Here is a 143,881-nt window from a genome sequence, read left to right on the forward strand (position 1 = left end):
AGTTGGATCACTGGAACAAAAGGCACTTCCGTTTTTAATTTTTTGAGGAACCTCCATACTGTTTTCCATAATGGCTGCAACAGTCTACATTCCCACCAGCAGTATACTAGGTTCCTCTTTCTCCACACCCTTGCCAGCATGTCATTTGTTTATTTGTTGATGGTAGCCATTCTTAGAGGTGTGAAGTGATACCTCACTGCGACATTGAGCATTTTTTCATCTGTCCCTTGGCCATCTGTATGTCCTCTTTGGAGAAGTGTCTTTTCAGGTCCTTTGCCCATTTTTTAATTGGATTGTCTTCCTCTTGTTGAGGTGTATGAATTCTTTGTATACTTTGGAGATAAGCCTCTTATCAGATACATCCTTTGCAAATATGTTCTCCCATACTGTGGGTTTCCTTTGTATTATGAGGCTGATTTCTTTTGCTGTGCAGAAGCTTTTTAGTTTGATGTAGTCCCATTTGTTTATTTTTTCTTTTGTTTCTGTTGCCCTAGGAGATGTATCAGTGAAAATTCTACTACGTGAGATGTCTGTTATTTTACTGCCTATGCTTTCTTGCAGGATTTTTACGGTTCTGCGACTTACACTTAGGTCTTTTATCCATTTTGAGGTTTTTTTTTTTTTTTGGTATGGTGTAAGTTGGTGGTCTAGTTTCATTTTTTCGCATGTAGCTGTCCAATTTTCCCAGCACCATTTATTGAACAGACTGTCTTTACTCCACTGTATGCTCTTGCCTCCTTTCTCAAATATTAACTGACCATAATGGCGTGGGTCTATTTCTGGGGTTTCTGTTCTGTTCCATTGATCTATATGTCTGTTGTTGTACCAATGCCAGGCTGTTTTGATTACAATGGCTTTGTAGTACAGTTTGATATCCAGTAAAGCGATCCCTCCCACTCTGTTCTTCTTTCTGAAAATGGCTGCAGCTATTAGGGGTCTTTTTTGGTTCCATATAAATTTTTGGAATATTTGTTCTAGCTCTGTGAAATATGTTGTTGGTATTTTAATAGGAATTGCATTGAATCTATAAATTGCTTTGGGCAGTATTGACCATCCTAATCCCAAAACGAGATAAAGACACTACAAAGAAAGAAATTTACAGGCCAATATCCCTGATGAACATAGATGCTAAAATCCTTAACAAAACACTAGCAAACAGGATCCAGCAATACATTAAGAAGATCATATACTATGACCAAGTGGGATTTATTCTGAGGATGCAAGGCTGGTATAATATCCACAAATCAATAAAGTGATACATCACATAAAAACAATGAAGAACAAAAATCATATGATTTTTGCAACAGATGCAGAAAAAGCATTCAACAAAACCCAGCACCCATTTCTGATAAAAACTCTCAGCAAAGTGGGAATAGAGGGAACATACCTCAACATAATAAAGGCCATATATGACAAACCTATAGCCAACATCATACTCAATGGTCAAAAACTAAAACCATCTCCCTTAAAAACAGGAACAAGACAGGGGTGTCCACTTTCACCACTCTTATTCAACATAGTACTGGAAGTCCTAGCCACAGCCATCAGACAGGAAGAAAAAATAAAAGGCATCCAAATTGGAAAGGAGGAAGTAAAACTGTCATTATTTGCAGATGACATGATATTGTACACAGAAAACCCTAAAGACTCCACCAAGGTACTACTAGATTTGATCAATGAATTCGGCAAGGTAGCTGGATACAAAATTAACATCTGGAAATTGATCACATTTTTATACACCAACAATGAACTCTCAGAAAGAGAAACTAAAAAAACAATACCATTTACCATTGCAACTAAAAAAACAAGATACCTAGATATAAACTTAACCAAGGATGTAAAAGACCTGTACTTGGAAAACTACACGTCACTGAAAAAAGAAACAGAGGAAGATATAAACAAGTGGAAGAATATACCATGCTCATGGATTGGGAGAATTAATATTAAAATGTCCACGGCTCATGGATTGGGAGAATTAATATTAAAATGTCCACTTAGTATTTACACGACTCATGGTAACTACTCGCCAATATAGTATTATTGGTGAATAAGAAATGTCAGGGGCAGGATTTTAATTGTTGGTCTGGTTACACATCTGGACCCTGAAACAAATCCATCTGCCCCGGCTCACTCTCTCTCTGTCTATCCCTTATTTCTCTTCTTTGTCCAGGCCATTGTACAGTATCTTATTTGTCGTCAGCCTCCCAACTGAGATTCCCATGTCTAGTTTCTCCCCTCACCAATCCAGCTATCACCTTTGAAAACAAACAGCTGATCCTTTAATTCTTCTTAAAAACCTTCAACTGCTCCCTAGCATTTATGGTGTAATGTCCAATCTCTTTAGCTTAGCATATCTGGCCCTTGCCAAACTTTCTCATGAACCTGCAAGTCTTGCCCCACCGGAGGACACTTTCCTGAACAAATTCCAAACTTCTTTATGTCTGAGGCATTTTACATGATGTTTCTCAGTCTCAGTTAACAAATAGACCCATTACTAAGCCCTTACTATATGCCAAGCAGTATGCTAAACATTCTCAGGGTATCATCTCAATTCCTACAGACACTATGAGGTCGGTACTATCATTACCTCTAGTTCACACACAAGAAAACCAAGGCCCAGAGAAGTAATGCACATTGTCCCAAAGTGTGTCAGAGAGGTAGCCAAGAATCACACGCAGGTCTACTGGAAATCAACATCTGTGTGTTTCTCCACTGCATGGATATCTAGTTCATCACAGCAAGGGCTCAAGAAAAGACTGCCAGGGTTTGTGTTCTAGCACAGCCGCTTACTGTGTCTCACTGAGGATAAGAATTACCTCAGGGGGCCGTCGTTGTGAGGAATGATGAGAAAATGCTGGAAAAGTACCTTGCATATGCTGCTTAGAATATCGCCCCAAAGTCCTTGTAAGACCTGTAAGGCTATGTGGGCCGGCCTTCTTGCTGTTCAGATACAGGTTACACAGTCCCACCTCAGGCCCTTTGCACTGCTGTCCCCGCTCCCTGGACCGCGTCTCCCTCAGGCAGGTGCACAGGCTCCTCTCCCGCTTCACTGAGCTCCACGCTCAGCCCTCACCTCCAGAGGGACCCTCCCCATCCCCTGCTTTTCTATAAAACAGCCACATAACCATGGCCACCACCATCCATCTCTATCCCAATCCCTGGCATCACGTACATGTTTCTTTCCCTGCATTTGGCTGTCTTATCTGGAATGTAAGCTCCACGAAGGCAGAGACGGTCAATCACGCTCAACCCCTACACCCTCAGGGCCTAGAACAGAGCCTCCCCCCGAAGTGCAGGTGCTCGACAAATACCTGCTCAGTGAACTAAAGAACAGATGCCAGCTGCGTTTATTACTAACGCACCACGGGGCCGTTCCCTCCGACTCCCACCTGGCCTAAAAGCGTCAGTGGAAGGCCGCCTTCAAATGCCCCACTCGGGGCGGCCTCCGCGACCCCGCTCGGCGGCACGAATGGCTCCCTCCCTCGCCCTCCCCCGCCGCACATCCCTCCACCTGGCGGCTCAGACACTCGTCCCAGCTACTCGAGGAGGCCCCGTGAAACTCCCCGGCGGCTCAGCAGAGCCCGGTCAGCGCGGCCGCAAAGCCGGGCGACCTGACCCGTCCGCAGCCCCACTGGCCCGCCTGGGGGACCCTCCGCGCCGAGCGCCGGCCCCAGGTCCCCGAGCCAGGCCCGGGGGTCGGCCACGGCCCGCGGTGGACCCGAGCACCGTCTCCCGAAGCCGCCGTCCCCCGAGGAGACGGGGCGGGCGGGGAAGCGGGTGGGCTGCTCGAACCCCGTTTCCCCGCGCCCACTAGCCAAAGCCCTTAGTCACTCACCATTTTGCCTCAGCTCCTGGAGCCGCCGCCGCCGGAAGTGCAGTGGCACCGGGGCTGGTGAGAAGCGGAAGCTGCCCCGGGGCGCTACGGAGGCCGATAGGAACCAACCCCCGCCGACGGAGCCGCGCTCCCAGGCTGCGCGCAGCAGGGCGGCAACGCTGTCTTCTGTGAACCTTATAAATACTTAGCTAGAAAAAAAATTTCCAAATTGCAGGTTTTAGACGGTCGTCAACAACGGAAGGCAATGACCCCGACAGTCAGAGAGCTAAGACAATTGTGAAAATACAAACTATTTTAAACATGCAAAAACCATACCTGGAAAGAACTTTCCTTATTGCTCCAAGAACCCGAAAGGGGTTCGGCACCGCGAGGTTGACATGCTTTTGCATCAACATTTAAGTTATTATTTGGTGTCTGGAATTAATCCGCTCATCTGAGAGGATTTCTTTGTCTCGTGCGTTACCTAAATCTGTTTCTTTCTGATGACTGGTGACTTGTGATGACACCAAGTGTGCTGAAGTCCTCATGTTGCATCTGGCTGGTTAAGTCCGTCATTCATCACATCCGCCAGGACATGGGACAGACGGTGGCCTCCCTTTGGCCTCTGGAGAAGGTCTAACTGGCAAGTAGTGCTCGATTGCAAGTCACTCAGCTACATCAGATTTCTTTCTTGTCAGGAAAAAACAAAAGTGACTCCATTTTTCATTATATAAACTCCTTAATATGCAATTCAAGGCATATTGCTTTTAAAATTGCTGAGGAATAAATTACGGAATGCATCTCACAAGATAAAGTTAAAATAAAATCAAAATAATGTGTTCATGTATAATAGGCGATAAAACAGATAAATTAATCTTTGTTTCTCTTTGATTAGGTTCCAATAACGCAGTGTACTTTAGCTAGAATTATGTTATCTGTGAAGAAGGGTGGTAATAAAATTACGGCAGCCTTCTGGTAAATGTGTGTGGCAGTTTCTCCAAAGGTTAAATATAGAATTACCCTACGACCCAGCTATTCTACTTGTAGGTAAACACCCGGGAGAAATAAAAACGTGTCCGCACAAAACTTGTACATGAATGCTCACAGCAGCGTGATTCATCAAAAACTCCAAAAAAGTGTAAACAACCCACACGTCCATTGACTGATGAGTGGGTAAACGCAGTGCGGCCTATCCAATACAGTGGACTATCATTCAGAGATAAAAGCAACAGTCTGCTACTTATAACAGGAGGGAGCCTTGAAAACATTGTTAAGTGAAAGAAACCAGTCACAGGAGACCCCATCTTATAAGCCTCCATTTACATGAAATGCCTAAAATAGGTAAATTCGAGGGAGACAGAAAGTAGATTGGTGGCTTCCTGGGGATGGGAGAGGGCTTGGGGAGGGGACCTTTGGGGGTGAAGAAAACATTATAAAATTGACTGTGGGGATGGCCGAACATATCGGTGAATACGGGTTTCACACAGTAAAGCAAAATCCTCTTTGGATTTCCTTCAGTTGGTGAAAACAGGGACTAATGTAGCTCTTTGGGCAAAGGGAAGTGGCGTAAAGTGAACTTTCAAACAGTGGGGCGTACCTGTTTACTATAAAGCACCAACTTGTGCACTTTAAATGGGTAAATTGTGTGGTTGTGAATTATATCTCAGTCGAACTGTTATATTTAACAAAGAGAGGGGTGGTGGTCTAACGGTTAGAGCACAGGCTCTGAAGCCAGGCTGCCTGGGTTTGACCCCCAGCTTGCCACTCGCACGGCAGGTTGGGGTGTGACCCCAGGCATCAGTTTCCCCTTCTGTAAACTGGGTGTACTAATAGACCCAACTCAAAGAACTAGTTGGAATAACAAATTAGGTGACTTGGTAAAGTACTTACAACCATGCCTGGCACGTAGTAAGCAAGGCATATGTTTGCTAAGTAATTTTTTAAATGAAGCATTTGGATAAAATGCCTTGAGGTTTGATAATCTGCCGCCCAAAATAGCCCCCAGAGCTAGCGCCCAGGACGCTGGCTGCTGTCGATGTGTCTCCTATGCCTGGTGATAAAAAAAGGAATGAATGAATGAATGAATGAACGAATGAATGAATGAATGAATGGTGGCCAGTTTTCCGGGTGGCTGATGGGTACATGCAGTTCACACACTCACCAGAAGAGGGAGCCACGAAACCAAATACAGTTGCTCCGCAGTGGCCCTATTAGAAGTTCCTTGTCGGGGGTCCCTCCGGCATCTCGGCTCCCAAATGTCTTTGACGCTCCCTGCCCACCCACCTCCGGGGTTAGCCCACCCTCTTTCTCACCGTGGCCCTTGAGCCCATTGCCCAGGAAGCCTGGTGTTTGGCCTCTATCCGGTTCAAAGCCTCAGGCATTGCTTCTGGAATCTACCTGCTGTCATCTCTGTGGCCACACCTTTCAGGCCCCTGTCCAGGCTCCACCCGGCTGGCTCACCCATGCAGGGGAGATACTGCACTGCCCAAGCCCCTTTCGTGCTGGAATCAGACCACTTCATTGTGATCCCTAGTCACCACTTCTCCCCCCTCATTTTTGCACCCCATCCGTCCCCTTGGGCAGGTGATCCTCAAAGATAACTAAAGCTAAAAACTTTGATTCCACTAACACTTGCCGAGAGCCCACTAACTGCCTTCTCAGACATGGGCTCAGATCCTCATTTTGCAGATGAGAAATTGGGGCTTAGAGACGTTTAGTATGACCTGCTCGAGGTCATACTGCTGATGGGCAGTCATGTTTAACTTAGACATCCTGGTCCCCAACCTTTATTTTCATCGCCCTTTTGTCTCAAGAAAACCCAGAGAGTTTCAGGACTGGGATGCACCCTAGAGTTCACATTCTGCAATTTCCTGTTCGGTTGTTCAGTGACTCAGCCGGCCCCTTGGGGACCCCCCGCCCTCTGCTTGGGGACATCTCTGCCTGGCTTCCTCCACTTAACTTTCAGGTCTCAGCTTAAACACTGTGGGGACCCACTCAGAACCCTAGAGTTGGCATGAAGGTTATTTTAAGCTGAAAACATTTGAGATTCAACAGGTGCAGGGGCCTCTTATTTGACTAAAAGCAGCAACTTCTGGGAAATGAGGCCGCCAGGGATTCCCGCCCTGGGGCGCCTCCACTTCCCAGAGAGGGACTAACAGTGAACAGGCCAGAAATTCCCCCTCTGGACGGTTTTATGGCTCTGAAGGCGACAGAAAGCCTGCTCACACCTGTCTGGACAAACATCATCACAAACTTTATCTTCTATTTGCCCTAAAAACCCATTTGTTTTTTCTACAAACACCTATTTGTTCTTCCCTTAGAAGTCTTTTCTCCCCCCTCCCTTGCCCCTGCTAAGTTGGGTGTATAAACCTCTAACTTGAACCACTTACTGAACGACCTGTGGCTTTTGCCAGCAGGGCCACGCACCGGTGCACGCCCCACGCAACCCGCAGGCTTCCGACTCCCGGGAGAAACCAGCTGCCCGCGCAGAGGTTAAGATTAGGTGCGATTTGCTAACGGGAGTGTTCACCAAATGTCAAAACTCGGCTTTCTCGGTCTCTGCCAAGTCTACACACAGCAGGCGCCCAGGGGCAACGTACAAGCACCAAGTCCCTGCGGGGCTGGAGCGACTGCAAAGCCAGCTGCTGGGGGGGTTACAGCCAAGCAGCAGCCAGAGCGACAACTAATTTACAGGGTACAATTTGCAACATGAATAGTAAACATCACTACCCAGGTGTGTCAGTCCCAAGAGCTGGTTTCAGACAGCTGAGAGACAGACAGACAGACAGCTTGCGGGGTGGGGGGTGGACAAAGTCCTGCGGGTCAGAAGGCTGGGGCTCCCGGCCCAGGAACCCTCCCTGTTCCTTCTCCTTCTGGCCCAGGGACCTGGGGACTCCATGGCTGGGGACATGCCCTCTGGACTGCAGGTGGTTGTCCTGGAGCATTTATTGAGCACCTACCGCAGGCAGGACACACTGGCTCAGGAATCAGAGAACCCGGGGAAAATGCAGGCAGTAGGGAGAACATGCAAACCACACGGACAGTGGCCCCCGCCAGGAATCATTTTTTTCCTCACTGACGTTATAATGGGTCGACGTTGAAGGAAATGACAATATTTGGGGACTTGCTGCATTTGATGACCACTTTCAACGTGCCAAGCTCTGTGCTGAGAGCTTTCCAGCCATTTGTCTTATCCCGTTCTCATAAAAACCAAAATATAGAAGCTACTAACAGCACCATTTTACAGATGAGAAAGAAAACACAAGGCTTGGAGAATGTGCTGGTTTGGGCAGAATCCCCCTCCCCCAACTCACATCCTTCCCAGGACCTCAGATTGTGACCTTACTTGGTTATTTGAAAGTAGTGTCATTGCAGATGTGATTAGTTAAGTTGGGTGGGCTAATACTGGAATTGATTCGTGAGTAGGATGGGCCCTTACTCCAGTATGACTGGCGTCTTAATAAAAAGAGGACTTCTAGCCTCCAGAACAGAGAGAGAACACGCTTCTGTTGTTTCAAGCCACCCAGTTTGTGGCAGTTCATTCCAGCAGCTATAGGAAACTAACACAGAGAGGTTAAGTAAGTTGTCCAAGGCTGCACAGCTGGGAGGCAGAACCCCTGGGATACCAAAGCAGATTCCACTCCCAGTGCCCCGGTGCTGAGTAATTCCTCTTTATCAAGTGAGTCAGTTGTGTAAATCTGTACCTGGAACATAGCAAGAGCTGAAAAAAGTACTATTACTCTTCCTGTTGTTATAAATTCTACATTCCCACCAGCTCTCTCCGTCCTCCGCGCCCGTCGTGGGGCTGATGTGACGATCAGGAAGACAGAGCGCCTTGTAATGGCTCAAGACCCAGGCAGCTGTGAATTACATTATCATAAACCTTATTGGAGACAGTGAGGTGAAGAAAAACAACAGCTAATATTCCCCACAACCCACTGAGGGGGTTTAGTCAAACACCAGTTCATCCCGACCAGAGGGAGGTCAACGGCTCTGTTGCTGTCTGGAGGGAACTTGACATTTTCCTGCCGCTTCTTTTATGTGACCTGATGCCTCCAGGTACAAGGCCAGAGGGACGGGAGAATGGCCCCCGCATGCCCCTTTCGCCACCTGACTTTGCAGCGCCCCTCACTCCCACAGGTGGTGTGTATTTCCCTGCCCTTCACCTTGCCCCTCTCACGATGCAAATGTGTGACATAAAGAGGTTAAAGAACAGTTAGACACTGGGGGCAAGGGCATGACCTTTGGCAAGTTAATGACCTCCCCGGGCCTCTGTTTCCTCACCTCTGAAGTGCAGGGGATCATGGCTGCCTCTCAGGGCAGGTATCGGGAGGGTTAGACATCAAACTCTCTGGCAGCATCTAGGACACAGCTCCTGTCATTACCTTCTGTGGGCCAGGCTGGGCCATGGTCTCTCCATCCTGGCCTCTTACCCAACCCTATGCACCTGAACACACCTGCTGGTCCCACGCGTGGACGCATGTCCCCCTGGTGGTTCCATCTCACAAGAAGGAACAAGGAGTGTGGACCATGCTGTTTTCAACACCCACCCTCCTGTTTCCGTGGGCAGACACAGCTTGTCACTCTCCCCATTTTCCCCCCTTTTGTCACTCCCTCACTCTTTCCCCAAACTGACCCTATGATGCATGTGGGGATCATTGGAGGTCTCTCCAGAGCTCAGCCCCCAAATCCAAAACTCACAATGAAGCGAAGGAAATGAGGTGCAAATATAGAAGTAAGAAGATAATTGTATGGCTACCATTTTACTGAGCACTTACTATGTGCCAGGCACTGGGCTAAACAATTTCTCTGCTTCATCTCACTGGATCCTCCCACAGCCCTGCGAGGCGGGTGATGTCACACCCACTTTTACAGATGAGGAAACTGAGGCTCTGTGCAAAGTCCCACAGAGGACTGAGTGGAGGGGAGAGTCACTTCTGGTTGTTGGTGGTGGTGGGTGGGGCTGGGAAGACCTCAGGAAAAATAGAATGTTGAGGAGTTAGGGGGAGAGAGGGGTTGGGGAGAGACAGAGGTAGTGAGTGAATGAACACAGGTGCACAGGAGCCAGGAAAAAGCTGGTGATACTCACAGGCCACAGCCCCAAATGGCTTGTTATCAGAGGGGAATTTTGTAGCTGAGACAGGAAAAGTTGTCTTTATTCTGTCCAGCAGGAGAGATTCCTTTGGACTGTAGTAATAATTGTACCAGTTTATAAAGTGCCTTTTTTATTAGTAATAATAGTATAGCAGGGATATTAATAGCCACCACCTCTATCGAGTGCCTCCTCTGTCCCAGGCACTGTGCCAGGCACTTTGTGTCCAATGCTCACAACAATGTAGAAGGTAGGTCTTCTCACTCCCATTGTACAAGGAGGAAACTGAAGACAGATGGTCCTATAAGTGGCCTGAGCGCCACAGCAGCGAGGGCCAGGACCAGGGCTTGAACACGGGTCTCCTAACACTCAGAAAAAGGTGACAAAGAATGGTCAGAGTCTGAGTGGATGGAGAGGTCACACACCCCACCTCCACTTACCCCACCATCCCTCCTGGGGGGCCCAGGCCAGACTCCCATCAGTACTGTGCTGGTGGGGCTCCAGGCTCCCTAGGGCCAGTGGCTGAGGGCCCACAAGGATCCTCTCGATGGTCCAGCTGACCCTGCACTTGTGTTCAGGAGCTGGGGTAAGCTCCCACCTACCTGTAAGGGCTCCCACCTGCCTCCTCTGGCTCCATTCTCCCAGGGCCATTGCTGGAAACCTTTCTAGAGCTTTAACAGTAGCTGGAGTGAGCCACGGTCACAGCTGTGCTCGGACTTCTCCCTGCAATGAGTGTTGTGCTTTTCCTAAACCAAGAAGCCAGCCAGCCATCTATCCATCCATCCATGCATTCATCCACGCGTTCATCCATCTATGCATCCACCCATGGATCCATCCCCCCATCAATCCATGCATCCATGCAGTCATGCATGCATCCATCCATGCATCCACCCATCCATGCATCCATCCCCCCATCAATCCATGCATCCATGCATTCATGCATCCATCCATCCATGCATCATCCATCCATGCATCCACCCATGGGTCCATCCCTCCACCCCTCTTACATATGTCCATGGAGTATATTCTGTGTGTCATGCACTCTGCTCGATACGGGGCCCACAGCAGTGCATGAGACAAAGAGCTCACGTTCTAGTAGGGAGATAAATGAAGAGAAAATCCTATTAATAGATACCATCAAGGCAGATGGAGGGCCAGATGTAATCTGTTGGTTCTTAATTCCATTCCAACGATGAAATAATAGTTGCCATTCACTGATGGCTCACTCTGTGCTGGACCTCTGACTTGCATGAACTCGTTGCATCATCACAACTGCCCGATGAGGCCTGGCTGTTATCATTCCCATTTTACAGTTGCAGAGAAGTTAGATAACTAGCTCAGGATCACACAGCTCTTATGTCAAGGCCTGGAAGAAAGGAAAACCCGGGTGCCCTGGACTCCAACAGCCTTCCAACATACGCTCTTCTCAACCTTTGTGTGACTCATCCCTCCAACCGCCTTTATAAGTACCCTCAGTTCCTAATGCACCTTCCTCTTGGTGGCACCTAGCTACAAAAAGCCTGCCGGGGCCCAGGCAGCACCTAGAATCTGCATACATATTATTGTTTTAATCTTCCCCAGCACTCCTCATGGCAGGTATGTGACTGATAGGCCGTTTGGGTCTCAGAGAGGTAAATAACTTGTCTCTGGTCACACGAGTGGTAAAGAATGGAGCTGGGATCAGAGCCTTGGCCTGCTTGACTCCAGCGCCTGTGCTCTTTCACCATCTCACACTGATCCTTCATCTGGTGAACTCCTCCACATCCTTCAAGATCCACTCTAAATCTAACCTCTTCAGGAAGTCATCTCTGACTCTCTGAGGTGCAGTTTTTCCACTTCTGTGGTCCCCTTGTCCCTTTAATGTGATATCACTTTGTGATTGTTTGCTTCTGCACTTTTCTCCCCAGGCAGTGAGCCCCCTGAAGGCGGGGCGTGCCCGGCTGTGCTCCATTAAAAATAACCCTGCTTCTCCCTGCAGGGATTGGGGCTCTGTGCATTTCATTTCACTTCTGATCTTAAACTAATTTAACCTGTTAGCCTATTTGTCCACTTATTTCTGCCATTTACCACTAATCCAATTAGTGTGGAATTAGGATTCGGTCCCAGCAGTGCTAATGGAACAAGAGTTCTCAAGGTCAAGTCCAGCCCTTAGCAATACTGTGGACCCTGCCTGCAACCACTTCCTGCCCTCTTTAACACTGTCCCCTCCCCGTGGACACCGCGGGCTCTCTGACTACATCTTTCCCCTCTTATTAGGAACACTGGCTGATAAATATTCACCCCAAGTTAATGTCCCTGGAACCCTCTCTTCAGGGACCTGCATTCAATTCAGAAAGAACTGAGAGTGAACTCCCACCTGTCTGCACTTAGAGCGGGTGTGGTGTGACTCTTGGGACCCCTTTCCTCCATAGAACATCCACACATTATATTTTACGGCTGCATTGGTATCAAGACAAATATAATCCAGGGTGATTTCTATTCATTTTCTTTCCTTTGCCCTCCCTCCCTTCCTTGCTTTTTTGATGAGTTACATCTTTACTGTGGAAAAGCTGAGTTGCCATAAGGAACACAACAGGATCTTAAGCCCACCTATTTCCAGCATCTAGGGGCCGGGTTCCCGTACACAGCCCCCCACCTCAGCCCCAGATGTATTTATTCCCTTCAGCAAAAGTCACTTCCTGCCTCTGACCCTGGACCTGCCACTGGCCACAAAACAGGCACAACTCTTCGGGGTGACACCCCCGCCAGGTAATTCCCAGGCACAGTCTCCCGCCCTCAGGCTCCCCCCAGCCTGTGGTCCTACAGCGCTGGGTGTGGGTGCTGCTCACCGCGTCACTGGTGGTGGTGACCGTGGTGACCGCAGTGGCCCGGTGGAGGGGAGCCTGGCGGCGGAGGGGAGAGGGGAGGGGGTGAGAAGAGGAACCAGCCGCTGCAGGCCTTGCCTGGGGGAGTGCGGCTCCGAAGGGGAGCAGAGAGACGGGGACAGAGACGGTGGCAAACCAAAGGAAGTTTGTGTTTCTTTTCTGCTTTGTTTTGCTGGGAGTGACTCCGGTTTGGTGCAGCGGTTCCACGTGGCACATGGCTACGTGTTCAACGCTTTGGCATCAGCCCAAACCTACCTCTTCATTCCTCTCACTCGGGCACCTTTAACTTCTGTAACCTCGGACAGGTCACTTCTCTGAGCTCCAGTCCCTTTGCTGTAAAACAGGGACCCTAACTGTTCCTGCGCTGTGCGGTAACTGCAGGGACCGCGTAAGGCGGGGTGTGTGAGGCCCTCGGCAGAGTGCCTGGCGCACAGCAAAGCCTCAGTCAGTGTAGTCGTCACAGAGGGAGTCGATCAAAGAGACCAACCCTGCAGAAGACAAGGGGATGACAGAGCCCAGCCCCTCGGCCAAGTCCCTGAATTGCTACAGGACCTAGAGATTGTGGTGGCCTGACGCTGCAGTGAATGTTTTATGCAGAGCGTGGTCAGAGAAGGTAGGACAGGAGCTGGGGCCTCATGGAGCTCATGGAACTGGCTGTATGAACTGGTTTGGGATCCGAAAGCTACTAGATGGTTGTTTAACACGTCTCTTGGTAGGGTAAAGTTTGGCCCAAGACTTGCTCTCATTGTATCCTGGCAGCCAGGTTTGCTGGGGTAGCGAATTCTCATGTCAGATTTTCAGAGGTCTCCACCACCTAGCACCGAGAGCCTAAAAATTATAAACGACCCAATTGGCTCCGATCAGGTCATAGGAGGCTCCAGAAGTGGGCTTTTGAAGCAAAGGATAAAAGGACCAGGAAATTAAGAGAGATGAGGGATCACGGTGGTTAAGCTGAGAAAGAAAATGGAGCGTCCAAGGGTAGAGAGGTTATGTCATCTTCAGATCAATCTCTTCACCTCCCCGGCAGCAGCCCCCAAAGGTTGCTCAGCGGCTGAAAGGCAACCAACTGACTGGACCAAGGTCTGTGGGATGGGCCTTGCAATGAGCTGCCACCACAACTTGCATTAGGAAACTTATCAAGTAGCTTAATTATGACTGTCCTGTGGGCGGCGTCCACTCCCCTGGCCCACTCATTATATCTTCTGTTCATGGAACAACTGAGGCTTCCAACTAAGGGTCCTTGTATGTAAGGCTTTGAACAGGGAACTGATCGGGGGAACCTTTCTGAAATTTTTCTTTGAGAGCCTCTGGGTGAGAGGCAGTTTCTGTCGCTGAAGGACAGTTGTCTCCCTACTTTCAGCGCAGAGAATGGGTACCTGAAACATTCAACAGGAAGCTGTCTGTCTGCTTCCCACAAGGGGTTTCAAATCATGTCAGGATTCAACCCCCAAACCCATCACTAATCTGAGAAAAAAGTAAGATAGGAAAGAAGAAATGTTTTGGATCAAAAACAGAATATTGTAACTGGATATTCCCGCCCTCAGTAAATCCATGTTCGAGAAAGTTCTTTGACTTCAATAGATAATGGCATCTTCATCAGCAATCACTTTGAAGAATTCTCCTTTGTGAAGCTAGTTAGATATCTGCTAGATCAGTAATGGGCTCTTTTTTCCCCAAAGTTGTATAACTCAAAAGGGAAGGATAGTTCTTCATAAAAAGTGAGGAGAACTGTTAGGTCCCCAGAATGACCCAGGAGAGAGAGAGAAAGTGAAGTGCAGTGCAAACATGTACTAGTCAGTACTCTAGAGAATCAGAACTAACAGGAGATAGACAGGCTGACAGACAGACAGATAGATACTGATTGAGAGAGTCTGGGGAAAGGCCTGAAAATCTGCATTAAAAATATCTCCCTTGGCGATTCTTGGGATTTCGGGGATGTTGGGACACAACGGATGCACAGCGCCTCCTGCAGGAAACTCTGCAATGACTTAAACTCCAAGGCCAGCTGCTGCAAAGACTAAACAAAATTCAAGCAGCCAAAGGCCTAGGGTGACACAGAAACCTTCTACCCAAGGACAATCATGAGGTGATCTTTTTTGAAAGTTCCTTCCAAATGAAAAAGCACCACCTTCTGCCTCAATCCAGGGCGCTAACTCATTACCTTCGTCTAATACCTTAGGGAGAGCATAGTTTCCAGAGTATTCTGGTGTCTGGGCAATTCAAAATAATCTGAAATGGCTCTGAGATGCAGAAGAGAGATTCAGTCTGGGAGGCACTGAGATCTGGTAACAGCCCCAAAACTTGATGGGGACGTGAGCTGGGCTCTAGGGAAGGGCCTCTCTCCTGTCCTTTCTAGTTCATGCTCAGGATATTTGTTTTTACTGGAAAAAACCACCTGGAGGACTTGTTAAAATGCAGATTGCTAGGCCCTTCCCTTTGAGCTTCTGATTCCTTAAGTTGGGTTTGAGAGCCGAGAATCGGCATTTCCAGCAAGTTCCCAGGTGCTGCTGCAGCTGCTGGGCTGGGGACCACACTCTCGGGACGACTATGTTAGATCAATGCCAAGACCTGCTTGGGATGCGAGACCTGAATTGGAATCATAGGTGTATGAACAGCTCATGGCCCAAATCAAGGTGTGACTGGCTCTGTGCACTCTTGAGAAAGTCTTGTGTTTTTTAAAATTTTTTTACTTCAAGACTTATAGACTTTACTTTAGACTTACAGTCGAGTTGCAAAAATAGTAGTTTTCATATACCTTTTACCCAACTTCCCCCCATGTTATCATCTTGCATAACCACAAAGCAACCATCAAAACCAAGAATTTAACCTTAGTACAAGACTATTATTAACTAGACTACAAGTTATTGGATTTCACCCCCATTCCCACCTGTAACAGTACACCAACCAGCCTTCTTGTCTTTCATTAGCTTCACAGTTTTATTTTGTAGGACGTCCCTCACTCTGTCTGTTTTCTCACGATTAGATTGAAGTTATGTGCTGCTGGGAAGGATGTCACAGAGATGCTGTGCCCCTCTCAGGGCATCCTTTCAGGTGGTGCGTGACATTGGTATGTGCTACTGGTGATGGTAACTTACTTGATTAATGTGGTGTCTGCCAGAATGCTACATGGGAAGGTTACTAGATATTTTGGTGGAGATCCTTTGAGGTTACAAATACCGATTCTGCTTAAACTTTAATGTCACTCATTTTTGTGTCCATCGGTGGATCCCTCCTGAAGCAACTGTCACCTTGATGTCCTGATGGCGGTTCTGTTTCCCTTCTTCCATGTTTATTCTTTGGAATTCTTCTGTATGGAAGAGTTGTTGCTTCTATGGTTGAAGATCTCTGACGTTGGAGCTGCAGAGCCTCAAGTTCAAAGCCCAGTGCTGCTACTTAACACACTTCTGCCGCTGGGCACTTCTGGCATGGGAAAGAAAATATTTGGGTTTGCCAGCTGGAAGAAGAGGCAACCAGCCTGAAGAGGGAGCTGCTGCCGGAGGGCTCTGAGGCTGAGCGGAGCCTGGATGGAGAGCCCAACTTCCCCATATGGAGACCTGGGTTCCCCTAACTGCGCACCATCGGCCCTGAGAACTCAGACAAGGAGCAGTCCCTCGGTGCCTGTTTCCTTGTGTGAAAAACAAGCGGGGTGGATGGGCTGGTTCCTAAGGGTGCTCCCAGCTCTGATGGTTTCTGCTCAACACTTCATTAAGCCCAGCTTTCCCCCTTTATCTTCTTTACTGACCCCTCCATTCCTCATTATTTCTGGAAGCACTGTGTGTACACCACTCTTATCGTATAAAAACAACAGCCCCTTTTCACTCTGCTCGCACCCCCAAACTGTTCTGTGCTGCACACGTGAGGATGAACAGTCCTTGTTCCCAGCGTGGACATCCTAACTACTCGGGAGGTTATGCAACCAGACTTGTTACAATCCCAGGAGGCAGAACCGAAACAGATCGACGAGAAAAGCCAGCTTTTATTTTCTGGCCTAGAATGTTTCTCCAGCCACGAATCCAAGACGATGTTCATCTCTCCAAAGGTTAATTTCCTGCTTCCTTTTTCTCAGAATGCAATGAATGCCTGCTTAATCAGGCACCCCCCTCCCACCGTCATAATGAGCACTCGTGTACTCTTAAGTTAATAAAATGAGGATTTATTGAGTTTTCGGTTGTAATAAATAGTTAACAGTGACCTTTGTGATGGGCCCCGAGCCCTGGTAAACACAAAGTGGCCTCTGTGACTGCTGAAGGGGGACATGATCAACTGTATTCTTTAGTTTCAAAGGTGAGTCTCCCCCACCACTTTGCTGCAGTTTCAAGGCCTGAAGTTGAGTTTCGTTTTCTTAGCACATGGAGGTCCCAAAGATAACTCGGTCAAGCATTAAGATCTTAAAATTAAAAGGAAGGAAAAGCAAAAAGCAGAGGAGTGGGGAGAGTACAACAGGTGGTTGGCTTACCCCTGGCACTGTGGACAAACCTGTGTGGAGGGTGCCCAGAGCCCAGGGACCTCGTCAAACCTTCCCCCTGCTGCTCTGAAGGGGCTGGGAGGGAGGTGAACCTGGCCACGCAGGGTTCCAGGAGAAAGTCAGCATCTTAAGGGTTTTTATTTCCAAGTGAAAAGCAGAGCAGCAGGAAATCAAGGCTTACTGACCCCACGCCCCACCCCTCCAGGCCGTTAAAACCCTGGAGCAGGACTCGAGCAAAGGAGCAAGCTCGCAGTCTTGGGCTGCTTTGTGATTAGTTTTTAAAAGACTGAATTTAAATGTAAAGCATGAACATAAGGAGAAAGGCATCAAGGCCTCAGCTTCCCGTAGCCCGGAAAGCTGGCCGTTGGAGCTCAAAACATGAGATTTCTAAGGAAGCCCGAAGGGACGGCCCCAGAGTGGACCCTGCCACGGGCAGGCCCGAGCTGGGCGACAGTCCTCTGGCGGCCACTCTCCCTTGGCCTCCCCAACCCTACCTGTCCCCACTTGTCTCCGCCAGCCTGTTGTTCATGATGGCAAAGGCTCCCACCCCCCCTGAGAATTCATTGTCCTGAGGCTGCGGGCCCGCCTGGTGTGGGCAGCCATTGACCGACTCCGACAGCTGCTTTTGGAGGATGGCCAGCGAGACCTTGTTGGCCGTGAGGAAGTCCTTCATGGAGATCATCTCCTCCGAGGGACGCCGCCTGACCGGGGGTCGCCGCCCGCCCGCGGGGCTCTCCGTCACCCCGCCCGTCTCTATGGAGAGGCTGCCCGGCACGACCGCGTTCCTCCGGGACCCCGGGAGGCCACCCTGGCACTGCTGGCAGCACCCGCCGTCCATTTTCCTCAGGATCCAGTTCACGGACTGCTTGATGAGGAGGGAGATGACATTGAACAGGGAGTAGATGCAGCAGACGCCCGTGAGGATGAAGGCGAAGTTGGCGAAGCGGTAGAGGCCCTGGCCCTGGTACGTGGCGTTCTGGCTGCTGACGAGGTCCCCGAAGCCGATGGTGCTGAAGGCCACGAAGCAGAAGTACAGGGAGTCGAAGTAGCTCCAGCCCTCGATGCAGGTGTACATGGCCGAGGCGCAGCAGGAGACGAGCAGGGAGGCCAGGCCCAGGATCAGCATGACGTAGTACACCGAGGGCTTCCAGCACCGCCCCGCGCTCCGCGGGCCCGCGGCGGGCACGGCGCCCTGGCGCCGGAGCTGCCGCTGGTGGCACGACTTCATGATGCAGGCGATGACGGTGATCAGCCGCTCCAGGAAGAGGTTGAAGAACAGGATGGTGCTCGCGCAGCCAATGAGGCCATAAAAGATCAGGAAGATTTTTCCTCCCACTGTCGCTGGAGTGGTCATCCCAAAGCCTGCGGGGACAAAAGTCAGAGGAGAGGAGGGTGAGGCAGGTCGGTGCTGCGAACGGGCCAGGGTCTCGGGCTTTGATGCGGACAAAAGACCTACGGACAGTTTCACCAAAGCACTCAGCCCTAGGCCCCCCAGGAACGAGAGGGGGGTTCTCACGTCCTTTGAAGACGCTATGCGGGGTTCAGAGCTGGGGCCACTGGGCAAGTCAGAAAAAGGCACCTCGCCCTCCCGGTGAACACGCCGGTGATAACGGCTTGGCGATGACAAGGTGGGCAGGTTTCCACCCCCCTCCCCTGCCCTCCCCACCCTGCAGGCCGTCCTGGCACAGGGCACAGCCTGAACCACCACACTCAGCAGACGTGCAGAGAGATACACAGAGGCTCACACAAAGACAGGGAGTACACAGGCCCATGGAAATTCATTTATCCCGTAAACGTACTGAGCGCCATTCCAGGAGTGAGGGACAGAACTGTGGGAAAGACAGGTCCCTGCCCTCAGGGACTTCTTGTCCACTGAGGCGATTACTACATTGGGGAGGTTTGGGTGCAGCCATGAATGATGTCTTCTCTCTGGGGCTTGTAATTTTTTTCACCAGGCATCTCTTCTCCTCTCTGTATAACCACCCCTCCAGCTCCCCCCCCCCCTTTCTTCAGTGACAATTGGGTATAAGGGACCCAAAGGAGCTTCAAGAGGCCCAAAAGGGATTTGGAATTTTTTTTCTTTTTTAAATTCTTACCCGAGGAGATATATGTGTGTGTGTGTGTGTGTGTGTGTGTGTGTGTGTGTGTGTGTGTTTTTCTCCATTGCTTTTCAGAGAGAGTAGAAGGTGGGGAGAGAGAGACACACACACACATCGATTGGTGGCTTCCTGCTTGCACGCTGACCACCAGGGATTGAGCCCTTGGCTGGAATCGAACCCAGGACCTTTCAGTCTGCCGGCTGACGCTCCACCCACTGAGTTAAACGGGCTAGGGCGAGGATTTGGAATTTAACGGAAATTCCATTTGGAAATCAAGCAGGTTGTCGAACCTGTTTCATGCTAAGGAGCAGACACCAGCTTAGGGGCACCGGCGGGGTGGGGTGAAGAGAGCATTTTACTGACCATACAGACTTGGGTCCTTTCCAGTTTGGGGCTATCACAGGCCGCGCTTCTACAAATACTCTGGAACGTGTCTCTTGGTGAACATATGTCCGCATTTCTCTCGGATACGTGCACTTAGGAGTGGAGCTGCTGACTCCCAGGGCATGTGAGCGTTCAGCAAAGTGGACGCACTGAATTACCTCGCCCTCATCAGTGCCTGCGGGGTCCAGCTCCTCCGCACGCTTGCCAATATTAATTTTAACCCTCTGGTGGGTACCCAGTGATTCTAATTAGCATTTCCTTGATGTTATTCAATCGAGCCTCTTGTCGCATGTTCTGGAGTCATTTGGGCATCTTCTTTAGCACCTGTTCAACTCTTCTGCCTGTTTCCTTTCTTCTTGTTGACTTCTAGGTGACAAGGAGACACAGGAGCTCCTCCTCGAGCGCTGCCATGAAGGAGCCCGGCTTTGCCTGGTGAATTTTCTGTCTCATTCACGCATGGGCGTTGGGTGCCTGGCAATCTGTTCGGCCAACTTTATATTTTGCGTGCCACTCGTTTCTTTGATGGAGAATTATTTCTAACATTCCTTATGCTAGCCAACACACCCTCTGGTGTAGATGTGGTAACAGCATTGGCAGTGCTTAATAGACACCTCTTGAGAATGGATTCCAGATAGACTCTCCCACTGACAGCTAAGGTCCTGAGGGGCATGAACTGAAGTCAACGTACACAGACGCACCCTGACCGGTGTGGAATGAAGCACGTTTCACGGTAAGTGGCCACTCAGACAGTAGAGTAACGCCAGAAAATGCTCACGTTTGTGCTCTGTCGGGGCTCTCATTTGCAAACCATGGCTTAGATCCTATAACTGGAAGGTAAAGTTGTGCACCCAAAGCCGACATGCTCTGTAGGAAATAATTTCCACTTACCTCACACTTGAGCAACTCTGTAGACCAGCAAATCTAAGCTGATGACTCAAAATCCTTTTTCAAGACCTTAAAAAACTTTTAAAAGTACCCTCCCCCATCCCAAACCCTGTTGGTTGGGTTCTGCAAGATAGGATTCTGCAATAAACACAACTCCCTTCTGGCTCGATGGGATTTAACACTGTGCCATGTTTGCGTTCACTATAATTTCCTCCTATGAACTAAAAAAGAGCAATCCCTGTGAATTAATAAAATTGAGCTAAGAATGTCTCTCCTTTGGCCTGGTTCTTCCTTCACAACTGACCACTGGGAAGCTCCCGAGAAGGCCCAGTGGGCTGTAAACCCGCCTTCTCTGGCCACAGTGGGTCTTCCTCACAGTCCAGCACTAGTCCCGTGGCTCAGGGCCCTGCACGGGTGTTAAACCTCCCTGGGCTCTTACGCACAAGACCATTTGACTGTTTATTTCAGCTCCTCCAAGCAGGCAGGACAGCATCACAATGATGATAATGGTGATTATTCACCCGTACAGGGCACTCACCCCGAGCCAGACACCATGCTTAGTGCTTCACACAAAAATACTTCTCCAATCCCCATGCCAACCTTGCGAGGAGAAATCTGAAGTACAGAGAGGTTAAGAAACTTGCTCAAAGTCACACAGCAAGCTAGTTCGGAGCCTGGGTTCTAGTTCAGACTGTTAGTAACTAGTTATGTGATGGCCACAACTTATTCTGGTTGTCCCTTTGGGAAAATGAGGGTAGGGTGGCCCAGATGAACTCTAAGGACCTTCAAATTCTGATATTCTGTGATTCACATGTGCAGGGCACAAATCTGAGCGCATTCTATATATTCAATCATCCCCAGGATTCTGGGGAGAGCTCACCTTGGGTATCCATGGCTCTTCTACAGGCTGGGCAGGTAAATCTACAGTGTACCAAAGGGGAGATATTTCCACTGTAAACCTGAGCTATTTTCTGCAGCCGTTACTGTGTAGATGCAGGAGTTATGGGTTCTTCTTAAAGTTAAGAATATTTTTGGAATTTGCTACTTTTAGGGTTATAACTCCTCTCTCATTTTGTTAACAAGGAAGCATCTTTGACAAAATATTTTGAAATCCCATGTAGTAAAGATGTAACTATTTTCCTGGTAACCTCTGAACTAGGGGACCTATCTACACTCTTTAGCAATAGTAGATTATAAGTAAAAAATAAATTACTGCTTATTCTAACGATGAAAATTGAAAACTTGGGTGTGACAAAGAAGAATTCTTTAAATAGTGTGCATGACTAAAAGTCACAGTCATTTTGATATTCAGAGGCAACAAAAATTAGCCTCCAGGGCATCAGAATAAGTCAGCTCCCGAAGAGGAGTTTTACACATTGCATTTCCCTGAGAAATACGCTGAGTTGCGGGGGTATTTAGATCGGTGTTTCATGCTTTCTCAAGCTTTTTCCTCCCCACAGACATCAGCAGGCACGACGCTGAAATAAAAGCTGTCATTATAGCTGACTCTGCTCCCATTTACAGGGGAGAATCATTTACTTATCTCGAGTAGGTGTTCCAATGCCAGAGCTACTTAACTTTAAATCGTGAAACCACTCCTTAAAAGCGAGCACCTATAATTATGTTCTCTCTTGAGCTAAATTGCCCTCCTCCGGACGACGGAGAAATGGTTCAATTAAGCAGAATGTTACCACCATGCGTGAGAAGATCTGGCTACAAGACACTTTGAGGAACTATGAAGATGCCACCTGTATTCTGATGGCTCTCAGCCCACCTTCTCCACACCCTCCCCCTCCCCCCAGAAGCCTCTTCACTCCGGTGGGATGCTAGTGCTCCCCGAAATCCAGTGTGAAAGCCAAAGACCTGGAGAATGTATTGGTGGCTCTCTTGTCTTTGACGGTTTTACTCAGGTGTGTGATGTTCTTTCAAGAAGAACCAGGCATGGCCTGGGCAAGCTACACAATGGATCATATAGGACTTAAGAAATAAATGTGTTCCTCTGGCCGTTGTGGCTCAGTGGCTGGAGAGTCGGCCCGAGCACCAAAGGGTCTCGGGTTTGATTCCCGGTCGAGGGCACGTACCTGGGTTGCAGGTTCGATCCCCGGCCCTGGTTGGGTGCAGGAGGCAACCAATCAATGTCTCGCTCTCACATCAATGTTTCTCTTTTTATCTCCCTCCCTTCCTCCCTCCCTTCCTTCCACTTTTTAAAAAGACTCTTTAGAGACCCACCACTGAAACCTTGCTCTTTTTAGAGGCACCTCCTAGGCTGTATCAAAATGAATCACTGCTCTGTAATAAACTATTCTTTGAGGGGACCCTATTGGGCTCTCTCCTTAAAGACATTTAATTCTGATATTATTAGTTCCAGAAATCAGTCTTTTGCCCAAAGCCAGCAGAGAACCCATCTCAGGAAGCACTGTGACACTCACGCACAGATGGAATCACTGTCATAACTGAACTGCCAGAGGAAACGTTTGAAAATATCGTAACAAAGGTATTTCAGCTGGTCACGGGGAAAGAAAGGGCCGATTCACTAGGCTTTACTTTCCCACTGAAGGAACAAACACCGAAGACAAACACCTCCCGGGAATTCTCACCCAAGGAGAGGGTCTTTAGTAAATTACTTTTAAGAAAAGGAAATGTGAACTCAGAACACGTGCGAGGCCCCAGTGCACACCGGGGCCCAGGTTCACCCTGAATAACGCGCACGTCTTGTCAATCACACGGCCGATGCTGAGTGGGGCCCGATTTCACGGAAAAACACGCGGCTGGAAAAGGGAAAGTCACTGCTACTCCCTGGGAACAAAAGAGGGAGGCGCAGGCGCACATTCAGACAAAAGGCCTTGGAGAGAATGGCTTACACCCTGAACCGGGCTCAGAGGCTCTCCCAGCTCAGTGCGCTCTCACGGGGGCTGGGGGGTCCACACCAAGGGCTGTCTTCACATGACGCCATTTCTAGTTTTACTGGCAAAACAGGCTCTCCAATAAAAGTTCACTTAATTTGCCCTTTTTCCCCTTAAAAACGTTCTGCACCTCTGCCTCTCTCTTCTCTCCAGTGTGCATCTGAAGTGTCCTTCTCCTTGGCAGGTCGCCTGTGTTTGTTCGCCACCTCTGTTCACTCATCTGACAAACATTTATTGAGTGTGTACTACGTGCAGTCCCTGGGCTGTTATCAGTAAACAAGACATCGCCTCTCAGCTGCCTTCAACTACATTTCTTCCAGAATTCACATTTCCTTTCCCCACCAATTTCTGTTTCATTGGGTACATTTTTCCTATTTCTTGGCCTTTTGTATTTCTTCTGTGAATTCCTATTCATGTCTCGTATTTCTATTAATTATTTTTCTTATTGGTTTGTGAGAGCTCTTCATATATACTTGTTTTTAAAAATTAACTTGTCTTTTATGTACGTTAAATATTTTTTCCCAATTTATGTTTGCCTTTTATTTTTACATAAATGTTTTGTTGCTATACCAAAGTTTAATTTATATGTAGGCAAATCCATCAATTTCTTCTTTTGTGGCATTTGGCTTTGGGATTCAGTGGAGAATGGTTCTAATTTTAAAAGCAGCTTATGATTTAATTCCTCTTCAACTGTAGGGATCTAACATTTTAAACATTGCTATTCTCAGCGCCACTTTTAATTGAAATTTTTTTATTGAGATAATTGCAGATGGATAGGCAATGGTAAGAATACAGAGTCTGTTTATACTTTTCCCAGTTTCCCCTAGCGGTAATATTTTGCAAAACTGTAGTGTAATATTACAACCGGGATATCGACATTGATGCAACCCACCGGTCTTATATTCCCCGATTTATTTGCACTCTGTGTGCGTGTGTGTGTGTGTGTGTGTGTGTGCACTCAGGTCTATACAATTTTGCCACATGTGTAGACTTGCAGCATCATTAAAAAATGCTCCATTCTTTCTCTACTCTCTTGAAATGTCACTTTTATCAGAAATGCCACTTTTATCTGACATTTGTTTCCGGATTCTGTATTTTGTTCCATTGTTCTGTCTATGCCGGGACAGGCGCCAAAACCAAACAGTTCTCTTTAATATCCATGAAGACCCCCCCCTCCCTTCGCCGCTCCCCCCTTCCTCCTCTCTCCTTTTTCTTTCCAAACCTTCCCTGGCTTAGTTCATGTTCGGTTTCCCTGATGAGCTTTAGAATCACTTGGTGAAGTTCCAGAGAAGGTGTCTGGATTTTGACTGGGGTCGCCTTATCCTGAGAGGCTCACTTGTGGAGAGATGACACCCTCGTCAAACCGAGTTCCCCGGGACCACGGGTCTCTCTCCGTCCCCAGAGCTCTTGAAAGTGAGCCTGCCAGCACCTGTCACCCCTTCGCAGGGATCCTGCACAAACCGTCACACCGACCGGTCCCTGCTGCACAGCTTTTTAAAAGACGATGTAAATGAAGTCTTTCCTCCACCACACACATCTTTTTCTTTTTTTTAAATTTTATTTTTAAAAATATATCTTTATTGATTTCAGAGAGAGGAAGGGAGAGGGAGAGAGAGAGGCAGAAACATCAATGATGAGAGAGTCATTGATGGAGCCCGCAACCCGGGCATGTGCCCTGACCGGGAATCAAACCCTGATCTCCTGGATCCCAGGTCGATGCTCAACCACTGAGCCAAGCCCGGCCGGGCAACACACACATCTTTTTCATTGCTTGTTTTATTACTGATTTTTCAATTGTTTTAAAACATACACAACAGGAAACTTGCCATTTTAAAGTATATAATTCAGGGGTATCAAATATATTCACACGTTGCCCTGGCAGGCGTGGCTCAGTGGTTAGAGCATCGACCCTCACACCGAAGGGTCTTGGGTTCGATTCGTGGTCAAGAGCACGTACCTAGGTTGCAGGTTCAATCCCCAGCCCCGGTTGAGGTGCCTACACTCAGGAGGCAACCAATCAACATCGATGTCTCTCGTCTCTCTTTTCTCTCTCTCTCTCCCTCCTTCACTCCCCCCCACTCTCTCTAAAAATCAATGGAAAAAATATCCTCAGGTAAGGATTAACAAAAAAATAAGTAAAAATAAATATATTCACATATTATACAATTATCATTACCATCCATTTCCAGAAAGTCTCATCCTCACAAGGAGAAACCCTGTACCCTTTGAACAGCAACTCCCCACTCTCCTGCAGCCCCTGGTAACCTCCATCCTATTTTCTGTCTTTATGCATTTGTGGTACCTCAAATAACTGGGACCTCAAATAAGTACCTCATTTAAGTGGACTCAGACCATATGTGCCCTTTTGTCTGGCTTCTTTCACTTAGCATAAATTTAAGGTCCACCCACATTGTAGCATTTATCAGAACTTCTTTCTTTTTTACGGCTGAATAATATTCCATTGTATGTATATTTTTTTGTTCATTCATTCATCGTTAATGAACATTCTGGTTGGCTCTGTCTTTTGGCTACTTTGAATAATGCTGCTGTGAACACTGGTGTACAAATATCTCTCTGAGTCCTTGCTTTCAATTCTTTTGGATGTGTACCCAGGAGAATATTCAACGTATTTCACAACTGATTATTAGTAGTATACAGCAGGAGGAGGGTACTGCCTTTCTAATCAGAAAAAAATTATTAACATCCCCTATCCTCCCCCAAGAAATAACCCCAAACAAAACCAAAACATACATATTCGTCCTTCAAGGTATTTGCCGAATACCTGCTTCCCCAGCCCCTGACCTCACTCTGACCAGTGATACTGATAAACTCTTGTCCATTCCTAGACTGTGAGCTCAGCACATACCAGATACCCAGACATTTAAGATTTGCTAATAAGAAACAGATTCTTAGTCTGTCTTTTAGAATCTTCTGGTTGAGTTTCTTTGCAAAGGCAAAGGGAGCAGTTAGAGTAGGTACAATAGAGAGCTTCAACCTTGCTAAAATGACTTGAGGCCAAAAAGGCAGGAGAACTTACCTAAAGTGGCAGATTGCTCCATCAACATCTACATATTTTTTGTTTTGTTTTTTTCAATATATCTTTAAAGATTTCAGAGAGAGGAAGGGAGGGGGAGAGAGAGAGATAGAAACAGCAATGATAGAGAGTCATTGGTCAGCTGCCTCCTGCAAACTCCCCACTGGGGATCAAGCCCGCAACCCCGGCATGTGTCCTGACTGGGAACTGAACTGTGATCTCCTGGATCCTCGGTCAACGCTCAACCGCTGAGCCACGCCCGGCCTGGCAACATCTAGGTATTGGTGGATGGCCTGGTGGCTCACTTGGAACATGGCACTCTGGTAGGAAAGCTCATTTGCAGTGCTGGTGGAGACCACTCAGGATGGTGGGAGAGGGCAGAAAACTCCAGGGGTTTCAGGCCACACCAAAGAGAACATGTACTAACTAAGCAGGGTCAGGTAGAAGCGAAGCACAGGAATCCTGACAGAAGTCGGGGCATAGGGTCAAATCAGGGATGAAGGACCAGGTTGCGGTCAGAACCCAAATGGAACCAACCACCTAACAAATCAGGTGGCACAGCCCATGCCAGGACCCACCCACCCATGGCCTGGTGATCTCGGGACGGAGGCCCTTTGCTCTACTCTATGCACCTTCCTTGGCAGGCAGCTAAAGGCTGTCAGGTGTCACGGCTCTTGGGAGAGATGCTGGGCCCCACGCCTGAAGAGCGGTCCCTGCCTCTGCGTCTTCCTCGCAGCTCAGAGGCCTGCAGGCTGCAGCCCACGTCTCCTCCTGTAATTCCTCTTTCAGTTCTGGTGACATCAGATGGAGGACCTCAAGTAAACAGGAACTTCATCCACAGCACAATGGTCACTGGACGCCCCTGTGCGCCAGGCTATGTGCTGCACACTGAGATCACGAGGAAGCAAACCACAGGCCCTGCCTGCAAGTGCGGTGGCAGGGACAGAAACGCATCCAGTGTAAGTGGCTGATGATAATAATAGCAGCAGTTAGCATTTATCAGATACTTGCTAGGTACCAGGCTCTGTGCTCTGAGCTTTTCCTGGGTTATTTTACCTAATCTCTGGAAGCCCAAGAGGCAGGCACTCCTGGTACCCTTATTCATCTTCAGATAATTCAGAGGGATCTTACAGGGAATCCAGCGGGACTGTCCAAGGAGCAATGTTATAATGAAATGGGTTTCAGTTTATTTCTGCGCTTGTCCAGCTGTAGCACCAGATTTATCTCTTTGGAGAGAGGGGCTTGGCGTGGAAGGGATGACCCATGATCCCAGCCCCTCCACCAACGTTTGGCAACGAATAGCACCATTCCTTGGCTCCATTTCCCCAGGATCTAAATGACTGCTTCGTTGTATGGCATGTTAAAAATGCTTAAGTTCATTGCTTGTTAAGGGGCCTTCAAGGACCAGAAGGTTCTCAATGGGGAGTAGGTCTTCAAGAACCAGCAGAAGTGAGCAAACCTCCCCGGCCTTTTACTCTGTGGGTCAAACTGAACACTGGGAGAATCTAACTCTTATTTAAGGAGACTTAAAGATGCCCAGAGGCTCTGGGGTGTGGCTTCCCGCTTACTCTTATAACCCTCCTCTCAGCTCACTCCCCAAAGTCAGGGGGCCTGTCTTCACCTTTACTGCCCTAGTTTAATTTCTCTCATGGCAGCCTCCCCGTTTCCCCTGAAACTGTGGGTCCTTGCAGTATCAACCCTGACAGTTTGGGGGTTTTTTGCAATGCAGCTGCCTGAATTAAGCTCTGATTGAGCAGGAGTCCGCTTCGAAGACGGCTATTTCCAACACACGCATCGCCAGTCACAGGCCTGTAGAAAGAGCAAGCTGCTTCTCCTTTATCTAGATCTCTCGGTCGATTTTAATACCTGACCATTTGGGCCATTTGCTTTTTCTCTCATGGCATTAAATTCCTACTCTTGTGCTTCAAACTCACCAACAAAGAGTGAGCCCATGAAACTCCAGACTCCCACTGTCAAGCCCATCCTGCGCGCCACCTACTAGGGATCAAGCCACAACCAGGCATGTGCCCTGACCGGGAATGGAACCAGCAACCTTCTGACAAACAGGATGACACCAAACCAACTGAGCCGCACTGGCCAGGGTGATAGGACACTCTTAATAGTAGCGACTTTGGGGAGTAGGACTTATAATGGAACTTTACACTTGATATATTCTGAATTGTTAAAAATTTTTTTTACAATTAGCATATAATTACTTTTATAAACAGAAAATAATAATAAAGCTATTTCTATTCTGGAAAAAAATAGCATGGGCTAAAACTGTAAATAAAAAGTCAAATTAATAGCTTCCAGCGTCAAGTTCTTTTGTAAATAAAATAAAAGTAACTATAAATAAAATCTTTTTACTTTCTGTTATGGGTGCTGAGAAACAGGGAAATGACCCCAAATGACCCAGGTCAGAGAGGAGATAACCGCCAGGGGCTGAATAATCGGGCCTGAGATCTCTCCCACTCTACCCCGGGTGACAGCAGCTCCTCAAAGCAGAAGTCATCAGTCTTCACACAAACAGTCAAACCACTTGCCAGGCTGGCAGCGAAATCAGTCTCTAATTATAAGAATTACAGGCTTTTTAAATGCACAGTTGTGTGCGTAAGCAGCTCATTAGCATTGTGTCAGGTCACTGAGCAGGAAAATAAATTCTGACATTTGCGGTCCTAATGCGGTGAACACACAGCTCACAGTCAATTAGAGTGTTCACGTCTCACAGCTCCTTTCTTTCCTCCATGTTTCGGGGTAACTTCACGATTAACAGTCGTCTTTCATTTGTTCCCAATGTATCATTTTTCAACAACAGGAGCAGTGGCCACACTGCAGAAAAGCAGGGGAAAGAAGCCACTATGTTGAGTGTGCACCTTGTTACTGGCAGGAAAACGCACGTGGGATTAAGTAGCCAGTGACCCTGCTGCAGCAGGGAGGAAGGAAACCAAGGGCCAGAAGAAAGTTCACCATGCTTCTGTGTGTTTACTTTGGCTCTTTTTAAATGAGCGCAAACGTAAAAAGAAGAAATATGAATTAGAAGAACTCGCTGAACTGCTCTACGACCTCTAATGTGTCCTACAAATGACTCTCACTGACAGCTTCACTATTCTGTGACTTGTGCTTTGTTCTTTCCATTTCTCTTTCGTTGTCCGTCTTAGCCAGAGAAGTGCACACGAGAGTACTAATGAAAGTGGCCTTGTGACTTTAAAAATCCAGCTGGTGCTCTGGCCGGTGTCGCTCAGTTGGATGAGCGTCATTCTGTGCACCAGAAGGTCGCCGGTTCTATTCCCGGTCAGGGCACATACCCAGGCTGCAGGTTTGATTGCCGGTCAGGGTGCATGTGGGAAGCAACGGATCCATGTTTCTCTCTCATGTCTATGTTTCTCTCTCCCTCTCCCTTTCTCTCTAAAAAAAAAAAAATCAATAAAAACATATTAAAAATAAATAAGTAAAAACCCAGCTAGTAGCAGTACTTCTCCATCCCAAGTGGGATTTAAGAGCCAACTGGGCCTGCAGTCACCCTCCATTCAGCTTGGAATGAGGGGAGCAGAGACGGAGTACCTTCCCTGTCTCCAGTCTCTCCCCGAGTCCATCCTGGAGCCTTCACTAACATCTAATTCAGCTGGACACAGACTACTGCCCTCAAAGAGCTCAGAACCTAGCTGGACAGCCAGCCAAGTAAGGAACCATTCAATTGCATGATGCTACGTGCTGTGGTTAGTGTAATGACAACCACTGGCACTGATTATTTTATTTTCAGTGAAACTTCACACAGTTCAGGTTTTAGCAAAATTAAAAGCAACCCTATAATCAATAAGTTTGTGTCCCTGCTCTAAGGGAGAGACCTATGTAATGCTTCCTACGGTGCCCTTGTTAAAGGATACACCCTTCTGGGTTCAGGAGTTACTTGATAAGAGAGTCTCTGGATACCCTGTCTCCAGACCCCCCCCCAACCTCTGTCACCTGCTCCCAGCTGCCAGTTTCCACTTAGAAGTGGCCTGTTGCATAGGAACCACAAGGAGATCTGCAAATAGATCAGGGGCTATCTACAGTATCTACTCCGTTTCGGAGGAAGTGAGGAAACGGCAGGCCAGAGATACGGGGTGTGCATGCCCAACGTGCACAAACTTCCTTAATGTTCAGCCTTTTGCTCACCCCCTAACATATCTGCTCTCATCCACAGTCAGGTCACTTTTCATGACTCTCAGACCTCCCTCCCTCTCAAGTGACAGTGTGTGTGTGTTTTTCAGACATCACCTGGCTTGTCCGTCTACCCAATTGCTGCCCTGGCCTTAGCTTACTCAAGTGTGCATGTCCGGCTGGTGGCCTGCACCCTGAGGCCCACCCCTCAGGTGCCTGCGTCCTGAGGCCCAACCCTGCAGGTGCCTGCGTCCTGAGGCCCACCCTGTACTTCTAGCACCTGTGGAGTGGTTCCCTTCAAGCCAGATGAGTTTTAACAGCTGGGTGCATGTTCTCTCTCCTCAGGGAAGAACATGGCTTATCTGCACCCCCTCCTATCACAGTGATGTGGCCCCTTCCAATAAGTTATTTCAGGTACTTGGGGAAACTTTTTTTAACACTCCCTGAGGATGCCAGGCACCTAAACTCCACCAGAACTAAAAACCACAAGAAAAGTTTCCCTTTCTTGAGGAGGCCATTGGCACGATGCAGAGCTGAAGTGCCAGCAAAGTGCCCTCCAGCTTTCCCGACGAGGGGACATTTCCTGTGCCCTCCTGTGACTCGGGCCACACCCTACCGGTGACTTTAGACTGGCTTCTCTCTGACGCCCGTCTGCTGGTCAGTGAAAAGCATCCGCCAGGTAAATGGAGGTGGAAAGGTCTCCTTGGACCTGACACCGGACAGTCAGTGGTCACTGAACGAAAAACAATGAAACCTCCACAGCTTTGTGTTTTGAAAATCTGAGAAATCACTTACCCGCCGCCTCTATCAGCTTTGCAACAGTCTGAGGTGTCAGTGAACCTCGGCACCTCCCTTCCCTTGGATCTCAGAGAGAAACGCTGGCCCCACACCATGACTGCGCGGCCGGCGAGCTGGGCCCCGAGGAGGCCCAAGGCGACGCTGGCCGGCAGCACACTTCCCGTCCTTCCTCTGCCAAGAAGTCATCAAGCGCACGCAGGCTTTTCTGTCGTGAAACCCACCTCACCCTTATCTTTGTTTGCTTTTTGAATGAGTCCCAGTTGTAGGATTAGGCAAAGGTTGTTGTGTTTTTATTGGAAGACCTGGGTCAGCAGCATGGAGGTGAGAGTCCCCCTAAATGAGCCACCAGGCCCACTTCCTCCGTGAATTAACAATGTGAGACGCAATAACTCACAGATGACTTTAGCAGTAAGCTGGCTGCTTTGGCCACAGGCCTCGCAGCCTGAGAAAGGCTCTCAGGTATGTCCTCCGCGTGACTGACAGGCTATCTCGGGACCCACAATTCCCAGTGCAGGGCACCCCGTCATCGGCAACAGTTTCTGTTCAGCGGCCGCTACATTCTTTGGTTTGTTTTAAATAACAATTTGTTTATAATAACACTTAATATGTGTTACTCCTAATAATACATATCCATTGGGGGGGGAATCAAACACATGTAGAAGAGCAGAGAAGAGAAATGAAAAACCACCCGCAATCGTGCCATCCAGAAAAGGGAGCCAACGCAGATTCAGATGCCCCCCTGGCGAAATGGGCACAAACGACACAAGAGTGTGAGGGTGAAAGGGGTTCACGGTGTAAAGAGCCCAGCACAACTTAAGGGCCAGCGCATGTGAGCTGCTATTGGTGACAACCTCTTGGGGCCTTTCCTTTTGGTCTTCGACAGCATGTTTTACAAACTCTGGATCTTCCTTACGGAGGAATTTTTCTTGAAATTCCCACCCGTGTCCAATTTCAGTGGGGTTCTGACTGATGCGCCCAAAGCTTGCTCCATAAACTAGAACAGGAAGGAAGACGGAGGGTCAGAAATGAGGCCGCGGCAGCTCCGTGTGTCAGGGAAGAGAGTTTATGCCGCTGCTTGGACGTGAACTCGTGGATATTTTTCCAGAGGCAATAATGTGTTTTCCCCGAATCACACGCATTCTTATCTAGCCTCTTATCTCATCAACTGTGCAGGCTTCACAAAGAAACTGCCTGGGGTGAGGTTCAGTCTGCAATCAGGGAAGCGATGCTCTGTGACCCGCGTGGAGATTAGCTGGGCCGCGGCCCTGTCAGTGCGAAGGGCTCATCAGTCAAACCCACCAAACCCGCTGTGTCCATAGAAGCGCCCCACGCGGGCCTGCACCCCGTGACTGGTGCCAGATACAAGGCTGGTGCTGGGACTATGGGGGGGGAGGACCCCATCTCTCTTTTCTAGAAGCACACAGAGTTGTACTGAGGGGCCAAATAGGTAGCCCGCCTCCCAGGACCCCGTGGAAAGCACTCCAAGGAGGTCTTTTCAGGGCGGCAAGGGCCCGGGAGGAGCACGCAGGCTGCCTGGAAATGCAGGACGCCTTGCGGGAGAGGCAGAGTTGAGTGGGGTCTTGAAGGGGGAGTTTGGGTTTGTCAGACAGACATACGGGGAGAGAGGAATCAGAGGCACCAAGGGTGGACCTACACGCAACGTGCCTGGTTCAAATCCCAGCTCTGTCACCCACTAGCTCTGTAATCGGGCAAGTTCCCCAACTTCTCTGTGTTTCTTTTGGTTTTGTTTTAAATACAATTTTTAAAAAATCAGCTTTACCGAGATATAGTTCACATACCATGTGAGTCACCCATTCACAGAACTGAGCAACCACGCCCACGTTAGTTTTAGAACATTTTTGTCATCCTGTAAGAAACCTCATACCCACCAGCGTCAGTCATTCCCCATTTGTCTCCTGCCCCCAGGCCCATTCTGCCTCCATCCATCTGCCCATTTGGGACATTTCATCTAAATGAAGTCCTACAGCGCACAGTCTCCTGGGACTGGCTTCGTTGTTGAGGGCTGTGGCGACCTCGTCATGGATAAAATGAGAGTGATAATTGGACCCACCTCAGCTGCAGATTTTTTGGTGAGTTTTGGATGAGATGAAGCCTCTGCCACGTGTCTGGGACAGAGCAAGTGCTCGATCATGTTTGTTCTCGCGCAGATGTTTCTGTGCAGAGCGGAGGAGGGGAACAGGCTAAATGTCATCCTGTCTGTAAGGGTCCCATTGTCCCTACATTGAGATGACAGAGTGACAGACCGTGGCTCATGCACACAGCTGTTTACAGTTTACAGCGGTGCAGGGTGAGAAAGGCAGGCCCTAACTAGAGAGGTGAATGAACTCATCAGAGACGAGGCAGGTCATGGGGACAGGCACACAGTGAGGATTATACAATAGCACCCATCGGGCGCCTTGAGAATCAGACACGGGAAAGGGCTGTGCAAACGGGGAACAAATGTAAAAATGGCAATAGTCGCTACTCTTATAAAACCTGTCCCAAAGGAAAAGAGGTAATGGAGCCCTTACTCACTGCCCTACCACGTCCCAGGGGCTCACAAGTGTCACCTGATGTCACCCTCCACAGCCCTGGGAGGTAGACAGGAGTGAGTCCAATTCAACGAGGGGGAGACTGAGGCTCAGGAGAGCCCAAGAAATCTGGGCCAGTTCTCACACCAAGGCTTCCGCAGAGGCACCAGAATTCGAACTCAGGTCTGGCTGACAAAAGCTGATCTTCCTCCCACCACACCCTGCTGTGCTGCCATGTGGCCGAGGGAACGGACCAGTGTCCTGCACCAACCATCCCCCCTCTCCCCTTATTTATTTTAAATGTCCTCTGTCTTCGTGTCCAGTTCTGGCACGTGATACATCGGTCTGTGATCATCTTATCTGTCACAATGTCGTAACATTTCAATCCCATCCCTCCCTCCCGGGTCTTCATCTTCTCAAAACCAAGGGCCTTTTGACTCAATGACATGATATTCTAAGGGGAGAAGAGACACAAATGACGGTGCCGATGGTGCCAGCCGTCGTGCGAGGGCCTTCCCCGGTTTCACTTTTGCTACTTGAACTTGAATGACTAACCCATTGGCTCTCCTGCCTCTGGTCAGAGACGTTCTGTTACAGTTACAAGAATTGTTCACTGTTTACTTTCCTTGGAAAACCTGTCAGAGCCCATTCTTTCCCTTGTTATGCCCAATGAAACATACCTAGTGTAAAGATCTCTATCTTTTTTCTTAAAAGGTGTAAAACATGCTTGTCTCAGTGTATAAATTCTTTCCCCTCCCACAGTTTCGGTCACGTTGCATGTAGAGAAAGGACATAAATAATACCAAGCATTGGTGGAAACGTGGCTCAGTGGAAACTTGTGTTGCCAGGAGAAAACAGTAACAACTATGTAGGAAAACACCTGGGAATCATCCTGGGGGGCAGGGGCACACCCTGCAGCCCAGCCCAGCCCCTCCTAGGAATTTTCCCTCGGTCAGTGGTTCCCCAAGCATGGCCCCAAGCCATTGGCGCCACCTGGACTTATGAGAAGTGCAAAGTCTCCACCCCGGGCCTACTGGGCCTGAGGCCTGGACTGGGGCCCGGCAATCTGTTTAGCAAGCCCCCCGGGGACTCCAACACACGCTCACGTTGGAGAACAAGCAGCCTTGTGAACAATCCTATGGATGCACCTGGAGACGTCAACCAGGAATGTTCACGGTGCCACGGATCGTCACGACGGAAACCTGGAAAAAACCTCAAATACCCGAAATCAGAATGACGAAGTAAACTGCGCAATATCCCTATGGGAGCATCCTACGTAGAACCAAAAAGAAATGGATTCAGACATAAGGTCCACACGTTGGAGACGAATCTCAGAAACATCCTGGAGCCGAGGAGAAGGCTACCGTTGACGACATTCAGTAAGATGCTTCTTGGGTAACTCTCGAAGCCAAAATGAAACAATATATTGCTTAAGGTGATATATACGCTTATGTGATGAAAGCGTCAATTTTGAAAAACCAGGGAGTGAGCACCACACAGCTCAGCGTAGTCTTCACCTCCAGGGAGGGGAGGTGGGTGCCTGCAGGTGTTGGTAAGTCTCCCATTTTCGGGCAGGGGGGGTTCATGGGGGTCCACTTTAAGAGGATTTGTAAATTACATTGATGCTGCATGCATTTTTCTTAGGTAGCAAATAATAAATAAAATAAGAGTGGGGAGGGGATGAATTCTGCCAAGTACCATACTATCCTTGCCTGATCAGGGCAATGAGGCTCGAGGAAAGTATTCTGTGAGAGAGGCATGAGGAGATTGTGCAGAGGGAACCAGCCTGAAAGGGGCCGGACGCCACGGAGAATCCCCCCCCCCCGCCCCCCGGGCCTCGCCAACCTCCGTCTCCAGACCAGTCATGTGCTGTGAGCGGGCACTTTCTCACTCACAGAACACGAGAGCCCGCGATGCGCCGGGCAGACAAGTCAGGGACCAGGAATGGGCCGAAAGGCAGCGAGGAAGGAGAGGGGCCACGGGCGAGGGGCCCAGGCCTCAATAACGAGGCCCCCGAAGTGCCAAAAACTAACCACTTACAGGTGCCTTTACAGCTTAAATTATTATTTGAAGTTGTTTTGTTTTTACTATCAATTGAATCCTCCCTGGAATTGGAAACAAATTGTTGCGTGGATATTTGTCAATCTTTCAATGAAGGAATAAGCTTCATTTGGAGACAGAGAACTTAACTACCCCATCAGGTACTTGCATATCTGCACCACCGAGCCTGTGAAGATGAGACATGCGACTCCTGCCCCTCCTCTGACGGACCTGAGGGTTAGGCACCTATGGTGTTAGCCCCACGTGCGCTGATTTAGCGTCGCCTCCATGGTAGCCACCCTAACGCGGAAAGCTAGTCTAAGCGACACGGCTGAGCGGGGTTCCCACAGGCCCAGGGTCGAGCCAAGTCTGCCCTCAACTCGGGCCATCACCAAAGCTCTCTGTTTTCTACGATTACGTATTTGTCCTTACTTCCCCAAAGTATACTCCAAATGGTCACAGAATATACTTTGTTAAATGAAACATGCTCTTGGAACATCAAACAGCTTTAAGACGCTATGATGAGAGGGATGTATGTGACGCAGAGAAAGCGGTGTACAAAAAACAATGCAGTGCGCCCAGTGCTTTCAGCACCCGAACAAATGCTCCCTCCCCCAGAACTGGGGGGGGCGGGGGGGCGGGGTGTGTGTGACCACATCCACACACAGGGCTCCTTTTTCTGCTCGGAAAGTGCAGGAAGCTTCTTCTTACTCTACAGAACATATATGGTACTATGGAAGAAACATGTGTAAGGTGCATATGATTTTTAAGAAAAATATGCTTTTATTGACTATTTTTGAGAGAGAGGAACTGAGAGGAAGAGAGAGAGGGTGAGGGGGGAGAGAGAGAGAGAGAGAGAGAGAGAGAGAGAGAGAGAGACATCGCTGAGAGAGAGAAACATCGATTGGTTGCCTCCTCTACGTGCCAGGACCAGGGGTCAAACCCGCAACCTGGGCACATGCCCTGACTGGGAATCGAACTAGTGACCTTTTCGTGCATGGGACAACACTCAACCAACAGCCACACAGGCCAGGACATAAGATTTTTCCCCCCACTTAAAAAATAGGTTTTTATTTTAGAATAGTTTTAGATTCACATAAAAATTATAAGGACAGTACAGGAAATTCCCATATAACCCTCATCTAGTCTCAAAGGCGATTAACAGCCAGAGCCTGTGAGAATGTTACATTTGTTACAATTAATGAACCAACGCTGACACATTATTATTAACTGAAGTCCATGCTTTATTCCTATTAGCTTTGTTTTACTCAGTGTCCTTTTACTGTTGCAGATCCCACCCAGGACACCAGATTCAGTTACAACTCGTCCTCTTGTCCCCGTAGCCGACACTGGCCCGTGACACTTTCTTCAGACTCTGTGTGTGGCGACCTTGAGGGTCCTGAGGAGTACTGGTTGGGCATTTTGTAGAATGTCCCTCGTTCGGGATTTGTCTGTTTTCTCACGAGTAGGCTTATTAGGAATTCTTCTTCAGGGGAGATTTGTCTCTGTGCCCCCATTCATTTATTAAATCACCTACTTACATTAGTATGGACTCCCATGTTATTATCCACTACTGCTTTATTGCTCAGATTGTTTCAGCTTTGACCACTGGGAGCCTTCAGTTGGCTCCTGTGTCCCTCTGAGACACCCCCCTACTATTGTGGGTTTTTGTGTGTGTATGTGTGTGAGCATTTCCTTACGTGGTGCATACGATTTTACCATGAGCTTTCATCTTAAACTTAAGCAGACTTGGGGGTTAAGGATGGGAGAAGACAGAAATTCCTTTGAAGTCTGAGGAGCCATTGTAACTATTATTTTCTTGATAAAAAGCCGCCTCTTTCTGAATGATCATCCGTTCTGTATTTCCACCACAATTTCCCTTTCCCTTTAATCTAACAGGTTCCTCCACCTCCTCTTTGCTGCAACGTCCATCAAAAAGTGCAGAACCTGGACCTCCCATGTCACCTAATGCCCCCGAATTTAAAACCTTGAGCCTGACACCAGCTAGCCAACACTTGATTTGTTTTTGCTTTTATAATTTGGCAAAGTCGAGCAGCTAAGCTCCCTGACAACAGGGAGGATGTGGCTTTGTTTTTCAGAGTTCTGCTTTTTCCGTAGGTCAGGCGTGCAGCTCGGGTCTCACCCAGCTCACCCCTGGGTGTCTGCAGGCTGCCTTCCTTCTCAGAGCTGCTGGGCGCCAATGGTTTCCTGGCTCAGTCAGGCTGCTGGCGAATTCAATTCCTTGTGGCTGTAGAGCCGAGGGCCCCGTTTCCTCGCCGGCTGAGGGCTGAAGGGTTTCCCAGCTGCCCAGTTTCCCAGTTGGTCGAGGCTGCCCATGTTCCCTGGCTGGAGGCCCCCTTGTTCCATCGTCAAAGACAGCAATGGTGGCTGGAGTCTTTGTCATGCGTCTAAGATCGTCTTGTGTTTGACTTGCGCTAGGAAAGGTGGTTTGTTTTTTTAAAAAAATATATCTTTATTGATTTCAGAGAGAGGAAGGGGGAGAGAGAGAGAGAGATAGAAACATCAATGATGAGGGTCATTGATGGGCTGCCTCCTGCAGGCCCCCGACTGGGGATCGAACCCGCAACCTGGGCATGTGCCCTGACCGGGAATCGAACTGTGATTTTTCTGGATCCTAGGTCGATGCTCAACCACTGAGCCACTCCCAGCCGGGCAGGAAAGGTTGTTTTTAAGAGCTCACAGGATTAAACGGAGCCCGTGTGGATAATCCGGAATAATCTCCCCGTTCATGTTTCCAGGGGTTGGGGTATGGGCATCTTTAGGGTGCCATCCCATCAGCACGGTGTCTAGCGTATCACAGGCCTTCCGCTAATGACGATCTGAATGAATGAAAGGGCCAAGGAATGCCGCAAGCTGACGGGAGTGAGCTCCTGCTCTGATATTTTGCCGTTAGAAGGTATTCTACATAGAGAGCTAAGCGTCTGTCGGGGAGAAAGCAAGACAGTTTAAGATGATGCGAGGAACTCGGGTCTCTCTTCAGTATTTTAGTTACACAGGTCCTCAGTCCTGGGTACCCACTCAAATCACCGAGGAGCTTTTAAAAAAACACCCGTGCCAGGGCCCTCCACGGACCAACTGAGACTCCCTGGGGCATTGATAGTTGTCAAAACCTTTCCATGTGATTCTAAAATACAGCTGGTTGAAAGCCACTGGCTTAGAATTAGTCGTATTTCATAACTGAGGATTTACAATCTTGTTATGTTGAAGTCCAAACCACCCCCCCCCCCCGTAACGCAGAATGTGACTGTATTTGGGGATACTAGGGTCTTTAATAAGGTGATTAAGTTAAAATGAGGTCATTAGGGTGGGAGATTAAGGTCATTAAGGGGAGATTAAGAGAGAGACAAGCACAGCGGGAAGACCACGTGAGGACACAGAGCGAAGGGAGCCGTCTACAAGCCAGGAAGAGAGACCTCAGAAGAAACCGTCCGACCACTTGATCCGGGACTTTGGAGCCTCCAGATCTGTAAGAAAATTAATTTGTTGTTTAAGCCACCCGGCGTGGGTGCTCGGTTGTGGCAGCCTGAGCAGAATAAAATACCGTTTGATGGTCTGGTGCCTCTGACCTTCCTTATTGAGTGCAAGCTCCTGCAGGTGGGCCTTCCCCTTTCACCTTTGTTTCCCCTGGTGTTGACCGTGCTGTTTTGAATATAGCAGTAGTTCAATAAATACAATCAGAGCAGCCCAACCCCGGGTCTAGGTCCCAGCTCTGCCCCTCTGTGGCTGTGATCCTGGCTGAGTCGCTAAGCTTTAGTCTTCATCTGTAATACGACAAGGCCTCGTGCTTTTGCTGAGATACGGTGTGATGGGAAAGCCTGGGATGGGAAAGCTCCTGCGGTATTTGCGTGACTTTGCTTTCACCGGAGGGCTTGCTGGGCATGTACTGAATGAATGAACAGGGTGTCACGAGCAAGTCTATGCCAACCTTTTCCTCTCTCAGCTCAGCTGTGATCTTCAAAATGACTCCTAAGATCAGTGTCCAAGTTACAGCTTCTCCACCCCCCACCCCACATTTACCGAATGCCTTGGGCCACTTGTGAATCTCACTTTTCCAAAAAAACCTCAACAAATTCACACACGATCCTTAAAATATAAAGGGATACGGCCGTTTTGGGAAGCAATGCCAAATTCTGGGTGAAAAGCCATTCAAATATTCACACCCCATTGTCCAGAAATTTTGCTTCTGTTACTCAATTCCGAGGAAAAGATGCTAAATACAGGAATAGCTTTTTCATAAGCATATCACTCACAACATTATATACAGCACTAAAAAAATCAGCAATGATCTAAATGCTCAGTAAGAAAGGATAGGTAAGATAAAGATAATAAAATATAAAATATAGCACATGCCCAGCACAGACCATTGTGACGCTATCAAAGCTGGAAAATGCTTCTGTTCTGGCACTTACTAAGGGAAAGGTACAGGACACACAGAAGTGTATAGATTAGCCTGGAAGGAAATCCAACAGCTGCTGGTACAGTGGGCCCCTCAGCGGGTGGATCTCGTGTGATCTCCCTCCTTTCCCCCTTTCTCTGGAGTGCTGCCTTTTTCCTATAATGAGTGTGTATTACGTGTGTCATGGGAGAAAATAAAACAGTTCGGATAAAACCACCTACAACGAACGGCAGAAACAGGACCCAGGAGATCCGTGCTGCCAGGGGGCTCAGCTATCCCGGTACGACGCATGCAAACGATCGAATGTCGCCGAGCTGATGCCAGGCGACCCTCCCCAGAGCGTCTTCCTGGTGTGGGCGGGAACCACGCCCTAAGGAAGTCCTGGAGCTTAGCGCGGCGCGAAGGGCAGGAGCTGTGCCAAGTGCGGCTTCGGCGACTTCGATCCCTTTAACAAAACATTCTCTTGAGTCAACTTAAGAGAAACCTGCCGATGAACGTCAATGTTGACCTAGGCCTGCGATGCTGATAAGGCGAGTACATCACCCCCGCGCTTCGCAGCGCGCTCTGCATCCCGGCCCCTGCCACCTGCTCTGCCCCGAGAGCCAGGGGTGTGGGCGCGGCCTCGCTGCCTCCCCGCCCTCGCGGCCACGCCAACCCTCCCAGCACCAACCCGCCCGCACCCGTCCGCCTCTCTCTGTGGCCAACGCCACCACCCTCTCTCCCTGAAGAGATGCAGCCACCTCGGGAGCTAGCGGCTGCTTTCCTTTTAATTGGCCCTTCCCTTCTTTCAAATAGAACCTCCTAGAAGAACTGGGCCACTGCCACTCAGAAAAAACAAACTACCTTTCCCTCTTTCCTTGCACGTGGGTGGGGCCATGTGATTAAAAGACACAATGTGGCAACTTCTGGATTACGTGCCCCCCCATCCTTCCTGTGGGCTGGAATGAGCACCGTGGTGGGCGGTGGCTTCTCAGTCTTCGCTGGCCTCCTAGGATGCAGCTGAGCAGCCAGCTGATCGTGTCTTAGGTTCTTCAGCTGCTGTAACAAATCGCCACAAGCTTAGCATCTTAAAACAACACAAAATAATTTGTATCTTGTAGTTCTGGAGGCCAGAGGTCTGAAACAGTTTCACTGAGCTCAGGTCGAGGTAGGGGCAGGGCTGGTTCCTTCTGGAGGGTCTGAGGGGAGAAACCTTTCCTGTCTTTTGGCTTCGAGAGCTGCAGTTCCTTTTATATTCCTTGGATCGTGGCCCCTTCCCCCACCCTCAGAGCCAGCAGGGCGGCATCCGCCAAGCTCTTCTGCTTCCATCCTCACATCACCTTCTCCTCAAGGGACCCTCCAGTGTCCCTCTTTTATGAATCCTTGTGACTGCACCAGGCCCACCTGAGTAATCGAGATCCTCACCTTGGTCACATCGGCACACCCCCTTTTTGCCAGCCACACACCAGGGAAGGTTCACAGGTTCCAGGGGTGAGGGTGTGGAGATGCTCTGTGTGTGTGTGTGTGTGTGTGTGTGTGTGTGAGCCTTCCTTCCACAGTCATTAAATACAACTTTTGATGAAAATGCACACATGAATTTCGGCCCATAACTCAGAAGGCATTCAAAGAATTGAAGAGCACTGCGAAATAAAATTTCTCCCCACCCTCATTTGCCTGTTTAGATGGATAAGCCTTCTTGAACGCTTAGCTTCCGATGAAAACTAGGCGTAGAATTGAAACTCAGTTCTTTCTGGCAACACGTCACATCTGTTCCTTAGTACATTCACTGGGAAAAAATTATACAGCTCCGTTCATCTCATTTAGATATGTGTTTTCAAGAAAATTCCACTTTTTATGTTTTTTCACCCAAATCTGTTACATACTCACATGGTTTTGATCAATTGTGTACTACTAATGATTGAAGAATATCTCAGCCAGGAAGAATTTTATTTTTAATTTTAAGCCCTACGACCACTGGAAATTAAAAATATTAATTTTCAATTCATGAATGGGTTTTTGTTGTGAGGAGACAGGTGATCAAGGAAAGACTTACATGTAAAAGGAATTGTATTAGTATGAGTTTCCCTGGGGAAAGCGGGGTGGACACGCAAGTTCCAAAAGAAAACGAAACAATATAAAATTTCTGACAGTTAAAGAAAATCTTGTTTATATATTTTTGAAATGGGTTGGTATGAAATTGCTATAGTAGTTAGATTCCACGGGGTACATTTAGAAGACATATAGAATAGTTTTGCTTTAAATATCAATATGATGTTTCTAAAAATCCACCTTTACTATTCACATTTATGAAGAAATGCTAGATGTCAACTTAAAAATGTGTGAGTTTTCCAAAATTCTTTTAGGAGGCATACGAACAAAAAGTTTGAAGACAACTAACTGCTTATGGGGTCTGCTTATCAGGAGAGCTGTACCCCCTCTGGCCTCTGCTAAGGATATTTTGCTTGAACCACGGTGCTGGGACGTCTCCTTGGGTCCTTGAACCAAGGGAGAATCTCAGGGGCTCGGCCAGCTCCATCAGGAGAGCAAAAAGGAAAAAACCGCCAGACTCGTCCATCCACCAGCTCACTCATTCCCTTCCCTCCACTGCCCAGCCAGAGGTATTCGTTTGCAGTCAATCAGGCCCAAGAACCCAAACTCTGGCTGCCAGCATGGAGTGCCTGGTGGTAAGAAGAGACCTCTTAATGGCTCCAAATGTTAAGTTCTGACCAGAAGCTGCCACAGGGCTAAATACAAATATTGCCAACCCCGTCATCGAAAAACAAATGTGGGACTCCCTTTATGAGCGTAATATACATAATCAGATATAAATATGATTATTTGGGGGTAAACGGGGTAGATATAATCTGAAGTAAACCCTTAGAGGGGATTACTCGGTTCTCTTCAATGGAATGGTGTGAATCTGCACACACAGCACAACACAGCGCAAGACAACACACACAGTACACACATCCACCTGAAGAATGAACAGAACGGAAGCCAAGAATCAAAGTGCACTCAGCACAGGGGGGACGAGTCCACAGTGGGAACACAATGCATGCTTGGCGGACTTGAAAAACATATGCAACAATTAACAAAAAGAAAAACAGATGGCCAGTTATACCAGCAGGAATGAAAGGGAATAAAGAAAGGGGGGGTTTGCAAAATTTCCAAGCCAAGGTAGGCCCCCTGAATCAGAGTCCAATTCTTCACCTACTTGGGCAGGAGTGGAAAGGGCTGTGGAGCTCTAAGCCACCCTGGTTAGGCCTCTGTCTCAGCTCTACCATCTATAATCTCTGTTACCTTGGACAAGAGAAACCCAATTTCCTTATGCCTCAGTTCCTTCGGAACTCTATCTCATAAGGCTGTTGTGAGGAATGAACTTGAAATCGCACTTAAAGCACTCCTAATGATTATTATTAGCTATTATCCTGTAAAATGAACATGTCTTGGACACTGTACTCTCATCAGGGTCTGGGCCTTGGGATACAGAAATAAAGAAGCGTTGCTACTTTCTACTTCAGGGGTGAACTCCTAGCCCAGATGGGCACATTCCAAAGGTGTTCTCCTGGGGGACCCTCAGATACCTCAGCCTGGAGCACAGCCAGGCTAGGACTCCACTGTAGAGGGGTGCTCAGAACACTCACCAAGGGCATGTATCTAGGGGTGTGTTGCGGTGACAAAGTTTACCTAGCCAGGTGATAAGAGCATCTGAGACAGGTGATTCAGATAATTCAAGTCTGGCATTGAGCTAACAAAGTGAATTGTTGGCAGGCATTTTTGTTGCCTCTCTGACACCATTTATGAGCCAGTCGCTGTTACTGAGTTTATAAAAACTTAGGTGAGCAGAAGTCCACAGCTGTACATCACCACATGGCTCAGGACTCAATCACTTGCAAGATATGCACTCCCAGCTCAAGGCAGTCTAAGCTGAAATGGGAGACTGGCCCGTATCATCAGATTAAGAATAAGCATCCCTTCCCCACTCCCCGAATGGGCATGAAGGCTGTGTTTTGATCTCTGTCTCTCATCTCTGCCATCTTTGCATTTTAGTTTGTTGGGAGATAATTCTAGTATTTCTGCATATCTTCTGAGCAAAGGTCATTAACAGCTCTGTTTAAGGATGTTTGCAAAACTGCTCTGGGGCAGGGAGCAGATCTGCTTACATTCTAGGACTTGGCAATGACATCTCAGATATGACCCCAAAACCGTAAGCCAAAAAAAAAAGGGAAGAAATAAGTAGATAAATTGAACTCCATCAGAATTTAAAACATTGGTGCATCACAGGACATTACCAAGAAAGGGAAAGGACAGCCTGCAGAGTGGGAGAAAATATTCACAAATCATCTATCTCATAAGGACCTAGCGAGCAGGATTTTGTGTCCAGAGTGTATAAAGAACTCTGACAACTCAACAACAAAAAGAGGAACATTCAATTAAAAAATGGGCAAAGGACTCGAACAGACATTTATACAACGGAGATATACAAGTGGCCAACAAGCACACAAAAATATGTTCAACATTATTAGTTACTAGGGAGATGCAAATGAAAACCATGAGATACCAGTTCAAACCCACTAGGATGGCTACAATAAAAAAAAACGGGGGGGGGGGGCATAAATGCTGATGAAGATGTGGAGAAATTGAAATCTTTCTACATTTCTGGTGGAATATAAAATGTTACAGCCGCTGTGGAAAACAGTATGGCAGTTCCTCAAAGAGTTACACATAGAATTACGTACGATCCAGCAATCGCACTCCCAGATATATCCCTAGCATTGAAAACACGCACTCAAACAAATACTTGTATATGAACATTCACAGAAGCACCATTTGTCGTAGCCCAAAGTGGAAACGACTCCAATGTCCATCACCTATGGAGCACTGATACAAGCTACAGTGTGGATGAACCTTGAACGCATTATATTAAGTGAAAGAAGCCAGACCATAAGGTCACATAGCGTACGATTCCGTTTTAGGAAACATCTGATAGAGAAATCCACAGAGACAGCAGATTGGTGGTTGCCGGGGAATGAGAGGAGGGGCAGTTTGAGGTGACTCTCAGTGGGCATGGAGTTTTCTTTGGGGGTGATGAAATGTTTTGGAACTAGACGGAGGTGGTGGTGGCACAACATCGTGAATGCACTAAATGCCACTGAGGCGCTTTCTTTAAGATGGCTAGTTTTATGCTATGTAACTTTCACCACAATTAAAAAAAAATAAAGCTAATGTCTCCCTCTGGGAGAAAAGTTGAGCACGTTTGCCTGCAGCCCCTCCTAAGACGGGTATTTCCTGCGCTCAGGGTTCCCCAGATGTGACACAGGCCATGGGTGTGCCGCATTCACCTGGGCCTGCTATGTGCTGCTTCCATGGGACTCGGGCGGGCAAGTGACCCTCTGGGAGCATGAAGGTCACGCTGCCTGCTGGGCTGAAACCTGCTGTCTGAGCCCTGCTGGGCGTGTGCTTCCTCCAGCAGGACCCACAGAAGTGTGCGGGTTTGACCAGCAAGGGCTGCTGCTACGGTCTGCCTGCTGCCTGCGGGGCCTCACCGCTCCCCGATGAGCACGGGCCAGCGGGGCCAGCTGGACTTCCTCCCTGAGGGTGCGGCGTGTCACAGCAACGAAACGTGCAACAGACCTCTCCGGCCACACCCTAGGCTGGCCTTCACCCCGCAGTGCAGGAATGTTTGTGGGCAAAGTGCCTGTCCAACACTTGGTGACTTAGGGACACCTATTCTGAGAGCAGCTTTAAAATCAGACTTCAAAAAAACTTCAGGAGGCTATTGACTGGGAAGGGGAACAAGGGCCCTCTGACTGTCTTCTATTTTGATCGGAGTGTAGTTACGTGGACACAATGTGTGCGGAGCATGGAAATAAATGTAAAAGCTCATCAAGCTGTACATTTAAAATGTACACTTGACCGCATATATGTCCAAGGCAGGCATAGTACAATATTCTTGGAATACTTCCATTTAAATACTTTTTTTTTATAAAAAACAAGGAGCAGACTAAACGTATCCAAGCAAGACACTGCTCTTTAGAATGCGCTGTGCGTTGACAGTGCATTACGGCTGTGGTTCTTAATCCCGGCCCATTGAAAACTCACCCGAAGAGTTTTGAAAAAGACCAATGCCTGGGCACCACCCACAGGAAATCTACTTTCACTGGCCTGGGAAGAGAAGTCCACTGTCTCTCTCCCCCCAGGTGTCCTGTCAGGGGTGCACAAACCACAGCCCATGTGCTGAATCGGCCTGTTGCCTGTTTCTATGGAGAGTGTTACTCATAGAACCCAGCTGTACATGTTCATCATGTAACATCCAAGGCTTTTTTCACACTGCAGTGACAATGCCAAGCGGTTGTGCCAGAGACCACAGGGCCTCAAGCCCAAGGTATTTACTAGGAAAAATGCTGTGTCCGACCAGGACTGCATGTCTGAATCACGGGGGAGTTTATAAACCACTCCAATAAGTGTCCAGCCCCACCGGGAAACCTCATGCCAGTTCTCCGGGGACGGGGTGTGGGCACGACTTCTTTGTAAATTCCAGATTTTTATGAGGAACTCTGAGTTCTGAACTGGAGCCCTTGATGTTCTGGGGTGATTCGGTTCCCAGCAGCAGTGGGCTGGCTCCCCCACCATCATCTGAGGAACTAGGACAACTCATTCCCAGCCACCACCCTTCAGAGAGTCTAATTCAATAAGTCTGGGGGAGCATCCAGCAACTACTGTTATGAAACACGCCCCCCCCCCCAACTCCTGTGTTTGGGACCATTAACATCCAGGGGTTGAAATGCAACCAGGTCCCAGCCCCAGTATTTCAAAGGCACAATTCTCCCTGGACACTGGAGTGCTCAGTGGGTTGGAGGCGTCGAGTGACTTTGATTTGACTTTGGCTCTAAGTGCCAACACCAGAATAGGCTCTGTCCGGGCCACACGGGGAGGGCGCCTGAAACACTCTGTCTGCACAGGGAGAGGTCAGAGGAGCCCGACGGCGTGCAGAGCTAAGGCTAAGGCCACCCAGCAGAAGACAACGCCGGCGCCGAGGGGCTGCTATGCAGCGGGGCCGCTCTCACCTAGCTTTCAGGGGAGAAACCAGCCATCTGCCCTCACTCTGCAGGATGCTCCCGGGAATACCGTGGAAATCGGGAGCGTGCACCTCCTGGTGGTGGAGCGTGGGAGCGTCGCACACAGGTAGGCGTCTGCGCTGGGACGCGTGTGGCCTCCAGGGTCCTGCTGAGGACCATGGGGAAGGGCTGCTGTAATTAAGGCAGGGCTCAACCAGGCTTTTCAGAGGCCAACAGAATTTAGAGGGACGACACCAGTGGTTCTCAAACTTGGCTGCACGTATGAATTCCCTAGAGAGGTTTTTAAAATCTAGAAGCCCAGGCCACGATCCAGACCACTTACACCAGAATCCCTGGGGGTGGTAACCAGGCTCAGGGGGTTCTGATGTGCAACTGAGTTTGAGTGCCCAGGTGCATACACTGGGGGTCCAAGGCAGCCAGCTCCAGGGATGAGCAGGAGAAAGCTGTCTGGAACTGGGGAGACATGTGGATGGATGCCAGTGGCTGGCAGTGCACAGAAGTCTACACAGGGTGCTGAGGGGCAGGTGTGGCACCAGGTATAATTCCCTAGAACTAAACTGATGTGGCACAACCCAGGGGCTCCACTGGGAAGTGAGCCACAGTAATCAGGGGAGAGTGCAGCGGGAATTCTGAGTTATGTTTTTCTTTTGTCCAGGGCATTCTGACCCCACCACATTTGGGGGAATAACTTTAGACTTGCAGAAAAGTTGCAAAGACAATACAGAAAGTTCCTAGATCCCCCTCGCCCAGTTTCCCCTGGTGTTAACATCTCACATTACCATGTGTTGGGGAAGGTCAACGAGATGTGACTGCTGGTTTGGCCCCAAAGCTGGACCCAGGCAACTGGAGGCTCCCCACTCCCTCCCTGGGCTGGGGAACGTGCTTCCTGCTGCCTTTCCTGTGCCCAGGAGCTGCTCTGAGGACACAGCTTGAGAGAAGTATGTGGATCCCGCCCGGACTGACCCCAGGGAAGGCCCCCTGGTACGTGACTGCACCAGTTAGGGCCTCCACATACACTTTTCAGGCTTGGAGGGTGGGTGTGGAAAATTAGTCACGAGCTGCTTAATGACAGGGATGCATTCTGAGAAATGCCTCATGAGGTGATTCTGCCATTGTGCGAACATCATAGAGTGCACTTACACAAACCCAGATGGTACAGGCCACTACACACCCAGGCTCTATGGTCTAGCCCAGAGATTCTCAAACTTCTTCATCTCATGGCACATATAAACTAATTACTAAAATTCTGCGGCACACCAAAATAATATATTTTTTTGCTGATCTGACCAAAAAAAAAAAAGGTATAATTTTGATTCACTCACACTGGACAGCTACTGTTGTGTTGGCTGTTGTCATTTTTTTATTTGACAATCTAAGGGAAAAGAGGTCAGTGCCCCTGACTAAATAGTCAGGGATTGCATGTTCTGAAAATTCTGCGGCACACCGGTTGAAAATCGCTGGTCTAGCCTATTGCTCCAAGGCTATAAACCTGTACAGCACAGTACTGTACTGAATACTGCAGGCAGCTGCAACACCATGGTGTTTGTGTATCTAAACACAGAAAAGGTGCTGTAAATAAATGACATAAAAGATAAAAAATGGCGCACCTGTAGAGGGCACTGACCATGAACGGAGCCTGCAGGCCTGGAAGTCGCTCTGGGCGAGTCAGTGGTGAGTGCTGAGTGAGTGTGAAGGCTAGGGCACTACTGTGGGCTTTATAAACACTGTCCTACAAGCCCTCCCCCTGCTTCCTCTGACAGGGTCAGAAATAGAACCCCGAAGCTGTCAATGCTGCTCCAAGAACAGGGAGGTGGGCTGGACTGATTGGAAATACCGAGGAGAAACTAGCTGGGAAAGGCACAGATCACCGTGACAGGCTGTCAGGAGGGAGTGAAAGGTGGCCTGAGACCAGCAGGAATGAGAAATCAAGATGGAATAATAAAGGAACACAGGGGGCTGTCATGGCAACGTGGTTTTGGCTACTGCACGCTGGAGCAGTGGTCGGATTAAGGAACTTTGTGGTTTTCATTAAAAAAAAAAGAAGAAAAAAAAAGAGGGTACTTAACATGGACAGGGTATGGAACTGAGAACTCAGTATCTGACTTTGGAAATAAATATATTTTGGTTCCACTGACCCTACCTGGCACAAAGGGCTTTCTCTGGCATTGAGCTGAAGGAAGAAATAACTTATCTATGCTTTATATCATTGCAACCTGAAAATATTTCCAAAGTCCAGGGGCAGGCTGGCCCCACACAGAAAGCTTTACTGACACAGCAGTGGAGCTTAATACTTGCTAAGGTAGCTCCTGTGGCCCTGGGTCCTGTTCTGGTCTTAGGTCCTCAACCGAGAATTTACAGCGATGCTCTCTGAAGGCCATCAGGCTCCATCTGGGAGGGCTGCGGCACTTCTGAAGGTGAGTGCTGGGGGGCAGCTCCTCTGGGCCCAAACAGGTGAGCAGCTAGGCCACGATTTTCCATCGGTGTGCCGCAGGATTTCCAAATGTCATCTGGGATTGTCATCTGTGCCCTCAAAACTGAGCTGAGCTGAGCTGAGCTGCTGTGAGTGACAGGGAACTTGTTGCCAAGTCCCAGACATTACACCATCAGAGAAAAAAAAAAATTCCTCCTGAACCGCATCTCCTTCCATTTCTTACAGGAAATTCTGCTCCATCGTAATCTAAGGGACCACAGTCGTTGTATGTACGGTCCCCGGTTAACAGAAATGTCGTTACGCGGCACATGGCTGTTCTCATTGGGCTCCGTCCAGGACAAGCCCCGTCGCGGGTTCCCTCGCTCGTTACCCGGCCCTGCCACCGGCTGGGCTCCTTCAGCCCCCGCTGCCTCCGCAAGGCCGGGGTAAGACTACAGCCGGGCGGCTCCGGGGGCTGCGGACCGGGCCCACGGCACGTCGGTCAGAACCGAAAACCGCCATCGGCCCACCCTGTTCCCTGGAGTCGGAGCTGCCTTAGGGTTTCGCCGATTTTCCCACCAACGTGCTTTTTCCGCTCGTCTCCGATCGAGCACGTTGCTTAGCTGGCCAGTCCTCACGTCTCACTTGGGCCCCACCATTGTTTGGAGACTCTACTTGACCCAGCTGGTGCTTTGCCCTAAAATAGATTTTTAATTCTGTCTTTATGGATATATAGATTTTAATCTGAATTTTACTAACGCTGAGGAAATTTCACTGAGAAAGTATTTTTCCCCGCGAATGCCATTATAAACCACTTTAATCCCTCAACAATTTTGCCATTCTGTGCCATTAAACTATTACCATGTTTTTCCCTTTTTAAAGATTTTTTTTTTCTATTGCATTTTTTTCTAAAAAATTACCCAGAATGTGATTCCTCAAAGATTTTTTTTGTCTGTCCATCATGGCTTCTGACAGTCCGAGTGTCCTTAATGACCCCTCTTCTACCAAGATCCATTTTCTTTGATCACATTTTGCATATCCGGATTTTGCCAAGATTATTTGATTCTCCCACTGGTTTTTTAAAAAAATCAATTTTACCACCTGGCATTTTTCCTTCTGCTGGTTTTATTTTGCGTGGGATTTTTCTTCTGTCACATCTAATTTCTCCCAGTACACTTTTCAACCTTCCCAACAAGTCTGCATTCTTTAGTTTCTCGTTTCTGACAAACTGTATCATGTGCAGTGCTAACTGCTGCCAGTTTCATTTTGCATCGGTTATGGCCACTGATAATATTTACCGAGAACTTGGATAATTTGTATTTCTTAAGGAAAGCCACAGAAGAATTGAGGGATTCGTCTCAGATATGCCAGGAGCACTCCACTGTCCAGAATCAATCTACTGTATTGCTCTCCCGGTTCTGCCGAGTGCCTGAGCTTACTTGACGTGCCGCGGGCTGGCAGAGCCCGGACAGACAATGGGGCGAGTGATCTGCTTCATTTAAAAAGAGTTTTGATTGCTTGTGTTGTCTCTACATCAGTAGCACAGACTTGCCCATAGGACACAATGCAGATGGCCCCTTGGAGCTGTGCAGGATGCGGGCCCGCTGAGCACCAGCTGCGGAAGATCAGAAAAAGACAAGACCCAGAGCACAGAGGAGTAAGCAGGGTAGGACGGCGGGATGCGAACCCGGCAGAGACACGGGCATCAGAAACGGGGCGAGGCTCAGGCTTGGCCAAAAGACAAGAGTCCTAGCTTTAGGAGCCAAGGCACAAGGTCAGGGTGGAGCCGGTCCCAAGGTTGATTTGCTGCTGAACTACTGGCCTATAGGCTCCTTGGGCCCCATTTCCCCTGGAGGAGCGGGGTCCATTCCAGAGCCTAGAGCTCAGGATCCACCGGTGAGGGGTGCAGGGGGAGGAGCCGGGACATTTCTAGAGAAGGCGATTCATCCGAGGATATCAGAAGCCTTATTTATTTATGGAAAAATGTTCTCAGGAGGTTTAACTGTGATACTCTCATGGTAGCCAACAGCCTGCTCAGAGGGAAGGGGGCTTGATTGCTGTGGCTGAGCCACCTGGGGCTCCGATGCTGGGACGGAGGTGAAGGGGGACATTCTCCATCTGGAGGGAGACTCAGTCCCTTCTGCAGATGCTCCGGGTAGCCTGTCCGAAGCGGTGCAGGCCAGCATCTCTCTGCTCTCAGGACAACAAAAGGGAACGTTTCACGGTGTCTCCCACAGTCGCCTCCCCCACCAGCAGATTAGAATGAATGAGACCAATATAAAAAGGGTGCCGCTGGAAAATAAAGGATTATTGGGCTTGTGTAGTAAACAGTAATTCCCCTCATGCTTTCCCTGGGCTAACGGACCTCATCTACGAAAGCCCTCGAGGCGAGGTCTTATCTGTGTGTATGTGAAATGTAACATACACTCAGAACACGGTACATAAATGTGTAAGTGGCTTGGGCGTCCAGAACCTCAGAGGAGGGGTCGACTTCCCAACCGCTGTCTGAGGTCCCCGGACAGGTTTCTCACCTGACGGCATCTGAGATTTGGATGGAGAAACAGGGCTTTGTTCAAAAAGACCCTTAGGTCCAGAGACATCTGGATACGTGCTTGGGGTTCTCAGTGCAGTGGTTTTAGGGCCATACTCAGGGAAGTATTGAGATGCGGGTGTCAGGAGTTCTTGATTCAAGACGTCTGGGGTGAGGCTCAGGGACATACATTCGTTTTTGCTGTTTTTGTAAAAGATTTAAAAAAAAAATTGATTTTTAGAGAGAGAGGAAGTGAGAGGGAGAGAGAGAGTGAGAAACATCGACCGTCTGCCTCCTGCACGCACCCTACTGGGGATCGAGCCCGAAACCCGGCATATGCCCTGACCAGCAACTGAACCAGCAACCTTTCAGTGCGTGGGCTCCAACCAAGTCACACCAGTCAGGGTTAGACACACATTCTTGACAGGAACCATCTGATAGCAGGTGGCTGTCAGAGACACCCACGCTGGAGAGACACACCCCAAATCCAAAGAAACTTAGTGCAAGAAGGTGCCATGTGAGTCCCTCAGATCCTTGCTACTCAAAGTGTGGTCCTGGGCCCGCAGCAGCACCCAGAAGTCTGATGTGAATGTAGAATTGTGGGCCCAACCCAGAGCTCCTGGATCAGGTGCACTGAAATAAGACACCCCCCCCCCCAGGAAATATGTGTGCACATGGAGTTTTAGAGCATATCTCTGGGTTCACTGAAGGCAGAGCTATCAACAGGGGCAGCTCTGCCCCTACAGGGCATTCAGGAAATAGGTGTTTGGCAGGTGGACTGGCAGTCTTAAGACTTGGCATCCTGTGGGCAGGAGCCAGGGATGCTAGCGGTGTGTGTGGTGTGGTCAGCTCCTTCAAGAACTGTCCTGCATCCTCAATAATTTTCAAACATCCCAGTGGATATTCATATACACAGAAAACCTGTCTGTATTAATTTGAGCCTAGAATATAATTCCTGTTTGTTTTACAAATAAACACACTTTTTTTTTTTGCATACTTTTAATATACATAGAAACTTCCAGGAATGCAACTATCATAGAAATTGAAGGAAGATTCAAGTTCATTTTAAGTATTACCCAGAGTTGTTCACCCTCTGTGATGGTTAATTTTACGTGGCTAAGGGATGCCCAGAGAGCTGGTAAAGCATCATTTCTGGGTGTCTGTGATGGTGTCTTTAGAAAGATGAGCACTGAGTCAGCAGGCTGAGTGAGGAAGCCTGCCCTCTCCAGTGCTGTGAGCATCATCACACCAACTGAGGGCCCGAATAGAAGAAGGAAGACAAATAGAACTAAGGAAGACAAATCTGTTCCCTCTGCCTCAGCTGGGACATCCATCTTCTCCTGCCCTTGGCCATCAGCGCCCCTGCTTCTCATGCTTTTGGTCTTAGACTGGGACTTACATTGTCAGTCTCTCAATTCTCAGGCCTTCAGACTCCAACTGAATTAATTATCCCACTGGCTTTCCTGGTTCTCCATCTTACAGACAGCAGATTATGGGACTTCTCAGCCACCATAACTATGTGAGCCAATTCCTATAATAAATCTTCTCTTCTATCTATCTATCTATCTATCTATCTATCTATCTATCTATCTATCTATCTACTCACCCCATCCCATCCCATCCCATCCATCTCATCCATCCATCCATCCATCCATCCATCCATCCATCCATCCATCTCATCCATCCATTCATCCATCTCATCCATTCATCTTTCCATCTCATCCATCCATCCCATCCACCCACCCAACCATCTCATCCATCCATCCATTTATCCATCCATCTCATCCATCCATCTCATCCATTCATCTATCCATCCATCTCATCCATCCACCCATTCATCCATTCATCCCATCCATCCACCCAACCATCCCATCCATCCATCCATCCATCCGTCCGTCCGTCCGTCCGTCCGTCCATCCATCCATCTCATCCATCCATCCATCCATCCATCCATCCATCCATCCATCCATCCATCCATCCCTACATCCATCCGTCCATTGATCCCATCCCATTCATCCATTCCTTCCATCCATCCATCCATCCATCCATCCATCCATCCATCCATCCACCCATCTCATCCATCCAGCTTTCCATCTCATCCATCCATCCCATCCATCCAGCTTTCCATCTCATCCATCCATCCATCCATTTATCCATCCATCTCATCCATCCATCCATCCATCCATCCATCCATCCATCCATCTCATCCATACACATCCATCCCATCCCATTCATTCATTCCAACCATCCATCCATCCATCTCATCCATCCATTCATCCATCTCATCCATTCATCTTTCCATCTCATCCATCCATCCCATCCACCCACCCAACCATCTCATCCATCCATCCATTTATCCATCCATCTCATCCATCCATCTCATCCATTCATCTATCCATCCATCTCATCCATCCACCCATTCATCCATTCATCCCATCCATCCACCCAACCATCCCATCCATCCATCCGTCCGTCCGTCCGTCCGTCCGTCCGTCCGTCCATCCATCTCATCCATCCATCCATCCATCCATCCATCCATCCATCCCTACATCCATCCGTCCATTGATCCCATCCCATTCATCCATTCCTTCCTTCCATCCATCCATCCATCCATCCATCCATCCATCCATCCATCCACCCATCTCATCCATCCAGCTTTCCATCTCATCCATCCATCCCATCCATCCAGCTTTCCATCTCATCCATCCATCCATCCATTTATCCATCCATCTCATCCATCCATCCATCCATCCATCCATCCATCCATCCATCCATCCATCTCATCCATACACATCCATCCCATCCCATTCATTCATTCCAACCATCCATCCATCCATCTCATCCATCCATTCATCCATCTCATCCATTCATCTTTCCATCTCATCCATCCATCCCATCCATCCACCCAACCATCTCATCCATCCATCCATTTATCCATCCATCCCATCCATCCATCCATCCGTCCGTCCATCCATCTCATCCATCCATCCATCCCTACATCCATCCGTCCATTGATCCCATCCCATTCATCCATTCCTTCCTTCCATCCATCCATCCATCCATCCCTACATCCATCCATCTCATCCATCCAGCTTTCCATCTCATCCATCCATCCCATCCATCCACCCAACCATCTCATCCATCCATCCATTTATCCATCCATCTCATCCATCCATCCACATCCATCCCATCCCATTCATCCATTCCATCCATCCATCCCATCCATCCACCCAACCATCTCATCCATCCATCCATTTATCCATCCATCCATCCATCCATCCATCCATCCATCCATCCATCCATCCACATCCATCCCATCCCATTCATCCATTCCATCCATTCATCCCATCCATCCACCCAACCATCTCATCCATCCATCTGTCCGTCCGTCCGTCCATCCATCTCATCCATCCATCCCATCCATCTCATCCATCCGTCTGTCCGTCCGTCCATCCATCTCATCCATCCATCTCATCCATCCATCCCATCCATCCACCCAACCATCTCATCCATCCATCCATTTATCCATCCATCTCATCCATCCATCCATCCATCCATCCATCCATCCATCCATCCATCCATCCATCTCATCCATCCCATCCCATTCATCCATTCCATCCATTCATCCCATCCATCCACCCAACCATCTCATCCATCCATCCGTCCATCCATCTCATCCATCCATCCATCCCTACATCCATCCATCCATTGATCCCATCCATCCATCCATCCATCCATCCATCCATCCATCCATCCATCCATCCATCCATCGGTTCTGTTTCTCTGAAGAACCCTAAGACACCGTCTTAGACAACCCTGTCGCAGACAGTGGTGCAGTGGTATGCAGTACAGCATACCTGTGCCTACCTGTATGCACAGCACCTGACCACTTCATCAGAGTCAGACCCAAGCATGTAGGTATTAACATACACATTATTTTCCTATAAAAATGTTAAATTTCTTCTTTATATTATAATTACGTCAGTATACTGTCTCTTTTGAAATGTGTATAGACAGCTTATTTTACTTATGTCATTTCATTATTATGAGATAACTTTTGACATAAAAAGGAACTTATTGGCTATGACAGAACTGGGAAGGACTGTTCTGGCTGAGTCACCTAATTTATTAGACAAAAGATCTGAAACCCAGAGAGGTGGAGTGCCCAGGTCACAGAGGTGACTAGTGTCATAGGCCCAGACACCCAAGGACCCAGCCCCTGCCAGGACTGACCTCCCAGCCTCCGCACTGCCCGCCCAGCCTGCCCTGCTGTCTGCAGGGCTCCTCGTGTGCACTGAGGAGCTCCTTCTCCGCCCCTCCCCTTGCCAAGGCCCTGGGCAATGATCTGCAATGTCATGTAGCCCCACAAGGAAGCTCAATGATTATTATTTTACGTAGAATATTTTCCTTGGAGGCAAAGAAATTACAAATTACAAAATAAACAGAGCCCTTGTTCCTGGCTCTCTTTGGACACAAATTGCTGCCTTCCTTGTTTGTTTGGTGTTGGCCTTCAAAAAGAAATGACAAGAAAAAAACCAAACTTCAGATTTTGGAAGGCAATGGATTTTGTAGCTAAAGACCCAAAGCCTAAGAAGATTCTAAGCCTGTTAATGCACAATCCAGGGCCACAGGGTGTGGCGCCAAAGGGCCTGAAGCAGGAATGGGAGGACCAGAAGAACAGAAAGGAGAGCGGTGCTGAATGTCGTGGGGGTGCGGATGGACCCAAACCCAACCCCCAACTTGTAAATAGCAAAATGGAGTTGGCAAGTAGTCAACTCCCAAGTCCAAGATGACACCACCTCACTAGGGAAGGGGTTCTCTCACTTTTCTTGCCAACCCTGAGTAGAGCATCTCTTGGGCTTAACCTGGTCATCCCAAGAGGACATGTGGCTGGGCACAAACCCGAAGGACAGATATCCCCCTCGTGGGGCAATTCTGGCAGAATTATTCAGATGATCACACAATTTATTTCTTCAAAGAAACGAAAAAGGGTAAAATTATCAAGCAAATCACAAGAGTCCCCGAGCACGGCAACGCGTGTTGTGACAAGGGCAGTGTGTCTCGCTGCCATCTGGGCGCTCGCTGTGCGAAGCAGAAAACCGCCTTCGGAGAACTGTTTCCAGGGAGGCTTCCAGGCGCTCGTCAGAGAACGGCCTGGAGAACATTGCGTGTAAAACAGTCTCCACGAAAGGTAACGTTACTGCTTGAAGCGGGGAAAGGGTCCAGAGGCCAAGCCCCAAGGTGACTCAGGTCCTGACACCCAAGCACAGGAAGAGAAGACGACTCGGGAGGCTGGGAGTGCCCTGGCCTAGGGCGTTCAGCTAAGAGGAGGGCTGACGTCGAAGGAGCAGAGGTGAGATGCCAGAGAGGGGGAGCATCTGGAGAGGAAGAGAGGACAAGGGCAGCTGACTCCTGCTTCCCCCAGAAATGTGCAGACACAAAGCTGAGGTCTTGAGGTCTTCAGGAAGCTGAGAGGTTGACCTTCAACGTCTGGGTAAGATCAGATCCACGCTGCACGTCAGCCAAGGAAACTGGAGAGGGAAAGAAGTCTTCAGAGGGAGGAGATGTGCTCAGAGGCCTCTTTCTGTCCTGGGGTGAAGAGCATGCTCGAGTTTCCCTGTATTTTTCATTCTCTAAAAATACCTGCATTATTTTTCATGGGGAAAGCCCTGGATAAAAGAACCCAGCTTGCCGTAAAAATTCCCGAAGTGTTCATGAAAATAAAATTCCTCAAAGTCTGATGTCTAACACCTCAGACTAAAACTTTCCAGTTCAATGGGAAAACAGCGACCAACCAGAGAAAGAAACTTAGTGTGGCCATCTAATAAAACACGTGTTGATTTACGAGCTCCGTGGGAAGGCTTCAGGGGCTGTGCACTGATGAGGGAGGCATTTCACAGGGTGGGACACACAGGAAAGAACAGACTGTCCCTGTCACTGATTCCCAATAACCGGGGGCTGGAGAGAAGATAACACCCTCCCTGTGTCTGGGTGGGGCCGGGTTGAGATGATGGATTTGGAGTCTCACCATCCAGGGCTGAATTCTGCCTTTGCCACCAGGCAACTGAGCAAATGCAAGAATTTTCCTTAATCCCACTAAGCCTCAGTTTCCTCATCTGTCGATGAAGTAACTCTAGTGAAAGGAAGACCTCCGCGCAGTCGGGCCTCCAGTGAGCTTTCTCCACGTTGGCGGTTATTGTTAGCAGTGTCACACCAGAGGGGCGCACGCCCCCCTTTAACCAGAATGAAGGGGGCACCCACATACATCCAGAGGAGTCCCTGGCACTGAGCCACTCCTGAATGAGACCCTGCCCCCTCGTCTCAGCACTGGTTTGGGGGTAGGAGAACAAGATACCCTCACCGGGATCACTGATCCGTGACAAGTGGGGACTTCTGATAAAGATTCCAGAAACAGTCCCCTGCTGGGTCAGCAATTTCAGTGAGAAGGCGCGATCAGAACTATATGAACTGAGTGCCCAGTGCCCACTGGACAGCGGGCAGGTTCAAAACGCCTTGCCCAGGTCATTCTCTTACTCCTCAGCTCAACTCGGTGAGGTGCTGCTCCCACCCCGTTACAGATGGAGAAAGTGAGGCACAGGGAGAGCCGAACCTTGCAGGGTAACCCCCCCGACAGGCTGCAGCCCCCCTCCTGGTAAAGAACGTGCAGGCATCTGCCTGAGCGGAATATCTAACCTGAGATGCGCGTGCGATTTTAAAAGTGGCAGCGGTTCAGCGTATTTTTCAGAATCGCTCTGCTGTTTCATGAGGACAAAGCAAAGCTTTGTCCAAACCAGTGGTTCTGATTTGACGAAATGACTGTTTTCCTTTGTTCAACCCACCGCTTCACGCTCAGGCTGCCTCATAAGTAACCTCGGGCTGATTAGACCTTTGTCTACTCTGACGTACACAATTTTCTCTCCAGGAAATAGAGAAAGCCTTGTGTCCTGGAGGTCACCCATTCCAGCTACAAAGTGGCTTATTAAGTATAATTTCATTATGCAGAATCCACTTCCAGTTTAGATTTCATTAGGGGTCAAACAATACTGAGGTTTGAGAATGGGCCAATTGACAAAAAAATTAAGTCACAAAAATGCAGCCTTGGCACCTATTATGGGGTTTTTAGGGTAAAAAGCGAACTCGCTTCTTTTCATCAGGGTTCCTACATGCAGCGTTTTAGTTTCACTTAGTTCTTTTGTACGTGGCCAGTCCCTAATTAGCCAGCTGTGGATTAGCTCTACTACTAATGCCACAGCGGGATTAACTCCAAAGAAACTTTATCCCAGCCCTCAGGGGCTTCCCGACATAGAAAAAACAAAGTAATTTTAACACTGAGTTGCAAAGGGGAAGCAGGAGATGCAGTGGCCTTAGGTAGCAAACCAACAGAGCAGCTAAAGAGAACGCCTGAGTCAGGTGTGGTTTCCTTGGAGAAGGAAAGCTGCTGGGGGTAGAAACCACTCCGCTGTGTCAAAGCCAAGTACGCACAGTTTTTGGTCCATTGGCACCACCTGCCTCCCTGATCGCTTAGTCCACAGATGGCAGCCACGGGGTGTCCCTACCTAGTGCAGGCACCGTGCTGGATGCAGACACAGAGCTGAACCAGGCAGACCTGGAGCACACGGTTCCACGTAGAAGCAGAAGTAGGAGACTCCCGCCCATCTCCACGGAGAGCTGAAGCAGAAGTCAGGGGGTGTCATGCAGTGAGAGAAAGCAGCAGCGGGGGACAGCAGTGCCCACTGCATAAATCGCGTCCCAACAGATCCCGACACGGCCCAGCCGACTGCGCAACAGACCAGCATTTCCAAAAGCTGGGCGCTAATTCGGTCACAGAAGAAGCACATGCAGGTCCTGAGAAAGACAGGGCTGTCCCCAGGCTTCCATACCTGAGGACTTGGCACGAGGAGACCTTCGAGTCTCCTGGGAGGAGGGAGCTGAGGCCGTCACTATGCTCTCGGCAAGCACACGGGAGACGGGTCCTCACAGGAAACCTCACCTCACACCGAGCTCTGCGCTCTGCGGGGCCCCGCAGCCCTTTAGCAAGATTCAGCCCACTTCTAAGCTAGGCTGGGCACACCCGCAGGACCCGGCTTCCTTGATTGTCGCCTCAAAGCCTCCACCGTTCTCCCTGACTCACCCTTGCTAAAAATGCAGAGGTGGCAAAGAGAAATCGAGGAAACGGGAACAGCCTTTATTTAAAAAAACACAACTATCTAGGAAGAACAAAATCAAGTAGAATTGGAGCTGATGCCATCGTCCCTGATGTTGTTTTGGATTAATTTTTCTTTCTTGTGCTTCAAGAGCAACAGCAATCCTACTCCGTTTGGGGCATGCGTTACACTCAACTAATGAGTTAGTTCGCAGTACAACCTGAGGTTTGTGAAGGTCACAGGGCCATCTAGAAAAAGCGTGGGCTTCGGAGCCAGACGGACCCGCTCGCCCTTCTGCTGACTGTGGGGCGAGGAGCACGTTGCCTAAGTCTCAGTTTCCTTGTCTGTGAAATGGGGACGTCACCATCCACCTCGGAGGGTTGCTCTGAGGGTCGAATGGGACGATTACAAGTCTGCTCTTAGTATGGTGCCCTGCGCACGGATGAGCTCAGCACATTTAATGACTATAGTCGGGGTGCCCACTTGGAGTGTCTGCCCAGTCACTGCCTGGGGGAGATTTAAAACCTGGTGCAAAGTGGGTCCCTAAGAAATGGTGGCCGTTTTGTCTCCCTCTCCCCCTCTGAGAGCATCCTGAGAGCTCCAAAGACAGGAATGAGAACGTTGGAGCCTGAAAAGCTCGTCTGGTATTTCGCTTCCTACCCATCTTCACCCACCAGCAGGTTTTCCTGCCCCCTCCAAACGCCCCCTTTGACACCTATCCTCCTAATCTCTTGCCTGCAAACCTCAGTATTTTTTTTTACTGTGGCTTTACTGCATCTGTGTTTAATAAACTTCAATAATCAGTTTAAAACCCCCTCCTCTCTTTATTTAATTTAAATTGTCGGAAAGAAGGGCCTGAATGGACGGCTGCCCTTTAGCCCTGAGCTCCTACTGTCTCCCAAACACGAGGTGAGACCATGGAGAGTTTTCACAGAGGAGTCATGAAAAACGTTTCACTGGGTTAATGTTCGCAAAAAGCGCCTTTAAAAATAGAGCTAGCTCCCTTTCCCAACTTGAAGTAGATTTTATTCTTAAATAATACTCTTGCCGGTGGTTAAGTAAGTACATACATGATGCGATTCTTCACCCCAACGCTTTCTGACCGCCTTCCCCTAACCCTCCAAGGCTCTCGCTGGAAACTCCAAGGCCCTCCAGTAGCCCCTTTGTTCACCCTCATACTCCTAAATCACGTGCAGAAGCGTGCCTCCCCCCCAAGAACAGGGCGTTAAAGTGTCTAATGCCCTTTATGGGTCCCCTAGTACCCATAAATAATGAGGTTTTTATGGTACAATCACTCTGGCGGGGCTGGTCTGCACTCCAGGTTTCAGAGCAGTCTTCCCCCAGACACTTGGTGTTACCCAAAACCAGCATGGACGGGACCCAGTGAGACCTCAGAGATGCCATCTGCCTTTCACCTCCATGCGGAGCTTGCGACGTCTTTAATTATCCACCAAGTTTCCCTGAACTTGCCCCTTTTCACCATTCCCAGTTAGTGGGTCTTCACTCCCCACAGGAGAACCTTCAGCCTGTCTCAGAGTCCATGCTTTTCTGGTTTGATTCTTGCTTATTAAATGTCTTAACAAGGTAGAGGATGGGATCGCTTGGTTCTCAGAGAGACAAGAGAAACCTCAGCAGTTAAGCCAGGGGACAGGAAAGAAGTCAAACACAGTGACAAATGGCAGGTGACACTCGGCCTAGGTGGGGTGGGACCAGGGGAACGGGGCTCCCCAAAGGGAGCATCCATAGCTCTTCTTCTGTGAGCGGTTGGCATGTAGGGATGTGCACCCAGAATACCCAGATTTTCCATTTTTCCAAGGGAAACCAGAAATCTGGATTTTGACTGGGAAGTCTAATTTTTAAAAGTTGACAGTTAATTTGAATTTTTCTCAGCCACTCTGTGGTCTGAGGTTGTGTCCTGGAGCTGGCTGGTACAGGCGCACAAGGGCCAGTTACGCAGGCCCATTCTCCACCCTGCCTCCTGCCTGCAGTGACTTCATGCTCATAGCTTGTAATCAGCTGCTGCTGGGAACATTTACCCCGTAGAAATAGGCAAAATGCTACAAATCAGGGTGTTGTTTTTTTAAAAAATCTGGTTGTTTAACATTTACCAGCACATTGCCATCTGCAGGCCGAATAAAGCATGTTGCCTTTGGCCAAATTTGCAGTTTCTAATTTATATTTTGAACAAGAAGTAATGCTGAATACCCATGAAGTATTCTATATTCCCAAGTCTGTATTAACAACAAACAGTACCTGTAACACCAGGCCCACAGGGGAGGTGCTGGGCTGAGAGTCAGAGGGACATCGGAACTAGCTGAGAACACAGAGGTACAGGAACGGGGGGGGGGGGGGGGGGGGGGGGGGGGGGGGCAGCTCTGAGCCGAGGCTACCACCCTCTAGGACGAGCGCCCTCTAAGTAGGACATCTGCTTCTTCCCCACTGCTCTGAGGGAGTGTGGCAACGGACACTCCCAACCACGACCCTCCAGACACTGCGACGTTCTGAAATGTCTTCTGAATCATCAGGGAAAGATGAGCTTATGCACAGCGACCGGGCGACAGGAGTGTTTCAAGTCCGTTTCCAAACTGCAGGCGATCAATGCCTTTTGCTAGTCACACAAGGGGCTGTCACAGCAGCACAGACCTTCCCCATTTCCTCTTCATTCAAAATCAGCCTAACGTCGGTGTGGGCCTCAATTCCTGTTTCTGTCACGTGAGCGCTGGGGAGCCTGGGGAAGCCGACGGGTCCCTTCTCGGGATGTTTTTCAAGTGAATGAAATAATATGCAGAGGATTACAAAAGCAACCATAGGAAAATGCAGTCATTAAACAATGAAACGTGTGTGGTAGTACATGTGCTTCTTGATGAAATGGTTAAACGGCAAGGACGGGTCTAGCAACCACCATCATTCGGAAGCAGTGGTGAGGGGGGTGGTCACGGTGGCACCTGCCACACGAGAAGGACACGCTGTGATTTCCACTGGTGACAAAGCTACGGTGTTGCTCCTGCCACCTCGGGGCTGTTGTCTACACTCGTTATTGAAGGAAATGCTAGAAGTTGCTTAGTGAGAAGTCAATAAACATCAAGATGGAAATATTTTCTCATCCAAATTTACAGACCTATTGACCTCTACCCACGGACCTGGGTTCAGAACCTCCACAGCCAGGCTGGCGCACAGTAGGAACTCAATGCATTTCGATGGAACCAAACTGAATTTTATATTTGATATGAGATGGGCACTGGGCGTGGTCCTAAGGAGAGAAGAGGGGAGAAAAGACGCTGTTTAAACTCAGCATGGGACCATCTAGGTGCTGTCCTTTTACACAGCCCGGCAGCCCAGTTTCTTTGAAACAATAAGTTGCAAAAAATATTCATCAGTAACATCAAATAGAAATCCATTTATGGCAAAAAATAAGTATAGAATTTGGACATAGGTTTTTATTCTAGTTTCACTAGACTTTTGACTCTCTCAGAGGCAAACTTACTCTCCAAAATTTAAATCATGGCTGAACAAAGTCTGAATCAAAGTTCTACCACTTCCTAGCTATGTACTTCAGACAAGCTATTAAATCTCTGTGCTTCTGTTTTCTCACCCATAGAATGAAGAAAGAATAGTCCTGCCCCTCAGGGTGAACTGTTACGTAGCTAGAGTGTTTAGTATCGTTCCAAGGAGGGGGAAGAACACAGTCCATGTCAGCTGTGAGAATAACAAGATTCTTGCAAATTAGTGAAGAGAAATGTCTACATTTTCAAATTCTCAAAACTGTGGCAGTACCCATACATATTTACAACTAAGAGTTTAAATGTTAAAATTAATAACATGCATTATAGAGCTGTTGTACTCGCAAGTAACTCGAAACAGCCTACATGTCCTACGAGAGGAGGGACATTTTAATTACACCCGCACCACGGCTGCACATCCTGGGCGACCTCAGAAGGACACAGGTGGACACTTCCCAACTCATCCCATAGGCCAGTGTCATCCTGGTGCCAAAACAAGACAATGATATCACAAGAAAGAAAAAAAGTAGATGAATACCTCTTTTGAAGATAGTCATGCCCTGCAGAATGACATTTTGGTCCATATGCGATGGTGGTTTCGTAAGATTATAATGGGGCTGAACATTTCCTGTTGCCTAGTGACCTCACAGCGCCGTAACGCGTAGCTCCCTAAGCTCAACACTTTCAAAACTCGACTCAGGATCCCTCCAACTGACCCCACTTGGGTACCGGTTTCTGACAAGAGCATCCTCCAAGTGACAGCGATGGTGTGAGTCTGGGAACCGTTCCCGTCTTTACCTTCCATTGCATGCCCCCTGCCACCCACCCAGAGGAGGGTGTGTGACCTGACCCTAGCTCTTCTTAAGACTGTCATGCAAACATGTCATGCAGGGCCCTGCAGTGCTCCGCTCAGGGGTTCTGGGAAGACAGGGTCTTTTCCTTCTGAGTCCAGATGCTAAGGGTCATGTCAGCCTGAAGCTGCTGGGACCAACTTCACTGCTCTGAAGGGGGCCCCAAGCCTGGCGCTCCTACGAAAAAAGCAGAGACAGACAGACAGAGACCTGCTGACATGGTTTGAACCCATAGATCCAGCCTGTCTGAGGTGCGAATGTCAGTTATACATGTCAATAAATTATCTTTTCAGACCTGGCCAGCATTGCTCAGTGGTTAGAGCGTTGGCCCACACACCGAGGGGTCACAGGTTTGAAGGTTCTCGAACTGGGGCCCAGTGTGGGAGGCAACCGATCGACGTGCCTCTCTCACACGATGTTTCTCCCCCCCCCCCTCTAAAAAAGCAATGGGAAAAATATCCTCAGGTAAGGATTAACAAAAAAAATTATCTTTCCTGTCCATTAAATATTTTTTGTAAGAGAACTAATTTTATTAATGGCTTTAGTTTAACAAGAAATAAAGGATTAAATATTTATTTGCATTACTGTTTTTCCTTTGGAGACTAACATCAGTCACAGCCTTAGTTAAGAAGGGAAGGAAGGATGGGAGGCAGGGAGTGGGGAGGCGAGGGAGGCAGGACAGCCAGGCCAGGCCGAAGCAATGGCACCTGCCAGCCCCGCAGGGCCAACGCCGCACTGGTCTGCTCCCACGCGCCCTGGGTACCCCCCTGCGTCCTGCCCTTGCCACGCTCTGCCCTGTTCCCTGTGGGAGGCAGAGGCGATTCATCTGAGCTCTGCAACCGGGCTGGCCCTGGTGGCCCTTCACCTGCCCTTCTCTGGTCTCCTCTGTTGGATCCTTGCTGTCCCGGCCTCCAGACCCTGGGCTGTAGTCACGGACTCCTCCCGGCTCTCCCAGCTTCCAGACTCTTCTTCTAAGAGATGATACACGCTGCCAATTAACCTCCCGACATTCCCCTTTCTATCGTGCGATTCTTCCCCAGTCTCTGCCAGCAGGCCAGCCGCCGGGCGGAGATCCCTCCCCGTGGCCTGAGAGTTGAGGCTCCCCGTGACTCAGTCACTGTCACATCCCCGTGGCGAGCTCCGGGAGGTGCCTCCAGGGTTCTTTCTCTCGTTCTGCCTCGGTCACCATTGTCTGACACAGTACAATCTGGAATAAAGACTTCATGCCCCAGCCACTCCCGCGGCTGGGTAGGACCATATGACAAAGTTCTGGACAATGAAACATAAGGGAAATATGTGGAATTCCCGGGGAGCCTGCTGTAGTGTGTGCCCCACTCAGAGCCCCTGAAGCCCCTTGACCAGCGCGGCGTGTCTTCCACACCCAGATGCTGCAGGCTGGCTGCCAAGAGTGTGTACCTGTGACCACAGACAGTGAGTGCCTGACGTGTTATGTTAGGTCCTGCCCACCCCTCGCCAGAGCCCAGGAGTGACTGTGGGAACGGAAAAGCCAGTTCCTTTCCCTCAAGGTGGGACCAACACCAAGGTGTGGTTCTTGTTCCAGAGTCCATAACATACCCCCCTAGGTGGCTCCTTCCCTTTTCTCACCCTCATGTTCTCACTCTCCGACTGGTCTCCTCTGCTAACACTTCCTTCATCACTCCCAGCCAAACCCTTAGCCCAGAGTCTGCTTCTTGGAGAAACCGACCTAAGACCGCTCCCTGAAAGGGCAAAGACACCCTTTCCTCTCCCCTTCTTCCACCCTGCCACCTTGGAGGTACCTGTGCTGTAGATGTGATGGGTGGAGCTCCGACAGCCACGCTGAGCCCTGAGGAGCAGGGCACCCCAGGGAGGGCAGAGCTGAAAAGGCCCGACTCCCTGTTGACCTTGCACAGTCACCAGCTCTGAACTGCCTACATGCAATGCAGACCTCTTTTCTGGGACACAACCAAGCCTGTGTGTGCTTTTCGGGTCTTGTAACTTGAAGCTAAATACAATCCCTAATTCACACATGCCCTTATTTAGCAGCTTTATGTGCTTGAGAAAGTTACTAACTCTGAGCCTTCCCTTCCCTAACTCAAAGGATTGTTGAGAGAATGAGGTCAGCAATTCTTCCCAACCAGCCCCCAGACCCCATGTCCTCCGGGAAATCTGTCTCAATTAATTGAAGAAAAGGTGATGGTTTTTCCTTTAAGTCATCAACTCTCAGAATTCAGTCTTCAGCATCATCCATTCAATGGAACCCAGGTATATCCCTACGTGGTCGAAGCACACCCTTCACACATTTCTTTTTACAGGTGTTGGTACTGGCTCATAGGCTGCTAAATTTAAAAAATAAACACACACAAATAAGTCTAAAAATATGGTAGGTGAAGAAATAGTACAAGCATGCCTTCATACCAAATACCCAAATATAACATCTGGAGCAGAAAATATCAACAGCCAGAATTAACAAAACAGGGCTTAGTGAGGAAAATGCTAAATATAACATAAATTCAGTTTTAAAATGTTAAGTCCTAAGAAAGGTCTGAAGATTCTACTGGGAGTGGGAAGGGATTATATGAAATAGCCAGGAAACTAGGGCAGGAGGGACCTCGCAGCTGCGCGAGCTTGTATGAAGAGAATCTACTCTAACAGGGAAAAGAGGCGTAAGAATTATAATCACCAAAAGCAAAAATAAACAAGTGGGACTATGTCAAATAAAAAGCTTCTGCGCCCGGCCGGGCGTGGCTCAGTGGTTGAGCATCAACCGAGGATCCAGGCAATCGGGGTTCGATTCCCAGTCAGGGCACATGCCCGGGTTGCAGGCTCGATCAACGACTCTCTCATCATTGATGTTTCTATCTCTCTCTCTCCCTTTCCTTTCCTGTCTCTGAAATCAATAAAGATATATTAGGAAAAAAAAAAAAAAAAAAAGCTGCTGCACTGCCAAGGAAACTAGCAACAAAATTAAAAGGCAATCTACCAAATGGGAGAAAATATCTGTAAGTCCTATACCTGATAAGGGTAATATCTAAAATACATAAAGAGCTCACACAAGCAAAAGCAAAAACAACAAACAAACAACAACAAAACCCAAACAAGCTGATTAAAAAAGAGGCAGAGGATCCGAATAGACGTTTTTCTAAACAGACGGCCAACCTTACACAGGAGCAGGTGCTGAGCGTCACCAACCATCAGGGGAACGCAAATCAAAACCACGGCGAGACCTCGCGCCACCCTTGTTACAATGGCCATTATCAGAAAGAGCACGGCGGCCATGTGGAGGAAAGGGAACCCTGGTGCCCTGCTCGGGGGCTGTACACTGCTGTGGCCACTGTGGAAAACAGTGTGAAGGTTCCTCAAAAAACTAAAACTAGAACCACCATATGATCCAGCATTTCTACTTCTGGGTATTTATCTGAAGGAAATAAAAGCACTAACCTGACAAGATAGCTGCACCTCCGTGTTCACTGTAATATTATTTACAATAGCCAAGACATGCAAACTACTTAAGTATCCATCGACGGGTGTAAAATGCGGTGTGTGTGCGTGCGTATATATACACACACCTACACATACACATATAGACATATATACGCACATACACAATACGGAATATTATTGAGCCACAAAAAGAAGGAAATCCTACCATCTGTGACAAGACGGATGGGTCTTGAGGGCATTATACTAATGAAATAAGTCAGAGAAAGACAAATATCTATGATCTTACTTATACGTGGACTCTAAAAAAAAAATACAAAAAACGTAACTCACAGAAGCAGAGAGAGATTGGTGATTGCCAGAGGCGGGGGTGGGAGGTGGGTGAAATGGGTGAAGGAGGTCACGGGGTGCGAAAGGTACAAACCTCTAATAAATAGATCCCGAGGATGTTAAAGAAAAAGAAATTGTAAGTCAAGAACTACTAAGATGATAATAAAGACAGCAGGAGAAGAGCAAAGAGGAACTTCCAATGTTTCTACCAGCGCCGAACACATAGTAGGTCCCTACTAAGTAATCAGACGATGGAGGAAATAATTAGTGAGCTGGAAGATAAATGAAGGATCAGAGCCAAAGTATGAAATTAAGCAAATAGATGAAAACAAAGCAAAAAAAGTGCCCAGTAGGCTCCTCATAGGATACCGTCCACATAATCCCCACAGGAAAGACGCCCACACAGTATTTTTTCAGGGGATACACCGCGAGCTGCCTGCACACAACACTGTCCTCGCCTCTGCCCCGCACGGGAACCCGTCGCTGTGTCCGCGACGGCCACGAGCTTCCACGCAGAGGGTATTCCGCGTGGTCCCCGCCCCGAGGCCGAAACAGAAGCTGAGGTTTCCAGGAAAGTTCTTTCCGAGGGACCGATTGGGCTGGCCCCTGCCCCTGCCTTTTCTCTTCCCGCTTTCTCCTGCCCTGGTGGCGGTCGCAATGTCGCCACGTGGGGAACTGGAGGAGCGTTTCTGTGAGAACAGGGGAGAGGGCCACGCGGGACGGGACGCGGGGCCTGCGGCAGCCTCCCAGCCTCCTGCTGCGCCCGCCTGCAGGCCGCGCCGACAGCTGTCACCTTCCTGTCCTTTACTTACCGAGACGACCAAAGAGTGGCGTACGCAGCAGAGGAACCGGTGAACCCCAAGACCGAAGCGCTAATGAAAAAGCGGGCGCAGAGTCGGGACTAAGAGGAGCGGGTGACAAAGCCGCTGTTCCCTGGCTTCCCCTTCGCTCAGCTGCACGGTGCCGTCTCAGACCCCACGGGAAAGGAACTCCCCGAGGTTCATCATCTTGCGGTTACCTGCTGTTTAAAAGCAGAAGCGAGGCTTGAGGAAACGCGACGGCGTTAAGTCAACTATCGAGCCCAGTCCAGGGCCGGGAGGCCTGAGCAGGACGGGCTGAAACGGAGGGACAGACGCCGAAAAGGAACCGTGCTGAGGTCACTAAGGAAAAGCAAGTCTGCGGGGCTGATGTGCTCTCGGCCAAGGGTTTCCATGGAACTAATAACTTCTCCGCCCAGCTCACAAGGTGTGTGCGCAAATGCTTTGCAAGGCGTAAAGTGCCTATTCGACGCGTGATGTACATAGCGACGCAACGTGTGACATCCGCCGACGTGTGACACCCGCCAATGTGTTAGAGGGATGTCTCATTCTTTCCGAATGCCTGTTCGTTAGCTTTGGTGTCAGTTTATAGCTCTCTACTGTAAAACTGTGTTTCCCAATATTTTATTGTTTGAACGGGATATTATTTGGTTTCAAAAGCTCTTTCCTCAGCCTTATTTCCATAAAGCAAGAAATAGATTCTGAAAACAATATTCAGTTCAGTGCCAAAGGTTTGTACTTTGACCGGGCCAATCACACACCTAGGGACATTTCTTCAAACGCAGATGTGCTCTACCAGGGGCTCTGCATGGGGGGCCCAAACATCTGCATTTTAACAAGCCTCACACTTTCCTTAGGTGAGTTCTTATGGACACCAAAGCCTGGGAACCACTGGTAGAAAATTCTAAATGTCCTTGCTGGACCACGTGACCTGGAGCTGTATGCTTGCCCTGCATGGCTCTGGATTTTGCACAGGGTTTTTTACTGAATTGCACTTTGCATTTGGGATGCAGGAGCACACGGTTCTCTTTCATATTTAGGGCCCAGATGCTGTGGAGGAGGTGACTCACTGTGTTATCTACTCCGCTCCGTGAAAATCTGTAGGAGAAATTTTTATTCAAGTCTGAAAGGGTTGGGTGTCTTCCAAGCAGCCAGCCTGAAGTAGGGGAGCCATTTAGTGGTTGTCTTTGCCTCTTAATATTTTGACAACTGGAAAACTTGAGGCTCACTTTTGGCAATTACTCAGGTCCTTTTGAGGTGTATCTTTCTGTGTTAACAACTTGTGGCTTAACCGTCCTATCCTGCTACGTTTCTCACCTCCTTAATGTCTTCACTCCATCAGTGTCCCCTTTCCAGTGCATGGTACCCATGTATGTGGGGTAGGCATCTGTGCTGTTCACCAATATCCACTCACAGGAGGAGTGTCCTTAAAGTTGGGTGTGGCCATGAGACTTGATTTGGCCAATGAAATGTGTGTGAGAGTGACTTGTGTCACTTCTTGCTGGTGGCCAATTAATTGCTGGTGCTCCACTCTCCAGCCCTTTCTCCGCCTTTCTGGGCCACAAGATAAAAGAAACCTGGAACACTGGGCCCCACAGGAGGCAGCTGCCCTGGGGAGTCATTGCACCCGCAGTAGGCCTTGTGTGTATAAAGTAAACTCTTGTGTTAAGGGGCAACCTAAAGCCTAAGCCCACCCTGACCATATTATATGTCAAAGACCTCAAATCATTTTTGGACAGGAGCTGAGTTATAAATACACAGGCAGAGACAGAACACACCCCTCACAAAAGCACAGCTGAGAGAAAAGATATTTACACAAGGGTCATTTACCAGCTACACTGTCCATCTGCTCCTCTGAGCAGTACCTACTGCAAATGCATTCTTGCTTCAAGTCTGATCACCAGTCTCTTTCGAAATCAACATCCCTGTGTCTTAATATTCTGCTCCAACTTTTTAATTTTTTAAAATACGTTTTCATTGATTTCATAGAGAGGAAGGGAGAGGGAGAGAGAGAAACATCAATGATGTGAATCACTGATCAGCCACCTCCTGCATGCCCCCTACTGGGGATGGAGTCTGAAACCTGACCGAGAGAGAACCGTGACCTCTTGGTTCATAGGTCAGTGCTCAACCGCTGAGCCACGCCAGCCAGGCTGCTCCAACTTTTTAAATCATGGTAAAATATACCCAAGATTTATCATTTTAACCATTCATAAGTGTACGACTCAGTGACATTAAGTACATTCACACTGTTGTATAACCATTAGCACTACGTACCCTCAAAACTTACTTTATCATCCCCAACAAAAATGCCAGACCCATTAAACAAACCTACTCTTCTTCCCCCAGCCCCTGGTACCCTCAAATCTCCTTTCTGTCCCTATGGAATTTGCCTATTCCAGGCAACTCATATAAGTGGAATTAGGTAATATTTGTCCTTCTGTGCCTGGCTTATTTCACTAAGTAAAATGTTTTCACGGTCTATCATCCATGTCGTAGCATATATCAAAATTTCACACCTGTCTATGGTTGAATAATACTCCATTGTATGTACATCCCACATTTATTTATGCACTCATCTGTTGATAAACACTTTTTGACTATTGTAAATAATGCTGCACCGAACATGGCTGCATAAATACCTGTTTGCGTCTCTGCTTTCAATTCTTCTGAATATATACCCTAGGAATGGAATTGCTGAGTCATATGGTAATTCTGTGCTTAACCTTTTGAGAAATTGTCAAACTGTTTTCCACTCTTCTCTGACTTTTAAATCAAAGGTCTCAATCAGACAACAGTTACATGAAATACTCAATCGCATTTTCTAGGAAAATGCTGTTTGTGAATATGACCCACTGTCCTATGCAATGCTTTCTACATAAAATCCCAAGGGGAGGCCTTTCTCTGATAATAAGAACTCCAGGGTGGGTCATGATTCTGTTAAGGAGCTTGCAACCAAATCTGAAGCTTGAATAGCCACTGCGGGTCCCCTGCCCACACTCCTTGAAGACCCCTTGACATTTCTAGTCACATTGGTCTGACTTCAAATGGGCAGTGCCTGTATCTTTGTCACTGGGCTACCCTAGACCAGAAGCACCTGGGAATTACAGGCTTGTGCTTCCCTGCCCTCCAAGCACCTTTTAACCCGCAGCTGACAGGTGTGGGTGTCTAAGCTCCAGCTCCCTTGCCTGGGCTCGCCCTGGGTCATGAGTTTTGCACTGTTTTCAAGCTCCCACATGGGAGTAAGAACAGGAACACCTCATTCCGATGTGCTTCACAGGTGTTGCTTTTTTTACAAATGGAAGGCAAGCCACCCCCCCACCAGCAAAAAAGGTTTCTACTCGCTTTATTGCTACACCTGCTTTATGACGGTGGCCTGGGACCAAACCCATGCCTCTGAGGTCGGCCTGTACCAGCTGCCCCTGTGGCTCCTGCCTAATCGCACCCCTACATTGACTTACGTCCTTCCCTCACCTGCCTGCATCCCTGGCACCTGCCAATAAATAAACCGCTTGAACTCAAATTCCTGGCCCCGGGTCTGCTTCCGAGGGAGCCTAAACTAAGACAAAACTCCTCTCTAGCAACTTCCCAGACCCTTTTGTTTCCCATATTTCTGTTCTTCTTTCCCCTGATTCTGCAGTTTTATTCCCGCGTTGTGATTTTACTGTATGCCTTCCTGTTGTGTTACCGCAAAGTCTTTGCAGAATAAAGGGCAGTGGAACTGCTTTTTTAAAGAAAAACACAATCATGTAATGTTATGTTTAAAATGCAAGATAAATGGTTCACAGGATATGATCCTGATTTTAAAAAATACATACGTCCGTATGTGCCCACAGGGAAAAAAAGCAGAAAGAAATGCACTGAAATGTTAACAATGGTCCACTCGGGGTGATGTTGTTGCAGATGCTTTCACTTTTTTCTTCTTTATACTTTATTTCACAAAGAACATGAAGCTTTAGTTCCCTCATCTATAAAATGGAGATCACTGTACCTACCTCATGGAGTTGTTGATGGAAATGAAGTGACTGTAATGCAACAATTAGCTGCATCACACAGTCACACACTAATCACAGTATGTGCCTAACATGTCCCCTAATAAAGAGCAGCCAGTGTGTTATTACAGCAGCAATGAAACAGTTTACAGGGAAATGTCAGAACTGTAAAAATTAGCCCATACTTATATAGTGCTCTGTACGTCTTAAAGGACATTCGTTTCGTGAGCTCATGGTCCCTCCCCAGAACCCTGCAAAAGGGGCAGGGGGTGGGCAGGAGACAGGACTAACAGTCACTGCACAGCTGCGATGTGCCAGAAGCCAAGGTGAGCACTGCGCAGACAGCTCCGATGAGAGGGATGGGGCTCCAAACGGGTAAGACGCCTGCCCACGTTGCAGAGGCAGGACCACGGCCCCACCTCCGGACTCTGCAGGCTTCCTTCCATGGCACCAGGCTCCACTTTCCTACTTTTGCCTCTCACATGCCCAGCCATCCAAGGCATTCCCAGTTCCTAGGGCGCTCTCTTCACCAGTGTCTAAACACACTCTGCCCCTTCCTAGCTCCGTGTCCAAGGGGAGCACCAAGGGGAGGCGTGTGGTGGCGAGGACGCAGCCCCCCAATCTCCCATCGAATCCACCCCACACAATCATTCCATGGAAATAAAAACCCTGTACTTGCTATGTAAACACAGCAGATTCCAGGGGAGTTTGAGGGCAGCGCAGCCCATCGGTCTGCTCACCCGAGTGCTCCCTACACAGAAATCCTGGACGTGTCTTCTGAGGCTCGGGAGGTGATGCGACGAGGGGCTTGGGGAACTCTGCTCAGAGAATTCTGCGAGGAATGTGGGCTGGGGGAGAGAAGGGGGGGCAGTGCTCCTTCTCTACCCCCTCCGGCCGGGTTCTGGCCATGGCGGAGAACGCTGACAGGTCTGTGGGTTTTCCGCGGGACACCCAGTTGTGGTGGCGTCCTCATGGTCTGCTGACGGGCAGGGCCACCGGGATGGGAGGTGGGGGGGGTGGCGGTTGTGAGGCAGGCAGCTGAGGATGAAGCCCTTCAGATGCAGCCTGTGTGCCCCTGATTGGGAGTCTCCCCCACCTTGCCTCCTACTGGCCAACGGAAGCCCTGGGCTTCCAGAGGAGCCTTGGAACCGCTCCTGACTCATCGGGCGAGGCTGGTCTCTGTTGCACCCGGTGCTCCTTCTGGCAGCATGTCTGCGGAAGACGCGGCCTGTGGGAGCTTCGGGGAAGTTCGCCTTGTCGCCCCGCCTGCTCACAAGCTCTCTTGCCAGCACAGGGCCACCTGCGCCCGCGGTTTGCCACCGCGGCCTTGCTGCTTGGCCCCCCCCTCCTCTGCTCCAGCTCTTCTTTCTTCAACGTTTCCGCAGCATCTTCCCCAGCCCCCTTACCCCTGTTATGTTTCCAGGGTGAACAATCTTTAGGGGTGTGGGGCAAAGACGCCCGACTTTTTTCCTTCTGCGGGGAATAAAGGCGTCCCGACTGTAGCCATGCCACGCTCCTGCTCAACAACTTTCACTGGCTCCCAATGGCCTCTAGAGAAGCTCTAGCTCCTCAGTCGGACGGTAAAGGGCCCCCTCCACCCCATTAGCCGGCAGCCCCGCGCAGCCTCTTCTACCCACCAGACAGTTCACGCGGGTCCTGGACGCAGCTCTTCCCTCCTCGGGAACGCAAAGCCCAAACCACACCCAGCACCACGGGGGGGGGGGGGGTCGGCCCGAGGGTCATTCTGGTAGGAACCAGGGCCCAGCCTTATTAGCACCTTGCCTAACTTTCCGTCTGCCGTGGGATCTGATGTCCCCCATAAGCCTGGTCAAGGGCAGGCCCCTTAAATGTGCGCCCTCCCCCGACGCCCTGCCCCGCGCGGCGCGGGCTCCGCAGGCGCGTGCGGGCTCCAGCCGGGGCCGCGAGCTTCCTCCCTGAAGTTCCCCGAGCTCAGGCCAAGCTCCCCGGCGGGTCTGAGCCTCTCCCCGGGCAGGGCGGCTCCGACGGAAGGTGCCCGAGTCCGCCGGGCGCGCTCCCGCGCAGGCGGCCAGCGCAGGGGCCGAGACGCTGCGTTTACCACACGCGCCCGCGTGCGCTCAGGCTGCGGGTGCGGGGCGAGCGGGAGAAGCCCAGGCGCCCCCCTGCGGGCCAGGCGAAGGCCCCGGAGCCGCGCGCCCCCGCCCCCCGCGCCCCACGTACCTATGGTGGACACCACGGTGCCCACGAAGTAGAAGGCGCCGGGGAAGTCCCAGCGCGGGCGGGCGCCGTCCACGCGGACGCCGGCCTCGGCGGCCTCCTCGAAGTGGCGGAGGAAGCCGCGCAGCTCGTCGCGGCTCAGCTGGTGGCGGCGGCCGAAGCCGGCCAGGCGCTCCTCCCAGCGCTGCCGGGCCTGGCGCTCGTGCGCGCGCTCCAGCGCCGAGAAGACGGCGGCGCCGCCCAGCAGGTAGAGCACCAGCAGCGCGGCGAGCAGCAGGAAGCGCGCCGTGTCCTCGTTCAGGTGCCCGGGGCCGCAGCCGCAGCCGCACCCCCGGCAGGCCATGGCCGGCGCCCCGCGCCCGCGCCCGCGCCCGCGCCCGCGGCGGGCTCTCGCCCGGATCTCCCGGGAGGTCGGGGCTCGGCCGGGCGCTCAGCCCGCCCCCCGCCGCCCGACGGCCGGCTCGCCCATGCCGGCGGGACGCTTCCCCCGGCGCCCCCGCGGAGCCGGCCCCCCACGTCCGCCCCGACTCCCGGCGTCGAGGCCGCTTTCCGCCGCCGCCGAGCTGCCCGCGCGCGGGCCGAGGGGCAGGGCGCGGAGCCCGCGGCTGCTGGGGGGAGGGCGCGGCGGCTCAGAGCGCGGAGGGGGCGTGGCGCGCCTTCGGGGCGCACGCCCGCGGGGCCGAGTGTCCCCCGCAGCGCAGGTCGGGGGCGCTGGCGGGTGAGCCGAGCCCCGCGGCCTCGGTCCCTGCGGTCATCGCTTCTCAGGACCGCGGCGGGGACGCGGGGTCCCCCTGCGCTGGCCCTGCAGGTGCGTCCGCGGCGCTGCGTCCGGAGGCGGCGGCGCTCGGACACTCGGGCCCCTCTGGTCACCGGCCGGGGCTGGAGCAGGCCCGCGGCGGGCGCGCGGAGGAGACTGCGCCGGGGCCTGCACGGGTCCCACCTCCCTCCCGGCCCCCACGCTGCGAGGCACCGGCGGGAGCGGCTGGGGGAGGAGACCAGAGAGGGAGGTTGCAGGGAGGGAGTGAAGGAAGCTGGGGAACCTCCCGGGAGGGTCACCCTCCCGTGCCTGGCCCGGGGCCAGGGCGCCCTTGGCCTCTGAATCTTGAGCGGGGGCGTCTCCCGCCCCCACCCACCAGCCCACGTGTTGTTTCCGCGGGTGCGAAGCGCGCACCACGAGCCGCCGGGGATCCCGAGAGTCTGCCAAGGACGGGGGCTGGGGGGACCTCGCGGCCGGGAGACCGTGGCCCCCGAGAATGCCTCCCCTGCACCCCAACTTGGCTGCCTCCGTGTGCTCCAGAGATTTGCGCCCACAGGGCTCCGCGCGGAGTGCCCTCCCTCACCCCGAGCAGACTAACGGCAGGACACCCAGCAAACGGCCGGGGAGCCCCTCCCCAGGACCCGCCTTCGCAGGGCTCTGGCGCCGCGGCCCCGCGGAAGGCTCAGCGCCCGAGGAGCGCCTCCCGCTCCGCTCGGTCCGGACTGTCCCTAGGCCCCCTCCCGGCCGCGGCTCTGCGCTGCAGCGCGGCGCGGGGCGCGGAGGTGCACCCCGAGTTCGGCCCGGCTTTGCCCGCGCGCTCGACGCCGCAACAGGTGGAGCTGCGCGGCCGCGGGCGCAGCGACGCCCCCGCCCCCGCCCCTCGCCGCCCCCAGCGCGTCTCCGCCCGCAGGTGCCCGGGCTTCCGCGAGCCCTCGGGGAGCTGCGGGGCTCCCACCCGCGCGCGCACACCCGGGGAGTGGGCGTTGAAGAGGCGAGTCAAGTGCTCCTGGGGCCGTGCGGGCTCCTCTCCGGCCAGGAGAGGGAGCTCCGTCCCTTTCAGACGCAGCTCGCCCCCCCCCGCCCCCCTCCCCGGGTGCCCTCCACGTGGCCTCCCGCAATCACCAGCCCCTGGGATGTGGGAGCGAGTATGAGACCTAAAGGAGCGGAGACGTGGGCATCTTCCACTAAGCGAAACACCCCCGCCTCCCAAGAGGGTGGTTCCAGGCTCAAAGCCCAGCCACCCGCCCCGGGAGCCGAGAAGAAACCCACAGCCCAGGCTCTGACACCCGCCATCAGAAGCCCTGATGCCTCGAGCAGCGCTCAGCTCCGTCCATCACTTTTTCTTTCTAGCCTATTGGGGGCAGCGGCTTCAGGGGGGTAGTGGCTGTGGGGGGCATGTGTATACACGGTGGGGGAGTCCTGCAGCTACTCCCCCCTCCCATTCTATTATGAAAAATTTAAATCACAGTTGTAAGAAATTGGCAGTGAGCCCCATACAGTCACCGCCGGGTTCTCCAGTGAACGTGCTTTGCACCTGCTTCGTCACGCACCGACCCACTTCCACCCACCAGCCCAGCCCGGTTAAGTGCACTCGAAGTAAGTTGTGGACAGTCGGGCAGGGTCCCTCTCCCCCAGGACCCCTCCCTGCATATCAAGAGAGTTCAATATTTATTTACAGATTTTTTCTTTTCTTTTGGGGTAAAATTTACATACAGTGAAATGTGAAAATCTTAAGTGAACCGTTACAGGAATTCTGGCAACTGTATACACCTTTGCAAGGTGAACACCTACCGATCCAGCCTATCAACTTGTCCTTGATTTTTTCTACCAATTGGTTTGGCCTGTTCCAGATCGCCACGTGAATGTAAGCACAGAGCTACGTACGCGTCTGTGGAGGGCATTATGCTTTTAATATCTACCTGTTATGTCTTAGAATAAGTCCGGCCTTTTGACTCCTACTTTTTACTGCATGAATATACTATAATTTTATTTTCCTATTTTGTGAGACGTTTCTGGCTGTCATAAATGAAACTGTCGGGAACATGCTTGTACAGGAGTCTGAGGATTCGTTTTCATGTCTCTTGGGTAAATAAAGACCCAGTTGAAGTGCTGAGTCGTAGGGCAGGTGTGCACTTAAGTTTTACAAGAAACTGCCTAACATCTTTCCAAAGTAGCTGTGCCAACCAGCAGTGTCCAACAGCTCCCGGTGCATCCCTGTGAACACCTGGCAGGATCACGTTCTAATTTTCATCACACCGGCGGGTGTGTAGAGTGGTACCTCGCTGTGGTTTAATTTGCATTTCCGTGATAACCACTGTGCTTTTGGCCATTTGTCTATCTGCCTTTGTAAATAATCTGTGGATATATTTTATCCGTTAGAAGGAAGCAGTAAAATTCAGTCTTGGTAGAGCAGCAGCAGCAGCAGCAAATGTGGAATTTAAGTAGGACTCCCAATCCTGTAAAACATTCTCCGTCCCAAGACAAGGTGCGCCCACCGTCTCCGCTGGAGGATACTGAGAGTCGTGGTGACTCGGGTTTATTTTTTCACAGCACCTTCCTGTGGGAGCTCTTTGTGCAGGGCCAGACTGCCGACGCCTAACAGGTCACCACTGACCACTCACCACTCGGACAGTGCAGCGAGGGGACGGAGCAGCGGGAGCAGCAGGCTAGCTCTTCGGAGCTGCAGCCACTTCTCAGCAGGAAGGTGTTTCTAGGGAGGCACAGTCCTTTGAAAGGAAGGAAATTTCAATCTCCAATTTTTTTTCTAGCTGCAGTTTGGGTGTTGTGTGACAGTAATCGTGGGAGGAGTAAGGCCCTGATCACCAAAGTATATTTGTGTCCTTCGTAACTTACACGTTTCCTTCCAACGCCACCTGCCCCCTCCCAGGCCTGGTGTGGCATTAGTCCCCTGATGTATCAGTGCTCCCTTTACTAACTGCGAGGAAAAGAGAGGCTCAGAACCCTTGTTGCTAAAAGGGATCTTGAATTTTATTACATCATATATATATCTGCTTCCAAACTGGACTTCAGTCATGCTGTCACATACAGCAAGATACCAGAAAGGAAAAGAAAATCAATCTGTTCACTAATAAATGATTAAATTTAGATCTGAGCTTCCTACCCACTGAGACAAAAAATAAAGACCTAAGTAGCATATTTTGTATTATCTAAGAGACAGGTTCCAAAGAATGAGACCCTTCCCTGCGCCTAAATTCTAAAAGGAGTTCATCCTAGGAGTTCAGCGCTTTCTACATTTATGATACATGCAGCTCCCCTGCGCGTCAGTGTCTCAGCAGAGGCCGTGCTGAAAGCCCTGTACTGCAGAGGGGGGTTCGCACCCACGCGTAACGTCTAACGTCGCACAGGAATTTACACGGGGATGTTCGTACGGCCTCTCCCTTAGACGGTCTTTTAAATATTTTCTTGACCCTACTCTGCAGTGCTTCCTGCTACGGTTGAGTCGTGTTTTCAGAGTTATATCTGGATGTCTGATACTAGCATTAGTGTTTCTGTGGTTTAATTTTTACATTTACACCTTTGAGCTATCTGGGATTTTAGGTTAATAGGAATCCAAGTTTGTCTCCGTCCCAACAGAATCAATAACTGATACTGGTAAGAACAAGTTACCAACTTGGTGTGTAACTCAAGGGGTTTTGTAAACTGTAACCAAGGCCACAGTCATGACGGGAACATTTCCGTCCACCCCTAAACATTCCCTCGTGCAGCCAAGGCCCTCTCCCTACCCCTGCACCCAGTTCTGCTCTGAGCCGGAGTCAGGGTGCCACTGCAACAGGAGCTAGAGACCACGGGGAGAGGCCACCGCTGCCAAGGGTGTGTGGGGGAGAGAATGGCAGCGTGCAGCCAGGGCTCAGGCCGGCTCTTCAGAAGTGTGTACGGCTGTGCTGTTCAGTGGCTCATGGAGACCACAGGGTCCATTTCTCCACCTAAAGGCAGATTCTGCCAATTTGAGCCTTATTAAAGATGTCCATTTCTTTTTTTTAAAAATGTTTTTTATTGATTTTTAGAGAGGGAGGGAGAGTAACATCCATGTGAGAAACATCAATCGCATGCCCCCTGCTGGGGATCAAGCCCAAAACCCGGGAATGTGCCCCGACCGGAATCAAACTGCTGACTTTCTGGTGCACGGGATGTTCAACCAACCGAGCCACACCGGCCAGGGAAAAGACGCAGGAGCTTGCTCTCGTGATCTTAAGAACTCGACCTTAGGCACATTCATGTCTCTGAGCTTTCTTCACTGGTAAAATGGGCTTCCTCCCAGGGGTGTAGTGTTGGCGCTAACACGGACCCCTCAGTCTCAACCAACCGCCACGTGGACCCTCTCCGGGAGGCGGGAGGCACCGTGGACCCGTAGTTCCAGGGCAGGAAGTATCAGGTCGGTGTGCAGTCATCAGGACTTTCAGAGACGGGCCCAGGGATGAAGGCTTCCTTGTGAAAAGGGCCCCCTTCCTGTGGAACCCAGAGGCCTACTGCCCCCTGCTGCAGCCAGAACTCTTAAGTCTACCCCAGCCTTCCAGAAACAACCTGTGTTTGGTAGTTTGGAGGCAACAGTTATGGGAAAACACTAGTTTTCTATCCCTGAATTAACATTCTCTGAGTGCCCCAGAGAGACTGTCAGCTCCAAGCACTGTTACTTACTGAGAATGAGAGTCATTACAACATATACTTATGCAGTTTTCGCCGGTGTTTAAGAGCACTGCTGCAACAGTCCTGTGAGGCAGGAAGGATAGGTACTAGCCTCACTCAACAGATAAAGCAATGAAGGCTCGAGGCATCGGGTGACTTGCCTGAGGTCTCATGGTGTGGAGGGAGCAGGGCTGGGACTAGATAATTTCAGTCCTGACTGCCGTGGAGGCACCTTGCAGGCTTTGGTCAAATCTCTAGTCATTACCCAGGTGACTCTGTCTTCACTCAGGGTGCTTGAACTAGCAAACCTGGGAAAGAATGCATTTTATACTGTAACCCTGAATGCACTCAGGGATACATAAATTGAAACAAAAATAACCTTACTTTGTGTCACACACAGACATTTTCTATATTTCATGTAAAAGTGCAAGTCATGACCCCCCAAGATGATACCATGATTCTCTAAAGGGTTGGGACTGCACTTTGAAAAACCTCTGTTCCAGAACGTTCAGCTACGGGTTCACAAGTTGGATTTTGAAGTTCCCATCTGTTCTCCTTTCGCATTTGAGCAGAATCTGCTCACTTGCACACATTTTTGCAGGGTGAGGCATAAGGAGGTTCCCCTGGCACAGTATTAATAGTGCACCTAGAGAGAGCTCTTGCTCTGGAATGAACCAGGCACCGTCCACTTGTCTTTGGAGAAGACACCTGCCTGCCTCACCCATGATCTGGCGAGCTCGCACCAGGGATGAACATGTGACTCAACCCAGCCATCAGCTGCGTCAGGGGACTTTTACTGGAGCTGCAGTACAGCTGGAAGAAAAGCAGGACCCTGAGGCTGGGCTGGAGGTGGGGAATTTCAGCCTCCATGTGGAGGGAGCTTGCTTGAGAATGACGCCCATATTCTGGAAGGTAGAGCTGAGACTTGAAGATAGATTCAGTTACATTATGGTCCTCGGGCTTCAGCATTTGCTGGACTTATGTTAAAGTAGATCTGGTCTCTGAAACTAAAATCCTGGCTAATGTAAACTTTGATAAAAATATTGATAAAATATTACTGAATAACAAATATTTACAGAGGCTTTTAAATTTTAGTAATCAATTGTCTGAAACACCCCCGCCCTCCACACACACACACAATCAGCATTCAGTTGCCATGTTAATTTCTACAGAATCTATGAGCAAAGAGCCACCCAGAGCAGACACAGTGGAGTCCCCTGTGTCCTTGGGGTCAGAAGGGACACATACTAGTTGTGACCTTGAACCTTATTTTTTCCCTGCTCTAAAATGAGGCATCATCTGCCCCATGGTGCGATGACACACCACGATCATAACCCATGGAAAATCCCCAATGGATGCAACTTCTTTCCCTCTGAGCTCTTTATTCATGTGTATTAAAAAGACTGGTCCAGCCCTGACTGGTGTTCCCAGTGGTTAGAGCATCAGCCAGCACACCCACCTGCCCTTCACATTGTATAAGGTGAACATTCTATGCCTCTGAAAACAGTTTAAAAAATTACTCTAAAAAAATCTTCCCAAATTAACATTTGACTCTATTCTGAACTGCAAGTTGTAGAGGCTGGTGACAAACTGGAAATCAGCCTCATGCTAAAGAAAACAAAGAATATCTACACCACCCCGGGACCCTGACTCTGAGTGTGAAGGACACATGTACACAAAATGGAAAGACGCTCAGAGCTCTGACCCCAGTGAGCTGTGTGACTGGGAGGACATCCTGAACCTTTCTGGGCCTTAGTTTCCTCACTTGTGAACTGATAGCACCAAATCAGGTCACCTCTTGGGATTTCTTCCAAGAAAAATACTTGTGTGCTTTTGTATGATTCTGTGTATGGAAATCTGTGGGGATGGAAGAGACACCCATGCGCCTGGGGAAGAGGTGAGGAAATGGCAGGCGGCCTGATCTAGCGCGACCCATTGTAGGCAGTGAGGCAGCCAGCACGGTGCTGGGAGGACCCAAAGCCTCCGGGGGCTGCGGGGCTGCAGGGCCATATGGGTCACTGGCCTGAAGGACAGCCATACCAGCCTCAGCGACAGGTGCCTGGAACCTGCGGACTCAGGTCCAGACACTCAGGAAGCGGAGAGAGGGCCGGGTGAGGAAGTGAACAGTCACATGCCCCTTGACAAGTGTTGGCAGAATGAACAGCACCTTTCCTGACAGCGTCCAACACACATGGTCATCAACCCTCGATGCAGAAGAGCTGACGCCATCGCGAGGTTCTAGTCATACGAGAACTCTATAGCTATATATTCTTTTACGTTGTGAGGTTTAATAGCTCTCATTCCAAAGCACAACACAGAAAAGGGAATTAAGAAAATAGAACTTTTAGTGAGAAATGCTAACGATGACCACTACAACTGTGACCAATACCCATGTTCACAGAGTGACCTTTGCCGAGTTCCAGGGGTGCAGAGAAATTTTAAGGGATGTGAACACCCAGTACCAACGAGAAGATGCAGTGTTTGGGGCTCCATGTCTCAAACTGAAGGTTCACAGAGCTTCGCCCCTCAGGAGGGGACCCACATGTTCCCATGTGTGTCTGGGGCTTTGATATAAGGAATGTTCCAAATCCACGGCCGATCTGGGGAAAAACACACATTACATTTGGGTAATACTTATTCAAACAGGGCACAAAGAATCCACTCACCAGACAGGATAAAACCACTCATGGGCTGCAGTGTACAAATGGTAAACAACCTCTTTGAACCAACCCCAGACAACAGCCCATTTCAGATAATGGTTTTTAGTAAAGGTTCGGGTTCAGATGGGGTGAGTGGACACAGAAGCAGGCAAGCAGGAACCTGGGGTACATTCTGGCTGCCACTTACCCTGACAAGTCCCTTCACCTTGAAGCCTCAGTTTCCTTATCAGTACCTACGTTGAGAAGCTGTCATGAGGATTGAGACAAATCCATGTGATGTGCAAGATAGTGTCCAGCAAGAGAGAACCTCATGAAGAACCTGACACCTGCTAGAACCCCACCTTTGCTCTCTGTGCACGCCAGGGAGGCGTCTGGGATTTGGCCTCAGGTTCCTCACCTGGGAAATGGGAACTGATAACATCGGCAACCTCCCGAGACTATTGTGAAGCATGAAGGACAGAGCACCTGTGAGAGGTCCTGGCATGTTGTAGATGCTCAACAAATACAAACTTTTCTTCCTCCCTGTTAACTGAGGTTTCAGAAGAATCTGAACAAATCACTGTTAGCATGTATCACTACTGCTAGCGTCAAACAATCTCAAAAGAACCTAAGGATACGGGTAGGGAGTAAATACACTGTAAGGACTAAAAATAAATCCCCATATGACCGCCCAGGTGAGTATGAGAGAAAACTGAGCACTGAGAGTGAACGGGCCGCTGAGCGGGGCCACGGAGAGGGACCAGCCCACTGAAGCCCTGCCAGCCGCCCTCTCCTCTTCCCGGAGAGGCACATGGCAGCTCGGGACCGCCTGGCAGACAAGCAGGCAAGCAGCTCTCTCCTCGCAGCTCCCTGTGTTGAGTGATCGCAGAGCGAGCCATAAAACAGCAGGGAAGCCCTGGCTGGGTAGCTCGGTTGGTTAGAGCGTTGTCCTGATATGGCAAGGTTGGGGGTTCGATCCCTGGTCAGGAATCAACCAGTGAATGCATAAATAAGTGGAACAACAAATCTCTCTCCCTTCCTCTCTCTAAAATAAAAAACAACAAAAAACAATGCACCAAAACAGCAGGGAGAGAATGCAGAGATGGCAACAAGTTACCAGAGTCCTGTTCTCTTGCCTTTGGCCTTGAGATGCTGTGAAAGCACGAAACCACACACTTGTTAATGAACAAGCCTGTGAGAGCACCATGAACCTGGGCCTGCATCACACGCTGGTTTCATAAAAGGCGAGGGACGGGTGGGGGTGGAGACTGGACTCCCCGTGACCACTCACTGGCCTTAGAAAAGCCTCCGCTCTCTTCCACCAGGGAACCATCTTCTGGGGCTGGACTTCTCTGTATTTACCTATCTCTCCCTGCAAAAGGCTGTGGGCTAACATCGGGTCTGCTTCACCTCAAGGCAGAGGGCACCCCGATTCTCGCTGTTTGAGCAGCTATTAGAGATTCTTCACCAATGCAGGATTTGTGATGCAAACACCCGCCAGCCAGCCAGGAACTTCAGGGGCACCACTGTGTTGCATCCTCTCCCCTGAAATCTGCCAACAGTGACCATGCAGGACCTGGAGGCCACCCTAACAGTGAAATCCCGATGCTCTGCTCCGTAAGTGAGCAGACGTCTGCTCCTGCAGGCCAAGCGTTTCCCGTGGTGACGGAAAGGCCTCCACCACCTGGAGGGAAGGCCGCAGGAAAGGCCAACAGGAAAGGTGCAAAGAGGGGGTGACTCCGTTGTCTTTTACCATCACCACTGGAGACCAACATCAACAGCCTAGATGAAGGCCTGTTTTAAGCAACCTGCCTAAATTGTCCCACTGAGAGACCTTCCTCATGATACAGTCATGCACGTATCTGAAATATCTGTTGAGTGTGGGTAGACAGCAGGTAGTGTGCAGGACAAAGCTGGGGTCCTCTTAGTTTCCAGCCCAGTGGGCAGACAGACGGCAGGCACGCCATGGTGCTGGAATTCTGGACGTCACCATCTCTGCACAGTAGTTCCCTGACCAGGCTGATGTGAGAATCAATCACTTGCACCCCTAGAAAGCTTGTTCCAACACCCCCTGGGCTGGGGCCCAGTGACATGCATTTTACCAAGTTCAAAAGGTGATCTTGACATAATCCGAGTTTGGGATCCAAGGCTAACGGGGATGGGAAGCTGTCTTTTTTCTGGATACAATGGAGGATTTAAAACTAGAGCAAGACTTGATCAGACCCGCACGGCAGGGGTGTAGAGGACAGCTCAGTGGGAGGCGGCACAGTGGAGGTGAGCAGGCAGGAGGCTGGGGACAAGGGGGCGCTGTGGGGCTCTCTCTCTGTGAAGGCTTATCCCATCCCTCCCTGGGTCAGGGGCTGCGTGCACCTTCCATCTCTTTGTAACTCCCAAACTGCTCTCCATGGGGAGGCGCGACAGTGTGAGGGTAAAGGGGGCATGGGTGCTGGAACCAGGCTGCCCAGGAGGCCTTGGCTGAGCTAGCCCAAGTGCTTGAGGTTAGGGCTAGGGTTCCTTATGTAGTACCTGCATCGTGGGGTAGTGAGCATTCAATGAATTAATTCATGCCAAGTACTCAGCAGCAGTTCCTGGCACATAATAAGTACTTAAAGAGTGCCAGCTGCTATTGTAATTATTATTATCATTACCGCCCCCCTAAACTCAGTGGGTGAGACTGTCATCCTATATGCTGTGTAAGTCCTAGCAGGTTTTTTAACAACCAGACAAACCCACGTAAAGTACAAGATCCTGTTCTATTTAGCTGGGCACTAAGCTGTCTCCTCTAACCCTCTAAGAAACGGCTCCTGGAGTGATGAATTTATGAGTCTCTATCCCAGCACCCCCTCCCCACCAAACACCCATATGCACATTTCCTGCTGCTTCTTTGCAGATATACTACCTCCAGAAGCCATTACTTTACCTGGGCAATCACTTCTCACTCTTTCCCTATATTGGGCACGAGCAGGCTGTGTGATGTGTGACCCCAAAGAGATGAACCAGCTGCCACAAGATTCCTGATGTCATTTCACTGTAGCCTACTCTGAACTCAGGGACTGTATAAAAGACTTGCCAGACTGAAATGTGAAGGAAATTTCCCAGATATTTTACACTGCCTGGGTCACCAACTTGCAGAACTGCAATCACGTGCCTGCCGTGAGAAAAATAACACCAATGCAGCCACTTCCAGAAGAGTTGGAGCTGCCACACTGAGGATGTGCCCTGTGCATCCCACTCCTCAAAACTTTGGAAGGTTAAAACTGGGCAAAATAACCTTTGGTCTGGGCTAAGCCAGCACCATACTCCAAACAACCATTTGCAAAACTAACAGGAAAGCGGACATGACTAGAAGACTGAAAACTAAAGATAATCTTCAAAAAATAGCATCACGGCCTGGCTGGCGTGGCTCAGTGGTTGGAGCATTGGCCTGTGAACCAAAGGGTCTCAGGTTCGATTCCCAGTGAAGTGCACATACCTGGGTTGCAGGTTAGATCCCTGGCCCTGGTTGGGGTGTGTGCAGGAGGTGACAGACGGATGTTTCTCTCTCTCTTTCTCCCCCCCTCCCACTCTCTAAAAGTCAATGGAAAAAACATCCTTGGGTGAGGCTTAATAACAACAACAAAACAGAATTAGCACCACTATATTGGCTTATTTGCACCTATAGAAATCCCTTCTTTAGCTTATTAACACCCACAAAAATTCCTTCCTTCTACGGATGTAATTGTTTCCCTTTCCCATAAAATCCTAATCAGAACACTCTGGGTTTCTGCCTGAATCAGTGCTTCAGACAGCTATTCTTTTGCATCTCAAGTAAGAGAGGCATTCTTGTAGCCTCTCACTCTGGCCTCACCAAGTACTCATTTACTTCAAGGCCATCTGATAGTTACTCGTTTTTACTTTGATAATTTTAGATTTCCTTAAACTTTCTGATTATAAAGTCATTTTAAAAGCTAAGCTGGAAGCTTAGTTTCAGCCTTCTGGTTGTGCAATGAAACAGAAATAGATCTTAAAGGAGATGACCAAAAGCGTATCTAAAAAACTTTTTTGGCTGCCTCATTAAAAAAAAAAAAAAAAAGAAATAAAAGCCTCACTTTTAAAGATCTTCCAAAACAGGTCCTTAAGAATTAAAATGAAACATATTAACAATGATTTTAAGCATTCTACCTCTTTTGTATTTTCTTTGGATTAAAAAATTAAATCAAATTTCTGTTTTCCTCACAAAAATACTTCATGAATCTGGACTCTACTATTTAGCAATAATCCTGATAGGTCTAGGCTGAAGTTGATTCCCATACTATCTAAATGCAAGAACTTATTTAAAATTAAACAGTAGGGGGAAGGGTTAAACCCTTTGGGAACTGAAGGGAGCCAAGTTTGCCACCCCAAAATATGCCTTTTGGGATATTCATTTTAAGTTGGTTATTTTTAAGAAACAAAACATTCAGGGAATACCTTTGACCTTCCCCCAAACTGCCTAAAAGAATTTAGATGGAGGACCTGCTCCAGGAAGGGAGATATCATAGATCTCTCTAGTTTAATATGAACTAGTGTGGCAGACAGGGAGGAATTCAGCAAGACCCACTGATCAAAGTCTCCTGGTTAAAGGCGGCCAAACATTTGCTTTAACTCCATGTGGACTGCCTTTTCCCTTCTAAATCAATTCCAAACCACAACCCCTCTTGGTCCTTAGCTCAGGATGGATGGACTCTAAGCCTCAACTGCCTGATTTGTCCTTGGGTCTCAAGGAGCCTACCCCTTATGTACATATGTAATTAAATTTCACCATTTTCTCCCGTTAAACTGTCTTATGTCATTCTAATTATTCAACCAGCCGGAAGAACTAAGGGGGACGGAGAAAATTTCCACTTTCCAGTACTGTGGTTATGTAAGTGAGCGTCTATTTTTAGGAAATATATATTGAAGTATTTAGGGGAAAAGGGACATCATGCTTGCAGCCTCCTCTCGGATGGATCAGAAAAAAGTTAAAATAAGGGAAGAGGGAAGGAATGATGAAAATGTGCTAGAATTTTGACATTTGGGGAACCTGGGTGAAGACTATGCGGGAATTCTTTGTACTTTTCTTGTAACTTTTTGTAAATCTGGAATTATGTAAAAAATTTGAAAGAATACTATATAGATTGTATATAGTATATAGTTGCTTTTTTTCTAAAAAGCAACAGACCACTCGATAAGTAAAATATAACTCAACCCTCTGAAGCTCTGTATGCTTAACTACTTCTTAAACTTGACATATAACCTACTCTATAAATCCAACTAAGATAAGCCTTACCTGACCTTAACTCGTCTTTCTCAAAGAATGAAAGTAAGAAAAGAGCACAATGCACAAGAGCCTTTGGAGGGGCTTTGGGGGGATTACACTCATCTCCCTAAAGCCTCTTCAGGTTTGGGGTCACCCCGCAAGTGGGACATACAGGAACTTTTGTGTTAGATTTTAAAATATTGGTGATTTTGCTTTACAAAAGTTTCCTTTGAAAAATACAATTCCTATTAGCAAAATGAGTTTGGTTAAGTCTAAGTTAACAGAGGGTCCCTGTGAACTCGGGGAGGGCAAGGACGGCGTCCGTCTCACTCACGGGCATTTCCAAGCACCCGCACTGTGTCTGCAGGAGGCGGCGGCCGAGTGAGCAGCAGGTAGGCGTGAGGCAGGCATACCTGTACCCAGTCTGCAGTTTCGCTTTACTTCCTTTGACCAATTTCTTGGTCTCAGGGTGGTGTGGTGGCCCCTTACAATGAACTGTAATTTGTTCACAGCTGTGTATGTCTTTGCTAAGATTTTTGTATAATCTTCTAACAAGATCTTGAAAAATCACTTTTCAAACGAAGTGCTTCTAAACTGTTCTTAGCCACCCACTTTTCCAAGTCTTGGTAAAATGCCTTTTCATAGACCAGATGACTCTCTTGAATGTTGGCTATACATGAAGTGGTGGTATCTGAATCCCTGGCAGTATTCTACACACCAGTAAAGCAGTGTGGAAGATAAAACAGTAGTGATAAAAAATAAAATGCTCCAGGCTCTCCTATGTATCTTTCAAAGGAAATGCATAAAAAAAGAGAAAACTCAGCTAAACAATGGAAAGCATTCTCCTTGCTGGCCAGAAAAATGATTTATTGTTCCTCTAACACATTGCCCAGCTGCAAACTTTCAATTCTTGGGAACACTCTGTCTACTGGGACTGAAAGGGACCTCAGGATACTTTTAAGGTTCCTCTACCTCCTCCATTCTTGCTTTCAGTCCTTTGGAAATCTGGATTAAAGGGAGGAGTAGAAGCCTAGTCAAGGGCTGGCGTGGGAAGTACAAGGCCCAAGGCCAGACCTAAGCCCAAGGCAATTCCAGTCAGCCCACCTCTAATATGTTTATTCAGGAGAACTCCAGTTCAAACCAACAAACCAACCAACAAACCAACCAACCAGGATGAAAGTTGAAAGGGAGAAAAGACCAAGGTGCAACAAAGCCAGAGGAGGAAGGAGGGGTTATCAGTTCAGTCTGGATGCTGGGCAGGTCCCGCACCAGCCCCAGGCTGCCTTCATCATCAGCTCACAAGGAGAAAGGGCGAGAATGACCACCAACCCATTATTATTACTACATGCCAGGAGCCAAGCCGGTATTTCAGATAACAGAAGCCATGGTTGACCTGCAGGGATGGCTAACTCGAAACTACAACACCGTGCCAAGTGCATTACAGATCACATCTCGGTTCCTTTTCAACAACCCCATGAAGTAGGCTTTCTTATTTTCTCGATTTGCAGATAGAGGCACTAAGGTCTAGAGAGCGCAAATAACTGCCTGAGGTCACTTCATAAGTTGTAACATCACATACAAACAGTCTGATTCTAAAGCAATGTTGTCTGTTGTGTGTGTGGAAAGGGGGTGGGAGGGGGGCAGTGATCGCAGATTCCTTGAAATTCTGATAAAACCTATATAACCCTGCTAAGAAAAAATGAAGATGTATAAACATACAAGTTTAAAGGATTCAAAAAAATGTACTCAGCTTGGAAAGGAGGGGAAAAAATGCCTTCTGAACTCAGTGTCAACCAGATGATTCTGGCACACCAGACAGCACGAGACAGGATTGAACGTTAGCTGTGTCAACACAATCTGAGAAATGGGTCCATCACCACTAAAGCCAAAAAGGGTGGGGAAGTAGACAGAGGCTATTCTTCACTGTCTTGGGGAGAAAGGGACCCACTGGGTGAGGCTGACTGCTAGGGAATCAGAAATTTTGGAATATTAATGGGGTGATGTCATTAAAACTTTCTGATCAAAAACCAAAATTTTCCTGTTCAGACTCAGCACTTGCTCACAAACTATAGGTTATAATTTGGCCCCGTGTTGGCCTCTCCCTTCCAGTGGAAAACATGCTGGTTGTGTGATATGTGCGTTTGCCATTTTAAATGAGAAAGCAGGGCCTGGGTGGGGGTTCAGAATGAGTGGCCCCAAGATGTGTCTCTGTGGTATGCAGACTGTTTTGAGCTAAAGGCAACTTTAACCTCAGAAATTTCAAGAGAAATTTCTGCCCCTCCCTTAACTACCTAGAATTTGAATTGGGGGCCTTAGATCACCTCTTTTGGCCATCTAAGGCAGGGCAAACTCATTTCTCAAATATTCACTCTTCTTGTCCTGCAATGACCCTTTGAAGCCCCCCAAGTGCATCGCCTCATCCCTCACTCAGTGTCTCATACACCCACGTTCCCTTTCTGTCTCTGAGCCTCTCGTGCATGTGGGGTCTCTGACTCTCTCATGTACATGGGGTTCCCATACACATGTATGTATTAAATTTGGTGATTTTCTCTCATTAATCTGTCTCATGTCTATTTGATTGTTAGACCAGCCTCAAGAACCTTGAGGGTAGAGGCAAATTTGTGCCACCCCCACACCTGGTCATACATCTCCTCCTGTGTAAACTCACCTCAGAGATGGACATTCAGTGACTGAGAAAAGCATAACTGCAGCCTGCGGGGCTGGGTTGGAGGTGGTGCCATCTACTTCCTGCCAGCCAGCCAGCCTTCCTCCATATACACCGTGACTCTGAACTACCTTCCATTGACTTTTTATTGTGAGAAACACAAGGTCACTGTCCTTGAGAAAGTCAGTCTAGTGCAGCAGTTTCCAAAGTGTGGCCTGAGGACGTTGGGGGGCTATAGTCAAAATTACTTTCATCATATTAAGCCATTATTTGTCATTTTCAGTTCCTCATGAGTGTCCAGAGGCTCTGACATGTGTGTTATCACCAGAGAGCAGCTGTGGGAATCCAGCCGTCTCCCATTGACCCGGGTACAGAACAGGTTTGCAAAAAGTGTAAACAATGCCACCTTCCTCACCAACTTCTTTTGGAAATAGTCATAAAAATATAGATATTATAATGGGTTATTTTAAAACAAACAAATATATTTTCAAATTTCTTGGTCTTATTTCTGATACAGTAAATATCAACAGGTATAAAACTCCACATAAATAAAAGCTCTTTGTGATCCTCAATAACGGTAAGGGTGCAGAGGGGTCCCAAGACCAACCGGTTTGAGAACTACGGCTCCAGTGGCCCCAGACGGGGTGCGAAGGAGCCTCTACAAACTCATGCTTCCAGAATGTCCCACAAGCCAGCCTCCCACTGGGAGACCCAGGGCTTCTCCTGAGTACTGTCTGTTTCCACTTTGGTCCCCACGCCCAGGTTTCCCTTCATCTGGTCTCACCTTTACTTCCATACAGTTCTGGAGGCAGGTCATATGGCACAGGGAAGGATGCTGTTGGCTCCTGGCTGCCCGAGAAGAATTTCTGCTTCACTCTGAAGCTGTCCAGGCCCTGCAGACACAGAGGGATCTATGATGGCTCCCCATTCTGTGAAAACGACAGATCTTTCTGACGCTCACAACAAAATTCAAGTTATCTCAGAGCTATTTTCAATGTTTGATAGGCCAAACATATTTACACCCCCGCCTCAAATTATTTTTTCCTAAAAATAAGAGAGGGTCAAATTTCAGAAATTAAGTTAAAGTTTGCAAAAGTTTAATAAAGGATATAAAGATGCAAGAGAAAAACAACTTTGGACACTACAGCCCATTTCAGCTACCCGCTCTGTAGTTTGCAGTGTGTGTTTAGAAGACGCTGTATAAAAATATCTCAGGATGCTTTCAGCATTGCTATAGTAACAGGCTGCTCGCACTGGTGTAAGAAGAAGACAAAAGCTGCTTTTATGTACATGGAAACCATTCCAATATAATGCGATAGAACAGAAAAATGAAAACTCTTCGAGAACCACTGAAATGGAAGGTTTATTCCAAGAACTTGAGAATAGGGTGTTAACTCTGGATCTTAATCAGGGTGCGAGTTCAGGTTCTGGTTCTGCGTGGAGGCCGATGGGCGTACCCGCCACTTCCCTCTAGTGCGGGGCCTGCGCAGGAGTGCGGGTGCTTCATACCCTGCCTGTGTCCTCCCGACTCCACACGTCGATCATCTCCCAGGTCCCTTCCAGGATTAGCCTGACACTTTGTTTGCAGGTCTGTCTGTATGTCTCTCATTCCTTCTGTTCACTCATCCAAATAATCCACCTTTTCTATCTTAAATACTCACATATCAAACAGCACTAATGTCTTAGGAGCCCAAAGAGCTAGGACTACAGCTCTTCGCCTTGGTGATCACATAACTTAGTAGGGAGGCTGGTCGTGGGTACAGGACAGGAGACACACACTGGGGGTTGCAAGTGAACCAATACAGAAGAGGAGGGCTGGGGACGCTGCAGAGAAAACAGAGCCAGACAGGAAAGGGTTTTGACTGGGAAGCAGCGCGAGCCTCTGTGGCTGTAACTGGGCCCACCCCCTGGCCAAAGTGACTCGGGATGGGCATGTGGCCCAAGTCAGAGGTGGCGGGAAGAGACCATCTTCCTCCTGGGAAGCTCATTAGTAAGGTGTGAGCCTTGAGCTGCTGGACGCCCTCACTCCCGTCAAACCGCATGCCCAAAATATGGCCTGAGCCCGCTTTTAGCGCTGCCTGCACAAGGGGCCTGCCCTCTGTTTGCCTTTTTGCTCGTGCTGAGTTGACTGTCCACCACTTACCACCCAGAGTGTGATAAGACCCCAGTTATAGGGTGCAGCCTTGACTCTGATGAACAGGGAGGAGCTGCAGAAGGTTTTTGCACAGAGAAGTCCCACTTGAAAGGCAGACTGTCAGGCTGGAGAAGGACTAGCCTTGCTGGGGCCGGAAAACTCGAGATGGACTAGCAGAGAGTGATGAGGAAACAATGTAAACGGCACACAAACGAGGTGAGTATGGATGAGAGTGGGGTCAGTGGAAGCAGGAAAAGTTAATAAAACTAAGGGACCTATGAGGGTAGAGGAGGAAGGGGCCAGGAGCCGGGGCACCTGGAAGGGCCCTGCAGATCTCCTCTGCCCCACACGTCCTCCCACGCAGCACAGGGCTGCTGGGCCACCGCCACAGCCAGTACCAGTGTCTCTGCCCACACCTACCTTCCACATGTGGATCCGAGGAGAATCTTAACAATCTCTTTCTTATGTACATTATTTATTTGCTGTGTGACTCTAGGTCAGTTACTTAACCTTTCTGGACCTTGGTGTCCTCATCTATTAAGTGGCTATGGCGATAATAAGTTATTTACAAAGATAACTGGCATGTGGATATAAATTAGTATAACATAAGTATATTCAGGGTGTTCTCTGTGATGTCATGACTCATATTTTGCAAAGGAGGAAACAAATTTGAGGGTTAAATAGTTGCCCAAGGCCGCATAGTTATGTGGCAAGGAGGGAATCAAACCCTGCCTTTCTAATTCTTGGTCCTAAGTTCCTTCCACTAAATAAACAAAAAGTTTCATACTCACCCACCAGGAGCCACAACAAAGGAAGAATTCCTTGCAAATCTAAGAGGCAACATTAAGGCAGGAAGTCAGAATGTGCTAAATTCTGGAAACCTTCGTTCTTGACATTTTTAAAAAGAAGGAAGCCAGAAGCTGGAAGTGATGCCAATTTAATGACTATTAAATACTTTATGGAGCGCCGGGTAAAAATGACTCCCTCTTCTTTCGCTCCTGGCTTAGCTCTGTGATTTTCAAATGCATCCTCGCAAAGGATTAAGGGTCTTCAGGCCTGGACCCTGATCTGGCTCCATTTCACGGTATCTGACTTCACAAACGAGAAGGTCTGAGCCATTCACGTCTGACAGGAAAGCAATATGCCCTTTTAAAAATGCCATTTCTGATCCAAATTCTAGGGTATCACAACTATATAAAAACAGTACCAATTTTCCCTTCAATCTGGATGTCAAACAATTCGAAGCTGTCTTCTAATGATCATTATTTACACATCACAGTGGTATCGCTCGGCATTTTATGAAACACAGAAAGGCACCCTTCCCAGGCTTGGATACTTAAAAGATGGTTAAGACAATACATTTATAAAACACCGGGTGAGAGGTGGACACGTATCACATAGAAATTACTAGCTTCTCCCTTTGTGGCTTTGGGAGTAAAGGCGCTGCTGACTGCTGTGATGGATGAGGTCCAGCAGTTTGCTTAGCTGTCAGAGAGAACAAGAAATGTGCCCAGATTTCAGTCAGAGATGTGACTTATTTTTTAGTTCCATCCGAGGAGCATCCTCCAGCAACAGAACCTTGTGTGCTTTCCTGGGTAAAGCAGTAGTGGCAGCTGAACCTTCTAGAAGGAGTGCACTTACTCAAAGATGGACTAAGTAACAAGGAAGTAGATTACCGGAAGGTGGCTGTCTTGTCCTTCCTACAGGTCAGTATACGATCATCAATGGGAAGTGTTTCCAGCTGGGGGCTTAGGAGACATTTCCAGGAGAATAAACCCACATGACATCATCATGGCTGTGACGTCAGGATTCTCACTGAGGCTTGGTCTCTGCCTCGCACCTTGCTGAACCGTGTGTTGAACTGCTGTTGCTGAGACTGCTAATGTAACTGCAACCTGCGCTCAGTGCTGGAAAGGTACCAGGCACCACCGTTAAAGCTCCACAGATCACAAATCTTAATTTCCAAATGATGCTGCTCTGTCCCCATTTCACAGCTGGGAAAAAGGAGGCCTACAGAAGGAAAACAACAGACCCAAAGTCTAAGGGCCTGTAAGCATGAACCCAGCTCCACTCTCTATCTTTCTGGCTCCTCTAGATCGGATGCCCCTAAATCTTCAACCTGTGTCACTGTGGGAGGGTTCTTTTTCTTGGTCCTTGGCACCTCTCCATGTGTTTGTCTACACTCTGTCTCTTTCCAAGTTACAGCAGAGCCTCTGAGGCAGAGCAGTGGCCCAGGATCGCACATGGCAACGTGGCAAGTGCTGCCACAGCCCACCTCACCTGTACACTAACGAGCACTTGAGGGTGAGGGAGCCCCAGGAGTCAGGAAGGGGTGGGAAGCACGCTGGTGCCGTTCACAGTGGACCTGGATGCCACACGCAGGACTCTGGACACCGTCTTGAGGGCCAAGGGGAGCCACTGAAGGTTTATGGGTAGAATTAGGCTGTAGCTCAGATGCGAAGGAAGGGAGAGGTGGGATCAGAAGACAATGACCCACAGCAGCAGAAGAAAATGCCTTGACAGGACAGATGCAGTGGCAACTGGGTTTGATGGGTAAGGGGAGGAGTATGAGAGGAAGTAACAGAACGGGAAGACCCGGCTTTATCTGCTGAGTGGTTACAAAGAAATCACTTGCAACGGTGTCGCCCAGCCATGGCCTCCTGGAAACCCTGAGAGCCCCTAACAGATGGGCTGAGCCCAAGGCAGGTCCTCAGAGGTGGCAACGGGAAGTAAAGGGGGGCTTCTTTCAGCCAGAGCCACAGTTAGGACGATACTGCCGTTTTTGCAACAAAAGCCAATAAAACAGTTGAACCAGAACAGAGGAAAGAGAAAGTAGAGATGTGGTCGAAGCCTTTTTAATTCTGCTCACAGAAAAGAGAGAACCTGCCATCTTGGGGGCAAGTGAGCCTGGGGCTTCGAAAGGGCAGAGGTGGCTCGCGGTCCCGAGAGGGATTCGCAGACTACCTTTGGGGGAAACGGTTCTGATTACGTGCGTTCCCAGAGGTAGGAGGAATTCTAGCCACGAAATGCTAGGCAGGCTCGAGTCCAGGGCATAGACAGCGCCAGACAAGGTGTGTGAGCAATAAACACCAAAATGCATGAAGCGCAAGAGAAACACCTGGCTGTCCGATCACTCACAGATGCCTCAGGGTTTGGAAGACAGCTACTGAGCCTTGGAATCACTGATCTTTCCTATATTAAGATTTCCAGGAGCGAAATGAGGTAGCATACTCTAAAAGTTAAATACACCTACACTAAAGGGACAACCCAAAAACATTATATACTTGGTGTGGAGGAGAAACTGTTCCATGACACGACCCCTGTCTGTCCCACAGGCTGGACCTGGGCCAGACGAAAGGTGCTTTCTGCAAACCCCCTTGGAGACTGTCTGGTCATAACTGATGTTCACCCTGACATAAATCAGCCCCCTCCCATGCCTCCTGCTGTGTGCTGGTTCCTGGAACAGGCTGTGACCTGGTCAAGCATGTAAAGCATCTCTTGTAGCTGGCGGCACACACGTGCTGGTACCTGTGACTGTCCCCCTTTACTCCATGTAATTCTTCGGTGCTTGCCAAGTGGCGCAGGGATCCATTTCGTCTTGCAGCTGCCCGAGAAATGCGTCCTATGTAAGTTTCCCTTAATAGTCTCTCTTAATAACCGGACTGGAGTGGCCCATCCATTCTTCAGTCTTTCCCTGCCCTCTGCTTACAGAGGTACACTTTTAGTCTTGGGGCTTTTCCCTGGGTCTGCATGTATGAACAACTTGGTATTAGACCTCAAAAGAATAGTCTTTAAGTTAACAAACATTATTAAGCACCTACTATGTAGCAACCTTTGACATAAATCCCCAAAGCTCTTGAAAGCGTTTCTAATCAATGGAAAAGATACTAGCTTCATGCTCTAGGGCAAGTTATGTTGATCTTGAAATGATGTGTTTACTGATTAATTCATTTAAAAGAAGCAGAAAAATGTGAACATACCAACATTTGGTTATCAGGAATTTAGAGGCTTCCAGACTGATCCCAGAGGACTCAGATGGCATCTTTATTGTGAAAAGCGGGCTCTCCACCCACTAGTTTTAGGCCAGACTGAATGTCGCACTTCCCACAGCCACTGTTTCCTGAGTGACAGGTCCTCATTGTGGCTGTGGGGAAGGAGCGAGCTGCAGGTTCCCTCCAGGTGGTTGCCCATGGGGTGCCTGAGACTGTGCCACTCTGGACACAGAACCTGACTGTGTGCTACGCTGGCCTCGAGTCAGCCTTCCAGAACACAGTGGTCGGGATGGCTTTCTGGTGAAGGACAAATGGGCAGCGCAGGCTGCTGATGGCTGAGAAATGTGGGTGTTTTGGACATGGAGTTCTGCCTAAGAAGCACAAAGGTGGGCTGATCTCAAGTGAGGAACAGAGTGAAGAAATAAAATAAAGTCACTGCAGTCAAGCTGTTCAATTACTAAAATCAAGTAGGCTGAGGCACAAGGAGATGATTCTATTCTTGTTTTAAAACTGTGGGAAGGTAAACTTTTGAACTTTCCAGTCTTGCACCAGTGCCTGGACATACATCAGACCTCCAGGTAACCCTCTGATTACCCCATGAAGGACTCACATGGCCAGACCACCCCCCAGCCATTACCCGGCCAGCAGACGTGGACCAGACCACCTGGAATCCATCCTGCAGACGCCAACATCAGACTGATAACCATCTTGGGCCACTCCTAGAGCTGAGAATGCACTTTTTATTATAAAAACTCAACTTTTTTCCCCCTTCAGAACACTTCTGGGTTTCTGCCTGGCTGTTTCCAGTTTGCTAAGCCTCTTGAATGAATCTTCATCATTCATCTCTAGCAAAGCCTTCAGAACCTTTGAGTGCATTCAACACAAGAAGCCAGATTCTCGATGATGTCCAGTCAGAAGAATGGCTACAAAACTGGGTATTAAGTAAGTCTATCTGGCAAACATGTAACTAAAAACATTAAAAGGCATGTCGTGCTAGTACTGAAGAGAGAAACCTAAAGGAAGGAAGGACATCAGCCTCATTTTATAACAAACTGCACTCTTGTCAGTAACCACTTTAGGGTCATGACTGAATTAACACATCTATATGTCTGTTGGTTGTTTCTCTGAAGAACCCTGACTGATACACGTGGGCCTGGCTCATAAGAAGGCTAGTCGTTCTGCTCAGCTGGACAAGAGGGGCCAGGAGTGAGAGGGAAGAGGCCAGGCCCGAGGAGTCAGGCTTCTGTCTTACAGGATTTGAGGCAGATGGGCGACAGGACTGGATCTGTGGTCTACAAAGACATCCTGGCAGCAGGGTGGAGGGCAGCTTGGAGGAGCCCGAGGGGAGTGGGGGAAGAGGCTACTGCAGCAGTTGAGGTGCCTTGGACACAGTGGCAGCGGAGATGGCCAGAAATGTCAGATTATCAGGCAGCATTGAAGAGTTAGGGATGACAAAGCTTGGTGATTAAACAGACATGAGGGTAAAAGAGAAGGCACAAGGGATGACTTTCTACACTGAGCCAGGACGGTGGGGTAAATGGTTACAGTAATTCAGTGGTAATCAGAATTTTATAATGGTGTGGCTTAAGGGATTAAGATGATTTTGACGACACCCACAATGAATAATATAAATTAAATTATAATCATCATTGGAGATGTTTCATAAGATTCAAATTCTCTGAAAATCGACCCGATGAGACCAGTAATCCTGCTTAAAAACCCAATGGCTGCCTATACCTGTGTGGGCAGTGTGTCCTGCTTGCCACTGTCCTCCAGGGGAGGCCTCCAACCCCAGGGCCATGGCTCACACCCCAGCTCCTTCCCAGGCACATCACATGCACCATTCTCTCTGGCTGGAAGCCTCATCTCCCTGATGATGGGTTAAGCTCATGCTCATTTCCAAGACCACGGTCAAATGTGATCTCCTTAAAGAAGCTTCCCCACGTGCCCCAGGCAGATTACATGCTCCCTCTTCTCAGAGTCCATATATATATATGAAATGATGCCTATCAAAAACATATATATGTAATGTTTTCATTGATTTTCAGAGAGAGGAAGGGAATCATTAATGCGAGAGAAATATCCACTGGCTGCCTCCTCCATGCCCCCCACCGGGGATGGAGCCCGAAACCTGGGCATGTGCCTAATTGAACTGGTGACCTCTTGGTGCATGGGACTATGCTCAACCGCTGAGCCACACCACTGGGCTCAGAGTCCTTCTATTTTGAACACCCTATACCACTGCTCTGTAGTCAGTGTTCCTTAACGAGCTCCATGAGAACAAAGACCCATACTCATTCCTGCTTCTGTCCAGGGCCTACCAAACAGGAGGCATGGAAGCCGGTGGAGCTGAGCCGAGTCCCCGAGGTCACCCTGGCAGACAGAATGTTCAGTTCCAGGCTTGAGATACAGCGAGGAGGGAACGGCCGAGTCGTTCTGCTCAACAGCTTCTCTTTCACCGCCTAAGTGTCTCAGTCTGTACTTGAATAACCTCAGTAAAATGACAAATTAGCTCATGGCACAGAGCCTCGGTCTGCCCTCAAAGTCATAAATGTTAATTTTTGTGAAGGCCACGCCACAGTTGACTGGTTTTCCAGATGCTTTGCATGGCAATAAGTGACACAGATGTGACACAGCAGCTGAAGGACAAAGTCTCCTGTATTGCGAGAGCCCCTGACCTCCTCTGCAGGCTGATAGAGCACCCATCAACTCGCCCGTGGGTGGAGCCCTCAGGCAGCATCTACCACTGAGGCTGTCTTCTTGCTCACAGCAACCCCCCTTCTCTAAAATCAGACCTCTACGGGGGTGGGGGGTTACAGAGGCATGGAAGGCAGACCCAAGCTCGAGCAGACATTATAAACACAGAATGGCCGGCGACTGCATGGAGAAGCCCATCTGGGGGGTCACGCCAGTGGAAGCAGCCTGAGGGATGTCTACTGCCGAGGCCCCAGAGATGGCCAGGCTCCGGGCCTCCCAGTCTCAGCTGCTCCTCTCTCCTTCTGAGCCCATGACATTCCCCCCTCCTGTGGGCTATGTGAGCTCAAGTTGGAGCCTGTAAAATGCAACTAAAAGAACACAAACACCCCTTACAGCCTCTGGGGTCTGCTCACTCAGGCCAGGCCCCCTTCCTCACACATCTCAGCACCAGTCCGCGCCTGTGACATTTCTCGTACGAGGTGCCTGTTTGATTTGATGACCTTCTTGCCTAACGTGACTATTAGGAGGGCAAGGTCAAACACTTCTGTGCATGGTCCACATGCCCAACTTCAGCACCTTGCTCAGGTCATTTATGATTCACTGAGGGACATGGACGACCCATCAGCAAGGAGGATGACAAGACGGTGGCGGTTTGTGGGTCCTTATTAGTGTTATGAAGGAGGCCTGCTCATCTTGAGACCATCCAAGAACTGACTGTTAGAGAATCTGCTGTCTTCTCAGTATGTTAATCATATGGTCACTGGGCTGGGGCCTCGCTCTTGAATCTGATGGCACAGCATGGGGGAGAAGGGGTGGAATCTGTTTATATATCCCTGCCTTGTGTTTATAAATACCCGAACTTCTACTTCACCTACAATGAGCCACAGTGGGGCCCCTTCTTATTCCAAAAGTACAGATGTAAGTCTAGTAGAGATTCAGTTTGGGGATCTAAATGATTATGCCTATTTTCTCTCTATTAGCCTCTAGGATGCAGTCAGAAATGACAGCAGAGGTAAAAACCAGTAGCTTAGAAGGGTCCTCCCTCCCATTATCATTTCACGACAAGGGATCAGATCAGAACATGAGAAAGAACTAGAATTTTGCAAATGCTGACAATGCCAACAGCAATGTGGAACTCAGTCCACTGTTTACGTTATACCTGGAAGGTAACTCTGGCCTCCGCTCAAAGCTACAGTCACTATAACCACACCAAATTTCCGAATATCATTACTCTGGTGCTGTGAACGTAGAGTTCCCTTGAGACAAAGCTGAAAGATCCCAGGAAGGGCCAGTTAGAGCCTGAGGTTTGAGGCCGGACCGCACTCACCTGCAGAACCTGCGGGAAGCCACACACCTGTCTACAGAAAATGGGTGACCATCTACCTATAGGGCTGCAGAAGCCGAAACCTTCAGCTGTAAGCTGTGCTGGGATTCAGTGTTTGAGTCTGAAGGAAACAAAAAGTACTGTAACCTTACGACACCACCCTCAGGAGAGGCCTGACAGTTCTGTAGTGAGGCCCTCTGGGATGGAGAAGAAAAGGGTGGACAAAGATTGGCGAGGGGGGGGGAGCTCTCAGGAGTGAGGAAAGAAACCTCTAGGACTGCTGGGCAGGCGTTAAGGTGCTCATAGGCTATGTGGGTCAGGGATTAAGCCTAGGGACAAGCACACAGCACTCCCTGAGCTAATCTGATCCAGTCCCAGTGGTTTACAAAGAGCTGTATCGTGTGCATGTTTATCAAAACTCAACCCAGTAAGTGGTAAAAAAAAAAAAAAAAAGAAAGAAAAACAAAGCATTAGCCATCTCATCGTGAGGGCAATTCTGACCAATGAGCGTGCCACCAACAAGTGTGCGCCCAGAGTGCCTGCGACCGGCGGGGATGGGAGGTCTCGGGAGTTGTGTGCCTCTTACAGTGGGAATGTCTGTGGTTCTAGTGTTTGGAGACACATAGGGCTTGTACAACCAAGTCCCTATATGAAAACCAGCCACTTTACCTGGGGTTTAGCTACAGACATGAGCTGGCTGTGCTGGACACCTTGAGATAGACAAGGCTTCTGACACAGGGTTTTCCCAGGGAGCTTATCTGGGAGTCGGTCCATGTGCTCTGTGACCCCCTGAATCCATCTCTGGCAGATGTCATGAACCTTCCTGCTGGCACTCATGCTATTGCTCTCACATGAGATGCCCATCCCTCTCCCTTGGCCCTAAATCTAAGCATCCTTTAACCCCTACCAGCCCTCCTGCTCCCAAAGGCATCACCCCAACCAAACACGTCTTGCATGTGGCTGAGTCATTGCTTTGGCGACTCATCACTTACCACCTTGTAATAAATTTTCACGTCATATTTCATGACATTTATTTACTTATTTATTTTTAAATTTTATTATTGTTTAAAATAATACAGATGTCCCTTTTTCTCCCCAATGATCCATTCTATCCCGTTCCTTCCCCCTCCCCAGTCCCTCTCCCCACCATTGTCCATGTCCTTGGGTTGTGTATATATGCACATAAATTCTTTGGTTACTCTCTCCCCCTCCACCCACCCGCCCTCCTCCATCCCTCTGACATTCATCAGTCTCATCTATGCTTCCATGCCATGACATTTATTTAAATATTGTCAATATCTTCCATCTCTAATCAGGTAAACTCCTTGACAGCAGCCATCTAGCTGCTCGTCAGCACAGGTTGTGGGTGAGCACCTGGCTCTGATAACTCCCAGCCTCGGACGGGTCATCCGGACTAAGGAAGAAACCATAGAAACCCAGTTCATTTCACATGTGACCAGTCAGGTAGGAAAAGTGTGAACTTACAAATGCCGACGGGAGGAAAAGGACCCCGAGCTCGTAGGAACGGATCATCAGTTGGGCGCCGCTTTTCTCTAGCGCTCCCCAGGCCGCCTTGGACAGGTTTGCACTGCAGGGACAAGGGGACAGGAGGGTCCGGCTCAGTGAGGTATGTCAGCTGCACAAGCGTCAATGGAAACCACGGAGGGCCGCAGTCAGGTTCATTCAGTTTCTGGCAGAGCTGCGCGTTAGTCCTAAAGATGCATCCAATTGCTAATCTGGGACAGCTTTACCCTCACCTGCGTTTTCCCGGGGGCAGCTATTAAAACAATTATCCTTCCTTAGGAAGATTTCTTTTTTCTCTGCAAACCCTTTTAATTTCCAAGACCCTGGTATGGCCAGGACGTTTGGTTTTGTATAAAAAAGCAGTTAAGAAAAAATGACGTCAATATCACCTTATATACTAGTATCAAGCATCGGCAGTCCTCTTTTTTTTTGCCTTTTGTTTTGGGCAGGTATGCCCATTTTGACTTTTAATCTACAGAAAAGCTCTGAGGGCACTAGGTTGGGACTGGTATCTAGAAAGAAACAGTGCACTCAGAATCATGTTTTATACGGGAACAGTCATAGATGCGGCTAAAATCACATGACGCAGTGGGAGGAAGGAGCCTCGGATCTGACCCGATGGGAGGCACCGGGGCTACGAGGACGCTCAGATGAAAGACGACAGAGTGAGCTGAGGCCTCATTTCAGAGACTCTCTGGAAGCAAATGAAGCCAATTAATTAATGTAAACCCACTGCGAACACTTTCCTCAATTAGGCTCACCCAAATTCCGTTTCTTTTTAGAACGTGGAGTAAAGCCTCAGCTATTCAGCCCCTTAGAGCTGGACCTCCTGGGTAACCGAGTACTTCAAGATTCATTCCCTGGGGCCCCGAGTTGTCTTCTGAACTAAGTGCAGGAACTGGTGGGAACCGGAGTCAAAGAGAAACAGTCACCAAGTAAGGTGAGAAAATGATGATCTCTTCCGGGCACTATGGGAACAGACATGAAGGGTGAGAGAAATCAGAGCTAAGGAAACTCTTAACGCAATTAAGCTAACTTAAAAAGATAAAAACAAAGTGTATTTACAGATCTCCCTGCCTCCTTCAATGGACCTAAGGACAGGGAACCTGATGCCCAAGGGCTACATCATGAACACCAAGGTCTGTGATGTGTCACAAACATAAAATGCAAACAAAGTGGAAGATGATAATGGTGTGGTGTTATGTGGTATTACATGGTATTACAACTCAGGGAATAGTTTCTTTCCAGTCCCAGGTGACAGCTTGCTTTTAGGCCTCTCGCCTGTTAGTAAAATAAGGTGACCTCCTGGGGCAGATATCGGTCTGACTGCAAAACCAACCAGTGAGCGTGAGGCGGAAGCAGTCTTCCTACAAACAATCTCCCCATTTCTAGATGATTGCTTTCCTGACAACTCCCTTGACTGGTCAGCATCTTACCACCACGGGCCAGAGGTACTTTCCAGAAGGCTCGCTCTCGCTCTCTCCTAATTAGTTGTGTTTTCCTCAACATTCCAGGACGTGAGGGCAAACTCCAAAGTAAAGATCAACGGAGTCCATGAGGATACCTCTCCAGGCGGTTCCCCCAACCCCTCTCTGTATTTAGCTTCTAACAGATTTCTAAGCACTGCAAACTCTACCCTGAATCATGAGACCAGAAGTCACCCGTAGGCTGTCTAGGTGATAAATCAATATGCTTGGAATAGAACCTTTCATAAGTTTTTATGCTCTGAATACACACACTGTGGGTCACTGGCTCCTGGGGCAATCAGGACACAGGGTATATATCTCCACACTCTGCTGTGTGTGGTGGCGTGAACAGACATCTACAATCAGGACACAGGGTATATATCTCCACACTCTGCTGTGTGTGGTGGCGTGAACAGACATCTACAATCAGGACACAGGGTATATATCTCCACACTCTGCTGTGTGTGGTGGTGTGAACAGACATCTGCAAGTGTCTCTCCTGAGGCACAGTGAGGGACACCACAGAGCTGCTTACAAGTTCTTTTGCTCCCAAAACTCCAGAGGAGTTCCCGCTTCTCCTCTCTGCCGCTCAGGAACCACGTCCACCACCTGTGCTTCCAGCTGTGGCCACTGCCACTCTTTGAGCCCGTTCTGCCACGCTGCTGCCTCTGCCGTCCTCTGGTCTCTGTCCCCTGCTGGACAGGGCTGCTCTCTCCCTGCAGTGCTGGGGTTTATTTCGTTGGTGCTGAATGAAGCTTCATCACCAAAGGCGGCTGGGGTATTTAATTTACTTTGCATTGTTCGGGATATGGAACGATTCTGTATGTTGGAGGATTCCAGAGGGCAGGGTTCTGGATGTCCAAGGCAAGCTATATTATTCACCGGAAACTGCCAGGCCACTAACCGTCACAATGAAGCAGACAGTGGCTTCTGGGGGACGGTGGGTGGCAGTCACGGTGCAGTCGGACAGAACCACTGGAGGGGTATGGGGGGGTGCGCGCACACACGTGTGTATGTGTACATAAAGATACACAGAGGAATCTGACATGTAACCACGGGAGCTGGGTGAGCAGTCTCTCTCTGTAATGCTGCCGTCTCTGCCCTGATGCCGGAGCTTTGAGTCTGCAGGGCAAGCAGAAGCTAGGGCAGGACGGAAAGCGAGTGGAGGAGAGCAATAAGCAACTCACTGAGGCCACAAGCACGGACTGAAACCACGCCACGGGGTGCTGCCTCTGGCAGGGGGAGTGTCGTGTCCTGCAGAAGCCAGGCCCTTTGCCACAGAGCTAAACACACTCCTGGTGAGGCCGGTGCTTAGAGAGGCAGGGCCAGCAACTACAAGCCCAGCTGCTGCCTCAGGCCAACAAGGTGAGCCAGCAGCAAGTAATGACATTATAAGAACAGCTGCTGCTCTGTGTCCGTCCGTCCGTCCGTCCGTCCTCCAAGTCTCCACAAGAATCTCCTTTGGGGCCTATCCTCACTGAAACATCCAAGAGAGGGGATTCTGGAGACATGGTCAGGCCAGGCAAACTGATACTGCATAGCCAGGACAGGGTGGGTGCTTTTCCTGAGCGCCCAGCTAAGCTGACCAATGAATGGTTAATTATCCAATTGGCAATATAGGCCCCTAATGATAGGGAGCTCCCCTGGTGGTAGAGGACTGTCACAGCTTGCCACTGCGGCTGCTAATTAGACACCTGATCTTAGTCCATAACATGGAAATGTCGCGAAGTTTAAACCTTTCATTGTAAATTTAAACTAATTTATGACAGAAAGTTCCTAAAGGAAAGCTCAAGTAAGTAGAGATTCTACCTAAGGTACGTGGAGAGGGGAGGCCTATGCTGAGGAAAGATCCCTGGACCCCAGATCAGGAGAGAGGACTTTGTCCCTGCTTCCCCAATAACTACGACTCTCTAAGGCACTCTTCTTCCCAGGCCTCAGTTTGTCTCTGGAATGAAGGGTTTTAGCCAACGAGACCAAACATCCCCTTCCAGACCCTAGTCTACAGTGATGAGACGTCCATACTCACATCTAACCAGATGGTGCCCTCCACCCACGCATTCCAACGCCAAAGACAAAATCCACTATTGCCACTGGGAACTCACAGCCCAGGAGTGTTCATTTGAATGTTCATGATAATATGTTGGGAAACAGCCACGCAAGGAAGGAGAGGGGAGTGATGAAGGCGACCTCTGGGCCAGACTCTGCCACCTGCATCTTTAAAAGTCTGCCGCCTCCAACCCTGGCCTGCGCAGCTGTTCAAGCGGCTGACTGGGTTTACTTTTAAGATTTTCTTGGAAGGTGTACGAATTCCCAAGATGACTGCTGCTGTGGGAACATGTGTCCAGCGATAGAACATTTGTTTCCATCGTAGGTACTTAATCTAGGCAGCAGCTGCACAGTGTGCAGAGATGACTAAGACTCAGCTTACAGCCGCACATCCGGGAGGACCGGGCTGGGGGAGCAGACGCGTCCACAGACAGACGCATGGCACAGAATGCTGCAGCGGATCTGAGGGGAGATGGAGCCTGAGCAGCTGGGGAGACGGGGAGGGGAATGATTAAGGCTGAGGCTGCTGTCACCCCTGCCGACACCCCACAGAAGTGTGCCTGTCACACACTCACTGCCACTCTGTTACCTTCCCCTCTGCTTCAGGTTTCCCTGTACTACTGCCCCTGGGCTCTGCTTCCTTCTATGCAACAAAAAAAAGTTTCACGAGTAATATGGAAAGACCCTCACTGTAAGTATTCAAGTCGTATACACACAACCATAACCTTTCATTTTAATGGATTCTGTCAGTTTCCCTGAAGACAGCTTTCCTGTTCAGACAATCACCAATGGTGTGCAAGACACTCCCCTTGGATCCTTGAGACATAGGTTGATAGTATCTACAAAAATGTTTGCTAATCTAACAGGCAAAATATAGCTCATTTAGATTTGACTTCTCCGACTATTCAGAATTTTTAACCGTATTTACTAGATATCTATGTTTCTCAGCTCCGTGAATTATCCACTTTAAAACTATGCTATTTGTTTATTGACATGCAGTGTGCACTGGCCGCCTACTGGTGCTCTAACAGAGTGCCACAGATTTAGCGGCTAAAGACAACACAATTTTATTACTTATGTCCTCTCCCTTGGGGACTTTTCCACTCACCAAGTGTAACTATTACCTTGACAAGGATTACTCCCAGGCTTCTCCTGCTTTGACCTCTCATTGAATTTCCAAATGGGCATCTCTAAACCCAAGCGGGAGCGCTCTACTGGAATATCACGTTGTCACCTCAAACCCAACACTCCAAATAGCAAACCTACCAGCATGCCTTCCCCTGAGAACCAGCTCTCTCCTCATTCCCTCCTGTCCACAGTCTCATTCGGTCAGGCTCAGAAATCTCAGGCACCTTGGACCTATCTGCTCCACAGGCAACCACATAAAGCAGACACTACACTATTTTACTCTTGTAAGTCCTTTGTATTTCCAATCAGATCCCCTACTTCAGCCCTTTTCTCCCCAGACTCTAGATCCAAATGCACTGCCTCTCTGGTTTCTCGGTCTGTGTCTTGCTCCGTGGCTCTCAGCATCAGCACGTCCTTTCCATTTAAGCACCAAGTAAATGCACTGCCTAGCACTTAGACCCTCTGCAGCCTGACCACAGTAACACTTTTCAGTCTCTCTAACTGAACTGCTTTACTGACGGCCTCCGCATCTCTGTAAATATCATTTCCTCGTCCACAGTGCCTTCCACCCTGCCCACCCCATGGCCGCATGAGTCCTCTCCTCCCCCGCAGGCCCCGTATCTCTTTCAAGAAGCTGCCTGTGGAGATTCCAGCCCACAGATGTCTCCCAAGCGAATCCTGCAGATGTCATGCAAGCAAGAAACATGTGATTAATTCAAGAAAAGAGACTAACATGCAAAGGCGTAGAAGATACAATTTATCAAAAGTATTTGTTAATTATGATTAGGGAATTAAAAACTTTAAAATCACGAATCTAGAGAAAATGTCTAATTGTTGACAAGCACAAAAGGCACACAAGGGTGAGTGGGTGAGAGCAAAATCTGAGCTTGCACACGTGTGATGACAATTAGGGCCAATGCTGCAGATCTCAATATGGTAATGCACCTGCCCCATGTCAGAGAGGGTACGTCAAGTCCTGGGCACACGAATGATGCTCAGTAGATGCCAGCTATCACCATCACCAATGCTTCGCTAAAATTTATGGGAGGGTGACTCTGGTCCTTCTCTCTGCTGTGATTCACCAAGCAATGGAATCCTCTGGAAGGCAAGTCCATCCAGGCCCCCTAATCCTGGACAGTGTTGGTGGAGGATGGGTCTAAAAATTATTCACCAAACGGCTTCACAGATTTCACAGTCCTTGCACAAGTCCCCACGGCAGAAAAGCAGGGAGCTTCTATTTTATTGTGTAAAGGAAGTCAAGAGGATCTTGGTCCCCTTGATACAGATATGTGTCTCCCAATTTTTAATGAGTGATAAAGTGCCAGGAATTTAATAACATGGTTAAAATTAAACCAATTCTGCAGATGTACAAAAATCATGTGAGATTAACTACCAAAGGGGGTGCAACACGCCAGCTGTGTTTTGGGGGCTAAGAAATGTCAGCAGGAAAAAAACCACGAATGATTATGACACACGTTTTCCCACAGACAGACGAGAGCAGAGCACTATGAGAGATCAGATACTTGGGTGTGAGCTCTGCAAGTTACTGTGACAAATCACCAAATTCTGAGAAATCTATTTGCAAACTGACTTCGTTCCTTAGTCACAGGCAGGCTATGACACCAAGCAAACGCTTTCCAATCCACACTGAAGGCTAGCTTTCATTCCAGCCTCATCACTAACCCGTCTTCAAAAGGATCTGTCTAAACTTGATCCCACAAATGGAATTACATGGCTTTAGAAGCCATCACATCAGCATCCCAAATCCAAAATGATGAAAAATACCGTCAAGCAGGATCAACAGCTGCTTTGCAAATTTTGGGTCAAAACTGGTACTCAACACCCTACTAAAGAATTTCACTATGTATTTACTAGTAACCGATGTGATAACCAAAAACGGCTATTTCAATTTCTTTCTTTTTTAAAAAATATATCTTTATTGATTTCAGAGAGCAGAAAGGAGAGGGAGAGAGAGAGATAGAAACATCAATGATGAGAGAGTCATTGATCGGCTGCCTCCTGTACGCCCCTGACTGGAGATCGAGCCCGCAACCCGGGCACGTGCCCTGACTGGGAATTGAATCCTGATCGCCTAGATCCTAGGTCAATGCTCAACCACTGAGCCATGCCTGGCCTGCTATTTCAATTTCTACTGATATGTTCTATTATTTTGGATCATCACCTATGGTGGAAAAGCAATAACAAAAACTTGAAATATTTTCAATAGCAAAACTATGAAATGTTTGTTAGCATGGGCCCTGGGAGATTGTGTGTTATAACTGTCTTTTAAGCTTAACCAAACCAAACCAAACCAAACCTAGAGAATCCTTCATTCTGAGGCAACATTTAAAGCAGACAAAAGGCAAGTGTCTCCAGGTGAACCAGGAATAATTGCCTGCACCCTATTCCCCCATCCACTGTTGTGTAGGCTCTGAAAGGGGTGTCCAGAACTCTTGGGGTGCAAAGGAACATGGCGTGAAAACCACTGATTTAGCCCAACTCCTGGTCGTGTACGTGGGGAAACAGCCTAGAGAGCTGAAGCAACCGTCTGGAAGCAAAGCTGTGCTTGCAGACAGTGGACTGTTTATATAGCCAGGTAACACTGAGAGGTCTAATATGCAGCCAGTATTTGCTCAACTGACTTCCCTAACCCCCCAAAGCCTGTGAAGGAAGTGCCCTGCCTGCTTCCTTGGGTCCCAGTGGTGCAGTCTACTGAGAACCATTCTTCCCTGGAGACTAAGGGGGAACAGTATCACGAGCTCATGGGCAGAGTATAGATGGCTTTCATCAAGACCTCCCGAGACAGTGTGAGGAGCAGACTCTGTGAGGCTGGTTCCACAAGGCCTGATGACATCTGTAACTCGCCTAGAGATACTGCTCACAAATTTGCAGGCAACCCCATGCCTCCTGCCTTACTCTCAGCCCATTCCTGAGTCCTTTGCTTTCTTCTGCAAAAATGGCTCTGTGTGAATCCGTCTCTGCTTTTCCACTCCACTGCCACTTCTTTGGTGCCTGTGCCTGGTGAAGGACTCCCAAGTAGCACCTCCTAGTCTCAAGCCACAGGCACCCTTGTGACCAGCAATGCCAGTGCACAAAGGGTCTAGAGGCCCTAGATCAGGGGGTCTCAAGCCTTTTCCCATCAGGGATAATGCTCCATGAGACCTGCTCCCCTGAGTGTGAAAAGGGGCTCATTCTGCCTTTGGTCTACTTGTCCCAGAATGCAGGACAGTGAGGGTGGTGATGTGACCTCAATCATCTCTAAAGCAGAAGTCATTCGCAGACTTTAGTACTGATAACTATTACTGGTACCAATAATGGTTATTTGTTACCAATTTTTACCAATAATGGTTACTTGTTACCATTAGTTGAGGCTTACCAACTAATCCCAGTATCTTAGAGCTGCAGCATCAGGCAACCAAGTCTACCCAATGAAATGCACAAATATATATTTTAATCCTCACCTGAGGATATTTTTCCCATTGCTTTTCAGAGAGACTGGAAAGGGAAGAGAGAGAAACATCAATGTGAGAGAGACACATCAATTGGCTGCCTCCCGCTTGCGCATCGACTAGGGCTGGGGATCGAGCCTGTAACTGAGGTACATGCCCTTGGCCAGAACTGCACCCGGGACCCTTTAGTCCGCAGGCTGATGCTCTAACCACTGAGCCAGACCGGCTAGGGTGACATGTACAAATACCTTTTTTTGAGTGTGTGTATGATCCTATTTGATTTTGGACCCAAAAGCTCAAAGGAGAAAAAGGCCTACGTGTTTCCGAATCACAGGAACAGATGTCAGAGAAGTACTGCGTAGCTACGTTGACAGCCTTTTCTATTTCCTCAAAAGCCACAGTGGCTCTGTAGTCAAGCTTGTCTCGCTTTCCCGAAAAGTGGCAGCACCAACATTTCTGCTCATCTCAACTATCCCATAATGCCTGTCAGTTGCTAGGCAACTGCAACAGTGCTTGCTCTCTGCCCACCCACAATGCACAGCCTTCACAATTGTTCTCAGTGGCTTTGCCAATTACTCTCAGGCACTACCCGGTCACCCAGGGCTGCTGCTTCTAGCTCATCTCCTTGCCTGCCTAGTCTGGTTGTAAAATTTAAACACTGTATTTGTCATCGAGGCCCGGCAATTTCCATAACAACAGGCTGCCCATCAAACACTGCAGGATTTCATGGTGGGATCAAAAACTATACATAGCTTTCCATAAAAGCAACCAGAAAGAAGACATTGCCAGCCAACAAATATCTAATAAGTTCTAATTGATTAGAATAATTATGGGCAATTTTTAAATAAACCATGTTAAGTTTAGAAAAGACTATCTATTGAAAAGTCTTTAGGTCACATATTATACATTGATATGTTAAACAAACAGATAAAGGCTGTATAAGTTGCTTTCTTTTAATTTATTTATTATTACTTTTTAAATCCTTACCCAAGGATATTTTTTTCCATTGCTTTTCAGAGAGTATGAGAGAGGCGGGGGGGGGCGGGGCAGGGAGAGAAAGAGAGAGAAACATGGATGTGAGAGACACGAGACACACCTATTGGTTGCCTCCCTCATGCGACCCCAGTTGGGGCCGGGATGGAGCCTGCAACTGAGATGCGTGCCCTTGGCCAGAATCAAACCTGGGACCCTTCAGTCTGCAGGCTGATGCTCTAACCACTCAGCCAAACGGGCTAGAGCTTTTACTTATTTATTAAGTTGAATTTATTGAGGTGACACTGGTTAATGAAATTAAACAGGCTTCAGGTGTACAATTCTATAATCCATCACCTGTATATTGTATTGTATTTTGTGTTCACCACCCCAAGTCAAATTATAAGCTGCTTGCTTGAATCTCAAGAGGTCTAATGAACATGAGCTTAATAATAACATGTGGTAGTTAGCAGCTACTAAAATCAAGCTGTTAACTAATGTTTAACACACTGACCATACAATAGGGAATCTTCACATGTTTTTTGCCATCATCCTGAGCATTCAATAAGTAAAAGAAAAGCCCAGGTGATAAGCAATCCCAAATTAGGACATGGGCATTTGGACTCTACTTTGGTGCTATTTTCTCCACAGTATGTTGGCTGATTGGGTAATATCACCACCTGAGACACCTGGGTTTGTAAACGTAGAAGGGGTTAAAGCTATTAAACCTAAAACCATAGTAGCTATGGTCCAAAGCTGATAAGCAGGATGGCTGGGGACAGGAGCGGGAAGAGCATCTTTCTCTGCACAACCTTTCCCTATTTTGTGCATCTATTATCTATCTGGAAAAACCAGTGTTGTAAAGGGCTCTGATACAGACACGGATTGGTCACTAACCATAAGCCATGCACAATGTTAGATGTTGAGGATATAAAGATGGGTAAGACCTGCCACCTGCTCTCAAGCAGCTCATAAAATGTTGAAGAAATGGGACCATAAAGAACCAACAAGGAAAGTAGAACAGGACCAAGCACAAAGTGTTACAAGACACAAAGGAAAACACGAGTTACGCCTGTTGAGCCAGAAGAAGTTTCAAAGAAGAACATTTAAGATGAACCTGAAGGACAAGCAGTATGAAAAAGAAAACCATAAACTTAAAGCCCAAGAAGAAATTAGAAAATGAATGATAGTTAGATTAAAAGGGATATTCATTCATTCATTCATTCATTCATTCATTCAAACTTTTCAGAGCCACTATAGGCCAGGCACTGTACAAGACACTCCATTTGTTGATCTGAAAATATAGACATTAAACAAATAATTACCAAAAATCAGGATGAGTATTTTGGAAGGAAAAGAAGTATGGAAATTAAAAACGCATGTTCCCTTAGAGTAGAACAAAACTTCTAATGCAGATAGTCCAGTAAAGTGGAAACTTAGTTAAAAAGTGGTTTTAGTGCAGATTTTACAATGGTTGGGGATGTGGCAACTATACACTAAAATATAGCCCAGGATCTGTGGAAATGTTTTCAGTCAGAACCCCAATCACCATATAGTGAGAGAGAGGGAAGGAAAAACTGTGACTTATGTGTATTTAAAAAACTAAAGTGGAAGATGAAATCTGTGTTAGTATTTTATAAGCATTTTTATCAGATTTCAATGCCTGATATTCAGTAGCCAGTTTCCACAGTTGTGAAACATCAATGGGAGAAAACAGTCCCCACGACAAGAAGCCACCGCCCTCTGCTGATGATGGGCAGGGAAATGACAGGTTAATGGGATATTACGCACACACTGTAGGAAATATGTGAAGTATGCCTCTCAAGTGATGAGTGTCTTTTTTAAGATCAGGAAATTGGACATACGGGAATCCTATTTATCTTTTATAAGGTTTATTATTTTTAACAACTCTACACAGCCCTGTCCACCGCGCTGCAGCGCTATTCCCTCACTCCAATAAAGCAGCCTCCTTTGTCTCCAAATAGCTACAGAACTTCACTCTCAGACAGCCTTGGGAGCCTGGGGTTCAGTCTTTTGAGGACATCCAAGGGTAGTTTTGCTTGACTGTGGAAAATAAACCTCAATTTTGAAAACAGAGATAAAATTAAGAAATTACTTCAAATGAAGGCTGGAGAATAAGATGGATGAATGAAACTGGGCAGTAAATACCCATGCGGCATGTGGAAGGTGGAATTCCCACCCCTGCCCCCAGTGTACATACCCTGTATAATCCCTCCCCTTAAGAGGGAGCGAAAATTGTCAATATGATGGGATTTCTTTCCCACGATTAGGTTACAAATCAGCCAACTGATTTAATCAAAAGGTATGGAATGATCATGGGTGAGCCTGACCTTATCGGATGAGACCTTAAGAGAGGGACTGGATTCTTCCTGAGGATTCTCCTTTGGCTTCAGTGCAAGCAAGCAGCTGTGCTGTGAACTATCCACGGAGAACTGAGAATGGCTCTCGGCTGACAACAACCAAGAAAGCAGGAAACAGTCCTACAGCCATAAGCAACAGAATTCTGCAAAGCACCAGTGAGCTCAGAAGAGAACCTTGAGCCTCAGAGGAGACTGCAGCCCTGTTTGACAATTTGACCCTCCACTTACACTAATCAGTTTGTGGTAACTTATTACACAGCAGCAGGAAACTGACACAAGGTCCAAAACAGAAGTGTAAAAGTACCAAATTTCAAAAGGTGACACTTTTTTTAGGTGTGCGGATCAGGATTATAAAAAGTTTCATAATCACTTCAGTCAAAATTATTATTCCTTATCATCTACCTTATTACTTTTATCATTTTTTCTGGGAACTGTTTTAACTTTGGTGCAGTTAAAGGAATCAGTCATGCTTCCCAAACATGAACACTGGTAATAATAAAAGAAGGAAAGTGTCCAAAAAAGGAGTTAAATTTATATAGCTTTTGATGTGTTTCTTTTGCTAAAATCCAATTCTTAAAACATAAAACATCTGCCACTTGGTTGAAGGACTGTAAGGTTTGCTCAGCACTGTCACCTCATCTGGACTAGAATCCAGGGTCCTCACCAGGCTGAAGCAGGAAAACATATTGAGTGAAAGCAGAGCAGCTCTCGTAAGTCAGCTCTGAGTTTATTCTCAAGGTGCTCATATTCTCCACCAGGGCAGAATCTAGGGGGTACTCAGGAAGGCAGGGGGCACCCAGGGGACTTTCACCATGCAGGCATTTAGTATGTGAGGGACAGGTTACTGAATTTCCTTAATGCATGAGGCTTGACACTGCAAAAAATTAGCCTGACCAAAATGCCAACAGGGCCCTGTTGAGAAACACACTATTTGGGCATAAGCTAAAGCCAGCTACATTAAAACCATGTCTTGCCTCATGGAACAAATATTTACAAAGCACTTATTCTACTCAATTCAAATGATCAAATACATTCATTCAGACCCATAACTAACAAAGCTTCAGGAAACCCAGGAGGCACCAGGCAATAGTAATTTGGCCTCTGAAGCAGGTAAAAGGCAAAGTCTGGCCAGAGTTACTGCTCTGATCTCACTTGCCCTCCCACTCTGCTCACTCCAGCAAAACCACTTTGCTGTTTCTCAGACGTATATTCTCAGTATACTCCTGCCTCTGCCTCTCCACCCTTTGCCCAGAATGCTTTCCCCCAGCTCTCTGTCCACATGGCTCCCTCACTTCTTTCAGGTCTCTGCTTAAATGTGACGTCAGTCAGGCATTCCCTGAGCATCTATTTAATGAGCAGCCTCCCACCTAGCCCAGGGACTCACTACCCCAGAGCACAGTGCTTGAGGGTGGGCCTGGCTTCTTGGGCACTGGTTCAGTCTCTCTGTGCTTCAGTTCCCCATCTGTGTGGGGGATTAATAACTACACTTTAGAACTGCTGTGAGGATTATGAGAGAGAGGGAGAAAGAGAGGGAGGGGGGGAGAAAAAGAGGGAGGGAGGGAGAAAGAAAGGGAGAGAGGGAGAGGAGAGAAGGAGGGAGAGGAGGGAAGGAGGGAAGGAGAGAAGGGAAGGAGGGAGGGAGAGGAGGGAAAGAGGGAGGGAGAGGAGGGAAGAAGAGAGGATGCAATGTGCTTAGAAGAGCACTTGGAGCTGACAGTAAGCAGTGCACATTAGCTTGAAGGATCTGGAGGAGGGAGACAAAGCCCACAGGAAGAGAAGAGACTGGACCTGAGCAGCAACTGAGAGGCAGAGAGACGGCAAAGGGATCAGGAGAGGGAACTACATGGGCTGCTGGCAGGATGATTTCAGGGGCAGAGGGTAGCCTGGCTGTTTCTGGAAGCATGTGTTGGGGAATACAGGTGTGGAAGGTCTGAGTGCCAGGCTGAGGACTCCGGACTTAGTCTACAGGAAGCGCGGGAGGATTCTGAACACAGGACAAGGAGGAAAACTCGTGTTAGCGAAGGCAAACGGTCACTGACAACTAGGACAGGGGCCTGGGAAGAGGACAACCGTGTGACGGAACAGCAGACGGGTGGCCTTTTCAGGAGTCCAGGTGATAAGTATCTGACCTGGTAACTTCAAGGATTAGAAAAGCAAAGTTTGAGACATTTCAAGGATGAATAGGCTTGGATGGGTATTTCCAAAGCACCCACGTGCCCACCTCAAGCACAGAACGGATCCCTTCCTATTGCCATTACTTCTGTGTCTGTTTTCTGAGCATCTCAAATGCACTGTGTAAACCTTACTGTTTTATCCTGTGTGTCCAGCACCCGCTGGAGGAAGGACCATGGTTAATGCTGCAGGATGCTCGAAGGATGGGACAGGACAAGAGGGCAGTGGGCTGCAAGCCTGATGATGTGAGAGTGCGCAGGTGCCACTAAAGCAAAGAAGGATGTTGGGAAAGAAATCTCCTGAGACAGACGGGCTCAGTTTGGGATGTTCTGACTTTGAGATGAGGTGGCTAACAACCAAAAAAATGAAGGCAGTTACCAGTAGGTATCATTTACATCTGGGGTCCACCTCTTCCGTTGTTATGGAATGGTTGAGAAAATGCTTAAGCATTTTCTGTGTTATTTAAGTTCTGTCTCTCAGGTGCTATGTGAGTAAAATCAGGCCATGACAGCATTCTCTATAAAGGCATAAGTTATGGGCTCCTTTAAATAAGGCTCACGTGAGAGAGTAACACAGAAAACTAATGACGATTCATAAAATCCCCTTTTGGAAACCCATTCAGTGTTCAGAGCAGGAGTTACAAACACATTTTATAAATCCCTCCCATCAGGAATATAAGAACCATTTACCTTGTGACAAGGAACCAAGCGATCTGACTGAAGTCTGGAGAGGGTCTCATGTAAGTCTTAATGTGTGGCATGGCGTTAGTGCGGCCAGAAGTCTCAGCCGACCACTTACTAGTGACAGGAGAGACACAATTACTGATAAGAAAGGCAAAATCTTGTAATCTAAAAAACAGCGAGTACACAGATCTCTTTGATATGACCTGTGAGATCTTCTAAAACTCTGTTCAGGTGGCAGAATAACGCACATTAGTTTTGGAATGTAGGTAAGTTGGAAAAAAGTTTACCACCACCTACAAAAAGCACCTTTTGGCACCTGGCGCCCCTGGCTTCTCTGCTGTGAATGCGCACACGTAAGCAAATACTGTATTATTTCTGCTGTGCTTTCAACAGCATGTCTGCACATCTCGTCTCCTAGCTGGACTGTGAGGTTTTAAAAGCTCAAACTGTGCTCCCACAAGGCCTTTCTGCGTAGAGGCTCAGTAAAAGCTTGTTGATAAAACAAAAATACAAAACGGGAAAAATGCGAACAGTATGAATATCATAAAGTTGAAAAGCAGGGGGATACATCAGAAATACTTTCATCAAATGCTGACACCTGCATATCTTGTTTGGTTTCTAGGCTTCCAACATTGAAGGACTAAGGTGCCACGGGAAAAAATCATCGCCTGCATCATGAGGCGACAATCCTTACTTATCAGAGGATGGTCCCTCAAGAGAACAGATTGTCTGCAGAAACCGATCAGGATTAGGTCCATCGCCAGATTATTAAATCCACCTGAATGCAGACAATACTGGAAGGCACTCAATCTGAAGAAATGTCCTCTGGAAGGAACAACTTCCTGAAAAAGCATTAAAGGAGGGCTTCCAGATGACATCCCGGATCATACTGAGAGCTAGAGCTACTGGGATGTGATCTGCCTTCGTTTCTGGCTGTCCAGCCAAATAAGTGGCTGCTGAAGCAAGTAAGGAATGGGGACCAGCCCAGAACATACAGATGTGCGACTGCTGCAGCTCGAGGACAAAGGACATTCCTTTCGCTGTCCATTCAGCCACGCACCGAACTCTTACAACGTGTCAAACACTACCCTGAGTGCTAGAGGGGCAGGGCGAGGATCCTACCCTCAGCAGCTTGCAGGCACACAGTGAAAGACCGTGTACACAGAATGATTATGTTCTATGCACTGGAAATATGAACTAAAAGGTACTACTGTAAATTCTAAAGTACCCAATGTGCTCTCTTATTTATCGTTTTGTGTGCGAATATATAAATAGAAATGCCACAGAGATAAATTTTACTTTGGCATTAAAAACCTATTCCAAAAAAAGTTCTAAACCTTGCTTTAAATTATTTCTATTCAGTAACACATGCAGCTAAAATATATAGCTATCTTATGTAAGGTTCTTGAAAAAATCTGACAAATAACACTCTTATTCCTGAAGCAGCAGCAGCAGCAGCACTGCAAACCAATTACTTACTGGAAATAGGAATGAAGCCAGTTCTGTTTTTCTGCTGTCTGGATGCTATAGGGAAGAGAGCCCCCGGCTTTTGAAAGAAAAAAAAAAAATAAACAATAAAACTTATGGAATATAATTTGAGGACCCTTCATTAAGAAAAAACTCTATAGTAAACAACAGTGGGAAGGTTAAAGGAAAAAACAAAACTATTTCCATTATCTCATCTTATAAAAAATAGTTCTTTGAAAAAAAATGTCTACACTTGCACTAGGTATGTTCTCTCAGTGGGGCTTACTTCCTTAGGGATGCATATTAAATGTAAATGTTTAGTACCTGCAAAGGAAAAGGTATTTGATCACTCGGGGTGGTAATTTAATATCTGCATCAGCACAGACTTGAAGTGTTAGAAAGAATCCTGCCCATCCTGCTGTCCTCATGCAGGCGAGACATCCTCAGCCCTGATTTGCGAGATGAGGTGTGGCACCTCTGTTTGGCCCAAGGCCGGGGCACTGGGGCAGACTAGGATAACTCCCAGAACTCGGTTCCTGCCTCCTTCACTCGCTACTCTGCTGCTCCTAAACACACCTTGTACTAGCGAAACGGATCCTTACAAATGGGACAGTGATCACTAAAATAAACAGTTCAGTTTTAAAAAAGGAATTCTAAAAGCCATATTCCTGCAAAGAAAATAAACGTATGGTACCGAGTGGAAACACAATTAGAAGCCAATTTTTTGTTCATCTCTGAACAGAGGAAAGTTCCAGTGTAGATTCACCAATCACTTTCCGAACACGGGTTGGAACTTCTCCATAGCAATCTCTACCCAAGGAGGGCTTTACATTTCTTCAGCGTACCAAGGGCAGCGTGCTGCATCCCCTACCGCAAATTACTAAAAACTTGTTCAGGGTTCTGGGACCAGTTATAAGATAGTTTTCCTGAAAATACCATGTTCTTCTCTGTTAGAAAGTATGCTTTCAATGGACCTAGCCTATCAGAAGTGCAGGAAGAAGACGAAAACAAACCACAACCACCAGGTCTCCGAGTCTCAGTGAAATAATTTTAGCCCTGCCATTAAAAAGCAACAGACTAAAACACCCCAAACCCTACTGAGATTTTTCAGGAAGGCTCACATCTAGCTTGATGAGCACTAAGTGGACTAAATTAATCTAAATTCAGAAAATTCTGCTTCCAGCCATAAGCAAATGCCAGCTAGACTTATTTTCCAGAGGCATACACTGTTTAGGTTTTTGGTTATTACCTCCCAAAGGAAATATTTGGGGCACTGCTGAATTTCGAATAAAAGTTTAGGTGTCCAGCACTGGTATAAGAGAAACAGAGGCGATGTCTACAAAATAATCCTAGGCATTTATGGATGAAGCCCTTGAGAGGCTAGGTGTATAGACCAGGCTATACCAAAGTTTCATCTCAATATTAAATGTAAGTTCCGAACCTTAAATAGATCTGTATCCAGGATTCATGTTTCAAACAACCACACAGGGCCATAGACACAGGCAGGGACGATGTGGAGGGGGAGAGAGATCAGAGCAAGGAAAGTTACCACCGCTCTGAAGAGGCACAGCTCGAGCAGCGGAGGAAGCTGGTTTTATTTGGATGTCTTGTCTAGACAGCCAATCTGTTGGTGGGAGAGGTGAGAGTAGCCTTACTGGTAGAAGTGAGATTAGCAACCACTCAGAGGGCTATTGTGAGAATTAAATAACATACAGAACCTGCCCAACTGCAGGAACATTATCAGTGCTCAATGTTATATATGTTCACGATTCTTATCCAGTTAAGAGAAATTTATCATCCCAAGGAGGAAGGCATTCTTATTGTTTTTAAACGTTTACCAGGGCATTTATGACATATACACAAAAAACACAGCTGTTACAGTCTTCCCAACAATTACCTGGATACCCTTCTAAGCTGGTCCGCACATTTTCCACAGAAGGATAGATCTGAAAAGAAATAAGAAAAAAACCCATTAAAACTTGAAAGGAACCATGTTGAAGACACTATTTATTAAAAGGAATGCTGATTAGTTTTTAAGAAAATTAAAATCTCAATTAAAACTCCTCAGAAACTTAGAAAACATGCTTTAAATTTTAAAAAGTTCCCATCTTAACGGGAAAAAATTGAACTTCTGGTAATTAATTTGATGATAAAAATATTATACTTGGGTTGGAGTTTTTCGTGACATGTCATAGTAACACTGAATTGAATGCAAAATTAACCATTAATTCAAAGGTGTGTAAGTAATTAACAATGCTCATAATTGTCTGGGAGCTGCTTTATCCAATATTTTTTCCTGGGCTTGGCAACCTGGAAGGAATGATAATTGCAGGCTCGTTGGTGACCAAAACCACCAAGCTTTAGCTGAACTGCAAGCCACAGCACCATGTGATAAGAGGGCCACCCGATTAAAAACACTGCTGTTCCCATCCCCAAACTACTGAATCAACCTCTCTCTGGCAAGAAGGACTGATTCTGGATTCCTCTCCCAGACTAGAGGATGCAAATAAATAATTAACTCCCGGGGAGGAGCACTTACCAGATGGAGGGGAGCGGCACTTTTCCCTGGGGCCCTGCTTTCCTTCCCCAGGGTCACTAAGGTCTCTTTGAACTCAGAACACAACCATTTGGATTCGTCAGGCCCCATGGAGCCGATGCTTGAAAACTGGCCCACGATGGGCCAAGACTCTGCCTTAGGTATGGAGGAGGCATGTTCTTTCAGGAGCTGTGAAGAAATAATAGTGAAAGCCATATTACTCACACACACGAACAGAAATGCTGTAACGATTCAGGGCAACGATTCAGGGCACGGAGGCCACCCTGACTTCCCTAATTAACAAAGAAATGCTGAAAGGATCAGTGATCAATTCCATACCCACGTATGCATTTTTTCTTCTTCTTTGGGAAATTGTTTTTAGATTCTGAAAATATTTTATTTTAATGGAGTGAGTGGAGAGGAGAAGCCCTCTTCTCCCAAAATTCTTTGATTTGTACTAATAGCAAAAACAAATAAAAATTTTAAAATGATCCATATTACTAGGAATATCAGATAAATCACCACCCTGCCTTGTGAAGTTAATTTTTGCCTTGGAATCATAATTGTTTAATATACCTACACAATACATAGAAGGCCACGCTACTGTATATTCTGACTCCTATCATCTGAAAGAGGTTTAACACTTGGGCTCTGATGTCCTTAAAATAAAAGAGAATCTATTTACATATAGACAACACAACCTGAAACACTAAGCTTGATCGGTGTTTCCTGTTTTGATACTTGTGCAAAGCTTGAGAAACAATTCAGAAAATATTTGGAAATCTTATCCACTTAAACTATGTACTGAATGCCCACACAGAGGCTGGAGAGAGTGAGAAACATAAGCCACGGTGCCTCCCATGGCAGGGCTCGTATTCTGACTGACGTATTGTTTAGTTTAATGTGGATTATTTTCTTTAACACAGCTTAGGCATCAATATTTATAGACATTGCTACCAAAAAGCCCAAATAATCCTCTACTCGCACCCCGGGTGCAGCACTGTGCAGGGAACAGGCCTGAACTGACAACAACAAGACCTAGCGTCTATTCTGTGCTTGGCTCCTGATCAACTGCATGACCCTGGACATGTCCCTCTGCTCCACGTACGTCAATGAAACAGAGCCCTGATCTTCCCGTCTTCCCTGGAGGCAGCTGTGGTGCAACATGAGCTCCTGTGTGCGAAGAGTGGCTGGAAAACTCTAAGAGGCTCTTCAGCTTTCAGAAGACTGTGATCCCACACAACACATGCACTTAGTACCAACCTGTCGAAGCCAACAGCCTACAAATTACCACCAATGCTGGGTGACCACTCGGCATGTGCCCTGCATCCATTTCCTTTAATCCTCACACAATTCTGTGAGTGAAGCACTATTATCATGCCCATTTTATAGATGACAAGAAAGGCAGGTTAAGGAGCAAGCCAAGGACATGGCTTGTAAACACCACGTCAGGTTCCGAACCCAGGTGTGGGCATCTACCTGCAATGCTGTGCACTTGGCCAGTGCGGTGCGCTCTGCTCTCTAGGTCAAGATGTGAAGGTGTTGGCTGCGAGATGCTGCCTGCTTTCAGCTGTGCTCTCATTTAAAAAAAATAAAATTAAAATTTTCATTAACCAAGGGGGATTCTTACATAACATAAATAATTCACGGAAAAAGAGGTAAGGCTTTTAAGAAAGCCACTTTAGGGATATTGTCGGTAAAGTGTTTCCTAAAAGGGGATGAAGAAAATTTTCATCTTCAACTTGCTGGTTGTTTTATTTTGTTAAAGACCTTTCTTTGTTCATTTTCATACCTGCAGTAAATGTGATGTCTGTAGTAACTATTTTCTAAGAGCACTGGTTTAGTAAACAAAAAACATTATAGCTCAGCTGTAGCTCTACTCAACACTATAGTCTGTTCTTTATTGAATTTGGATGTTAAAAGCCCTTGATATGCTGATCAAAAGCTACAAAATGAGAAGGCTCTGATTACCTTTATTACAAGATATATAACTAAAAGCCCATTTAGAACAGTCTACACCTACAGAAGAGGCCTAACAAAACTTTAAAAATTATTGAAAACTATAATTAGACAATTTATCATGTGCCTGCTATTTGCCCAGAACTGTGCTAGAGATACTCTGGCACTGCCATCAAAACACACAATTATAAGTGAAAAGAGGGACAACATAAATTAAAAAAGTTAAAACAGTAAAAATTCTGTTACCTTCCGAAGCCTAAAGTGTCCCCAGTTATCTTTCTGATTTCCTTGAAAGCGTCCCGGGGTTGATCCAATGAGGTAAACACTACAAAGATATAAAATGTAAGCTACAGACCACAGTGATGTGATTTATGGACCCAAAACCACAAAATACACATGGACTCTAATGTAATCATGAACCATTCCAAGAGCCAATCCATTTTCTTGGGACACTTCCTCAGAGGAGTAACTGATACTTAAACTTATTTTCAAGCACATCGACTAATGGTGGAGCATCCACAAGGTGTAGGGAACCAGGCAGAGAACCGGCTCATTTTAAGGCTCCAGCAGAGGCTGAGGGTACGTGGCAAGAGTTCCTGCTCCACTTTGGTGGCTGAGAACCAGAGATGCACAGCGACATCTCGTCATGAAGGCTAGCCAAATATCACTCCACCTCTCTCCAGGCCCCGTGCGGCTGTCCAGGAATTACCTACTGTGCGGACTCTAAACAGGGAAGACAACACGTACTTTGTTTCAGAGAGATCGTGGTCGTGGATGATGTCTATCCACTCCTGGAGAGGAGGAGCGTTGTAAGCCATCAGGTAGCTGATGAGATCAGCTTTGAAATGTGTTGTCGATTCTCCAGATCTGTGGGTCCCCTGGGTCATTCGTGGGTACAACGGACTCAGCCATATTCTGGAATGGGAAAAAATGACTTAGTCAGGAAGGCAGCTGGTCACAATGACATCTCCGTATTGATTCTGCACTCACCCTAAGAGGTGAATTCTCACCATCTTTCTCCAACTGCTAAGTACAGCGATAGTTACAAAACATAAATCTGATGATACCACTCGGACAGCCTCCATCACATTCAGAATTACTTTTGAACACCTCGCTGTGAATTTATTTAGATCCAGTAAGATCTATCCTTTGCCCAGCTCTCCCAACCCAACCCCTCCATGCTCCCTCTCATCTGTTCACACCTTCCCCCTCCTCCTTCCCGCGCCCTCCACACTGCTCTGAGACGTGATGAAGACAGTTAATAGCTCTGCTCTCAACTGTCATAGCAAATCTGCACCACCTGTAGTAACCCCAGCAGGATTTTGCCCACGACTACATCAGCGATGCCCTCGACCCTGAACCTGTCTGCTACCCTGCATTGTGAGAAGCAGGTTTTAAGTGGGACTCAAACTGGAACATGCTTAAAGGAAACAGATCAGGAAATGGGATAGGGCTCAAAGCCACCTGCTGGGGTAGGGGAGCAGAGTGCAGAGAGGGAACTAAGGGGTGTTGGGCTCAGGGAAAAGACATTCTTTCCAACCCAGACAGGCTGTCTTAAGGAAGAGAGGTACCTCTTTTCCTACACACACACTCATGTTGAAGCAGGCCCAGTGGACGGAGGCTGGAAGGCTCTGCATTTTAGCTCAACCCATGGCAGGACTTGGACTCAGTCAGCTAATCCATCCCATGTGAGGGGTGGGCACAGGCTGGGCAATGATAAGGGGCAAGGTGGGTGGGGGAGGATGAGTGGAAAATGCCTGACCCTGAAAGCTGCTCTAAGAGTGCCTGCGTTTCCTCTAACAAAGGCAGTTCCCCAGCTCTTAACCTTCTTGAACAGGAGGCGGAGTGTACAAAACGGCTTAGGTGAGAAAAAGGTGAGTTACGGCTACTTGCAAAGCAGGGCTCACCGGGAGGGATAGCAATGGTTAAAACTTGATTTAGGCAAATACCTAAAAGCAAACCCAAACCCCTCTTGAGAAAAAACAGAAAGCTAGACATATGCGCACAACATATACGCACCTAGGACAAAGGCTCGGCAATATAGACAAAGCCCAAACAACCCCACGTTCATTCTCTTCAAGATTCACAAGCCCATGAACACAGTAAAGGCTTTTAAAAAACACTGTGTAGATGTGTTTTGTGGGAAACTACACGGATTGGGAGGTAAGGGGAATTTTTAGCACACGATTAATCCCCAAGTTTTTGTCTGATACCCACTGGGAGGTGGCGAGCCTGAGTCCACGTGGCGCAGGGGTAAGTGGAGACCAAAAGGTTATCGGTGGTCTTACTGGGACAATAATGGGTTCAGACCTTCCGCTTGGCATCCTCTTTCCTGCCTTGAATACTCGGATGTACCTGCCTGTAGAGTGTGAATGATCTCATTTTATAAAAAAATGAAAAAACCTACCGTATGTAGATATTTACCTGTGTTTACATGTATAATAGACATTTGTGGATGATTGTGCACTAAATGTGGGGGGGGGGGACTAAAAGAACACTATCATTTTTTCTGCATGTGTTTTTTTTCTATGCCATGTGTGTAGATTTTTTACAATTAGAAAAAACAGAAACACAAAAGAAGAAAGTGAATGCTCTGGCTTTGCCCTGTGTCAGCTCACGCAGCCGCCGGCAGACAGCACACAGAACCCACGCACCCTTGCGTTTTCTGGTGCCAGTCCTCGCGGATGAGGTTGGAGGTGTGAATGACGACGCGCAGTCCTTCCGCGTACAGCAGGAGCATCATTTTCCTTAACAGAGAAGGTGTCAGAAAGCATTGATGGCACTTTCAAAAGCTCTCACACCTTGCTAATGCAAACGTAGAGCTAAAGGGATTCTTCAAACTCTTATATTACCCAACTTTCAACGTTTATAATCCTCCTTTTTTCTACACATTATCAAAGTCTGCTCAAGTTCTAGGCAGAAAACTACCTCCCCAAATGCTCCGAGTACTAGGTGGTCCATGAACTTCTGCCCTATCCCCCCCACATGGCCAGTCCTGGCACTTCAGACCTCTCCCCTCCAGGCTGGCCCCTTGTTATCTATTCAGCATCATCTGTTCCTGTCAGAGACAATAGGAACCTTCTTGTCCAGTGTTTTTCAAAGTATGGTCACAACCTCTCGCTCTGGCATTAACCAGCATTCACAAAAAGTGCAGAAGAAACGATAAACTTGAGTGTACTGCGTGTATTTCAGAGCAGTACTGCCTCATTAATCATTTCTCCATATAAGCACGGACGTGTGCAGAGGACTGAAGTGTGAAACCTATTTCCTATTGTGGTTGTGGTTAAAAAAATGTGAAAGAGGCTTCATTTTCATGTTCCGCACATGCCACACTCAGCAGTGTACCTGGGTTTGAGGCCAGTCTGCCCTTTTCTCCATTAACTCAAATCAGTCCTAGATAGATCTGCTCTTTCCCGCAGGCCTTCCCCAGGCCTCCAGTCATCAGACATACTTCTCTTATTTCAAAAGTGAGAGGGGGGATACTATATAAGTTAGAGAGCTTTCCTTTTGAAGCTGCAAGACCTAAGCTCCAGCCTCCATCAGGTAGATGCCATATGACCCTGGGGAGCATTTAACATCCCTAAGTCCTTCCGTGTCCCCGAGCCTTGTATTTTTTTTTTTAATGTGTAACATGATCAACCCTTTTACTTCACAGGGTTGTAAGAATGAAACACAATGTGCATGTTGTTAGATGTAAAACACTCTTGCCTGTGCACGCCCATCGGTCCTTCAAGGCATTGCTTTCCTTAGTCATCTACCATTGGGTGGTTTTAGCTTCCTGATTGTCTTCTAACATTTCAGGAATCTAAGCTTGCTCTCTACACAACCAGAGATTCACTCCTCAAGGAAGTAACTCTGCCCTGACTTATTACTGTTTCTCTATTGAGGCCAAAATGCTACTTAATATGTACTCATATAAGTCAGTTCACAGGCGGGGGAAACAGAACCACTGGTCCTCCCAAATAAACAAGGTGGATGCTGTCTGCACAGGATAGGGTTGGCATAAAAAGATGCCGAAAAGCCCGGCCGGGCGTGGCTCAGTGGTTGAGCATCAACCCGGGATCCAGGCGATTGGGGTTCAATTCCCGGTCAGGGCACATGCCCGGGTTGCGGGCTCGATCAATCACTCTCTCATCATTAATGTTTCTCTCTCTCTCTCCCTCTCCTTTCCTCTCTCTGGTATCAATAAAGATATGTTTAAAAAAAAAAAAAAAAGATGCCGAAAAGAATTTAAGAACAGGGAATGGGATTTAGCTCCTGCCACAACAAGGATCTGACCCGAGCTGGCAAACAGTAAATGAATGCAGAGCTGAAGAAACGACAGCTGCTGAGCCAATCTTTCCATTCCTGAAATCTGGGCAAATTTATGTACACAGTTACCAAATTAGCAGCTGACTGTAATTAAGAATAAGCCAGCTATGAATTCGTGACACAAGTTTTGCAAATATTTCCATTAAGCACCAATGATCAGGGAAATCAATCACTGATGTGAGTCCCACCAAACAGAACCGTGAACGAATCCAAGGGGAGTCTCCCACATTCTTCAGAGACAAAATGGCACGTGCCAATCAGGTCATAATTAAAAATGGATTAAAGGGTGGAAATGGGGTCTCCCTTGAAGATTTCTATCTGCATATTTCCTATTGAGCTGTGGGGGCAGCAAAAGGGACACTCCCCAAATCTGAAGCTGTTTCTGGGAAGGGGGAGAAAACTCACGTCTGCAGAGGCCGTGTGCCGGGCACCATCCCAAAGCCCCATGACAAGTGGGGCCAGCATGACAAGTGCCCACGGTAACCCAGAGAGGTCGCCACCACTCCATTCCAGCTGCAGGACCCTTGGCTGGGAGAGGCCACAGCCACAGAATAAGCCAGAGGAACTGCTTGTTTGGATCAGATGTGCCGGCTCATCCTCTCACTGCATATGGCTTCTTCAGGGATGGACACGGTCTCATGTCTCATGAAACCAGGGGTGGGAGTGGGCCATGTGAAGGATGAGTGATCTAGGTGAGAAAGACTGCGGATGGAAGTGGAAGGAGGCATGCCTGCCCATCCTGTGGTCCTGTTAGTCCGCCTGGCTCCCCCGTTAGATGGGGACATTAGACATGGAGCTGCTTTGGCTTCCTTTACTTCTTCCCTACGGATGCTCAGGGCCAACTGAGCTAACTCCACTCCTAGCTCTGGGGAAACTGAAAAGCTTTAGAATTCTAAAGCCTTGAGAGAGACACCCTGGGATTGCGTCACATCCTTCAGAAATAGATGGAGCACGGTTAACCGCTCCACTTCCCACAATTCTTTATTGACAACCCCCCCCCCCCCCCCCCGGCAAAATCATCACACCTGAGTTCCTCCAAGGGCACTTTTTGAATAGTATCCTTTGGTCTATTAAAATCATACCCTCCCCCATTTCATAAAAATTGCTTACGTGTGGTGTGTTCCAAATGCAATATCCAACTTTGCCTAGGATGAGAAAGAAGTCAAGTCACTTACTTAAAAAGAAACCTCAAAATATTCCTATCTATCGGAAATTAAATTAGAAAAGGTGCAGGTGAACTTTCTCTTCTTACTTTACTGCCCTCTAGTGGACAAGCCCTTGATCAACAATACAGCTTTTATAACATTCAGTGAGGCCCGTTTTTAAAAAAACTTTTTTAAAGTTACCCAGAATGATTCAATACTTTCTGCATTTTTAATTATAGAAATTAGAAGCTGAAAAGCCTAATTTCTTTAGTTACTAAAATCTAATAAAAACAAACGAGACTGCAAAGTTTTTAAATGACATACTTGATTTATACAGAAATTAATAAATGCAGTTTTCATAGCATATTAAAAAAATACTGAATGTTGCGGCAGCAGAAAGACTTGTGTTATGATATTAAAACTGAAGTTTTTTTATATTAATAACATAGCAAATGATGAAAATGAAGAAGATAACATGTTAAATCCATTTTCATGTTATAAAATAATTCCTTCACATGCATATGGGGGTGGGTGGAGAAGCAAAACATTTTTCTAACACCCAGTATAGCAAAACCTTGGTTAAGCAGAACATGCCCCAGATGCAGGCTATGAAACAGTTAAAACAGAAACATCAAAACAGCAGTTAGGAACACAAAAACCCTAGCCTCACAGCTTTGCATGACTTTGAAAAATATTTAAATCTCCGTGCTTCTTCTTACTCCTCTTTAAAATGATGGAGCTGTTAGGGGATTCAGACAGCTGTTAGGAGTAAATGAGAAAAAGTGTTTCAAGTGCGTAGGAAAGGGGGCTGCACCGGGTAGGACTCTACAAATGGAGGCAAGTACTGCTACAAGCCTGGCCCTCCAATCACATGACAGGTGGGTGGATCTGTTTGCTGGAGGCAGTGATGAGCAACTGAAACACACAGGTGAGTATGACACAGGCCCTGTCTTGGAGATGCTCAGGGACAGGTGGCCCAGTCGACCACACTGTCACACCCACTGTTTGGGGATGCTCACACACCAGCATGCACGTGCAGTCTGGCCTCAGAAGAGAGAACAAGGCACTGTATTCGATGTCTTTATAATTACAAAATTACATTGAAGACTGCCACTCTATAAACTGATATTGAGCTCAGAAAAAGCAATGGCCAAGAGACTTGGCTTCTGAGTTTAGTTTTGCTATAAGCTGTGTTACTTGGGGCAAGTCTAAGCACAAAATCAGGATGATCATCGCTTCAACAGGGTGCTTTTTGGGGCAGATGCACAAAATCCCTTGTGCAACAGCCCTGTGAAGCCCAGTATTAGCAGCCCACGTTAAAGATGAAGGGATTAGGCTTAAAGCAGTTTGGTGATGAGCCCAGAATGACACAGCTAGTCATGGAGAGCTGGGATAGATCCAGGTAATCTGAACCTTGACCACCGGCAGGCCTCAGTATCCAGCCTCTGCCCCATAGGCACAATATGGGAGAAGTGTTAGGGTTCACTGACTCTTTGACTGATGTCAAAGTCAAGAATTCATCTTACAAACAAGACATAAAGGTATTTCAATAGTTCAGGATGGGGCCACAATCCTGTACCTCAGACTAGATCTGGGAGCTTCTGAATAGTTCTTTGCACAAGGTTTAAAAGATTGTGGCTTGTTACGCCCTCTAGTGGCCAGTCTGCAGCACGCCATCAGGTATGCCTCAATGTCTCCTAAACTTTTCAGGACAGGTAGTTAGTATTTGAAAAACACTATTTCTACTGATTTATTCTATGTGGGAAAAATTACTCAGAGGGGGAAAATTAGGACCAATGTGTAGCAGTCACAAGGAGGAAGGCTGTGTTGGTTAATTTTATGTGTCAACTTGGCTAGGCCACAGTATCGATATTTGGTCAGATGTTGCAGTGAAGGTATTTTTTCAGATGAGATTAACATTTACATTAGTAGACTTTGAGTAGAACAGATTACTCTCCACAATGTAGGTGGGCCATATCCAATCAGTTGAAGGCCTCAAGAGAAAAAAGATGGACTCCTTCAAGGAAGAGAGAATTGTTTCCAGACTACCTGTGGACTCAAACTGCAACACCTGCTCTTCCATGGATTTTGGACTTGCCAGCAGCCCCCAAACATACATCCCGTCACCCTGTCATAGACTGTTTCCCTAAAGAACCCTAATACAGAGATATGAGGTCAACATAAAGAAGAATCTTTATAACCACAAGGGCTACCTCAGGAAGCATTCAAGCCAAAGCCAGACAAGTATCTGTTGGGGATGCTAGAGAGAGGATTTCCGCACTAAGCAGGTAGATAGATGAAATGTCTAAATTTCCTTCCAAGTCTCAGAACAAGCATGACCTCAAATGGCAATAAGCAGCTTACCTGGCAGAGGGAAATATTTTCATAGGGCTTTGCCTCGGCATGTAAGTGAGCCTTAGCTTCTCGTTTATCGCCATGCACAAGCAGGATTGGTTTCTTCCTGAAAAGAGATCAGAAGTATGTATCATTCATAAAGCCAGACTCTTGCCCAGTGAGGGAATGCTAGCTTCCTTATCACCCTACACCCTACACGTGCTTCTGGCCTTTGTGGGGACTGAGTACAGGGCTAACAGTGACCAGTTACCTTTACAACGGGGCCATGGCGCCCGATCCTGAAGCTCTACTGTGACCTAGAGGGGTTGTGACTCAAGAAAGTCCTTGAGTAATGAATCATCATTTTTGGTCCCAAAGGGGATATAGTTAGCTCTGTGTTAATATGTTAATAAATTCATACAGGTTAAAAGATGTAAAATTACTGTTGTATAGTATGATGCAACATACTATACAGTATAGTTTCCTTTCTGTTGGAACTTTACCAGGCCTACTTTCACCAAGCTCCTACTGTGTGCCAGGAACTGCACTAGACTCCCAGGATACAAGAGTGAACAGGCCCAGGTCCACTGCATCACAGACTCATTAAAGGTGGTTCTATTTCAATGAAACAGAGCCCAAGGTACACTGAAAATGCTGTAGCTTTAATTCCTAAAAGGACAACATAAGAATACTCTTCAGGAATAGGTTAAAAAGGTTTTTAAGGGAACCATGATCTTTTCCAGTTAATTCAAAGCGAGATAATCCTTAGAAATCAATATACCTTTACAAGTGCTCCCAACAAAACAAAAGTTGGAGTTTTCTCCAACAATCATTGAAGATGAACAAATGTAGCTACTTCCACATGCATCAATCACTGTGCAGAATGATTCTCTACCATAAGTGAAGGAGCAATGTGCAAAAGAAAGAAACATTACAGAAAATGCACTTCTGGTACAAACGCCTAGCTACCAAATCCCCAAGAACTTTAGCATGTTAGTTCAAATAAAACTAAGAAACACACCTTCCCAACTTTTTCTACTTTACAACTAGAAAAACAGTACAGAGAACAAGGTAAGAGGAACTCTATAACCTAAAACAATTAGTGTTCTCAGATCATCAGGACTTTTTAAAAAATAAAAGATTAAACATTATTGACAGAAGTTGAAGTCTGCATTAATTCCTTCAAATTTATTGGTTCCACAAACTATCACAAAAAGGCAGTTGTGATGGTTAACTTTATGTGTCAACTTGACTGGGCCACAGGGTGTCGACAAAACAACACTTTCGGGTGCGTCTGTGAGGGGGTTTCTGGGTGAGATGAGCATCTGAAAGGATGGGCTCAGTAAAGCTGACGGCCCTCCCCAGGGTGGGGGGCCTCATCCAGTCCTCCGAGCGCCTGAGCAGGAAAAAAAGTGGAGGGAGAGTTTGTTCTCTTCCTGACTGAGCCAACTGCCCTTAATAAACCTCCACATTCTGTTTTTCTGAAAAGTCTACCACAGGCAGCATCTGAACGACGACCTAAGGCACTATAACCGCTACGATCTGAATTTCTCTATCAATTCCGGATGTTGCCTTAACCTGACACTTAGGTCACTCCTCCTCCTTACAACGCTCCTGATGGGGTCCCCAGGTGCACTCAGCAGTGAGTGGGTGTGGGAGAGGCCGGGCTCTTCTGTCCCTTGACTAGTTACTGAGAGCCCGGTGGGTACTGCATTAGTTTGCTGGGGACTAACTGGGGACTGAACAGAAATTTTCGTCTCTCGGTTCCGGAAACAAGTCTGAGATCCAGGTGCCAGCAAGTTGGTTCCTTGGCAGGGCGGGACCTGCTCCCGGCCTGAGATCCAGGTGCCAGCAGGTTGGTTCCCTGGGAGGGCTGGGAGGGAAGGACCTGCTCCCGGCCTCTCTCCTGGCTCCTGGACAGTATTCTCCCAGCATCTTCACTCTGTACGTGCCTGGGTCCAAATTTCCCCTTCTTATAAGGACACCAGTCATATTAGAGCAAGATCTACCCGAATGACCTCATTTTAACTTGATTATCCCCAGAAAAAACCCTACTTCCAAATAAGGTCACACTCTGAGGTACTGGGGGTCAGAATTCCAACAGATCTTTTTTTGCGTGAGACAATTCAACCCATAACAGATACACAAGGAGTTGTAGTCTACACTTTGGCAACACTTGAAAGGTGTGACAATTTGATTTCAAGGTCTTTGAGAAGCAAAGGGACAAATAACAAAAGTGCCAGTACAACTAACAGGGAGGCTATGGCCAAGAGGAGCCGCCCAGACAGCCCACCGCCTCTCCTTTCCTACCCAAACCCCATCTTATTCAGGACAGGGGAGCTCGGCTAAGACCTCATTCGCAGCGCCTCCCAGCTGGTCGTCGTCCTGTGACCAAGCGCCGCTCAGTGAAACACGAGCAGGTGCCGAGAGGCACTTTGGGAAGGCTGCCCAGAGGGGCTCGGCTGGGGCGCGGTCCTTCCATCTTTCTTCCCCTTTCCTTCCTGCCTCCAGGACACACCAGGGATCTGGAGCTCCAGGTGCCATCCTGGACCTCAAGGTGACTCTGAAGACTGAAGTCGCACACGGGGATGGTGGGACAGACCGACAGAAGGGTATGTCTCTGAGAACCACGTTGGCCCCCAATCCAGACCTCGAATGTCTACCACCTGGACTTTTTAGGCTGCATGTATTTTTTCTCTTAAGCCACCGTTATTTTGGGGTTTCTGTCACATGCAGCTAAAACTAGTCCTATGTGTCACAGGTCAAACACAAGCCCTTGAGTGCCAACGTTTTGAGAAATTTCAACGGCATTTTATCCGGTTAATGATGGTTTCCACCATCTGTTCCCTAAATGCACCAAGGACTTTGAGGACCTGACAATCATTTCTCCTGCGTGTGCCTTCCTTGTAGTTATGGGTTCTGCTGTGTAGATGTTAGAAACCAGGACGGTGCACGTCACTGCGTGATGCTATTTGGTCTGTATTGCCAAACCCCACACTGAGGACTCCAGAAGATGGACTGAAAATGGATCCCCTCCATTACCTGGATAAGGGAAGGCCCTGGAGGTCCCTTTATTAACTCTTAAACTACAGGGAGAACCATCTGAGAAAGCGATTCTCAGAACAGCGTTGATGTGTTAGGTAAAGTGTGGCATGCTGGCCACATGGGGGCATGCTCACAGGGCTGGACAGCGGGTGGCAGTGATCTTTCCCTTCACATTAACACTGGACATAAAGTTCTCTTATTTGGGTTGGAATTTGTTCTTATCTGCTTCTGGAGAGAGCAAATGGTAAAATCTGTATAAGGAACACATGTGATATGTTAGGATACATCAAAAAATATTTCCCCAATATTTTGAAAAGACATGCAAAAAAGATGACCGGCAGCTGCCTGAGAAGCACAGGTCTTGTGTTGCAAAGCCCCGTGACAGTCACGATGGTGTCTATCATCCCAGGGAACTCACCTGAACTCTGGTGGATACTGTCTTACGAGCCAGTGCACATCAAAGCAGTAGTTAAACTAGATGGGAGGAAAAAAAAGGAAGTCAGTCGCTGGTAATTTAGCCAAGCAGTCTATATGGAGTACTGTTTGGTTATTTATTCATAAACCTAGACAGTTCTGACACAATACTCATAAACCTACATCTTGAAGGGAACACGAGGTCCAAGGAGTCTGAATGAACGGAGTGAGCAAGGAAACAGGTTCAGGGCAATCATCTCTGTGTGCTTTGGCAGTATCTGCATTTGCTATTTCTGAGGGCTCTCTGATTAATTTAAACAAAAGGGCTTATAAATTTATCTCCTCCCTCCAGGTGATTATGAAAAGAACTTTTAGGAAAAACTATCTCCTCTCAGCCTAACTTAAGAGCCAGCTCTGTAAACAGGCACTTGGGACTGGATGTTCCCTAAGCTTACAACAATTACATCTTGACCCCAAGTTCTGCACTGGACTTACCCCGGGGGGCTCCTCCCACACCTGAGTAACCCTTGACCCTCCTGCTGGACAGAGTGATTCAATCACCTCAAGGTTTTATAAGAAGACCAGGATTCTCAAGGCCAAGCCCCAAATACCTAATCATAGAAAGCTTCACTTTCTCAGGGAAGTAACCTTTTCCCTGACCATTTACTTGACAACCTGGAGCAGTAAGGTGATTTATCAACACAAAAGGACCAGCTTTGTCTGGCAGGAGCAATCAAATATGCAGAAGGTATAGGAAATTTCTTACTTTTTAAAATCAAATTAAACTTGACCTGACTTTCACCTCTCTACCCACACCTCCTGAGGGGTCACATCAGAGTCCCAAGAGATGATCAGTGTTCCCAAAAGAAGTCCCTCAGGCTGAAATTTCCAAAGTGACTTCTTAGCCAGTCCCTGTAGCCTAATCCAGAGCTAGGAGCCCACAGATAGTGGCATCCACGTTCCACGCTGGTGGCTATGGATCCCACAACTGCAGCTGTGGCATGAGTCATCCCAGGGACCCTGCACAGGACTGAGGCACAGGTCCCTATCACTCCCTCTTTTCTTATGGAGTTGTTTAATTATTTGTCCCCATTCATCCAAAAAACCCAAAACAACTTAACTGTAAACTCACCTGTGCAGAAGATACAAGTGTCCCAAAGAGAGGAGATAAAATATCTGAGAAGACAAAACATTCAAATCTAGTTCATATTGTGATAGGAATTCTCTAGTAATAATAATCACCGATGCTCAAAATTTGGCTTAGAAAACGGTGAACTGAAAAATAACTACAAAGCCAGACTTTCGTGTTCCATAGCATTCAAGAGGAAATTTCCCTGTGCTATTAATACATATTATATATTCTTTAATAAAATACAATGTAAAATTAAAAGCTACAATTTCAATATTGGATGTTAATTTTAGAAACTGCCAATAAGGACAATGATACATGTTATTCTTTCCAGATCTCTGATTTTTTACTACCTCAAGTACTCATTCAGGTTCCTCTCAGGAGACCTCCCCAACCCAGGACTAACCAGCTTCCCCTGAAGGACAGGGCAGAGGTATTCACTGCTCTAAGTTGTGGACACCCTCCACCTGGAGGCAGCATCAGGTCCCACAATTAAGGGCTCAGTCCCACAAGCCTGCCCCCACCTCTGATGCCAATCACAAGTCCAGACCTCCTGTACTTCTGACTATAACTTGGGGGTTCCAACCATTCCCTCCTCTGGTTAGGTTAGCTGCTAGAAAATCTCACAGAACTCAGGAAAGCACGTTACTAGATTACTGGCTTATTATTAAAGGGTGGCACTTCAGAACAGCCAGGTGAACAGGATGCACAGGGCACAGTAAGGGGGAAAGGGTATGGAGAGCCGTGCCCTCTCCAGATGAACCCTCCCAGCACCTCCACCTGTTCATCAACCTGGAAACTCTCCAAACCCATTCAGTTAGGGCTTTTTAAGGAGGCCTCATTACACAGGCATGACCGATTAAATCACTTATCCTCCAGTCTTTCTCCTATAACTGGGGGTGGGGGAAGATGCTGGCAAGTCCTAACTTTAATCACGTGGTTGGTTCACTGGGCAACCAGCCCCCCCCACCCTTAGGGGCTTTCCAAAAGTCACTTTATTAACATAAACCCAGGTGTGGATGAACAACAGGGCTTGTTTCGAATAACAAAACATACGTCTTTGACCTTTAATTACCTGGGAGCTGTTTCAGGAGCTTAGGAAAAAAACCAAATGCAACCAGGAATGAAGACCTAGTATATATCACAATACCACACAGATGCACCCCAGGGAATGACCAAAGCAACCAAATGCCATCTTTCGGTTCAGAACTAAAACATCTATTTGCATGCTGGAACTTTTTTGGCTTCTTTGCCAGGAAACAAAACCAGACTTCCAAGCAGCGGTTCTCAAACTTGCTTGGGCATTAGAATCCCCTAAAGGGCTTGTTAAAACTTTGCAGGGCCTTGCTCCCAATGAATCTGGGTGGGGTCGGGAACGTGCATTTTTAACAGGTTTTAGGTGATGCTGCTGATCCAGGGACCAAAGGGAACTGCTGCTGTCAAGTATTTGCTCCTTCATTAATAGTGTTATTGGTCAAGTTTAATCTTTAAGTTAATAGTTAAATAATTTTAAACATTGCACGAAGCGTTCCAAAGCGTTGATCTACAGGGCTGTGAGAGACAGCCTCTGATTTTCTGACAAAGTAAACAGTTTGTGGTCAAACCCCTGCATTTGCTGTCAAAATGGTATTTTTCTTTTTCCTGAGAGTGATTAAGACCATGATGATCTTGGAGATAATACCAGGCTACCCTCGCAGTTTCACCAACGGGGCCTCTCAAGAGCAGTGTGACAGCTCCAGACACCAGCACCACTTACCCTTGATGTGGAGGGCTCCGGAGTTATACTTCGGCTTAATTCCTGAGACTCTAGTGAGGTAGAATTGGAAGGGGTTCCCTTTAACCAGCATGTCCCAAATGTCCTGGCCTTCCCCTGACGTTTCATACTCGTCTCCATCCTCCGTGCGCACGTGGCGGGCGGGGGGGCTGTGACTTCCAGCTCCCAGGGCAGCACCATCTTTGGGAGGGGAGACGCCTTTCTCCTCTTTGACGGCCACTTTCTTAGCTGCCTTCTGTTGCGTCTCTGGTGGCAACTCGTCGTCACTGCTGGAGAGACACCAACCCAGCTCTTCCTGGGAACCACTCTTCTGCCTCTTGGGAGGTAAAACTTCTGAAATGGCATCTGTGTTGCTGAATTTCACGGGTGACATTTTCCTCCTGTGGGCAGCTTTCCGAGCCTCGGAGCAGGTGTAGCTTGGCTCACATGCTGCTTCCTGCCCAGGCTGGAGAAGAGAGGTAGACGGCTTGTCCAGGTTGGGCTTTTCCTCCTCACTTTCATCACTACTGGATATCGTCCATCTCCCATAACTACCTTCCTGAGACATTATACTTCTGGAAACGAAAGATGGAAATATCATTATGTCTCATTCACTAAGCCATCAGCAAACTAACTCTACTGCTCTCAAGTTCCCTACCATATGAGCGTCCGCAACACACACGGCGCACTGACACCTACCAGATGCTGAGCCACGTAACCAACATCAGCTGCTTTGCAGGTGGTCAGAGGCACATTACCAGGACCTGCTACAGAATTTGGCAAAGAAAATGCAGGAAAAATCCCGATCACCTCCTCCTCCTCTCCCTTAGTCTTTCAATCTCGACCTTGTTCTTAGATGCCCCACGAATGGGGGTTGAGCTAAAGTGGAAAACGAAACAAAAATGTTCATTGTTGACCCTGAAGCTTCCAACTGGTGGTTGGGGTTAAGGCCAATTTAAGGGCTTTCAAGAGTAATTCTGAGTATGTTCAAATTTTTACAGTCAAACTGGAATTTACATGGCGATCCCTCACTGAAGCATGAACCCCGAAGGACTTTGGTGATTATTTCCTACTTCCCCAAAGATAAGCTACTTCCCCCAAATCTTAACAAAGTCCTCAAGGCAGCGTCAAATGATCAATTCTGTATATACATTATCTATTAGAAGAACTACCATGAGGACCAAACTATTTAATAGATAATTACCTTTACTGGCCTGGTCCTCAATCAAACTGCTAAAACCTGCAGACAAAGAACTTGCACTGAAGCAAAACACTTTTATTTTGTAGGCCACACAGTCTAATTTCCACTTTCTTTATCTCACAAGAGGAAAACAGATGCCAAGGAGGGTGGAAAATCTAAAGAAATTCTCCCACCAAGTGCCAACATGAAATGTTAGAACTTTTACTGACTTAAAAATTTTGTGGATGCAAATTTTAAAGCTGCTAGCTCTTCCTCTCCCCCCGCGATTCTATACTTCTAGTCGCTTCTTACAGAGCTTGCAAATCATCAGGAGCGCCTGGAAGTAGTAAGGCTCCTCAACTGAGGCCCTGTGTGGCCAGTAGTGGGCAAACAGGGGCCCCGATCTCAAATCCAGTCATTGCCAGGTGGTACACATACATTCAGACTTAGCTGCTGAACCTCAGTCTCCTCCTCTCTAATAGGGGTACCATACCTACCTCCCAGAGTTCATTCATTCAACAAATGCTCATTGAGCAGCTACTATGTGCCAAGCACCGGGAATAAAGAGTTAACATACAGATGGTTTCAGGGGGAAAGAAAACAGACCAACACAAAAATAAACAAACAAGGAAACAAAGTATCTTTACAGACATTCCTTACACCTTAAGGTATGAGACAGTATCAGGGATGCCCTAATTTTGCAACAGTCTGAATAAGTAATATTTAAGTGAGGCCTGAGGGATGAAAAGGAGCCAGCGGGCGTGGGGTGAAGCAGTATCCCAAGTAGAGGGGACCCAACTTGCAAAGGCAGTAGGTTGGGAAAGAGGCTGTAACATAATTGCAAGAGAAGACAGAAGGACTTGGGCGAGGAATGCAATGGCCCAGGACGAAGGCAGTGGGGAAGAGGGGGAGGAAGGCGTGTTAAAGATACTGGACTTTGTTCTAAGAACAACGGGGCTCCACTGAAGGGTTTTAATAAGGGGAGGAGGAGACCTTGGCCCGGTTTACCCCTTTTAAAAAAGACTCCGTTCCTTACCGCTCTGGGTGGAGAATAACGAGAGGAGGCTCCTGCAGGGACTCGGGGAGCTGCCTGATGAAGGCGGTGGGGACAGAGCGGAGTGAGTGAAGTCGGGGTACGCCTGGGAAGTAATGACAGCTGCTAACTTTTCTGTGCGCCTACCTCGGGCCAGGCACAGTTCGAAGCTTTTCTCCGGGGATTCACTCATTTCACTTCCACAGCCGGTCTACACTGAGTACCACGGCCGCTCCCGTCTACGCGGGAAACAGCACGGGGGGGTCAAGTGGTTGGCGGGGTGGAGGGGGGATAAACGCTCAGCAAGCGCTACCTACCGATCACTCCTCACAGCCGAGCCCACGCACCCACCGGGTGCAGACGCAGGAACAAGAGCCCGGGCGGCGGGCGCCCTCACGCCCACACTCCCGGCGGGACCCGCGTCGCGGCGCCTGCCGCTCGCACCTATCAGGTACGACGAAGCGAGGAAGTCGAGGCCCAGGAGGGGGCCCTACCTCGGGTCTCTACGAGAGGCTCCGCTCCCAGTCCCGCCGGGCACTCACGACTAGGCGGGATCCGAGCGGCCTGCGCGCCGCGACCCGGCCGGAAGGAGCAGGAGCGCGGGTCCAGCTCCCGCAGCCTCTCGGGGTCCGGCCGCGCCACGGCCGCCGGCGCCTGCGCGCCGTTCAAACTCTCCCGGACCTGAGCGGACGTCGAGGCTGTGGCCCCGCCCCTTCCCCTTCCGGGACGCCCGCCGCCGGGTCCTAAAGACCACCGTGTCCGGAAGGGCTGCAGGGAGCTCTCCCAGGAGGGGGCGAAGGAAGACCTCACTGCCTCTCGGTCTCGGCTCGCCTCCTGGCTTCTCTCTCAAAACAAAAACACAACAACAAAAACACGGAGATACTGTTACCTCCTTTTCTCTTAGTTCATTAGCAAAGCTCATCCCATTTACAGGGATTCTCACCGACAGCTTCAGGCTCCCGGGGCTCGGGGCTGCGGGGGGGGGGGGGGGGGGGGAGGGTTAAAGGCAGAGAGAGGACCAGCTGAGGTTCGAGGCAACTGAGGGCCGAGACCTGTGTCCCTGGAGAAACGGGCTCGCCTGGGGCGCACACTGTAAAGCCTGCTGTGAAATGCAAGGTTAAATGAGCTCCCCTCGGATTCTACCGCGAATGCAAACCGGCGCGCGTGTTTGTACGTGTGCTTTTTAATCGTGCTGATTTGCCCGAAGAAAGACAAGTCTAGGATACGCTCCTGTGCACAACGGAACCCTCTCCACACTCTTTGGCTGTAATAAGGATGTTCGCTATGGAATTGGGGCTCAGTGCTGCTTATGCTACTTATTCTCGAAGTCTCTTTCATACCGAGCTCCTCTGCCAGGGGCTTGAACGAAGTAACTTGCGTAAATATGCTCAGAGTTCACTTGGCTCGTCTGCTTTGCGCCGGGCATCGTGCTTGGTGCAGGGGCGATCGGGAGGACACAGCTGACCCCGGAGGGCTCGATCCCAATAATTTGCTGATCTGCACGTGCATGCCGGGCTTGGCTCGTTTTGTTTGGTTTCTCCTACGATAGCACAATGCCGTAGACAAAAATCGTCCAAAGTAATTTATTGCGAGGTGTGGGGGCAGAGGAGGAGAGGAATCGCTGAAGCAGCCCCTGGGCGGGCCGGCTCGTCAGCGGCACGCAGGGAGTTAAAGGGATCAACCTGGGCGGAGCCCGGCGCTGGGGGCGGGCCTGAGAGCCGCTCCGCCATTGGCTGTTCCGGGGAAACGTTATAAACAAAGCCTCTGGCCAATAGAACTGCGGGGTCGACGCTAATGGCTTGTGGGCCGTCCAATGAGCGGAGACATTGGAGGAACCCGGCCGCTTTCAGCGCCGAGAGCGGCTGTGGGCGTGGCAGGCGGTTCGCGGCGCGTCGGGCTCGGGCCGCGGAGGCCGCCGGCTTAGACCGTCCCTGCTCCGTTGTGGCCGTCGCGATGTTTTTCTCCCAGGCTGGGGCCCGGCCGCGGACGTGGGAAGCCAGCCCCGCAGAGCACAGGAAATGGGTGGAAGTAGGTGTCTGGGACTTTACCTTGCCCCGGAGCTCTCACGGCCGCCTCCCTCCCTGGGTCTTCCTGAGCCTCGTGGCCGAGACGGGACGGGGCCGTCCCTGCGAAGTGTGGGCGTTAGTGACTGAGCCCCGGGCTGCGAGGCTCGGGCTCCCTGCCGTGTGTTCTGGCTGCTTCTGAGTCCCCCCTTTCCCCACACAGCCCGTTAGCTAACCCGCGTCCCTCCCCCCGCCTTCCCCAGCGAGCCCCTTTGCCTGTTTCCAGGACCGAAGTTTGGGTTAGAAATGATCCTGAGAGTCTAAAGGAAAATGCACTTGCGTCCGGTTATCGATTAAGCCTTTGGAGCTTTTGAGGGGTGAGTTTGAGCCCAGCGTTAAGCTTTCTTGAGAATTGAAAAGTCAGGTAATGAAACTCCCGTTTCCCAGCCTGCTGGGCCGGCGGAGTTTTAGATTTCGGCGGTTCCAATTTAATATAAAGTAGTAATAAAGAAAATGACAGAACAAGCGTTCCTGGCCTAACGGAAGGTCTCGGATGTTCTCTAGGTGTTCAGAGCGTGTGACGAAGATAACAAAGGCTACCTGAGCCGAGAGGACTTCAAAGTTGCCGTGGGGATGCTGTTCGGGTACAAGCCCTGCAAGGTGCGTTTGCTTTTCTCGGGGCGTGGGGGTGGGGTCGGCCGCGCGGCGAGGCTCGCGCCGCATGGTGAGGGGCAGAGAGTGATGTTTATAAAGTTAATCGCTGCCTTGTAAGCAGCTTCAGAGATGTGCCCGGTGCTGAATTTTACTTTCTTTTCTTTAGACCCCAACTGAATTAGAAAGCTCCCTCCCTGGAGCCCATGAAGCATGCCTGCCACCAGGCTGCTGATGATTAGAATAAATGTGAGATGCTAGAAAGGTGTCAAAAAGAGGAAAGGCCGGGAGGGGGAGTATTGGTAACAGGAGGAATTCATAGAGGAAGTGACATGCAGGATTTTAAAAATGACTTAACATGTCTTTTTGGGGTTTTTTGCTTTGCTTAAATTATAAAATTAATACATTGACATACTAAAAAACCTCAAACAGTGCAGAAAAGTGTAAAGGTGAATGTAAACCCCCCCGCCCCGCAGAGGGTCCCACTTCGGCGGGTTGCCATCGTTTAGTTTCTTGCGTTATCAGTCCAAAATTTGCTACACATGACCAACATGTGCGTGCATAGCATTCTATTGGAAACGTAACTTTCCTTTTTTTGACTTAACAATAGCTGGACATAAAAAGCACACACCACCACCACATTTTAAAAAATAGCTGCATAGTATTTTCGTTAGTTTCCTGGTTTTGGTCGTTTAGATTTTTTGTTGTTGTTGTTCCTACAAACATTGCTGCGATGAACATCCTTTTATATCTGTATCTGTGCTTGGGCATGTACATCTGTGGGATAAATTCCTAGAAGTACAGTTCCTAGGTACTTAGGAAATTTTGCTGGATATTGGTCTCCAGGAAAGGTTGCATTAATTCACTAATAATGAGAGTTTAACGGAATATCAGTGAATCTGCTTTAGGACTCTGCCCGGAATGCCCTCGCTCATGCCCTCGTTAAGACCAAACAGCTTGACAGTCGCTTTGACCCATTGCTGCTCATGAGTGGCTCTATGTCAGATTACAAGCTCAGCGAGGCCAGGGACCAAGTGATGTCCCACTTCTCCAACCTTCATTGTGCTTAAATGCATCACAACTTCACAGTAAACTCGGTCTGTTGATGCAGATAGTTCCCATGAATACCTCAGGTGGGTTCCTAGAAGTTCAACTACTAGGGGATGTTCGATTACACTGAGAGGCTGATTACAGAGCTCAGAGAAGTAGGGCTGGCTCCCGGAAATTGAAGCTCTCCTGTTAACCTGCAATCATTTCAGCTGGAAAATTAAAGCAGA

The 143,881-nt window shown here is 48.2% G+C and overlaps 3 protein-coding genes across 10 annotated transcripts in view; 1 reads left to right on the forward strand and 2 right to left on the reverse strand.

The window, feature by feature from the left end:
- Window positions 1–17,724: 17,724 nt before the first annotated feature.
- KCNK13 (potassium two pore domain channel subfamily K member 13) lies at window positions 17,725–76,057 on the reverse strand. The gene is made up of 2 exons (XM_087813853.1): window positions 75,718–76,057; window positions 17,725–18,596 (listed from the first exon to the last, which is right to left on the reverse strand). The coding sequence occupies exons 1-2, from the start codon at window positions 76,055–76,057 to the stop codon at window positions 17,725–17,727; spliced, it is 1,212 nt and encodes a 403-aa protein (XP_087669979.1).
- A 7,329-nt stretch (window positions 76,058–83,386) lies between these two features.
- TDP1 (tyrosyl-DNA phosphodiesterase 1) lies at window positions 83,387–140,569 on the reverse strand. Of its 6 annotated transcripts, XM_016205686.2 has the most exons (18): window positions 140,268–140,347; window positions 138,437–138,616; window positions 137,741–138,312; window positions 135,988–136,031; window positions 134,860–134,915; window positions 131,427–131,523; window positions 129,028–129,062; window positions 126,261–126,353; window positions 124,354–124,521; window positions 123,853–123,931; window positions 121,651–121,836; window positions 121,009–121,057; window positions 119,124–119,190; window positions 117,651–117,758; window positions 103,309–103,411; window positions 94,602–94,640; window positions 92,461–92,569; window positions 83,387–83,715 (listed from the first exon to the last, which is right to left on the reverse strand). In XM_016205686.2, exons 3-18 carry the CDS (start codon window positions 138,303–138,305, stop codon window positions 83,642–83,644), a joined length of 1,872 nt encoding a protein of 623 aa, XP_016061172.2. In that variant the 5' UTR covers window positions 138,306–138,312; window positions 138,437–138,616; window positions 140,268–140,347; the 3' UTR covers window positions 83,387–83,641. The 6 variants fall into 6 exon arrangements, with proteins under 6 accessions (XP_016061172.2, XP_016061173.2, XP_016061171.2 ...); XM_016205687.2 differs by lacking the exons at window positions 138,437–138,616; window positions 140,268–140,347 and adding an exon at window positions 140,445–140,569; XM_016205685.2 differs by lacking the exon at window positions 138,437–138,616 and having other exon boundaries at window positions 140,268–140,407.
- Window positions 140,570–141,843: 1,274 nt separating this feature from the next.
- EFCAB11 (EF-hand calcium binding domain 11) overlaps window positions 141,844–143,881 on the forward strand; it is a 107,916-nt gene continuing 105,878 nt past the window's right edge. For 2 of the 3 annotated variants that reach the window (XM_087818620.1, XM_087818619.1), the window contains exons 1-2: window positions 141,844–141,978; window positions 142,518–142,613. In XM_087818620.1, coding sequence (XP_087674746.1) covers window positions 141,904–141,978; window positions 142,518–142,613 — 171 coding nt within the window. In that variant the 5' untranslated portion in view covers window positions 141,844–141,903. Of the gene's footprint in view, window positions 141,979–142,257; window positions 142,331–142,517; window positions 142,614–143,881 lie in introns of those variants that run through there. The other variant, XM_087818624.1, reaches the window with a different exon arrangement.

This window comes from Miniopterus natalensis, chromosome 1 (genome assembly GCF_054644295.1).
Source record: "Miniopterus natalensis isolate mMinNat1 chromosome 1, mMinNat1.hap1, whole genome shotgun sequence".
Lineage (NCBI taxonomy): Eukaryota > Metazoa > Chordata > Mammalia > Chiroptera > Miniopteridae > Miniopterus > Miniopterus natalensis.

Bases quoted from the DNA above. Each gene is read 5' to 3' on its own strand.
- KCNK13 (XM_087813853.1), bottom strand. From the start codon at position 76,057: ATGGCCTGCCGGGGGTGCGGCTGCGGCTGCGGCCCCGGGCACCTGAAC. The intron at 18,597-75,717 runs GTACGTGGGGCG...TTGTCCCCGCAG, and splicing joins CACCGTGGTGTCCACCATAG to GCTTTGGGATGACCACTCCA.
- TDP1 (XM_016205687.2), bottom strand. From the start codon at position 138,305: ATGTCTCAGGAAGGTAGTTATGGGAGATGGACGATATCCAGTAGTGAT. The intron at 131,524-134,859 runs GTGAGTTCCCTG...ATCTCTTTTCAG, and splicing joins CAGTATCCACCAGAGTTCAG to GAAGAAACCAATCCTGCTTG. The intron at 92,570-94,601 runs GTGAGTATGAAA...CTGTGTCTGCAG, and splicing joins TTTGTTGTGGCTCCTGGTGG to GGCCTGGACAGCTTCAGAGT.